This window comes from Acipenser ruthenus, chromosome 8 (assembly GCF_902713425.1).
Source record: "Acipenser ruthenus chromosome 8, fAciRut3.2 maternal haplotype, whole genome shotgun sequence".
Lineage (NCBI taxonomy): Eukaryota > Metazoa > Chordata > Actinopteri > Acipenseriformes > Acipenseridae > Acipenser > Acipenser ruthenus.
Genome location: NC_081196.1, coordinates 16662283 through 16806461, shown reverse-complemented (window position 1 = coordinate 16806461; position 144179 = coordinate 16662283). Strand labels below are relative to the sequence as shown.

General features: G+C 37.2%; 2 protein-coding genes across 2 annotated transcripts in view; one reads left to right on the top strand and one right to left on the bottom strand.

Annotated features, from left to right (window-relative positions):
- LOC131737735 (conserved oligomeric Golgi complex subunit 6-like) overlaps positions 1-52471 on the bottom strand; it is a 63171-nt gene extending 10700 nt beyond the window's left edge. The window contains exons 1-13 of the mRNA XM_059028624.1: positions 52265-52471; positions 50966-51109; positions 46528-46599; positions 43391-43449; positions 21016-21127; positions 20392-20474; positions 19785-19855; positions 16711-16804; positions 13171-13299; positions 12147-12238; positions 10913-10977; positions 9454-9545; positions 7651-7768 (exon numbers count right to left, since the gene is read on the bottom strand). Coding sequence (XP_058884607.1) covers positions 7651-7768; positions 9454-9545; positions 10913-10977; positions 12147-12238; positions 13171-13299; positions 16711-16804; positions 19785-19855; positions 20392-20474; positions 21016-21127; positions 43391-43449; positions 46528-46599; positions 50966-51109; positions 52265-52402 — 1269 coding nt within the window. The 5' untranslated portion in view covers positions 52403-52471. The remainder of the gene's footprint in view (positions 1-7650; positions 7769-9453; positions 9546-10912; positions 10978-12146; positions 12239-13170; positions 13300-16710; positions 16805-19784; positions 19856-20391; positions 20475-21015; positions 21128-43390; positions 43450-46527; positions 46600-50965; positions 51110-52264) is intronic.
- A 4373-nt stretch (positions 52472-56844) lies between these two features.
- LOC117406761 (LHFPL tetraspan subfamily member 6 protein) lies at positions 56845-126889 on the top strand. The gene is made up of 4 exons (XM_034011048.3): positions 56845-57168; positions 57951-58476; positions 122964-123062; positions 124529-126889. Exons 2-4 carry the CDS (start codon positions 58092-58094, stop codon positions 124645-124647), a joined length of 603 nt encoding a protein of 200 aa, XP_033866939.1. The 5' UTR covers positions 56845-57168; positions 57951-58091; the 3' UTR covers positions 124648-126889.
- Positions 126890-144179: the final 17290 nt, after the last annotated feature.

Here is a 144179-nt window from a genome sequence, read left to right as displayed (position 1 = left end):
TCCATGGGACAACTATAACCCGGACGCTCCACAAAGCTGGGCTTTATGGAAGAGTGGCGAGAAGAAAGCCATTGCTGAAAAAAACCCATATCAAATCCCGTTTGGATTTTGCCAAAAGGCATGTGGGAGACACAGCAAACATGTGGAAAAAGAGACCAAAATTGAACTTTTTGGCATTAGCGCAAAACGCTATGTGTGGCGCAAAGTCAACACTGCTCATCACCCTGAGAACACCATCCCCACGGTGAAGCATGGTGGTGGCAGCATCATGTTATGGGGATGCTTTTCATCGGCAGGGACTGGGAAACTGGTCAGTACTGAGGGCAAGATGGATGGAGCCAAATACAGGGAAATTCTAGAGGAAAACCTGTTTCAGTCAGCAAGAGACCTGGAACTGGGGCAGAGGTTCACCTTCCAGCAGGACAATGACCCTAAACACACAGCCAAAGCTACACTGGAGTGGTTTAAAAACAAGAACCTGAATGTCTTAGAATGGCCCAGTCAAAGCCCAGACCTCAATCCGATTGAGAATCTGTGGCAAGACTTGAAAATTGCTGTTCACCAACGGTCCCCATCCAACTTGACAGAGCTTAAGCAATTTTGCCAAGAAGAATGGGCATAAATTGCAGGATCCAGATGTGCAAAGCTGGTAGAGACTTACCCAAAAAGACCCACAGCTGTAATTGCTGCCAAAGGTGCTTCTACCAAGTATTGACTCGGGGGTGAATACTTATGCAACCAACAAATGTCTTTTTTTTTTTTTTTGTTTAATTAACTTTTGTGTCACAATAAAAAAATATTTTGCACCTTCAAAGTGTTAAGTATGTTGTGTAAATCAAATGGTAAAAATCCCAATTAAATCCATTTTAATTCCAGGTTGTAACACTACAAAATGTGGAAAAGTCCAAAGGGGGGGTGAATACTTATGCAAGGCACTGTATTTGTCTTTAAAATGTAAATAAGGCCTGGTACAGAAAGACGGTTTACCAGGTGTTGATATATCAATGTAAAGTGTAATAGGCTACTTGATGCAAGAGACCGAGCTTGTACTTGCATAAAGTTCAGTTAATGGCTGCTTTTACAACAGAAAAAATTAGCCATAGTCTCGTGACAAACCTTTTTTTTTTCACTATAATACAATAGGTAACATTACTATCAAAACCACTTTTGTTAAATAATAATAACAATAATAACAACAATAACAACAACAACAATAATAATAATAATAATAATAATTTGATTACAGTATTTTTTTCAGATATATTAATACAATATAATAACTACGTCAAATATTGAAGGTTATTTAAAATTTGCAACACTACTACTGTGACAATAATAATAATAATAATAATAATAATAATAATAATAATAATAATAATAATAAGCTTGTTATCTGAATGTTGGGTAGCGAGTCGTATCCCACAAACATTGTTTAAATTACTTCAAAACAAATTAAATGTTTGTTTCGTAAAACAAACAAAAAAATGACCATGTACAGTATTTACATTGATAAATCATTTATTGATAAAGAATATTAAACAGCTGTCTAAAAAGTATTTGTTTAGCTTTAATAGCCTACCTAAAGGCTACCTGTTTTTTAAGTTCTACAGTTATTTACTGATTCGGACACAAATTACACAGAATGGCAACAAATGTTTAAACAGTCTTCTAGTGTTACAAGATGATGTATTTAGAAACATTCGCTATCACATACAAAGTTGGCTTCTCCGTGCTAATTCTTTGCTATAAACATGTCCATATTTTTTCCAGTATTCATGTTGTTAGTTCTGTCTTTGTGTTTGCTTATCAAAGCCACTGCGTTTGAAGTTGTCAGTGTTTTTGCTTTGCTGTGGAGAGTGGCTCCTGCACAAATAACTGAATATGTTGTCTTGTTTAATTTTATTTTTTGGTGGCGGTGAAATGAAGATTTTTGCTGCCTCACCCACAATATTATCGCCTTCTAAATCGCCATCATTAATTATCCTTTGTATATTTCCTGTTTTAAAAGTATTTCTCACGTTGAAAAAAAACTAGATCTCACAGCAAAAAGTAAAGGCTGCACAGTGAGGCTGTCTCGTCTGCATTGAACTGGGTGATGTATCCCTCTCCCCAAAATGCAATAGCGCTAAACACAGTTGCTGTTTAGTTGCTGTTCAGGACTGCTCTTTACAACTTTACTGCGCTCACTCAAATAATCAAGAAAACTAAACCGAAAATGTAAATAGCCATAAAATGTACAAATTGAAGATACCATCAACTGTAACTACACTACTGCTTGGGCAACACACACTGAAATGGAATTTTTTCTAGACCTGTTTTAAATAAGAACTTTTATAACAAACAATATTGTGGACATAAAAAATGAAATATTCTACAATGTACTGTTTTTCCGGCAAGCAATTAAATATTTAGGCACATTTGTTGTACAGTGCACTCTGTTTATAAGATTCACATCCGTCCCGGAGGATTTGATTCTTATAAGTGATTGATTCTTAAAAGCGGACTGATATGATTACAATTAGCAAAAGCGTGCCTCCGCGCATCAGCAGTTTAAATACAGTATACAAATGTCAATGGTGCTCAATCACTGAAGACAATACATCAAAACAATCAAAACAAATCCTCGTGTGTAGCAACTTGTTATATGATCATGACTCAAGGCTGCAGAATCCTATTTTACTACAGTATACTTGAGAAGCGATCGTCTTGTGAGGGTGCCTAGTTTAACTGCCCTGAGGTGTTACATGTAATGGCCTTAAAATGACATTACAGTATAGTATTTTACTGTCAGGCTTACCACTGCATTTAAGCATTTGTGGCTTGTTTTTTTTTCAGTTGCGATGCGAATCTGACAGTTTTTCACTAAGCGGAGATTCAAAGCTCCGCAATCCCCCCCCCACCTCGCTACGCAATCCCCCTTCCTCTACATGCATATCACACAATAACACTGCTGTACTCAGTATGTATTCAATGAGTGTGTATTCACTGTATTAAAACTAATTGTCACTAACAGAGAACACAAAAAATACCTGTAGAATGCAGTCGTGCGTCTTTCTTTTTCCTGTCATATCAAAACAAATAAAATGCACGACTTGCTTTTTTTCTACTGGGAGTCACTGTGGACCAGGGATTATACTGCACACGCTGTGTACTTGCCTAATCACATGAGATGTGATCAAATTCAAATTCAAAAACAGCTTTATTGGTTGTACACGTCATTGCACTTGATGCAGTATCGTATTACATGCAGTCAGTTTACCCTGAGATGATTCTTATAAACGGATTGCTTGATTCTTACAAGCAGAGTATTTTAGCATGGTTAGTATAGGAATGATTTTGTACCAGTGGTTTTGATCACTATATGCGGTTGATTCTTATATCAGTAATTCTTATAAACAGAGTGCACTGTATAATACTTTTTTCTGCTTTAATAAACATTATGTTTAAGCATAAAATATCTTGAAATACCTATTTTTAGACCGTCAAATGCTGTAAAATAAGCAATTTGTACAGTGAAAAACAACCATGCAGCCCTAATTATAACACACACAAGTATATTTCAGAAATACAAGCAATGGTTATAGAGGTTGTGGTGGAGCCAAGACCAAGGGAAGCAATATGTTGGGCATGCTGCCCCCCACCCCCCACACACTTTTAAAAGTGTGGGGGGGTGTATGGCCCATCTGTCCCCCCTTGCTCCAGCACGCTTGCTTCTGGTTTTGCAATACTCCACCTGATCGTTTAAAAATAACTTTTACGGTATATCCTGTGATGTCCCTGCAGAATAATAGCAGCAATCTTAAGAAGCCTGTGTTCAGAGTATTATTTTTAGCTCTGCCAGAAAGTGATGCATACTGTTTTAAACTCCTCTAAATTGATTAGCACCACACGTTGGAGACAATTTGTTTTTTTCTGCAGCAGTGAATGAAGTCCTTCTTGGCTAGTTACCGGTATTGATTGTCCACTGAACAAGCTGTACATGGATCTATACTGGGTCGTGTTCAGGAATATTTTGGCACCAATTTGGGCCTGGGAGATTGATGCTGTTTTTCATTCCAAGCCAAGTTTGAACATTTAAAAGGCACATCTTCAAGATGGCTGGCTAATCTAGCTTAATTTTTTTTTCTTCTTTTAAAGGCAGTTTACCATTTTTCACAACAGAGAAGTCCAGTAAAACATGATTTATTTAGAACATAAAAGCCTTGCAGTGAATCTCACTGCTTAGGTTTCCGTTCTCAGTGGCTGGTATTCTGGATTATTATGCAGTAGGCTATGCCAGACTAATTGCATACAGGAGAATTTACATTTGTTTTTGCCTTCAAATATATTGATGCCACCAAGATTATTTACTTTTTCCACACTAGAATCTTCAATGTTAAACTTACATTTAGAAGCGGTTTGTATAAAGTTTCTAAATGGTGGTCTGTCTTAACTTAATGAATTGTCATTGCTGTAAAGAGTTATGCCTGAGATCGATATACTGTTAGGGGTTTACTCTCCATACTAAGACCAAAGCCAGGCTCGGGTGCCAGATGACCTTTCAGACTTGCAAACTTGCAGATCCCAGATGAATCTTGCAGGCAAATGTAACTGGCAGTCTGTTCATAACCTCTAACATTCTGCATTAAGTTAGTGTTATAAATGATACAGGCTATAAATTAACCACAACAGAATGAGTAACATCTTCAGGAAACCAGGAACGGAGAATGTTGAAAAAAAAAAAAAAAGTAATAGATTTCAAGCAAAAATGTGCTTGAAGTGGCTACATGAAGCTAACAAAAATAGGCTACCTGCCACGCACTTCCATTTGCTATGTAGGTTTAACATGTGGAGTTCTGAGACACACATGCTAATGCAAGCAAGTATTGTTATTTTAAATTGTGATTGTTTACACACATTCATTCCTGTCATTAATCAACCAGCTGCTTCCCTTAATGACTGACATGCATAGAAAGTGTAACAGTAACCATCATCAATATATGTAAGTACGGACTCCAAACTAAGAGCTTTCTTTAACCTAGTTTGATGCAAGATATCATTTATTAAAAATAAAAAATGTTTCCCTTTACCATATTTGGTGAACCACTTTTTTTTTATTTTATTTTTTTTATTTAGTCGTCAGCAAATTTTTTACCCCCGTTTTCTCACCAATTTAGTATGCCCGTTTATTATTATCGGCTCACCGCTTGAAACCCCCCAGCCGACTCGGGAAACGGCCACCAGACATATAGTGCTGGAGGACAACACAGATGTGGCAGCTCCAGTGCAGAACCACAGGTGCCTTATCGGCCACAGGGGTCGCTGATGCGCAGTGAGCCGTGGATTCCCCTGCCGACCTAAGCCCTCCCTACCCGGGCAGTGCTCGGCCAATTGTGTGCCGCCCTCTAGGAACTCCCGGTCACGGTCGGCTGTGACATAGCCTGGATTCGAACTTGCAATCTCCAGGCTATAAGGCACATCCTGCACTCCGTGCAGAGCGCCTTTACTGGATGCGCCACTCGGGAGCCCCGGTGAACCACTTTTAACATTTTACTGACAAATGTTGTCTTTGCACTGAGGATAAGGTCTGGCCACCAACATCTACTCTTCAAGACATGTGGCCCCCCATAAGGCAGCCACCTCAAATAGGTAGCATTTTGCATACCCATTGTGTTATAATTAAACTGACTATTCAGAGATACAATAAACACTACAGTATATATTTGGGAATGTTGCATTAAGAATTTTATAGAAAAAAAAATAATGTATCTTTTTTTAGTTTGGATAACAGAGGTTTTTATATATAATGTTTTATTAATCTATTATTCAAGGAAGAGGTGACCCATTGAGGATATGCACTAACTGCAAGTATCATATATATGTATATTGTGGTGAAGCACAAGGTGAAATCGTGGCTGGAAGGTACATACGTGCTAGAATTTCCATGTTAACTGTCGGCATGGGAAAATGTAGTCCAGAATCCTAATCAGGGGGAATCAGGACTACATTACCCAAGAGACACTTGGGTCATCAGTGAGAAACACCTGAGGCTGATTAAGCCATAGATAAAAGTAAGGGAAATCCTGTGATCTGGGTTTTTTTTTTTTTTTTGTTAGGACGTGTTGTAGTTGTTCCACCCCGTAGTTTATTGTTTAATTGCCTACATGTTATTTTTTAGTCAAAACCTTTCCCTATGACTAAATAAAAAAATATATTTATTTGTTTTATTTATTTACAGTAAAAATGATTTGTCTGTATTTCATCAGTATTCATTACATACATACAAACATATACCTTTCAGCTTGTTTGTACGCTGTACTCGTAATAATCAAGCGCATGCCGTAGGACTGGCAGTGCAAGGATGTGTTGCAGTAAGAATACCTCTGTTAAGAAAGGGGAACAAGACTAAAAGGCTAAAATATGCACAAGAACACAGAACTTGGACTATGGAACAATGGTCAAAGGTGCTTTGGACTGCTGATGGATGGCCAACGACACCTGTGCCTTCTGCCAGTTCTGTTGTCAATTCAACGCTTGTCTTCTTTGTATTCCTTATGGATATTATCTTCAAGTATTGCTTATCCTTGACAGCTTTTTGGGTCTTCCAGTCCTGGGTTTGTCAATAACAGATGACGTTTCTCTGTACTTGTTGATTATGCTTCGGATACCACACCTTGAAAATCGAGTGATGCAAGCTATTTCACGCAATGATTTTCCTTCTTTATGCAAGTCAAGGTTGTTATAATAGTAGAAAACTCTAGTGGAGGCTTTGAGTAAATTGTTGATGCTCATAATGCATCAGAGTAGAAAAAAGCAACATGTCTAAGACTTTTGCACAGCAGTGTGTGTATATATATATATATATATATATATATATATATATATATATATATATATATATATATATATATATATATATATATATATAATGTAGCAGGGCAGAGGAGAGGCCTGCACATAATCAGAGGGGGCAGGGCAAAGCCCTGCTTTTAAGTAAATGTATTGTGGGGTGTGTTTACTATGATTTGTTGATTTAAATGTATTTTGTATTTAGTTAAAAACATGATGTATTATGATGAAGTAATCTCTGAATTGATTCATTTATTGTTAATTCGGAGATGGTCACGTATAAAAACCTGCGGCTTGTGCTGATTGGGGTGGGTGTTCAAGGAGGAGGAACGTGTGTGCGGGAGAGACAGGAGAAAAACGAAACCGAGTAAAAAGAATTATAATTACTGCTCGTGCTGGAGGGACCAGCTCGGTACTTGTTTGGTGGAGGTATTTTTATTTGTGTTCAAGACTGTTTTGTTTAAACCTTTATTTTTGCTCTGTGAGCGTTGTTTTTGTTTAAATAAATCTGCGCGCACCAGTGCTTTCAACCCTGCAAGTATTTGCCTCTAGTAATATATACATATATATATATATATATATATAGACTGGTGCAGTCCTTAATGTTTTATTAAATCTGCTTTTAACAATTAAAAAACGGTCCTTATAAATGCCACCTAAGTTATCACCAGTATATACTAAAACGTGTTCGCAACATTATTTTTATATTGCCATTAAATTTACAAGAACAAAGAATTTGTAAAAATAAAAGTGTGAGGATATTCAAAATGCACATTTAGCATTACGGACTGTAGAAGTAGTATTACAGTTCTTTTTACCCACCTTGTCCATTAATTTGCTAGCATGAAGGCCCAGGCTATTGAAGAACATCTTCTTGCTCAGGATGTGCATTTCTTCAATAGTTGTTAGAAGAGTCGCTGCACTGGTGCCTACAATCCCACTGAAATAAATCAATTGAAAAACACTTGGTTCAGCATGTCCTTTTCGAAACATTAGCTACAGTGTGCATTAAAAATGTGAGTGTTAACCATCAAGTTTAATTAAAGTTCATGAAGCCAAGAAAATATATTGGTATGAGTTGCCTGTAATCCATTACTATTCTCTATGTGGGTCATATATTGCGAAAAAATGCCTTGTTTGTTTAATTTCCTTCTGTGAACTACCCTACACGTGTACATTTAGATCTCTTAGAACATTTCAAATTGATTCCTGGCGCAAGTGTCTCAGAAGATATCACAATGGAAGTCTGTGACAGAAAGACAATGATTCTTGGTTGTAAATTTCCCTCCTGACCTGAGATGGCGCTAAGCAGCGAGAACAGAGTTCTTTGGACGGGCTGGTCTGACAGTTCTTTCCCAGGGTCGGGAAGTCGGCCAGTCTGGATGAAGGCGAGACTCCGTTGCACAAACGCATTGACCCGGAAGGTAAACGATGTGGCAGCCGCAGATTGGAGAGGCGGTTGCACTCATTTACCAAGGGGTCATGTGTGACAGCATAAAAAGGGGACAGAGAATCATAATCTGTTCCTTTGTTGTAGTTTAGAAACTGAACCGAAAGAACCGGTATTTCTGTGCTAAGCACGATCCGGAGCTGTCGCCCACGGCCAGCACAAAACCCGGACAACAACGTAGTGACTGTTCACTAAATAACATTGTAAATTCACGACCAGCACTACAGCACTCATTGGGAGAGGTGACCGTGTTTGTGTATTTGCATTGGGATTATTGTTCTTGTGGGATAACTGTTTATTGTAAACGAGACTGCAACCCATCATCATTTACTGTGCAATACACATCGTTGTGTTATTGCCAGCCATCACTGTTTGTCTCTGTTTGGTCATCAGACCCCCGGATTAAAATAAACAAAAACCTTTTCACCCGTACTTTGTTTGTCTGTCGTTTCTTATTGGATTACTGCACTGCACCTGCACGTACCACTTTGCCACAAAGACCCATAGTGTTTTGTTGTAGTGTTTATGCACAAGACTTTATTTTTCTATGTCCCTTAACAAATGTGCACTTCTTTCTTAAACCACAATATACCACCCACCAGAGAATAATAATAATCTATATGGCAAGAGGAAATCTTGTATCGGTTCATACTATTAAATATTATTATTTATTATTATTTATTTCTTAGCAGACGCCCTCATCCAGGGCGACTTACAAATGTTACAAGATATCATATTTTTACATACAATTACCCATTTATACAGTTGGGTTTTTACTGGAGCAATCTAGGTAAAGTACCTTGCTCAAGGGTACAGCAGCAGTGTCCCCCACCGGGAATTGAACCCACGACCCTCCGGTCAAGAGTCCAGAGCCCTAACCAGTACTCCAATACAACATTCACAAATGGAAACATGGTTTGAGTTGGAATCATTTCCATTTGCTGCAAGTTGTTTTTAATATTCTCTCCTAATTCTCAGGCCAAAAAAAAAAAAAAAAAACATTTCGGCTTAGACCTTTATCCATGCTCAACAATTCTGCAGTGGTATTTTATGCATCACCCCTTAATTAAAACAATTTTAATATCATATGTTCACTATTTCTGCAAAATAGTTTTTTCGATCCATCCCTACTTCTCATTATTTACATATTTAATGCAACATTTCTTTTACTTTACCTGATAGTGTGGTGGTAAAACTTGAGCAGATTGGACAATTTGTATAGCAAGACAGCACCTGGTTCAGCCACTATCACCTGCTCAATTCGGACCTGTTAAATCACAATTGCAATAAAATGTGAAAACACAACATTATAAAATCAAAAACAAATTAAACATACACCCAGCACCACAAGAAAGACTGTGATTCTAATGTACAGCACTCAAAATACAGTGGGCTTCTTCCATGTGTTATATGATTACAAACTGCAGGTTTAAAGCAGTAATATGTAATCCAATATTTTATTGATCAGAGATACTGAATCAATTATATTTTTTAGGGATTAAAAACCTATACTGCATGTCATCTCCTTAAACAGGGTGGTCTATTGCAGAGCAGGTTAGTTTTATACAGCTTTCAAGAGTTATCAATGTATTTATTGTTTTATGTGTGTATTTAATATCACTGCAGACTGTCTTGTGATGATTTTTAAAAAGTTGGTTGCTATAAATGTAAATTCCCTTTTTTATTACTATTTCCTTTACAGAAAGGTAGTTATTGATTGAAAAACACATTTTCCTATATTTAAATATGTTACGATAAAAGTCTGAATCTGGTCAATTTTAAATTTTACCAATAAAGGTTAACCTTTAACAAATAAGGTGGTAAATGTCTATAATTATGAAGAAATACATTACTTTTCGGACATTTACCAGTTAATCTTATGATTTACCGAAGCTTATAGGTAAATGCAGGTATATCATCAAAGAATGTATTTATTCCTGCATATAAATTGTCAATTACTAAAATATGTTGAACAAATATAAATATATATTTCTGCATACACATATTCTAGTAACAAAAAACATTAATGTCGAACAATATATTTATTTCTGCATACACATTTTCCATTAGCAAAATGATCATTGATGAGCTTACAGTAATGCACAACAGAGCAATTTAAACTAGTTCAACATGGTACTGAACAATATTGTGATCCACTTATGTAGAACAACCAACATTCTGGCAGATTTGCGTATAAAACAATTCACAATGGTGTTGAAGGATATTGTACTCAAAATACATAGTAGTTTGGTGGAAAATAACATTATGTTAAATGCAAATGAAATCATTTAAGAACTTTGTTTTTTCAACAGAAAATCACACTTTGGTTATGACACAAAACGTCACAAAGTCAGGCAGTGAATAGATATATTTACTTATGTATTGCAGCATGGTAGACTCTTGTGGCTATTTTGTAAAGATATTCATTCGGTCATTAGCCAAAGGCACTTGTTTATTCTTGAGATTTACCAGTGAATGTCCAAAGTAAATCGTTATCATGTTTATTTGGGACATTTACCGCTTTACTTGGGAAATGTCGACATTTACCAGTAAATCTTAAGATTTGCCAATATTTAGACTTTTACCGTAACATAGACGTTGAATTCCCACTTATGTCCAATGCCAACCACTTACCCTGAGAGGCCTGCACACTCCTTCTGTGATGTGCCCAACCACCTCCTGCATATTTTCCTCCACACCTGAGGCAAGAAATACATAGCATTGTTAACACATTCAGTTTTATTTGATTCACTACCAGATAATTACGTACTTAACACTAGTGATTAGGGCTTTTCGAACAAAAAGAAAGCCCGGTGGCACAGTGAAATACTACAACTTTGCTAATATGTGCACAAAGGATTTTCATAGTCTGCGTGGCTTCTGAAGTGTTGAAGCGTGCCATGGTGGATTTACTAACACCAGGATGCCTAATAATTTACATCAAAAGAAAGATTTGTTCAGCTGTTCTTACTGTATCAAACCTGTGCCCTCAGGACTAAATACTCATCCAAATGCTAGCTAACATATACTTAAGTTTTAATAAACTATATGTAAAAATGCAGTGCAACATACACAAATATGCGGACAGGATGCTGTATTTATTATCATAATACCCTCAGATTCTGAGATAACGTGACATAAAATGTCCTTAGAAAGACAGACAACATATACCAACAGACTGATAACCTAATAACCTGTGCTTATTAAGGTAAATCTGAATAGTTTCTAGATATACTGTATGTAAAAATGTATTGCAAGCATGACATACAAACATAACCTCAATATACCCCCAGATTTTGATATTATGACTATTTTGTGCTGAAAGATGTCCTTCGCAAATTGTATTGCTGTTGTGTATGGTGCATAGCCACCTTGATTATATCCCTGTTTCAGGGGCTTGGCATCCCTGGGGAAGGGGAGGTTGAGGGTAATGTAATGTAATGTAATGTAATCAAGCACTAGACGCAACAAAGCAAGGGTTGTGTTATACTGGTTCTTACCATTGCTCCAGCAAGACCCCAGGATTTGGCTTCTTGCTGCTATAGTTTATTGAAGGTGGATTTTAGTTTTAACATCCATTACTATTAATTATAAAATAGTTTTGGACTATTCCATAATTCAATCAGAAAACAGGATTGGTGTTTTAATTACATATAATACCATTGCACAGTAGTAATATCTCCCACTCCAGCTTTTAACACCCTTATTACAAAAACAGGATCTTTTCCAATCCCTTGATTCCACAACCTTGTTTTGAACACGACACCCTAAATGAAACATTAAGAATGCAACCACTAAACCACCCTTTAAGTCATTTTACTACTAAAAACTAACAATTATTATTATCATCATCATCATCATTTTCTACCTTGCATAGTAACCTGCTTCAATAGAGCTTCTAGGTGTTCCTTTTCTGAGGCAGTCGCTTGATGTAACCAAGCCAGCATATCACCAACATACCTGCAAAAAGATTCATGGCTGAATCTACAGTACATCAATTGCAGTACGCTAGTGGTAGGAAATGGGTTTGACTTCCCGCAAAGTTTAATTTAGTGCTCATGTGCTGAGAGATACTTAACAGGCAGCCATATAACACTTTCTAATTTGACTAAGCTCCATATAGTTCCAAGAACAACAACAGCTGCTTTATTTTAATTCCATTAACAGCAGTAAAAGCACATATATCCAGTTAGGTTTGTGCTGGATTCACTAGAATTACATTAAAGCCCTGGATGTTAGGTTGTTTTTGCAGAACAAACATTACCTGTTAGAGCAAGCTTCCTAGTAGACACATTTAAGAATCAACTCATACAGCTGACATGCTATAAATGTACTAAATGTGATCTATTATAAGAAAGATGCTTAATAAACTGACTATCTTTTGAAATGTCTTACTTATTTCTTAACATTATGTCTGCTGTTTATCATTATTTACCATGCAAAATGTCCCTTTACAACCACCGAGTCTGTTCTGAAAAGCCTCTCGGAAAACACTTCAATTTGCACAATCCTTGTGGTCATTTCTAAAACTACCTCACATAATTCGTAAGACCAGTAAATAATGATTTAAGCAGAAACAGTAACTGTACATAACACATATATAAAAGACGTTAACAGGCAAGAAATGAAGTATTTTGAAAATGTAGAGGGTATCCTTTTAATATCTAAAAGGCTGCTATGATTGCCTACTACAGTCATTGAAACACACAGCTTAGTGCAAGATTTTTACTAACAAACTCCCGTTTAAAATACAGACGAACCCATTTTGCATCGAACATTAAGACTAAAGACCAAGTAGGACCAGAGCTCCAAACTTAATAGTGGGACTGTCTTGCCATGGTTACATATTTCTGATCTGCTAAAATTGGTATAATTATGTTCTGTTGCTGTACCTCATTGGGTCATGTGAGTGCATCTCAATGGGACGGGGTGTTCCCCCAGGACCTCCTCTGGTCAGGGCATCAATAAACCCACGGACCACAGCGCACCGCCTGGCAGTGCCAAACTCATCCAAGGTGTACCTGCAAAGACATGAACCAATCTTCAGAATACACTGAATTAAACAGAGCTTACATTCCATGGCGAGACTAAACAAAGACAAGTTTAGTATCAGTGCTTATGCGAGTACTTGAAAGGCTCACATCAGAGCATGTCCTTGACTATTAGTATGAGTCAATACAAATAATTGCCCTGAATTAGCCTTCTGGGAAATGTGTAAAAACAAACTGTGTGGGTTTCAAGGAATAACTAAATGAATTCATTGAATCGATTTATTTTTTCACTAAGAATAGTATTCAGTTCTAAAAGGTGAAATTTAAACCTGTACAAGCTTCACTTTAGTTTACCACTCTCCTTTTGACATTCGTTTTACCACCAGATGGGAAGTCTCATTAACTATGACCTTGTTCTACCTTTGTTCACTTACTGTTGAAAAAAATGGGTTTCGCCCAGCCGTCTTTTTCAAGTTCTGGGCCAATCTAGATTCGCCTGATTGGATGCGGGTGAGTGCCAAAAAAAAGTGGTAACTTCGGGATTCACCCAGAAGCCCTTGGCGAAACTAGATTGGCCCGGGCAAAACTAGACTTGCCAGACCACCGGGTTTCGCCCTTAACATACATATGTATGTATATATATATATATATATATATATATATATATATATATATATATATATATATATACACACACACACACACACACACACACACACATATATAGTAACGTAGCCTCTCCATACTCGGCTCGCTTGCCCTTTAAAACAGAGACCCAGACACAAGAACTGCACAATGAAGCACTTTCGTGCACTTTTATTTTGACAAAACAAAAATAAACAAAACAAAACAAAAACCACAGCTCAAACGTAGAGCCTAACTGCACTTTCAACAGTCCCTAACTATCAGACTGGATGGCTAAGCCGTTTACCAGTCACAAAAAACTTTTACAAATACTTTTCACACACACACACACACGTAACTTTACACAATACCTTTCTTTAACACAGCACTTCTCTTCATAAACCAGCTCCCTGGTGATCTATCTCTAATGGAGCTGGAAGCTCTCTTTTATAGTATGTGGCCGTTCCCAATTGACACCAATTACCTCGTTTGGGAACAGCCACATTCTCACATGTTTTTGGCAGGGACAGGAATTAACCCCGTCCCTGCCAACCACCACAAAAACACAAACATCACCCAGACTTTATTTACACGCAGAACTCTTGCTGTGTCAACACACACACACACACACACACACACACACACACACACACACACACATATATATAATGTGCTTTTCATTTTATGGGAACTCAAGTTCTTAGTGCTTCTTGTTGAAGGTTAGACACTATCCAGACTAACACAAACCTTCAAAGATCGCTAAAGATATTTGAAGTCAGTTTCCCACAGCTGGTTACATTTGCAAAGGTCAGAGATTTTAAAGGACACCAAGCACAGAACTATTCCCTTTAATCTTCCTTGTATCATTTAAAAAAACTACAAAAAAACAATTATGGTATGATATACAGTTCATAATACAGGTCATTTAATCATATATGTATGTATTTATCTTACAAATTCTCCATATGTGGTTTATGAACAGCTTATTTAATCTAACTTTTTTTAGATATAAACAGCTAAAATGAAAACAAATTGTTAAGTACATATTGATGTTGTTCCCAGATGTTGTTTTAAATAACATGATAAGCCATTGATAATGTCCATGTGACTTCTATGTAGTCGTACATAGCATGCGATAAAGATGAAGAGACTGGAAGTTTTCAAACCAATTTCTACCGTGTCAGCATTCTCAGTTCATGCACAGTGTTGTTCAGTAACATCTGCAGTTGTTACCCTTATTTTAAACAGTGGGAATCTCAGTGTTTTCAGAGAGGCCCGTCCCTAAAGAGCTAATGTCTAGTTTCCATCTGAACTTGTAGTCACCAGGTTCAATATTAAGGCTCCGATACATATTTTTTTTTGAATGTTGGGATTTTAATTTGTCTAGCTAGCCCTATGTCACTGTGCATTGTTTGCTTTTGGATATTTCCACCAGCAAAGCAAATGGGCCAGAGCAATTTCTCTCTGTCTGTGTTCCAAGCAGATCCAACCCTACTGATATTGCTCTTTCCAAGTTTAACCACAGCAGAATCTATAACACGGAATACTGTGTGTAGCCTACAAAACAGTACGTTGTGGAAAGACACTGAATAACGGGTGCTGTTGTCACAGCAGACTACACCTTAAATAAAAAAAAAAGAAACGTGGGTTTTGTGCCATCTTGTGGCCACAAGAATGAACAGCACTTGCTCCCTGCTTCCCAACTCTTTAGAAAACATTGGTTACTATGCTGCGTCTGGATGACGGGAATATCTTCGGTCACAGCAAAAAGCCAGCAACGATTTCCCTCTTTGATATCTGTCTTCACCCAAGATGAGAGAACTAGCTTAACAACAAAAGTGCACATAGTAGGGTGATGTCTGCCGAACAGGGCTGGAGTAAGTGTGTTTGTGAGAGCAATAAGAGAAATAAAGGGGCCTACCAGACAGTTTGCCTGCCCTCTTCTTTGAACCTGCAGTATGAAACTTTTCTTCCACTGGGGCCAAAGCCATAATAATATATATTTTTTGTATTTTTTAGCATTCATCTACTGTGAGTTGTTGCTTTCTGCCGGCTTTCCAAAAATGTCTACCAGGATGTGTTCATGTTTTTGAGCATCAAAGCAAATATGTAAAATTCTCCCCAATACCAGTATTACTGAAACCCATGCTTTTTTTGGTGATCCATTTTCATGGACCAATTTCCAGTTCTTGTGTGTTGCTCTGAAATGTTTGACACTCTCGCCCCTCTCTCCACTTAGCCCCTGTGGAAACTTCCTCAGAGGTCATGTCAATGGCTAACAGAACGTGCCCCTGATTCTTCAGGAGAGAGCTCTCACAAAGATGCTTATAACAAATCAGCAGTAGAAACTGGAAAGTCTGCTCTCCTGAATATGGAAACATTATAATGACAGTACAGGATCTTTCTAAAACCATCCCATATGATTTATATAACCCTTCCACTAACCACAGCTAATGCTACAACCAATTATAGATGAATGTGCTTCAAGATGACCATGAGAATAAGGTGCTTCATTTCTGTAACCAGTTATAAAAAAAAGCATTTCTTTTTAGCAAGTTTAACAAATAAATGCTTGAATGAAGAAAAAAAGATGAAAACTAAAAGACTACAGCAGGGCTCCCCTAAGTGAAAGCTATGGAAGAAGCTTTTTTTCATTGCTGATTCCCATGTCGCTTGCTCCCCACCCCCAGATGTGTAGGACTGTTACACAGAACAACAGCTCCCTGTGATCAAAACCACTGAACGAGGGCTGGAACACAGTGTTCAGTCATATAGAATCTTGGCAGCTGCTGTTGCTGCTGCTGCTGTGGTACTCACTTGTACAAGACCGGCCTGTCCTGTAGTGCCTCCAAGGCCTGGGTCAGCACTGGAGCGATATCACATGACTCTTGGGTCAGTGCTCGGCATTCATCTGTGAAGAATAAAGGATCAATTGATTATCTTCAAACCAGCACTTTGAACTTGAGAATATCATAGACAGTATGTGCTATTTATCTAATGACAGGCCATTTTGGAAAACTTAAAATTAACTTCTATGATACTTCATTAGTGGTCAGAAAATGTGCAAAGGCAATGGGGTCATTCAGCTGAAGTGGCCCAATTTCTGGGGAGGAGTTTCCTCGGTTTGTGGTCGATGATATAAAAACAAGCTGCTTAATCCATGTCTTACATGAAAGACGAAACATGTAAGGGAGTAGCATAACAAATACAGTTAGTATAATGTTAAAGCTTTTTTTCAAGGCTTTTCAAAAATAATAAATAAATACAACTATGCAAATCACTGATGAAAGAGGTTGAGCAACTCTCTTTGATCTATTTCAAGTAGAATGGATTAAATGTAGATCGTCTTTGAATGAGAGTTCCATACATTAATTAGCCTATTATTCTGTGGCAGTTCACATTTTCTTTAGAACCGTATACAGTCGACAATTGTCTTAAATGATTCAGTGCTACAGAATTATGATTTTTTTCTTGTTAAATAAACTGAATACTACTATATTTTGTATGATTTTCTGAAACCATTGGAAAAACCTCGAGAACAGAACAATTTCAACAGTCATAATGACTTATGCTGTTGTTAGAAGGCAGAACTGAGGTTTTATGAATAGATATGTGAATACATTTTGAAACATACCACCATTTAGATAACAAGGTATTACATGAAACATGAGCAAGAAGTACTACAAATATAGCATGCAACCAATCAGTGACCAGAACCATGGCCTAGAAGATCAATGACTTGAGACAAATAATGCCCACACCATGACATATGTATTAATATTGTATAAAACTGAAGACAATCCTGTATGAAGAGAAACTAAAACGAATAGTAACTTACTAAGAAAGGAACATACTACTGTACACTGTATTTAGCATGTGTTCATCCACAACTTCAAACAATTATAAATCTTACATCGGTAAAACTATTAAAAAAAAAAAAAACAACTATGTACAATTCTACCCACAGACCATGTTTATTTCGTTTTCATCCATTCATGTAAAAACAAGACTAGTTGGAATTATTCTCAAGGGTAGCCCCAATTGTGTCAAACTATTTGAAGAAAAAAATGTTAATGCAGTAGCCTACTAAATACATTGCAGACCTATGCTTTCAAACAAAATTATCAAACCATCTGATTTATTTATTTATTTAAAATTTAAAAAGTACAAAAAGTAGATCTTCTTCGGATGAGCTTTGGGTAAAGTAATCCGATTGGTATGTACATAATGTTTGTCCTAAAATATTGTCTTGAGAAAGAATATTGGATAAGTCTGAAAATTACAATAAAATACATATCTTAGATCTATCTATTATATTATAAAATAAAATAAATAACAAAATGTCACCGTAACAATATTAGATTCAGAGGTAAAAATGAACTGTATTTGTATACCCTTAAAAAAAAGAAACTTCTTCAATCTCTTAAAAATTGCAATAAAACTTGATGTGAAGTACGCCAAAACAACAAAACACGTAGATATTGCCCAAATTAACACCATTTGCTTAAGACTTGCAATATTCATGTGCATTCACTGCACGTGCAACATGCCAAGATGTGGCTATAAAAATGGAGGGTTCTCAGCTTGACCGCCCAAGATCCGGTAGACCACATGTGACGACGGCAGCCCAGGACAGATTTATATGCCTACGTCACTTACAGGACAGGTTCACCACTGCAACCTCTACAACATCTGCACTACCAGGAATGTACAGAATTTCCGACCAGACTGTCAGAAACCGCCTACGGGAGGCAGGTATCCGAGCAAGAAGGCCAGTTAGAGGAGTGATTCTTATGCTGCAACATCGTCGACTACGACTTCAGTGGTGTCATAATCACAGAGTATGGCCCATACAAAGATAGAGAAACGTGGTGTTCAGTGATGTATCCAGATTTCTGCTTCGAAGTGCAGATGGAAGAGCCCAGGTATACAGGCAACGTCGTTAATGTTTTGCGGCCAACTGTGTGCGTCAGGTTGACAGATTTGGTGGGGGTGGGAGTGTCATGTTCAAGGCAACCGGACAGCTCAGCGCTATTGTCATGAGATCATACGGCCTCATGTGATCCCATTCATGAACCATCGGAATGTCATTTTCCACGACTGCACACAGCCTGGGCCACCACAACTTTCCTCACTCAGAACAATGTTCAAGTGCTTCCCTGGCCATCTCGATCACCAGATCTGAACCCCATTGAGCATTCGTGGGATGAGCTTGATTGACATGTGCGACGACGTCACCCCGAGCCACAGACGTTACAAGGACTTTTTCAGGCACTTGAGCAAGAGTGGGTTGCCATTCCCCAGCATGTTATCCAGGCTCTGATTCGATCCATGGGCAGGAGATGTCAGGCCATCATCGATGCCAATGGTGGGCATACCGGTTACTGATTTCTGATGACCTTGAACTTTTTTTGACCTTTGAAAATGACTTTATTGAATGTCTTAATGATTTCTGTACAGGTTAAGGTTCTTTGGAACAGTCTATTTTACTATGAAAACTGCCATACTAATGCTATAAAAAGTACATTCAAAACACCTATGCGTTTCTTTTTTTGAAAAGTATATATATTCTCCCTGTCTTGTCTACTCTCTCACCTTCCTCTCCCTCTGTGCTTTAAAACTCCACGCCGCAATCACTGCAGCCTCACAGCCTGTCGGTTTATTCCAACCACAGCACTCTCAGTTGAAACCACAAGTGCACTAAGCACTCCTTTGAGACAGACTTTAAATGTATAATTGTAAACAGTTGTCAGGATGTTAACAAAAATAAAAATGACTTTATTTAAATAGTTACTTTATTTAACAGTGCTTTATTTAAATAGCTGTAGTAACACGTGGGGATGTATAATGCTGTATTTTTCAGAACCCCACTTCTTACTCTTTAAACTTACTTTGTGCCCATCGATAAAGCTGTTCATAAGAGGTCTCCTGGAGAAGTGCCATCTGTTCCATAATTTCAAGGCTGTAAAAACACAAATAATAGTAATAAACTAATAATAAATATTCAACAGCATTTGTTTAATTTTTGTTTAGTTTTATCACGCTTCTGGCTGTATTATCCAATTTTTTCACTGTATTTACAAAAAAAAATGTTGAGAAGGGTGCAGTTGTCTGGAATGAATTGAGCAAAAACCTTTCACGAACATTAAAAGGAAAGATTTACAGACACACCACTTCAGATCTGGCTTATCATTCTCTACCAAATTCTCTACAAAGATACGTGTACTACGTGTAACAGGATGGAAGCTGGGAGCGAACTGGCACCCACACACACAGCAAGACAGCATCTTAAAACGACTATACAAATAAGCCAGGCTTCCTCTGCACATCTCGTTCTTGAATCTCATCTCACGACAGGGGTCAGATTCCATAACAGTGCAGCATCACACAACACTGCCCGTTACATACGGGTAGCTGGTCGGTGCTTCCAGATAGCTTTTGTGCAGCATTGCAGCAGAGCCAAGAGGCGCTGATGTAATAGATGTGGGCCGCACTCACCCTGCTGTCTGCTGGTTGGTTCGCAGCAGGATTTTGACATCGCTGTGGATCTGCTTCACTCGTCCCAGCGCTTTGAAAAAGTCCTTAGAGGAAAATAAATTCTGTGTCAATGACTGCCCTTGGGTTAGCCTTCAATTATCCACCTATCTGGCGTTTTACCCAGAAAAATTGTTCAGAAGCTTGATAAAAGCAATGGTTATGATAAAAGCATTAAAGTTCAAATGAATGCAGTAAAGTCTGGCTGTGAACTGGCAGTTTTGAGGTATCATGGCACCTCCAACTATTCAGTTACAATGGTCAAGTGTTTCATCTCTGTAATAATCCTTTATTTGGTATCACACTTCAATAGCCTTACCTATCATCATAACCATTACAGTACATGAAAAACATTCATTTCAATTGTATAAAATAGCAAGAAACTGCGACTGTAACCGTCCCTTCTGTTTTTTTTTTGTTTTTTTTTTTGCTAGTTTTGCAACATAATAATTATTTAACTCAGAAGATTGCCTTTATACTTGCTTCATAATTAGAGCACAGCGTTTTTAATTCTGTGCTTTTCAATTGGGGCACCATTTACATTGGTTCTATCTAAGTATGTAATAGAAACAAATAACACTTGAATACCTCAGTGATTGGTCCATCTCTGGCTCCCCGCAGAGTGTTCATTTCCTCCGGAGTCAACTGGAACTTGGCCAGGAAAGCATTGGCAACTTGTGCTCTGATTTCCAGCTGGTGGCTGTAAAAAGAAATTGTTAGCGTGTGATTCATGCTTTAATTTAAAGATTTACATTACATTGCATTGCAATTGTTACTGGTGATGTTTCACCTGCATCACACTGCTTAGATGTATAGCACCTCACCCACTACCTTCTATAGGATGACAAACACTACTCCCAAAAATACATTTCTCGTTTTCTCTTACTTTGCATGCTGCTTGATGAAATGCAAGTATCTCCGCTCAGTGTGGTGGCCACATAAGTTTTGCTAAATATACTGTTAAAAGAGCTTATTGATATAGAAGGTAGAAGATGAAGGGTTTAGGGGAAGGGAAATTAAGAAGATTCTTTAGACAGATTCTCAGGGACTGTAATGTCCTCTCACCCGTGTTTTGTAATCTTATGTTCACATTATTAATGCTGAATACCAACTTCAGTTTCTCAATATGTCCACTAGGGGGCAGCAGCACTCTCTGAAACTCAGCAGAGGCAGATACCACTTGCTTTGTGTTTGCACACCAACACTTGAAACAGAGAGAACAAAAACCCATAGAAGTGACCTCCCAGTAAAAAGATGGTTAATAAACTAGCCTGGAAAATGTCAAAAGTAACAACCATGTAACTTCAAGTCATGTATAAAATATAAGGGTCTTAGAATAACATGGAAACAGTGGCTCTATTTGCAAACAATGTAGAGAGATGCACTGCACTGTAAACTGTTTAGTCCTCTGTCATTTAAAATGAGAAATACTGCCAGTTTACTCATCAACATAGCTTAAAATAAATCACAACCAACTTCTACGAAAACAAAAAATGTGCAGTGCATTACAATAGTCATTGGTTGAGGATAATTCACTTAATCCTAAGAAAATGAGTGTCTTGACACGTGTCAATGCCAACTGTCTTATTATAGTCCAATCTCAACAGATGTCATAGAGTTAAGCATGGCTGATGTTTAAAAACATCTTTGTTGACTTATTAAATATCTCAACTACTGTATGAATGTCAGATTACAGCCGGTACAGAAGTCGAATACAAACGTATCTGCTGCATCTCTGAACTACCTATCCAGTTTTAGGGTTACGGTGTTGTCTTGGCAACAAGTCATTGATCTGCTCTATGAAAAATCTTATCAAATAATAAAATACTGCACCAGAAGACAAATAACTTGGGGACCAGCGGGACAATAACATAGAAAAGATGAAAGTGGTACAAGTCATTGTTGGCCTCATGTGCAACATGCATGAAGATTAAGGAGGACCTGCAATTATTACTTTTTAGGGATCGACAAAGCAATCCACAAAGATGGCATCTTTACAGCAATTTAACAGAAAAGCCTCTTGTCTTTTATAAAAGGACAATTCTCACAATACCAGCAATGTTACTGTAAGTCTCAAGCTACTGATTCACATTTTCAATATAAAAAACAACTAAACCAGAGAAAATGGCATTCCTATTAGCAACAACAAAAACTATTATAGAACGGATGAGTAGATCTTGTAATAAAAGCAGACCGATTGACACAGGCAGACAAAACCCCCTTTCAGTAGTCAGCTCAGCATGCGCAGGCAAAATGTAAAGAACATGGGAACCAAAAGGCACTAATGCCACCTCCACACTAAGAGAAAAGATCCAGCGTTGGCCAACTTTCTGCTCTCAGGGGGAGCCAGTGGAGGCGTGGCTGCTTGGTAATAATGATCACCATGGCAACAGAATTCCACTATTGAGAGCACTCAGTGTCAAAGTCCCTGGGAACATTAGGCCCCTCTTTTCTTACTTCCATCTTCATATGAAAATGTACTGTTTACTGGGATTATCCCCAGACACCCCCCACCTTCTTCCCTGTCAGGCAGTGAAAGGAGTACTGACCTCTATCACAAAAATGCTTGTTTGCTTCACTTGAACAACACTTAGAAGTCTTCCACCGCGAAAAAAGACCATGACCACAATGAGGTTTTGACATTGACTTTCTTTTCTACTCTGTTCCCTAAGTCTCTCAAAGGTCTGATTAAGGATCAAGGAACTTAGGGGTTATGTAGCCAATCATGAAAGCATTCCTGTTTATATATGTACCAGTAGTGCACGTTGCAATACCACATGTCATTTTTTTACACCCACCAAAATAAGTTTATACTGTAGCAGACCTCAGTGAAACAAGTCTTATTTTCCCCAGTGTCCTGTTGCATGCTTTGCCCACAAAGATGCTAGGTTTTCTGTTCAGTAGACAGTGCCTTGAGGAAGCTTTGGGTGTGAAAGGCCCTTCATAAATGATGGAATCCTTGTTTAGTGGCAAACATCCTACAATATGAGAGAACGATGAGATCAAATGATCTTCTATGATTTTGAAAAAGGGAAAGTTATATAACAAATGTGGTGTGTACTCTTTTTACTCTTGGGTGTAAAGCACTTTCAAACAGTCAACTACTTACCTACTTTTACAAAGGGGGAAACACACTTTTAAAACAAAATAATCATCATATTTTTCAAATGACATATCATCTAGAGGGAGGAGCTGCTGTCTCGAAAAATTCATTATATTGTAAACATGAAACGTATATACCAATGTGTATAAAAACATGTAGTTAAGCAGGTTAATTTTACATTTTTGTAGTTTTACTTTACAGAAAAAAACAATACGTTCAAGCTGCATATTTAGAAAAATAAATGAACAATGAATTCAGCAGTAATAAGTTCAAGCTAATCTGTGGTCTCCAGTTAAACTAGAGGAACTATTATGCACTTGTGGAAGGATACATTAAATACAAATGAATTTAAAACTTAAAATCTTATATTTTTTTGTTTTCTTTTTACAAAATAAATAGAACAATTTTATAAGCCAATAACCCATGATAGGGTGTGCAGTAAGACATATTTTCATACTTCTGGTTGGTAGGGCCTCATATGTCTTACATAGGTTATTGCATACATAACAAACACTAGTATTACTACTGTTTACAAAAGTCAGGGAATTCATTACAAAAAATGACAATGAAATTAACTTAAATGGTGCAGCTTGAAGCCATAAAAAAGTCATATCTCAGTTGCATCCAGGTTAGGCCTTTAGCATTAATACCTAGATACTGAGATGTGATGGGCAGGGTAGCATGCAATGATAATGGGGAGCAGTGAAAATGGCAGAGGTAAGAAAATGAATTTTAAAACCTTAGCAACAACACCTTAAACCAGGGCTTCTCAAACAGTCCTGGGGACCCCCTGTGTCTGCTGGTTTTCATTCCAACCGAGCTCTCCATTACTTAACTAGACCCTTAACTGAACTGTTTAAGAGCTGAAAACAAGTAAAATGTCTAATTAAGCAAATTATCAGTTCAATTAAGGGTCTAGTTAAGTAATTGAGAGCTCGGTTGGAATGAATGGTAAGAAAACCAGCAGACACAGGGGGTCCCCAGGACCGAGTTTGAGAAGCCCTGCCTTAAACAATGATGAGTGAATTAAAAAAAAAAAAAATCTTTAGCAACACAATGAAAAGTTCAACTAATCAAGAATGACCATGTATCTCTATCAAGAATGTAAATAACAAATTACAAGTCTTGGTATAATTAACAAGAAGGCATGTACAGTAGAATATATCATAATAATTGCCTTTGCAAAGTTAAATTAAACTCTGTCAAGCAGTTTCCAAGATATAGCTTTCAATAGCTCAGCCAATCAGGTAGTAGTTTGAAAAAGTATGTCAGCATGAGCAATACACTCACACACTATATTGAATAACTTCTTGTAACAAGCACTTTTGCCAATACCCCTACCAAGTTTCATAAAAACTGAGTGAGCGATTCTCTAAATATACTGTAATTAAAACAAACATACAGGCGCAGGAAGAAGTGTAAATACAAATGTTACTGAAGCTAATGTGATAGCAAAACACAGTTTAAAACCACCTTTAATTAAACATATTAACAATGTTCAACAGAAGATGACCAGGGGAGCAGTGATAATGGAAATGGAAACAGATTTTCACTGCTCCCCTTAACATTGTTTTAGTGGAACTTTTCTGCCCAGCATATCTCAATAGCTATGCTAAAAGCCTAACCCGGAGTTATGGGTGGTACGGCATTTCCTGACACTTGCGGCTTCAAGCTGCACCATTGCAATCAATGTAATTTCCATTCTTTTGTAAGGAATGTCCTGACTTTTTGTGGCTTCAAGCTTAAACCATAACTATTTTTTGTTTATATAATGAATTCTATCCTGGGTTTTAGGTGGTTCAAAGCCTCATATGCTCCAAGCAGGTATCAAGTATCTCACTCATAACAATTTGAGACTTGCAACACAATAATTAAAAATGTTTAGAGTCAATTCATATTTGCATAATTCTTGCATGCTCAGATTCTGTGGGGCTACTGGCTTACTGACTTGAGGCTCTTTTGTGCCCACAGGGTCAGGAAAGACATTTTTGTCAAACAGCTGCCTCTGTACAGTTTTATGGGCTGTCTATAATAACCAGTTCCTCTGCCCGCTCCTCCATAGAAGCTATCTTTTTTACTCTGAGCTCCTGCGCACAATCTCTTCCGATGACAATTGCACTGTTTGGAGGAGCACAGCTGTCATCACTGAGACCGCAGACAGAGAAATTCAGTGCTTGGCAGACAGGGGGCAGCCGTGCACAGAGAGGCAGCATGATCCCTGACCATGAAGTTCAACCTCCCCATCGGCAATGCGGCCAATTGAACTGCTGATGGACAGCCCGTCGGCCCAGCAACCAGCAGCCTCGATTCGAGCCTGCGAGGACATAGCTCCTGGCGCTGAAGGCACTGGCTTTTATGCCATTTTGTTTAATCTTAATAGCTCATATTTTACACAGTTTAACATAAGCTAAACTACAAATATTGTTCCCGCGTGTAACATACAAAATGCAGAGGCGGTGTGTTGCACTTATGGATGAACTGAAAAAATATAAACTTATCTGTCATGAGATAGAAAAAAACACAGTAATACAATGTTGAAAAGTGTTTCACATCGTTTTGGTTTCATTGTGGTAAAAATAAGAAAATTAAAATAAAGGAATAATGGCAATTGAAACATATTCAAGTTTGTTACAGTAAAAAAAAAAAAAAAAAAAAAAAAAAAAATTAAACCTGAAAGAAAACCAAATTTTTATAAAAGCTGCAATGTCACCTGCCTTTCTAGCTCTAGAACTAGCAGACAAAGGAATCACAAGCAACTAACTCATGTATGTATGTGTATTATATGTATTATATATTTTATATATGTATTTATATATAATATATATATATATATATATATATATATAATATATATATATATATATATATATATATATATATACACACACACACACACACACACACACACACACACACAGTGCCTTGCAAAAGTATTCAGACCCCTGACCAATTCTCTCATATTACTGAATTACAAATGGTACATTGAAATTTCCTTCTGTTTGATATTTTATTTTAAAACACTGAAACTCAAAATCAATTATTGTAAGGTGACATTGGTTTTATGTTGGGAAATATTTTTAACAAAAATAAAAAACTGAAATATCTTGCTTGCATAAGTATTCAACCCCCACACATTAATATTTCGCTGCAATAACAGCTTTAAGTCTTTTGGGGTAAGTATGTACCAGCTTTGCACACAGGTCGGAGTGATTTTGGCCCATTCATCTTGGCAGATTTGCTCCAGGTTGTTCAGGTTGGTTGGACGACGCTTGTCGACTTCAATTTTCAAATAGTGCCACAGATTCTCAATGGGACTGAGATCAGGACTTTGACTGGGCCACTGTAGGACATTCACCTTTTTGTTCTTGAGCCACTCCAATGTTGCTTTGGCCTTGTGCTTGGGATCATTGTCCTGTTGAAAGGTGAATTTCCTCCCAAGCTTCAGTTTTTTAGCGGACTGAAGCAGGTTCTCTTGCAGTATTTCCCTGTATTTTGCTCCATCCATTCTTCCTTCAATTTTAACAAGATGCCCAGTCCCTGCTGATGAGAAGCATCCCCACAGCATGATGCTTCACTGTAGGGATGGTGTGTCTTGAGGCATGGGCAGTGTTAGGTTTGCGCAACACATAGTGCTTTCAGATGGTACTTTTTGAGTAACGGCTTCTTTCTTGCCACCCTCCCATACAGGCCACTGTTATGCAGAGCTCTTGATATGGTTGACTGGTGCACCATTACTCCACTCCCAGCCACTGAACTCTGTAGCTCCTTCAAAGTGATTGTTGGCCTCTCTGTGGCTTCTCTCAAAAGTCTCCTTCATGTTTGAGTGCTGAGTATTGAGGGACAGCCTTTTCTTGGCAGTGCCTGGGTGGTGTGATGCAGCTTCCACTTCCTGATTATTGATCCAACTGTGCTCACTGGGATATCCAAACACTTGGATATTATTTTGTACCCTTTCCCTAATCTATGCATTTGTATTACTTTATCTCTAACTTCTGTAGAATGCTCTTTGGTCTTCATTTTCCTTCAGATTCACAGCCTGACCAATGATCCTTCAACAGTGGGGTTTTTATGCAGAAAATGTGACAGCAACTTCAATGGTTCACAGGTGGAGGCCAATGGTAAGGTAATTGTGTCCTCGTTAGGGCAATTTCTTTCATCGGTTTAAACTGGGAGCTTCCACAGCACAGGGGTTGAATACTTATGCAAGCAAGATATTTCAGTTTTTTATTTTTGTTAAAAATATTTCCAAACATAAAACCAACGTCACCTTACAATAATTGATTTTGAGTTTCAGTGTTTTAAAATAAAATATCAAACAGAACAAAATTTCAATGTACCATTTGTAATTCAGTAATATGAGAGAATTGGTCAGGGGTCTGAATACTTTTGCAAGGCACTATATATATATATATATATATATATATATATATATATATATATATATATATATATATATATATACACACATACATACATGCATACATACATATACACACACACTTCACGTAAAAGGTGGATTTATTTCTTAAGCAAGAAACCAAGGTAATACAAAGGGAATAGCGATGATCAGGGATCCTAGTTTTCTACAATAGAAAAATAAATAATTAAAATCTGCGTTATTCCGGAATTGAAATAAAAGGCTAAAATGGCTATTGCCAGACTCATTGACCCGATCTTTTGGGGCGATTTTTATTGTTTTCGGCATCTTTAAACAGCGTGTTCAGTAACAACAACAGTCGTCTGGATACTGAAGTAAACGGCAAGCCACTTCTCAACTTGAATGTGACAGTGCGCCTCGTTCAGCCTTGACCTCTGTACACCAGACACAGTTTTATTCAACAAGAATGTTTACGTAAATGTAAAGCAAAATTGCCTGTGTTGATGGTTATACATGATAAATGTATTGATTTGGTTATCAAACAAACAAAAAAAACCTTGCATATTTTTTTGCCCCGCCTCGAGTAGAAAACGAAAAATTATCTGACAGCATTGAAAATCTGTGTTTTTCCATGTTATTCCGCAGCAAACAGATTCCTAGGATCCCTGGTAATGACATTACTACTGGACAACTACAACCAGGAATCCCCGTAAGGACGGATATGCCTCTTCAGAGATTACCTAAACACCAAGAGTTGTATTACTATTACTATTATTATTTATTTAATTTGTATTGTATCCGAAAAATCTATACAGAGGTTAATTTACAAAAAAAGGATCCAAGGGAAGCCTAGTGAATAGCACTGTATTCAAAGCAAGATTTACTAAATTAATTTATGAGCTTTATGTCCTTCAAAAGATCAATGTAGCCTAGAAGACTATATCCATGCCCATTCAGATATAACAGGCACCATTTTAGGCAGCTCATTTCACCAATACTGTGTTCAGAGTATAGAACTCTAATCTGCCTTCCAGATAAATATAATCAAGGATAATTAAAAACATATTTTGCCTCAGAAAGCTTACATTTGAACACAGCTGGACGACTGCTAAATAATGCAAAGAAACACCCACATGTTTTCCAAGGTAAACTAGCAAATTGGTTGGCATATTAAATTTCTCTTCATGGGTGGACATTATTCACTTTGCCATGGAAACCAATTATAAAAGGGATGACACTAAAGAGACAGTAGAATTAGTCACTGCATAGGCTCACGCAATGCTTTTCGTAGAGTATAAGCCAAAAATATGCCACTTTTAAGTTTAAGAGAGACCCTCAAAATTGTAGGGATCACATGCAGCTGTTCAGTTTCAGTTTCTTGCCAAAACATAAAATAATAATAATCATGTTCAGAATAAACAATGTACCGTACAGTCCAAGTGAAAAACATTACACCTAGATTAGACGCAGAGATGTAAATCGGGAGGTCAGCCCCTTTTAAATTAGTAAGGAAAAAAAAAAAAACGTGCTATTTGTAAAACTTCACTTCAATTCCACAAAAAAAAATCCACTCTGCTATGTATTCTATCTAATTCTAGCAGACATTTTAAAGGATTAACATCCTTTAAATGCAATGGCTTGACCCTTACCTGTTATAACTACAAAAGGGCGACCTGCGCCTCACACCGACAGCAAGTTCAGAAAGCATTATTACTTACTTTACAAAATCATGAACACATTCCTTGCATGTCTCCTTAATCTAGAAGGTGCTTAGTTTCAACTGCTCAGAGTATGGGAATTCCACTATTTTAAAAAACGTAACCCTTGACTAAACCTCAACTCCATCCACACATGGATTTATTTTAAATAATGTTTTAAAAGGTTTGTTTGCTGTAACCTGCTATACATGTTAATCTACAGTACTAATCCCTAGTATATGCCCTTAGAATGTGTGGCATTGTTTTAATAAAATAGCAAATCGCAGATTTGGTTGCACAATAATTGCCTCTAAAAACACCATCTCTCTCTCTGTAAACCGCCAGTCGATTGTCTGTACTGCAATAAAACGCATAGTGGTCATTTAAAAGTATGATCATTAAATGTATGAGTGCCCTGATGATCCAAACTGCCCCATAAAGTCACTGGAGAAATATATAATGAAATGTCCAAAGAATCCACCAGCTTTCTATCTTTACTAGGGATGCACGGTACACAGATCGGCCCGAATACCTACTTTTTGAGCAGGGTTCGGATTCGGTGAACCTAATCCAAATCCTACATCCGCCCAAACACACATCCATTTTAATACATCCCTCCAATGTGTGCAGTTCTTTAAATAAAAGACACAAATCTGGTATTGAATGTAACTGTTGTATTTAATAACAGGTATTCAAGAACAAGAACACGTTTGATGAACTCTGTCGCAGCTCTCAATTCCCTAAATTACTGGTGGCTCACGCGCTAAACACGTCACGCAGCTGCTGAATGCAAACATCCCATCCCCCCCCCCCCCCCCCCCCGTATGCAACACAGCACAGTCACATCACACTTTCAATGGAGTAAAGTGATGCAGTAAACCTGTAATATATAGTAACAGCAAACTGTTGTAGACTTTTGTGCTTTGTTGCTTTGTCTGTGTAACTTTACAACTGTCAGATGTGCAAGACATTGTTGAACAATATGCTTTAGTAAATGACATTTTACATTATTGTAATGTGCCAATACAAGTTGAACCATTTGGGAACTGCTGTGTTTCATTAAAATCATTTTAAAACCACTGAAACGCCGGTCAGGCATCCAGGTTTTATTAAACAATTAACAAGCCGTTGCAGTGGTAGATGGCCGCCACTAGGGTACCAGCAATAGTAGCCCTACTGCGGGAGGACATACACACGTGTACATGAAAATTATACAAAAATGCAAAAACAGAACAAAGTTGGGGAAACAGCTCAAAACAAAAGCTGGTCAAACAATGGCTCAGTGCTGCACATTCATTTCAATTAGGCAGGGAGGGAATTCTAACCTCCTGCCCTGCTATATCTAGCACAAATTTAATTTGAAAAAGCTTTGAAAACATTTAAGGCAGCATTTTTTGTTGTCTCCATCTTCATTCCAGAGGCGCGCCACCGTCTGGTGCTGATCGGGTCTGCTAAACCTGTTTTCTAAAAAGTGGTAGTTCACCCCTTCCTATAACTTTTGAGAATATTATAAATGTTTAATAAGCATACTTTTCTTTTTTCTTTCTTTCGCTTAAAAAACAGTGATTAGACAAACGTGATTGACATTTCATTTTGCAGTTTACATACTGTGTATACAGTAGTCTTATAATATGAATAAAACAATACATTTTTAATTGTGTTTGTTTTTTCCCTCTAAAACGGCATTTTCTAAATAAGGCAAGAACATTGCAAACATTATTTCAAACTCGCTTGAAGTTTAATGTTTGAGATTACTATCCTCCGACAATGCTTAACACGACCCCCTTGCAAATGAGGCCACGGTCTCATACATAAATACATAAATAATGAATCAATGACGTGTCTCTTATAAATATAATTTACTGACTTTATGTTCATTCAATAAAAAACATATTGTATTAAAATGTTTTTATTTCACTTGATGCCCATTTTTAACACCCCGCAATTAATTGCTATTCGTAGATTGAGCATCATCTTTAAATCTGTTCTCAAAGCACATTTTGCAACTTGATTATACCGCTTTACTCAAAGACCAAAGAAGCTGTCTCTTCTTTTGTGTTTCGTTGTTTGCTTGTTTGATATTTTCCACTTCGCAATTTGAGAAAAATCTATTTCTTTGATAAATTTGTCAATGCTCAAAATCTCGAAATGGTTATTTATGTCGTCATTGACTGAATCCTGACTATGAGTGTAACATAGTGTAACAACTTGACATTTCTCTCTCAGATGAACTTGATATTCGTTGTATTCGTTATATTTTTTGCTTTAAGGCGCCTAATATTAAAACTACAGATTAATGCTACACATTTAAAGACTCTCTACACTACTCTGGGTGATACCTTTTACACTGCAACAATCAGCATCTGTCAAACAAATCTATACATTTATTTTGATATGCTGCATCTTTGATTATTGCGCCCTTGTGACAAGGATCTTGGATAGGAAAGATGATGCACAAGCCTGACGTGTGCATGTTTGCAGCCACAATCTCGTTAACTTGATTATACTGTAGCAAAAACATGCGCACACATGTATTTCCAGCTGTGTTTAAATATATTTATAGTACCAGAAGTTTTACTTCAGCATAATATCCATTTATGATGGCTTTCAAAATTATAGTGGCAACAGCCATGCTGCTTTGTTTCACAATGTGCCAAAGCTGTCCATTCGCACAACAAAATAAGATGTTCGGTTCTAAAGGCAAAATGACAGAGATTCAGCAAGGATGCTACTAAAGGTTTCATACAGCTGCTACTGTACTTTCAGCTCAGTGCTCTCAACCTACTTCAATGTTCTCTTGTAATCAACCAAAAATAAAAGTAAATGACACAGTCTGTCTTTCAGAAGTCTGCATCATTTTCAATTATGAAGGTACACAGTTTTGAATGTTCTGGGACTCAGTGTAGAACTTGGATTCAAATTGAACCAACACACTGCTTCAGTTATTTAAATAAAATGCCGAGCAGGCAAACTAGCTGTCCTTTGAATGTCTAAATTCAGTTAACTTAAAAAGATGAACCGACTCTATCCTAGTTTATTGTCATGAAGTGTCTCTTTGGCCCTGGCAAAAACAGTATAAAATATTTTCACATGGTTATTTCCCCCAGAGTTTAGCAATCTGTCACTTGTGTTCTATAAATTCAAGTGTAGAAAAAGGTAGACATACTATAGATCTTGTGTAGAAGGGCTCACATATATTTTCAGATTTATAAACCACCACTGTAGGTGAATTTGGGACAGTTATCAATAATATAGATCTAAAGTAGTAACAGCAGTCACAAAAAGAAATATACTTCAAATAGCTTTAGGGATTATGAAGGTCTTAAAATTGGATAACTGTTTCGGATTCATTTAAAACTAAAATTGACTGCCAATTCACTGAAATTGTACACTTTATGATAAAAAGGGATTTTAAGTTGCCTGGAAGAAGCATGAAGGCATGACAATCACATTCTTGGCCTTGGATGTAAAGCTCAGATGAAACATTTGGCAAAGATGAATGAACTGACCATTCTAAAGCCAAACAAATATATTTATCTTTACTGCAAGGTACATCACATTCTTTTGCTGACCATACAAGATGGGCAAGCAATACTGTAGTTTTAAAGCAAATACAAATCATTGCTCATAACCTACACTGTGCCTACTGTATTTTAAGGACTATATAAAATAACATATGGGACAAAATATTAGCATCACATTTAAGGCCTATTTTGTTAAGACAAAAATGTATGTTAGAGGAGTAGGTATTCATAACTATAAAACACTTAATGGTCATTCAAGAACCATTTGCCAATGAGCTATGTAATGCTTTTAGTATTGTAATCACAAGTCATTACACAGCTAATTCTGACACATACTAGACAGTATATGATTCTATTTATACACACACAGAGTTATAAATAGTTTAAAATCATATACGGTATATAATAAGGAGATCGTTGTTACTCATATAGGCCTATACAGTAGTGCATATACTGTTCAAGTAGAATAGTCTTGTTCGTAGCAATTTGTGATAATCTACTTGTTATTTGCTTGTCTCAACTGGGCCCACATTATTCCACATCACAGAATTAGCAAAACAAGTGACACAGTCAGCCATGCGTATGTACAGTATGACGTCAGCAACAAAAAGAGCATCCACATCATGGTTAAGCAGGGATATTGAAATGCTCCCTCACCTAAGTGCGTGGAGGCTCCACGACACAAGACCTTTGATATCCCTGCATTATGGATAAACACAAAGATTGTCAGTGCTACAAATGCAGCACCTTTATTATAAAATAAAAAAGATATACTTTACAAGTGCATAGCTGTAAGCTCTTGATCCCTCTATGTATTCACAGTGCTGCTATGGGCTGCATGAAAGAAAGAAAAAAAAAAAATAATCACACAAACATGGATATTTTTCTTTGCCATTAAGTCGCCTCACTGCAGCAAGTGTGATTACTAGTACATAATGAGCTCCTATTAGGTCAGCTAAAGCCCCTTTCCATTACTGTCATGATGACTCAGCTGTCTAAAGTCTGTCAAGCGCCAGTTCAGAATATATTAGGACAAAACATCGGATTAGAAAGCTAAAGAGAAAGAGGAAGTTTAGATAGCCTAACCTTGGATTATTCCATCAAAGTGAAAACAGGTCTCATATCCTGTACACTAGTTGAAACCTGATTGTGTACTTAGTGATAAAATGGTGTGTTCAAGATATTTTTAGATTTCTTTGTTATGATGTTATCCAATTATATACAGAGCATCAAAAGAGACTATTACAACACATTTATTTTCGAAAAAAATAAGGTATATAAATGATGGACATTGACTAAATGTTTTTGGTTTCTTTTTAATCACTCAACATTCATCCTTGACCATGACACTCTTGAGTGACTATGACTGAAGCATATGCACTTAATCACCTAATTAGTGAGACAGTTGATTGGATACTGGATATGGAGTGATTTCAGCTGTTGTATTGCAAGCTTGAATAAAAGCAATAAAGAAAATCACAGAAAAAAAACAATATGCCACGTCTGTCAAGAGAGTAGCACCTCGTGCAATCGGCATGTTGGAGACTGGACTAAGGCAGCGTACTGTGGCTTGCCGTCTTGGGTGCTCACAGCCAGCAATTTCAAACCTGGCGAGATGGTATAACCAGACACACTCTGTCAATAACAGGCCACGAACTGGGAGACCAATAAGCTAGTTAAGACACACTTACTGTCATAACTGTGGATGTTCACGTGTGCATTTGTAAGGTTTCAGTGTGTGTGCTTGAGCTTGAGCTTGAATTCTGAAACATTCGGTGCATGCCTATATATACAGAACAAAGGAGTCTGATTGTAAGCCATTTACAATATACTACATTTATTATTAAATTAGAAGATAAGACGTATCTAATGATTTAAAAATTAGTTTCCATTTTTATGATACTGCTGTTGGATCTAGATATATTAAGGCAGTGAGATAATGAAAGTCTGACTATTACATGGGCTCTTATCAGTGAAGCCACTCTGACAACTGTTCTAACTCATTAAGTGGCTGATTATGCCACCGAGAGAAAATAATCTGCTTGGTACAAAACAAATACAATAATAATTGAAATGCTGCAGTTCTCCCCTCTGCTGCTGGATGGCACAGTAGATTTGGAATGAGATTCGAAGCCTTTAACCTCTAGGTTACTGGTTCAATTTCAGCTGCCGACTGCAGGTGATCAAAAGTCATTTCAATCTAATGACTGTCAGGGCCTACGACGATGACTGCGAAATTACTTCTTGTCCTTGGCTCAGATCCTACCAAACAAGTGTTCATACAGTATTACAGAACTCACTATTTGTTGCCATTAGCTATCATATATGCCTTTTTAATGGTAGAATGTAACACAAACATTATATGGGTTTGCTTTTCTAGGCTGATTCAGCATAAACAGAAAATGTTGGGCAGGAAAGCACCTTTTAATCAAAATCTAATATACTCAACGTTTCATCTAAAAATAGCTATGTATTGCTGTCACGGACTAAGAGATAAATGCTAAAAGTAAATATTCAAATTGTGGACCAGCACACTGGAAACTATATGAAACTAATGAGCCCAAACAAACAAGCTTTTTTCAACTGAAAATGGCATTTCACATGCTGCGGATGTGAGAACACCCCATTGGAGTTGACAGAATCAACGGGATGCCTCACATGATTTAATCTTTGCTGTAGGTCTTGGTCAGTGGAAGGTATTTAAATCCCATCACATGGTCGATGACTGGTGACCTGACCTCTGAGCTCCACAAAGCTTTAGGACGCACTGCCTCTAAACATGGTCTAGTGCTCCTATTTAAACAAACTGTGCCCTGACAGAACACCCTGGAGAAGGGAAAGGAAATAAAACCAATAAAATTGACAAAAAGGCCAGTTGTCTCTACAGATCTGTCAGTGAGGGTAAATAGGACTTGAACGCTGGCTTGTCTAGCCAATGAATTCAGTAGCTGAATGCTGGCTAGCCCTGTACGACACGGCACTCTTGCCAGTGTTAAGAGGATGACTTCTGACATATGTTAACCTATTTGTGTGGTTTGGGGGATGGAGCTAGGCACCCCTGCATCCTATCATCTCCTTTCATCAATTAAATCTACTCTATTTAACCATTAGTCACCCCTATCTAGCTGTCTTGTGTTTTTTCGTTTCCACCTCCTCCTCCAGAATCTCAACTGCCTTTGCATCGGTCTCCTCTGGAGGGTTAGTGATTCTAATTCCTCCAACCCTTTGTTGAGCTTCGCTTTATTTACCTCGTAGCGGAGGGTTCTCCATGAGTCAGAGGGGACCCCCGGCCAAACCCCTCCTTTAGCATGCATGATTCCTTGTCGTCTTCTCTTTCAGGTTCTGATGCCTCTATTTATGCGAGGGCCCCCAAGCGGTGGAACCCCTCTTCGTTTGTCGGGTCTCCTCAGCGACGGAACTCCCCTTCTGTATGTTGGGTCTTGTAGAGGCGGAGCCCCTCTCTCTACATGTTTTATATGTTACCAACTCCATGTCTTTAAACTACATCAGATGGCCTTGCTCCACCTCGTGAACTGATATACTGCCACACAGAGTGACGTTTAAATAAAACTTCTTTATCTAGTAGTTATTTTTGCAGATCTTCAGGTACAATGCATTCCACAGCTAGATGCTACTGTCAAAGGGGAAGTCCCATTTTGGCTTTTAAGGATCAATTATAAGTGTACTGTATATCAAGTAAGACTGCATAGGAAAGACAGCGCAGATCATTTTCATTCATTCCTAAAACCTGTGTGGGCACGAACTGTGATCAAACAAATCTGTTTAATCTAATTTAGTTTCCTTCTAATAGATTCAAAGCCCTAGATCAGAGTTTAAAAATGTTTTTCTGCAACTATGTGAGGATCAAATTATATGACCATAGCCAAGGGAGCAAAATCCAGGTTAACAGCAATATAAATGAGACTTCCTCTTTGCAGGTAAACAGAGCTTTAAAGCAGTATCAACAGCAAAATGAAGTACTAAACTTTCTGGCACGTTCAGCCTATAGCATACTGTAATTTTGCTCTTTAATATTTTGTCCAAATAGCTAAATGAAAGCCAATCTAAAGAAAAACATTGTTCTCTAATTTAATTCCCATGCTCTTTAAAGCATACAGTATTCTGCAAGTCATTAAATATAAACTTTGATGCCCTTAAAAAAAATAAAAAAAAATAAAACTAGACTAGTAGTCTGTTTTCATCTCCACTGTGCTCTGGAAACACACAGGACTGTACGTGTCTGCGCTCCCGCGAATGTTGCGCATTCACGGGAAACACGCCCAAATGTGAAAAAGAAATCACTGATAACATGCTTCACTGCATTCCTCACACACCTCTTCCTCAAAAATATGTGAATGGTTGCACGTTCCACAGCAATTGAGTTAATCAGTAATCAATAAAGAATCAGTTTGTTTAATGGTCAGCATTGTCAAAACTGTTAAGCATAAAAAAAACATCAACAAATGGTGTTTAAATGAGCAAATAATTTACACAAAAGGATTCAGGTTGGTGGAAGACATCAATAAAGTGATTTCCAAGTAAATGCACCTCCATATTTAAGTAGCTGACCAAATGTTTACTGTACACGCATGTTGCTTTTGTACTGTAATTCGGAGAGCGATAATCTGCCAGATCCTTTAATTGCTGAGAGAAAAAATAAAAAATAAAGCAAAATTAACATGGGCACCTTTCTATTTTGGGTTCTCAGGAAGCACTAAAAAACAATAACAAAGTCATCCATGCTTATCTCCTAAATGTGTCATAGCTTTTCCGCAACACTGACACTAGACAGACCTCACTGCACAAGCTTGCATTATCGCTTGATAGGGAAAGCACAACTGATGGCAGTGTAATGGAGTTTTGTGATCAGCATTTATAGTACTACCTGCAGATGAAAATGAGGATCCTTTTACTTTTCAGGGCTTCTTTCAGAATACTTGTCCCTATAAGCCATGAGAAAAACAAGCATTGTCCGAAGAACAGTAACACGACCATCTGTAGGGTTTTGTTTTGCCGAACCAATTTTTCAGATCCATAGCTTTTCTTAACATACAGGTAGATATATTAAAATGGAACAATGGTGCTGACTGATTGAGCACCTGTACAAGCAAAGAGGGATTTGGTGACACCTGCATGCAAGTTACACCATGTCTAACTAATCCCCACTGATATTATAATACAGCATCGCCTTAATATATGGCTTTTGTGCTTAAAAATCTAGTACTGGTATCATATAGTTAATTTAAATGCTGATTGATGCTGATCCATTAAGATATTTTTTTTGCACTATCATCACAGATATACAACTATGGTTCTGTCTCTATAGATTTAATCTCTGCAGTCAGTTGTTTTTCCTGTACACTTTGCTTCAACTCAATGTGCATGTGGTCACTAGGTCAAAAACATGGAACTTCCATCTGTCATTTACTAGGAGCGTTTATCAAGGTGACTAATGTCATCACCGCAATTTCACTAAAACCTCACCGAAGACACAGCGATTTGCATTTGTGTGAAAAAAATATTCTACATTATATCACCATTCGTACAAAAATCCTGCTCATCTTAATAGGGTGGGAGGAAAAAAGCCCTGCTCTCTTTTTGCTTCTCTGCAAGACTTGCCTTTCTCATCACCTTATCATCATCATGAGGTTGCAGAGTGGCAGTGGAGCATGGAATCACCAACTGTACATCACAGCTGTCATAATCCATCTGCCAATACCGCCCATCTGAAGCCTCTTCAAGGTCAAAACACGAAAGCCGCTAAAAGCAAACCATCTATAGTGATGTTGACTATCTGTTTCATCAAGCATGGCACTGCAAATTACCAAGCCTTTCTATCATAACATCAATTAGCTCCATAATTTGAATGCTAAAAGCTTAATGTGCTATGCATTCATTACACAGGGTGTCCCTGCTTTATTGCATAAAGCATGAAGACGGCAAAGAGATCTGAAGCGTGAATTCCAATGGCATTCAATTAAGAGTCCAAAATCCACTTATTTTATAGTGGAAAATTACAGCATGTGTCTATACAACTTAATTACAGTTATTCGATTTAGTAATTGTTTATAGAGAATAAATAAGGTGACTGAACGGATCACTTACAGTTTTTTTTGTTAAAGTGAAATGACTACTGTACAGTTAAATGCTATACCTTCCTGTGTTTTTTCAACAATACAACCATTTTTACTACGAAATCAAAAGGAACATAATATCTACCCAGTCAACATAATTCCCATTTAGTTCATTGATTTATATCATCTGTTTTTGTTATTTCTTTATGTATTTATTTAGCAGTAAATGGTCATAAGCTGGAAGGGCTAAACAATACCAAGCTTTTGTTATTTAAAAAAAAAAAAAGGAAATGTATAAAAATGAAAAAGGGCAACCTGCTGATTTACTTAAAATAACAATTTAAAATACACAGAATGTTAATTATATTATATAAAATCTGATCTGCAATCCATGACAAGATTTTAATAAAAATGCTTAATGACCATGTCTTCATGCTTCAATTTCCACTTACTCCTTCATCAAATTAACTCATGGATCCCCATACTTTCTGTAAAGCAATGGATGATCTTATTGAAACGACACTTTCAGACTATTTATACAGAATGGTGTGCTCAAACAAAACAAGTATAGCCGGATATTCTTACTGTACTGTATTGTACTGTACTGCAATAACGCATACTTTAAGAAATAAAATACCCAATTTCTGCTACAGAAATTTCAGTGAAACTCAGCACAGGATCCAAAAAAAGAAATAAGGTGAAATGAAACTTAGAAAGAAAAAAAAAACCTATTAGGAAAAAGATCGTTGTTGTTCAGAGTTTCAAATATGTTTTTTGCTCTCATTGCACTTGTGGCATGATATCCATTTAAAGTATTTTTTATCTGCTACTAACAGATATGTTTTGCGTTCAAGAGCCTGTATTAATATACAAAAGCTGATGCATCCCAATATGAATGGTTTTAGGGTGGAACACAATGATGTTGAACTACAAGAGAGATGTTCAATGTCTGCAAGACATTTTTTTCTTTTTAAATTTCACAAAATGCTTTGATGTTTATTATTCTGGGTTGCTTTGTACATTTTTCTTTGGCGGTATTTTAATTGCTTCTTTGAAGTAACGTATTCTCCATTTAACAATTTATCTTCAAGTGCTGCCTTTGTAATATTACTTTGTACAAGCCCAAGCGAGTCAAATGTTAGGCAGCTCCATAGAAAATAACAACATTATAAATTGCCGATTTTTAAATTTATTTTTTAATATATTTAGGGCTTTTTTTCTTAATCTAAATAAGACCTCTGGGAACAACAGGATTTATTGTAGTGAGGGTTGGAAAATAAATTTTCTAGCAAAAATGTTGTAACAGCTGCCTGTCTTTTAGCTTTGTGTGCTTCATTATTGCATTTCTTGTTGGCTGTTGGTATCTTTGCAGCACATATGACAAATAAAAATATTTACAGAAGCTTCATCGGTTACATACCTTTTCTATTCTAGAAGTTAGATAATTCTAATACAAATTTATTGCGAAAACTCACCCTGTGCTCATCCTAATTACATGCTGACTGCTACAAAAAGCTTGGTCTAGTAAAAAAAAATGAATGGAAACAAGAAAAGAGCCAGTGCATGTGTAAGAGCCAGTGCATGTGTAAGAGCCAGTGCATGTGTAAGAGCCAGTGCATGTTGTCTTTGTGACAAATATAATTTAAAAGTGTTCATAATGAGTATAGTACATACCTCTGTGTCAGTGTCAGGGACACAACAGAGAAATTAATCTTATTCTATCTTGCCTACTGTATGTCGCCTATCTACTTCCCACACCATTTCATGGCATCAAGACTTAGACACACATCTTACACAGAACTTCAGTGGGCCTAAGCTGCCAGAGGCGCCTGTCTGGTCTCCTGCTGCGTCTCAGGAAGGATTTTTTTTTTTTTTATCTCCTTTATGTTTGATGAGATGCTTCAATAAACCCCAGCACACAACCTAATGTCCTCGGGTGCTGTTATAAACATAGCTATGTTACTGCCAATCAAGCATCAGCAATGTTTGTGTCTGTGGCGTGTTTCAGCCTGTGTGCTTTGTGTTGCACATGGATAAAACAGAACTTTGATGTTAAAGACATAACAATGTTACAGGAAGGGCACTGGTCACAAAACATATTTCCCAGGTAATCAAATTCATTTTGTCCCTTAAAATATCCCTTAAAATCAACACACAGCAAAAAGCAGTCTTCAAGCCTAATAGATAAAGGGTTTATTGTGCTCTTAGAGATCAGAGTTTACTCTGGCAGTACACACCACACTTCAAAGCACACCCATTGGTTCTTTAACACTTTGGATGCCAGGCTTTTTTCATTTCATTGCACCCTTTTCCCTAGATTGCATCTCGTCTACAAACACTCGGCTGGATTTTACTATCGTTTGGGAGGCAACTGTTTTCTGGGAGCAAAGTTTTTTAAACTAAACGCAACTATACAGTGCTTACTAAACCCCTGTGCATGTGAAACAGCTCCTATCTATGTGGCTGTCATGAATGTGCGGTCAGTTCTAAAAGGTGCTACAACCTCACCTCATCAATATGGTAATTGTGATCAATAGGGTAATTAATATCTTAAATTGCGGTCATTTAGCCTACTTATTTAGTAATCACTGCTAAGTTTCTTTTGCTTTCAATTTACCGAATGTAATAATACCCTCACAATATTTGTGCTGCAGCAATTTCAGTAAATCCAGCCCTTTCTTCTTAATACAGTACAACATATCTGAGTAATAATAAACTCTAAAAAGCAAACATGATGCTTTCAGGCTTTTTAATGTTGGGTATTAGATTGCAAGAAGTTCCCATTTAAACGTAACAGAAAACGGAACAAAAAAAGTCTAATACCACCCCCCCAAAAAAACGAATAAGCTAATGGCTAAAACATGAGGGGCTAATCACCAGTGTTATAATCGTTAACAAAACCGGAAACTTAAATAGATAAAAAAAACGGTAAATAAATGATTCCGTCAAACAAACAGAATTTAGAAAAAAAAAAGAAAACAAAACCTAAATTAACACAAAAAATGTAAATAATATGAATAATGCTGAATGTGTTTTCCATTGCTAGCAAGCAGGGAATAAATGATCATATTAATATCACCTTTTCTTATTGGGGGATTCATACATCAGTGAACATAATAATGTATGATTTGTCCGTACAACGACAGGCCATATGGCGCAAGTTCACTTGGGAGTAGTTCAGTGCATTTTGTGAATCAGAACTGGTCTAGTCCCACATGTAAAAAAAATAGTTGTCTGTTCTATAATGAGTTTGCTTTCCACACCAACAACAAGCACCAGACTAAAGTCATAGAAAAAAGCAACAGAAACGCAGCTTATTCACAACAGGTGGGCACACTTTAAAGATTGTTACCTTTAAAGAACTACAGTGTCAAGTAGTTGGCTAATGAAAAGTCACCCACGTCAAATGCATAATGTCTCACACGTCACACAGTTCTGATAACATCAGATGAATACAAACAAACATGTAAAATCAAAGACTGAGGTTTGAAATCAAAATATAAATACGAATCTATAGCACTGACATGAAACTGAACGGAAGAACGAATACCAATTTGTTAATTGACAGTTAGCATGGAGGGATCATGGAAAACATGTGAAAAAACAACTGTAGCAAACAATAGTTGATTGTTCTAGAAGAAATAACTACCATCAGAAAGGCTGACTTGCAAAATAGAATTCCTCATGCTACAAAAACTGCCAGATAAAGTGGAAACCAAATCTATTGGGATCCTAAGGATGGGAGCAGTTGAGAAATCCAAAGACACCTGTATAGTACCCAGACTCCAGTGGTTAAAGAATGGAGCTTGTTACCAAGCGGTTCCATGTTCAATCCCAGACTCACTGTGTGTGACGCCGAGCAAGTCACTTAACCTCCTCGTGCTCCGTCCTTTGGAGACGTAAAACTGAGGTTCTGTTGTAAGTGACTCCGCAGCAGATAACTGTTATATTTTATACCCAATACCAAGTTGCGCTTTAAAGGGGTTATATATGGTGGTCCTGCCGTGCAAAACACAAATGCAAATTAAAATACACAAAATCAAAAAATGTTTGCATTTGTGTTTTGCACTTCAGGGCCACCATAGTTATACTTACTATCACTGGAATTTAACTGAGCAGCCTTTCTAGCATCCATGCTATGGAAAAAATATGTAGAGTTAACGTGCCACTGCACTTGCATAACTTACTTTTCACCCTGAAGCTTGGTGGTTTTCACCATGAGATCTTGAGTTTGTTCTTTTGCAGCCTTAAAAAACAAAGAGACTTGAGTCAGTAAACAAACATGTGACTATTGCTGTGAAAGTGAGTGTTTCCTCAACTGCTAAACTACTATGATTTTTCAGTAAATGGTGTCAAAAATGGTGTTGGGCACAATTTTTAAAGACCCAGATAAATATAATTGTTATAGTCTGAAAATTAATCTTATATGTTAATTCTGTCTTGCTGAAATACAAATGATGACATTGTACTTTTACTTCAAAGCAAAGTTAGCAACAAAAAAACCCTACTGCAACCGGGTGGTAGAAACTAGCTGAATGTTCAGCGCTGAAAGCACTTTTTTGTAAGGATGGAATTTTGCTGCTGATAAGGAAAACTCAGCAGAATCCTTAACATACTGTGACAGGAACTGCCAAAAAGCGAAAGGATTAAGTGGGACAGAGGCAATGGAAAATTCTGCATGCAGAATTTACAGATGAAGCTACCTGCAGTGGTCATTTTGAACAAGGCTTTAAAAAGCTTCTAGAGCATTATTTAATTGTCAAATACAATCACATTGCATTTTAAACACCATAAACTATTCACTTTTAAATAAGGCACAATGGAAAGCCTGCAATGACTCACATTAATAAGTTTGGCAGTGCAAAAGTCCTTAATGTATATAGTGTGTGTGCGGGAATGTAAGGTTGGCAGGGATGGGGTTAAATCTGTCCCTGCCAGCAATCACAGCCATTCCCCAATTAGGTAATGGGCGAGTGTTTGTGCTGTGATTTTTGTATTGTTTTGCAACGTGGTAGTGAAGGCTAACGCCCAGCCTACAAGTGTGTTACTCTTTTGTTTAAACCTTTGATTTTGGCCCATGTGCCGTGTTTTATTTGTTGTGGTTTGTTTTTGTGCTTAATAAACATGCGCATACACGCTTAAACTGCAGCTTTCTGTCCCTGGGTCTAATTCCTGCCGGTAGCCAGCCTGGGCTGTGATGCTACCCACATGGGATATTGACCCAGAGCAAGACTGCAGTTTAAAACGGATCATTGGATTTGTTGGAACCCCGACGCATCCCAAACCCAGTGGGATGGCAGACTGGAGGACCTCAGTGGCCTCAAGGAACAAGCTAGATGCTTTCGTGGAGTTCGGGCACGTGGTGGTATTCCAAGAGAAAGATGAGAAGCTGCCTGCCCGAAGGCTGGAGAAGTCCAAACTGCCTGCCCCAAAATGAAAGAAGGGGAGGAGAGGCTGTTCCCGGAGGCGAGGAAAGGAGCCAGTGCCATCTCCAGCACCAGAGTGGGAGGTGCTGCCTGCCCGTGCCAGAAAGGGAGGTGCTGCCTGCCCGAGTGCCAGAGAGGGAGGAGCCACTGCCATCTCCAGAGCCAAAGGTGGAGGAGCCGCTGTCATCCCGAGAGCCAAAAGGGGAGGAGCCACTGCCATCTCCAGAGCCGTTCGTTGGAGGAACCAGAAATCCTTTGTTTGTTGGTTGAATGTTTGTGCTATGATTTTTGTATTGTTTTACAAGTGTGGTGTTCTTTTGTGTAAACCTTTTATTTTGGCACATGTGCCGTGTTTTGTTTGTTCCTGTTCGTTTTTGTGTTTAATAAACATGCGCATACGCAGTTAAACTGCAGCTTTCTGTCTCTGGGTCTAATTCCTGCCGGTAGCCAGCCTGGGCCGTGACGCTACCCAATAAGCAATGGGAGTCTTTGTTACCTTCAATGGGTTATGGATTCAGTCTTACTGGGAATAATGTACCTTGCAAAAAGCAGACACGGCAACTTTAGAAGAGCTTCTGCAGCCTTGATTTGTGTCTATTAAAACTTGGTGCCACAATCAGGTAATGATTCCTTATCCTTGACCTTGTCCTGGACCTGATTTGAAATGACATGAAAAATGTTGCTCTCCTCAATATCTTTATTGCTGATAATGATCTGTGACTTTTATAATGAAAAGTTTTTCAATCTGGCAGATGGATTAGAGTATATTCTCTAAAGGAAGTTGGAACAGGCCTCTTAGATTTCTTCCAAGCTGTGTACTTTACTTCAATCAAATTATTTCACTGGCTCTGGTTGCAGCTGGATTCACTTAGATAATCCAAACGTTTCAGCTGTAAGTCTCTAACCTTTAATCATGTAAGATTCACAACGCTTCAAGTTTAACCCTGTCCGTAAAATGCCAAGCAGTAACAGCCTGAGTCCCTTTCCATAGTAATTTAATTTGTGTGGAAATGTACCCCCAGAATAAACTGATACACAGGACAACAGGCTTACTTTCCAAAGTGTTAGCCATATTTTCTAAAAATGAGCAGCACACTTAGGAATGTGCCGTGGAGCACTGCCCAGACAATTAATGTCTGGGCAGTGTCTTCTGCTAATAACTTGAAATGATAATACTTGCAGTTTACCGTCCCTCTTCTGTATTACATTCCAATACAAGCCTAAACCTAAAAATGGTGCATGCTAGTTCTGCTGGTTTGCAATTACTAACCTTGTTTTGTATTTTGTACAAGCATTTCTTAATTGCTTTCTATATTATACATGTTATTTGGCTTATTAATTTGGCTGTAAGCATAAGCTAAATAATTGCCCATGTAGGGTCACTGCAGTTGTTGTTGTAATAGTGCTTTTAAAGGAAGCACTAGCAGCACTGGCAATAGGCAAACCTGAAGAGAAAAGCTACCAATGCACCTCAACCCTGACCTGAGCAGCTGTTGAGGATTCTGAAGCTTAGGTTGATTCTACATAATACCTTTACGCCGGATTCATATCCAGACCTTCAGTAATAAATCCAGATATGTATTGCTGAAGAAAAAAAAACCCTGAAAAAGGTGTAGACTATCGGCCAAATAAATTGGAGCACAGCATGAATAATAAGAAGCCTCATCACTACAAAATATTACAACATTGAAGAAGGGAAACTGAAAAACCCAATTACTGTTTATCTTAATCTCAGTCTGCAACATAAGCTGTGCCAGAAAAGCAGTCAATGTGAATGCCATGTGGGACTAGAGGGTAGTGTTACTGGGCGCCTAGCCTTATCAGTCTCACTGTGTGTGCAAGCAGGCAGGCAGGCAAGCATGCAGTTCCTCCAGGACTAAGGTCTCCACCATTCTTACCTTTAGACGGTTTGTCATATCCTCACAGCAGTTGCTCATGGCCTGGACATCTTCGTGCACACTCTCAAGCTCCTGAGAAATAAGAGAAAGGCAAAGGCCACATGACACCACAGTTAAGAAAGGGACAGTGTTTGTGCTAAACCAACAGTTAACCTCTGTGGTTTTTAAACCGAAATCTTTTCCTTTGAGAAACACTATCTTGCTTTCCAGCTTGCCAGACTTGCATATCCGAGGTACCGATTTTTAAAGTTAACCTACATTTCTCTCCTTGGTCAAAAAGGTTTTTTTATTTGTGGGATTTATTTTTTTCAGCTCACCTTGCAGCAATAGGATGACGATGATATTTCACCAGTCAATCTTATAATGTCCTTTGGGGCCCTTTATACAAGATTTAAAGTTTAAAGTTTTAATTAAAGAAAAAATAAAAATCCCTTGTGTTCGTCACAAACACTTTTTCAATTTACAAAACTAGAACTAAACAACTTAAGTAATATCATTTAACATCTCTTAAAGAGCAAGTGGCGGGGTCCTGAAAAATACAGCATTACACATCCCCAAGTGGTACGGAAAAGAAAAGCCAGTTCACTTGTTATGTTAATTTTTTTATTATTTTTTTTTTAAATCGCTCTTCCTGCAGTGATCTCAAACCCCATTGCACTGCAATATCAAATTTAACATTAAATAAAATGGAAATGTGAAAAAGGTTAAAAGAATTTGTCACTGAAACAGAAAAGGTGCTCTGTACCCCACCTGTAATGGAACTCTGTTGAGAGAATCAACTGTGGACAAACTATAAGACACTATGTCAAAGCCTGTGGTCTACAGTATATATAGTATGCCACTTACACAAGTTTACCATAGTAAAAAGATAGCAAAGTGTAATAAAGCATAGGTAAAAAAAATATCTGTCTGTGTATAGATATACATATGAACACAGACACACTTTTTTCTTTGTTATATATTAACAGTAGACCGCATGACAACGATTCTAAGCACTGTTTGTTGCCTTCATCTACGTGTGTTTTAATATTTTTCTGCATTCCAATATCAGCAACAGCATCGCCGTGTCTCGATAAACAAGCCATGGATACTTCATGTCCCATTCAAAATTATAATAACAGATTTTTTCATTTGCTTTTTTGTGCATTACTACTGCTTGCAACTGCTTCGGTCACTGTAGTACTCGTACAGTCAGAAGTAAATGGCTGAGATGCAGATGAGCAATCTTCTTCATGAGAATCCCCTGAAGATGCTGACTGCTTAGCAAAAAAACAAAAATAAACATCTGTAAGGGCTTTCCTGTTAAATTAGTGCGGAAAATAACAAAAGCACAACGTTAAATTAGGCGACTGCAAAAATGAAATGTGAGTTAGAAGTAGGATCGGGGGTGAACTATTCACGTAATTTGTCAGCTCTGTTTGAAATAAAATTAAAGGGACCAGAATTAGGCTCAGGCAAGATATGAAGGTAAAAGCAAAGATTGTTTTGCAATTAACAGCTTTTAATTAGTTTAATTATAAAACATCCATCCATCCATCTATTATCTGCAACCGCTTAATTCTATAGAAGGTTGCGGTGAGCCGGAGCCTAACCCGGCAGACACAGGGCGCAAGGCAGGCCTACACCTTGGATGGGACGTATTACCACGAATATGCATGTCTGCGTTCCTTTCCATTCTGTGCGTCCAGTGAACGCAAGACAAAATATTTTTCAGTCCAATGGATTTATTTTGCGTCTAGGACGCAAAATTTTGCGTTAACACAACCTCTGAAAACTGCAACAATACTGTGGTGAACTTTTATAAGGGGTGTAAGCAATGCGGCAGTGAAAGGATTGGGTTCACTGAATTGCTTGACCTAAGTCATCACAGAATACATATGTGTACCAAGTATGAAGCCAGTATCTCGAAGCATTAGATCTTTATCATCCGAAAACCAAAAAGTCATATGAGTCCAATATTGCAGCCACCTTAGGTATGAGGTCAAAGTAAATGGTGCTGTTAGATTGTGCAGACAAAGTTTCCACAGCATTGAAAATACAAAGTTGCCAGTTTAAATGATTTATGAGATAGATATTAGCACTGTAGTAGTAGGTGTGGAGGCAGTGGGTTAGCAAACTCATACAACTTCCTTTACCGAAATAATTCTGATTTAAAATAAAATCAGCATCATGTTAAGTACCAGGCTGTGCATGCAGCTTCAGAACAATATTAACAAGAATAATTTCAAGAAGGTAATGATATTTTCTTAACAGATAAATTTATGTTTTAAATCAGGACATTTTAAATAAAAAGAATTAGAAACTGAATATGGCGGAGACTACATCATAGAATACCATACCGGTATTGCATGAACAAAATGGCGATTTTCAAAAGGCATTTTTTGAATAGAATATTTTTGTATGGAATGCTGGATTTTCTAAGGCTTTAAGTGCACTGAATTTCATATTACAGTAAAAAAATGGAGAATCGCATTTGTTGCCTGTTCTGACTCACTATGGCCCATTTCTTACTAAATATCTCTGTAACCCTGAATATATAATCATTTCTCCTTGAAATTCGGTGAAATCACTATTAAGGCCAGTCAAAGGACCAACACAATGTGGCCTTATTAGTGGGGTCACCCAAATATTGAAGTCAATAGAACTGGGACTGTAAATTTATGACACTAATTGCAGCCTACTGTAGGTAGCCTTTAAGGAAGGTTTCACTGTACATGAAAAATGAGCACTCCAGCACACAATTACAGCCAATGGTGACCTAAACCAATGCAAGTGTTCTTGATGTGTGTTTCAGAAAAAAAAGCTTCTTTGAACAGAGGCTGATATTCTGTGAAGTGAGGAACCATGCGTGTTGAACTAGACTTCACCACACAATCCAGCAACCTAAATTCCCTCTAGCCGCTCGCCACGTCGCCACAAGCAACATGTTTTCACCAAGGTCACCACGGTGGCGAAGACTTTGAAAAATGTATTTGTGTAAGACTATGCCAGCATGATTACTTTGAACGTATGCTGGTAGACGAATCAATACACACTGTTTTGTTTAATTTTGCCCAATGAAAGCCATTTAGCTTGATTATGTAAATACGCACCAACGTTGTTTGGCAGGACAGAGGTTCTAAATTAGAAACAAAAATATGACTGTGATAGTCACAGTCACTGTTTGTGATCTCTTTAAAATATAAAAATATATTGAAATATAGTTTGGAAATAGTAACAGAATGGTTCCAAGAACATTCGGAAGAGGAACAATTAATAATTATAAATGAAAAAGAAGGATTCATCTCACTGTGATTTATTGAGTTTTAATGTTGGAATCGGTGTAACATTACTGTCAGTAGTCCCAGGTGAAAAAACACTGTAAACAAAAAACTGTTTTTTAAACAGTCGTGGCTGTACAATCCAACTTAATATTACAAGCTTGTGTAACTAGAGCTGCATTTGGTCAGGGAGGCATTTATATTACCATACACTTATAGCACTGTCTACTGGCAGTTTCGCTTTATCGTTCTGCAGTGGAAAGAAAACTGCGACACTGTCAAAATAATGTAAAGGTGCAGTACATGAATATCTCTGCAAACCAATTCAGAATTCAGGAAATCTGCAAGTACATTTTTCATGTGTGACTTAAGCTTGGTATTGATTAAATGGGAATCAGAGTTATAGTGCATATTTTTTAATACAGTTTAAATATACTGTTTATGTGTAAGTAAAGGGTAGGGTCTGACATTTAAATATCTACGTGTTTAAAAATAAAATACACCTTTTTTGTCTTGCTGAAACAGTATGTTTATAACCAGTTTATACAAAATGTTTATACTTAACAATAATGTAAACAAATGCCCACAAAAATCATGTAGTAAAACTGTATTATTTTGGCCTTGTGAAGTTGTAAAAGGCAGACAGTACCTATATTATGAATTCTACCAGTGACAGAGTGTTGTTTGTATGTCATTCAGGCTGGCATTGGAAGCTGAAAAGCTCACCTATATTATTTGTGTTCAGGGAAACCTGTGGTGAGTGTGGTGTTTAGGGGAGAGGGTTATTGGACACAGTTATAGTCAATATGTTTATTGTATTGTGTACAGTAAAACAGTTTTACAGTTTTCTTTACTATTCTTTGGTGTTGTTAAAAAATGCTAAGTAACGTTAGCCACAGTGGCTAACTAAATTAAAGTCTTAAAGGGAACACAGTCAACTGTGCGCTACAGTCCACAGTAAAATGCTTTCTAAAATCAACCCTGAGGAGTCTTTGAGGAAAGACAGTCCCCAACACACAACATTCACTCTCAGCCCTCTAACCTGTAAATAACCTAGCTGAACAATAGATTAAAAGATGACCAATTATAATGTTGCTACTATAATAGGTAATGATATGGACTATAACCCCACCATCTTCAAAAGGCCATGGCCATTGTTTAAGGTTGTGTTTAGTTACCTCTTTGACATCTTTAAATATTCGAACAAATTCTTCATTAATGGATAAACTCCGCCTCTCTATGTCTCCTCGTAAGTTTCTTCTTGTTCGTAAACTGTTTTCAGTAAAGAAGACAGAGAGGGCTTTGAGAGCTTCCAACATTTCCTGTAAAAAAAAAAAAATGCATATTTACTTACAGGTTACTTTCTTTACACCACATAGTGGAGCTTCTCATTGACTCTGAAACGTATCTATTATCTATCTATCACAATATTGTATTTTGTAGCGCATTTAAATTAAGCAAGAGATGCCAGACCCTTAATTTATTTGCACCCATTTTATGGCAACCACACTGCATGTCAATAAGAATAAAAATGGGTTGGCTATACTGAATAAATGAGAACAAGTTACCGGATTCAAATATAAAGTATGTGGAACGCTGTAATAAACTGTAGATGGGTGTGTGTGTGTATATATATATATATATATTTGTTCGTAATTTTTGCTAAAACTATACTAAATCTATTTACATGCATATTCAGGGTGTTGGGGTCCGTTATAGAAAATGTCTCGTAGTAAAAGCATAGCAAACTGTAATAAAGCATAGTAAAAGCATGGTAATGCATAGGTAAGCATTGTAAAGAATAGCAAGGTTAAAGCATTTAAAAGAAACATGGAACACCAGGGTAAAAATCAATGCAAAAGCATGGTTAAACTGCAAAGATACCGTGATAAACCTTTATAAAGGTGTTTCGGGGTAAATGTGATTACAATCTTGCACTCCACTATGACAATTCCAGTCTGAATTTATATAATTCTAACTAAAACGTAGTACGAATGTGCCAGGCATTATCAATTACTTGTCATGTTTTACTTTTAGGACGAGAAATATAGAAAGATGAATTACGTAAATCCTGGCATTGGTCAACCCATTTCAGAAAATGTTCGTGCGGTGTACAAATAATAATATTCAGCTTATTTCTGTCACTTAAAAAAACTATCTAAAATAAATCAACCTGAACACAGTTGCCTGAGTAAATACGTGTCACTAGTACAGTACAGTTTGCCATGCAAAATGTAAACAGAGCCATGTCTCTCAAAAGCTTCCTGCAGCGGTGCAGGATAGTGTAGGTGTGACAGCTGCGGAAATATACAGTATATACATCACACAAGTGCATTTTAAATTACATTTTAAATATGCACATTAGATAATAAAATAAACACTAAAGTAATGCAATCAATATAATCTGCTAAAGAGCGTTGTGAGTGGCAGGTGTGTCATCAATTTGAGCTGGACCACATCTCGCAGCAGTCTCCTACCTTATCATTGTCCAGTCGCGTATCCAATATTTTATTGAGTTTCCTGGATAAAGGGTTGTTTTGCTGAGACGTCGCATTGCTGGTGTTATTACTGACATTTGAAGTATCTGAGGGAATCTCTGCTTTAATGTCAGCCATCTTGAAAACAAAACACGTCTACTTAGGAAGGAACCACATTTTGAACTCCGACTGGAAACATGCAACTAAGCAATTGAGTTCCGCATCTCTATCTGCTTTAGAACATAGAACATAAGAACAAGAAAGTTTACAAACGAGAGGAGGCCATTCGGCCCATCTTGCTCGTTTGGTTGTTAGTAGCTTATTGATCCCAGAATCTCATCAAGCAGCTTCTTGAAGGATCCCAGGGTGTCAGCTTCAACAACATTACTGGGGAGTTGGTTCCAGACCCTCACAATTCTTTGTGTAAAAAAGTGCCTCCTATTTTCTGTTTTGAATGCCCCTTTATCCATTTGTGACCCCTGGTCCTTGTTTCTTTTTTCAGGTCAAATAAGTCCCCTGGGTCGACATCTATACCTTTTAGGATTTTGAATGTTTGAATCAGATCGCCGCGTAGTCTTCTTTGTCCAAGACTGAATAGATTCAATTCTTTTAGCCTGTCTGCTTACGACATGCCTTTTAAACTGGGGATAATTCTGGTTGCTCTTCTTTGCACTCTTTCTAGAGCAGCAATATCCTTTTTGTAACGAGGTGACCAGAACTGAACACAATATTCTAGGTGAGGTCTTCCTAATACATTGTAAAGTTTTAACATTACTTCCCTTGATTTAAATTCAACACTTCTCACAATATATCCGAGCATCTTGTTGGCCTTTTTTATAGCTTCCCCACATTGTCTAGATGAAGACATTTCTGAGTCAACATAAACTCCTAGGTCTTTATCATAGTTCCCTTCTTGAATTTCAGTACCTCCCATATGATATTTATAATGCACATTTTTATTGCCTGCATGCAATACTTTACACTTTTCTCTATTAAATTTCATTTGCCATGTGTCTGCCCAGTTCTGAATGCTGTCTAGATCATTTTGAATGACCTTTGCTGCTGCAACAGTGTTTGCCACTCCTCCTATTTTTGTGTCGTCTGCAAATTTAACGAGTTTGCTTACTATACCAGAATCTAAATCATTAATGTAGATTAGAAATAGCAGAGGACCTAATACTGATCCCTGTGGTACACCACTGGTTACCTAGCTCCATTTTGAGGTTTCTCCTCTAATCATTACTTTCTGTGTTCTACATGTTAACCACTCCCTAATCCATGTGCATGCATTTCCTTGAATCCCTACTGCGTTCAGTTTGAGAATTAATCTTTTTAGGTTGTTGTTATGTTCTTGTTCCCTCTCTTCTTATTAAATAAGTAGCACATTGTCCTTCATTATCCTGCTTCTGTTTATTGTTTGTAGTAAATACAACTATATGAAACAGGACCCATTGAGCCAGATTTACCAAGCATTTGGTAGTAAACCTGCTTGTGACTAAATCAATGCGTGTGAGTGAGCAAATAGTATTATTATTATTATTATTATTATTATTATTATTATTATTATTATTATTATTATTATTATAGTTGACTATGCCGCACTCACTATGTTATAACTGTTACTTAAAATGAGCACAGATTCCCTTCAATTAAATTAAAGACAAAAACATGGCTAAAGTTCAACAAAGCAGTTTGTTAAAACCCAAGGCTAAACTTTGATTAAGATAATTAATTAGCAAGGTAACGTACAGGTAAGATAATATTTTTTTTTTAAATAAAAATATCAATAGCATGGGACCTATAACACTTATCAGTTGGATCATAGCAGGGCCCTTTATGTGCTCCCTAGGCATTGTTAACTAAGAATCTGAGGAAACACATGCAGTAGCAACACCGACTCTATGATGTTTCTGTTTGCAGTACTAAACAGTTAAGAATGGATCTTTGATTTGATGTAGCACAGGGAAGATAATAACTATTAATATTCTATTTAAGATGGTTCGTAAGACTAAAAAATTAACTGGTCTGAGCACACAATTTCACAATTTTTTTTTCAGTAACAACTTCAAAATACCAGCACAATGACATTATCCCATGACATGAAGTGAAACCATAATGCTGGTATGTTGGCCTAATTATGAGTTGCACAGAAATTATTGAAATTGAAAAGGTCCCAAATTAGAAACAAAAGATATACTGTATACTTCTGTACTATATTTAGAAAACTATCAGCCAAAAAATATTGTTTTTAAATGTTGCACTTCTAAAACACGAGCAAAAGAAACATAATAATCATCTTAAAACGTCAAGATAGGGATATGCAAATACACAGAGTCACTGTGGATGTGCTTAGTAATCTGTTTACAGCTTAAACACATACCAACCACTAGAAACCCAAATAGTCCTCATATCCAAACTGGAGGAGTTACCCCCAGCATTTTCCACCAGTACCAACAGGAATTTATCAGTTTTCAAAATAGGCAAATATTAGTGTCTATGTTTACATAATAGGGAGGACAAATGCATAAGCTTTTTATATTACACTTGCAACATTATCACTTCATGTAATAGAAATATTTTGGTTCTTTGCTTGCTGTTTATACTTTAATTCTGGATATGCCATAACCTCCAACATTTGACAGACGAATCTAGGCACAGTTTGTTTTAAAATATGTTTTTGATGAGTTGTATCACAACAAGCATAGTCACTGTCAGCCTACTGGGGATATAAGTGCGTTTCAAAGTGTGGTACACACTATCAAGTTGTGAGGATCTTGGAGGGTATGATATCCAGATATATAACAAAGACAAAATGAAAAGTTGGCTGCTGCTTCCTGGTTGGTAATCACGTGCTGTTGTAGTTCAACCTCATCCCAATGGTACAATTGCAATCAGACGTACAGCAGGTACCAGGACACAGCCATTTATCTACAGGGTTTTAATAATAAATATGAAATATTTTAAATATATCCTGATACATTTTTCTGTCAAATAATGTTATGTATAAAATGGCAATACCTGTAAAGGGTTTACATTGAATTTATGTTTTTGGAATGCCTTTTTTTGGGTGTATTGAGTGTGTTTTCTCCCCAGATACAAAGATAATTTAACTGATCCATTTGTTTATATTGTATCTTATAGGGAAAGTGTGTCTTTTTGATTTGCAGTTTTCTGGGGAGCCCTTCGAGAAATCAAGCTTCCAATGGGCTGTGGTTAATGAAAGTGTGCTTCTTATCTCATATTTCATCAGTTACAAGTGCCTTGTGTATCCTAGGCATTATCTTATTCACTGATACAATCTGTTGAATGTAATGTGTTCATTTGTCAAAGCCTTTCTCTGAGATGTTTTTCTGTGTTTGTTTCATTATATTGATTTTGGGTAGTGAGAGGGGAATCTGGCAAACATAATTTCCCAGAAATATAAACATAATGGAAATAAAACAAAATATATATTGTAGTTTTTTGTTAGTTCCAGGATCCAAATGGTTTTTAAGGGGTTAAAAATATTATTTACTACAGTATTTAATATTATTAACTACAGTATTACCATTATAGCTTCATTATCAATTCAGTAGAAAAATAACATTTTCTGCTGGAAACAGTTTTAAGACTAAGGTTTCACAAACTGTTTTGAAAATGACACCCAATAATAGGACTTTACTAATGGTATTACTTGCGCAACCAATAAATCAAACAATGCTGTTTAAATTGCAGGTATTTTGAAAAAAGTGCGGTCTTCTGGTGGTGGGGGTTTATATTTATAACTTCCTATGTTAATATTATTAAGAATGAGAATACAGTAAATATCCAACTTACTGCAGTACACCACAGCTTATCGCAGTGTTACTGTGTATTGGAATGGCACATACTGCCAAAATATTTATAGAGCCACTATACTATTTATTATTATTATTATTATTATTATTATTATTATTATTATTATTATTATTATTATTGTTGTTGTTGTTGTTGTTGTTGTTGTTGTTGTTGTTGTTGTTGTTGTATACCGTTTTTCTTAAATTAATAAAATCGGAAACCAAAAAAAATAAAATACTGAAGTTATTAAAATGAATTAGTGTATAGAGAGACAGAGATACCAACATACATACATCTGGTCGGTCAGGCATATAGGCATGGAATCCTGAGCTGAAGATTCAAAAGGGATTGTATTATTATTATTATTATTATTATTATTATTATTATTATTATTATTATTATTATTATTATTATTATTATCATCAGTAATAGTTATATTTTCCATATCTATAAAGTCTGATATTAGCTAGTCCAGAAAAAACCCGTAGTTTAATGTACAATGTAAAGTTGCTTTATAAATATATTTTTGTTTAATTCCTGGTTATCTGTATTTTTTACTATAGAAAAACAGGATGGCAGTCCAGGTTGAAGAAGAGATAAATGGTACTGGTACAAGGTATTTCCTGGCTGGCTGCACAGTTAAGGGAATCCCTCTTTGATATATTTTGGAGCGTAGTGGGACTCACTCAGGGGAGGCGGTGCCTGGGTGGAGAATTCAGTGATTGATGGGCCCCCTGTGAGTGTGGGACGGATTCTCATTTCAGCTTTCAGACTCTCGAATATCTCATCTCAAGGAATGTGTTACAACATTTTCTCCAGAGGGTCGTTTTGAGAGGAGGGGTTTCTCGCCCACTGTCTGCCTTTGGATAATTACATTTACAGTTTGATTGTCGTCTGAGGTCTACTACACAGCAATATCTCGCTTGGAAGAGCTAAATTCACTCTTTTTTTTATTTGAATGATGCTGTATTGACAATTTTCCAAGAGTGTGGATTTGGAACATTTTGTATTACTGTAGTGGTCTTTTTTTCCCGGAGAATAGACGATTAACGGGTTATTTTCACCTGTGTATCTAGGAGATTAAACATGTAAGTACAGAAAATACATCCAGTTTCGAGTCTGAGTGATGATTGTGTGAAATGTTTAGCCATAGTTTTATTAATGTATTGGTAAAGTCCTAATACTACTCTGCTGTATACCGGTGACTTACTTGACTCCAGCCACGGAACCACTGGTATCGTACTTAGTGTATACACAGTAAATTTGTTTTTCTCTCGTTAGCAATTGGATACATTTTACAGCTCTACGTGAATTTAGATTCTGCAGTTCTTACCAGACAAATCCTGTCTGAAATTGGAACTGCAGTTGAACCAAATGGATAATTAATTATCATTTAAACCTATATCAATATGATGCCTCTTAACAAAGCCGCTTCTCTAAATAACCATTTAGCCTATTCTTTAAACTTTCTTAATCATTAAAAGTTACGGGCAATGTGGGTGTTGTTGCTTAGGGTCACTATGATGCTGATGATAATGAGTCTAGACGAGATAATGAAACCTATTGGGATCAATCAATTGAAAAGATCAGTCACTTAATAATATTTGAAGAATCATTTTTAGAATGGGATTTTGATAATCAAGAATCGTATTGTCATATTCTAACTCAAGTGGGTGCAGACTATTTTCAACAACTAATCATGTACCATGCAGCTGGCTACAGTCTTTACGATGTTTATTGACAGGATACATCAACTACTTTTTAAAAGCATGTACAGTATTAACAAAACATGCACAGCTTGCCTTGGTTCGCTGACACAAACAGGAAAAGGTAATACTCTGCCTGTAGTAATATTCCATTCATTTTACAGGGATTATCACACATCCAAGAGCTTGGTGTGCGTTTCATGGTAGATACCGGGATACACAAGTTAAAGTTCAACGCAAGGATTCAAAAGGATTACATTAACACCTGCCACTAATACTCTTATACATTTAAAGAAAGCAAGAAGATGGCATCCAGCTTGACGTGCGCGGGGATCATATGGGCACTCCTTTCACTTCTATGTGCAGCGGCATCTTGTGTTGGATTTTTTATGCCCTACTGGCTTTTGGGGTCACAAATGGATAAGCCGGTGTCCTTTGGCACTTTCCGGAGGTGCTCGTACCCAGTAAGGGATGAGACCCGGCAACTGACGATAATGGTGGAGCAGTGTGGCAGGTATGCGTCTTTCCAGGGCATACCGAGCCTGGAGTGGAAGATCTGTACCATAGTTACCGGGGTGGGCTGCGGGCTGCTTCTCCTGGTGGCGCTTACTGCCATCATGGGCTGCTGTGTCACAGAACTCATTTCCAGGACAATTGGCAGAGTAGCGGGTGGAATGCAGTTCGTTGGAGGTAAGAAAAAAACTTTTTCTTTCTTTCTTGTTTTAATTTTTCTTTCTTTCTTTCTTTCTTTCTTTCTTTCTTTCTTTCTTGTTTATTTATTTATTTTTCTTTTTTTCTTTCTATGAAGTGACATTTTATCCCGGCTTTTTAACCGTTTAAAAACTGACAGACTATACACATAACAAATGCTGGTGGTTACGGGTGATGTATTTTAATATACGTGTATATTGTCATGGGTTTGCTATACTGTATATAGTCGTATTATATACTGTATTTGGTCTGGGTGACTAATGGCTTTGTATTAAATGTTTCCTAAGAACTAAAGACGGTGCGTAGCGCTAATGGTTTGAACAATTAATAATTTATGACATGCAAGGTCAATAGATCATTTTTACATGGAGTGCTAAAAACGCTTCTGAGTTACAACACTAAGCATACCATTTTTGTTCGCCTGCCCTTTTATCAGGTCCAAGCTCACATTGTGGTTTACCACACTAACATTAGGCAGTCAATGACTGCATTGCCAAAACACTGATTTCTGTTGTCACAGACTGTTTGTGCATGCTTTAGCGACGCATTATTTAACGGATCACCGTCTTAAAGCTGTATAGCTGCTCTTCGCTGTGCTGTGATGACTGTGCACCATGTACAAAATAACTGCTTCCACAGTGCCAGTAGCCAGTTTTGTTTTGGGGAATGTTCACTGTTTTGCTACCATGCATGCTTTAGCCCCAAGAGGGCGCACGTGCTGGCAGTAGCGTAAACAGTTGCTTGCAGTACGGACTGGATTGGGTATTAGGGTGTAATCCCATACATGTACATGTAAATAAATAAATAAACAAAAACAACCCGTTATGTAGTTTGTTACGTGGTTCCAGGCATTTTATAAATTAGGGACCAACATGAATTATACTACGAAAAACAAACCCTTTACAAACATGTATTTTGTTCAGAGAAAACCTAGAATTTGCACATCGGCCAATAGTGATTCCCAAAACCACAGGTTCCCAACAGACTGTGAACTTCTGGAATAGTTTATGGACTGACAAAAAAAAAAAAAATCCAACCATGTTATTTAGGTAAATTCAGCATGGTGGTCTTACCAAAGAGTAAAGAGCTATATGCTGGTGATGTAGTTAGGAGTAATCGGCTGACAGGTCAGTGCTCCTCACTGCCATGTAGTTTTGACTGTCTAAAGCAGTGGTCTCCAATCCTGGTCCTAGAGAGCCCCTATCCTGCAGGTTTTATAGGTGTCTTTACATCATCAGTGGCTAAAGATCTAGAACACCTGTTAATCTTGACTAATTAAGCCAATAATTGGTGTAGTTAAGTAACTGGGAGCTTGGTTGAAATAAAAACCAGCAGAACCAGTAGCTCTCCAGGACCGGAGTTGGAGACCACTGGTCTAAATGCTGGGACACACATGAGAGGTGCGACACCGCAAGCGGGGAGTGGAGAGGGGCTATACTGCAGAATTGGTGGACACACATAAAACAGCGGATGCATGTCCCTACATCTTTTCCCATCATCTCAACGCTACCTTCATTCATGAATAGTGAGCTTATTTAAAGGTTACAAAATTGAAATGTACATGTTGCTTCACGCTGTGTTTGAGATTTCTTAGTTTCATTTTAAATAAACAGCAATGAAAGAGGTGTTCATTTAGTAGGGCAACCCTTCATTATGCTTCATTTTACCCCCTTAACTTTATGTTCTTACAGAATTAAATATCAATATTACCCCTAACAGGCACCAAATAAAACCAGGCCAAAATGTTTTGAATGTAGTTTGAGATTAACATGTCTTGTTACTTATGTGTGCGATGAAGTAGTATAAAGTAATCACACAGATCTTGTTGATGGATATGCTGACGTATCCATCCAGATATGATGTAGCATGTAATCCCAAACCACCCATCTGATTGGTTAGAGTTAGAGTTGCAGCTGCAGGAAAATGTCTCAGCTGCAAAATATTGATATTTTGCCATTCTAAAATTCTGCTGCTGCGAAACCTTTTCGCTACGGTATTTTTTGTCAATGTGAGTTCAGGCTCATTGAAATAAATGGGGAGCGATATGCACAGTAAAATGCTGCTTTTTCCATGTGGTGCCGTGCCGCTCATGTGTGTCCCAGGCTTAATGCCTCGTTTCCACTGACGGCCACGGCCGTAAAAGGGGTGTTCCCACTGCTGGCCACAACAGCCCTGGCCGGCCGCGGACGGTTTTACTGGTCTGCTTTGCTTTATCGTACCCGATGTGGCCAGACTGCTAACAGAGGAACTACGTTATCACGTAGCAGGGAGCCGTGTGCTTGTTTAGGAAGCCGACGGGAACAGAAAAACATTGAACCCTTTACAATGGCTCCCGTCAGAGCGATCAGATTCGCTTTCAATACGTCTTCTTTTTGGTTCAGAAAATTGGGTCTTGAGAACGCTAACTGCAATCGCGTAAAGCACGAAAATAAAAATAGCGACAAAACTGTTTTCAATTACAGCATCCATGGATCGGGCTTTTTTTTCTGAACTTCTACTACTACGGGTTTCTTTAAAACGCAGCACAATACTTTCCCACAATCTCCCAGTGACCTGATGATGCAGGACAAGAACTTCCGAATTTGGCCATGTTGGGCTGGGCCAGTCAGGGCCGGCCAACACCAGTCCCGACCCGCAGTGGAAACAAGGCATAAGTTCCAGTCTCTGTCACTGGAGCATGAGAGCAAACAGCCAGCCTTCAGGAACCCACCACGCTTTGTTTAAATGATCATGTCTTCTTCCATTGTCCTTAGATAGACATGTAGTTATGGCATAAGAGCACTTATTACCACCATGACTTAAAAAAAAAAATGTCCACACACATATTTTTATGAAAGTTTTTTTAACATGACCATTTGTATACAATAACAACAAAATGATTGCATTAAATTCTGTTTTTTCGGTGTCTGCATCTGGGATTACTGTAATTGCAACCAAAGCACCCCCTTTAGCTGTATTCTTTGTAAGGGGGTACGGTATCCCTTGGCTCGCTACAATATAATAATTATTAAACCCTGCTGAAAATTTTTCTGAACCACTCTTAAACATGCAGGATGAGCCTATTGTACTTTATCTGTCAGGCAAATGGCACTCCATGCAAACAGATCTAATGTACAGTAGAGGAGTAGAGCTGAGTATTTTGGAAGTCTGGATACCCAAGTAATACCAGTTTAACTGGGGGCAAATTGACGACTTTCTGTCTGGTTTTATCCACAGTAGAACTATCTACAATAGTTGCTTTTAACTCAATTTCTCCTGGCTGTCAAGAGTCAGTAGAGTACACCCTTATATTTCATAACTTTGCTAGTAGCACTGGCATTACTTAAAACAGTATACATTTAAAGTTGCCCCAAGGTTTAGTTTTTCTGATATGAAAATCGATTAATATAATTGTAATGCTGTTTATATTTTGGTGCGGCTGTCTGTCAGGATTATGAAATAGAGCCATGTGTCATCACAGTTTAACAGAGGATGTATATAGAATCTGGGGTAAAATGTCTCATTTGCAAATAGCAGTCCTCTTCTGCTTCTGCTTCAGTTGTGCTGCTGATTGGGACTGAAGCACGAGGGGGTCAAGCGAGCCAAAGTCACAGTGAGTCAGTTCTGTCTGAAATTCTGATATAATGAATTGCTCAGTATAACACCAGCAATAGAATGTCAGACAGGAAGTGCTGAAGTCTGTGTCAATAGCATGGTAAGTCATGCAGGGAACCAGAAAGTCTGTTATTTTGTTAATGTATTGTAAGTATAATCCTCTCCAAAATGTACTTATGGTTTCCTGTTTGTTCTGTGCTGTGAAAAAAAATGAAGCTGGCACAAATGTGTGAATGCATGACCACCTTTTATTTTGCATGTCCCTGAGCTAAGCCCAGAGGGCAGGGAGGCCAGGGAAACTTTCCCAGGGCATATGCTTCTCAAGGGGGGCCAGGAGACTCCCTTATAAAAGTGCAGTACCATACTTCTTCTCATTGTTTTAGACAGGACAAATATTAGGATATCTAGTCAATAATCAGGCAACCAAATATGTGTTACACTTACAATTTTAGGTAAAAAACAGCCATCCATTTGTGATGAAACTACAGGCATTCATTAGCAGTTCATGTAGGCATCAGAATCTAGGTCATGGTGATCTACTAATGTATGAGTTCTCGTCTTCTGAACATTCACTCTAGAGCACTGGCAGCCCAGGTTTGGGTTCTGTATGAATGGGAAAATGTATTACAAAACTCTAAACGTTGTAAAAATTCACAATACAGAACAGCACTATAACAGAGGGATATCCACCACAATTCATTATTTATTCATTTTACTCCACAAGTACAATATGTACACAAAATGATAAATATTGCATTAATCAATCAATCAATCAATTTATTTTTATATAGCGCCTTTCATGGCAAGCCATCCCAAAGCGCTTTACAAAATAAGCAAAAATTAAACAATAATATCAAACATTAATTACAAGAATTAAAAAATGCTAACAATTAAAATTCAATTCAATTAAAATTAGTAACAAGGGTGCCGCTCTGGCATTTCACAGTAATTCATTATTTCTGAGATACCTGTTATTAATTAAATATCTTTACTTCTTACTTATTATTATTATTATTATTTATTATTAGTTTATTTAGCAGACGCCTTTATCCAAGGCGACTTACAGAGACTAGGGTGTGTGAACTATGCATCATCTGCAGAGTCACTTACAACTACGTCTCACCCAAAAGACGGAGCACAAGGAGGTTAAGTGACTTGCTCAGGATCACACAATGAGTCAGTGGCTGAGGTGGGATTTAACCACTGGACCACACAGCCTCCTTACATTACATAACCCCTACGAATGACAATGCAGCTTCCCCCAAGTCTGCACGAACAGTATATGCTGATAGGATGTCAGATGTCCGATGGAATGTGTTTACACAGCGAGTGAGCTCGCTGCGGGTTTGTCGTTGGCTGGGTCAGAGTGAAGTTGGTTGGTTTCAGCTGCTGTGTTTATTGAGCCAGAACAAAATCCAAATCCAAACCAGAGATTGCAAGAAGCAGGGATTGGAAGGCGGAGGATCATCAGGGATTTTTTTTACTGCCCAAACAGGAAGTCTGGAGGAGGAATAGAACTTATTTTTGTTTTTATACAGTAATTCCGTGCAGAAAAAAATGTTTTGCTCTTTACTTAGTAAAGCAGGCCTGTTGTTGTATCACTCCCTCCCACCCTTGGCTGGTGTTGCCAATGCAGGCCTTCTGTTTAAAATGAAGACTGGCTGCTCAGTCCAGGAAAACTGTTCTGTTTTATTCGGTTTCACAGCAGTTAGTGGCATATTTTGTTTGCATTTGACTGGGCTTGCTTCACTTCCAGACAATGCTAATGTGTGTAAAACAGCTGTCTATTTAAAAAAGAAACTGTTTATGTAAAGGGATAGTAAGAAAACATATTTTCCAGTAGTTTATCTAGAACTGAAGTGCTAGACCAGGTACAAATGTCTCTGTGATAGTTATTTAGGACATAAAATGACATTTGTATCAGTTACTCTGTGTTTGAAATGTGGGGTTGGCCTTTATGCAGGGGGATATAAGGTAGCAGTGAGGTAGCAAGAAATGGGTGAGAATTATAACAATCAGTGAAACGTGCATTATCCATTTTTGCTCTTCTGTAAATATGTGCTTAAAACAAACCTTTATAGTCACCAGACAGAAGACAAACAAGCATTGTGGCAAATGCACATCCCCATTAATCTGTTTTGTCTACCTTAGATTTAAACAGTAATTGGCACATTGTATGTGTTTTGTTATTTTAAATATATTTTAGAATGTTTCTTTAAAGAGGAAATTAAATCCAAACCATCTTTAATTCCTACTTGACTGGGTGGCCTGTTTGACACAAATACTCATTATATATATATATATATATATATATATATATATATATATATATATATATACATACACTCAGGGAACCCTCTTGTTGTGTTTAATATAATAAAAACCCATTCAATAACAACATAACAATGCAATACAAAATGCATTTAAAGTAACACAATTATTTTGAGTTGAAACTAATAACTAGTTATTGCATTTCATTTTATTTCATTATCACTGGAATTAGTTCATCAGCACTGGGCATGCTTGCTCTTGTGTTATTAGGTCTCTCCGGACTATTACATTGCTCTCCAGGGTATTTTGTACATGCTATTTGAGATGCCAAGGCAATGTGATGTAGCCTATAAATCAACAGATTTCATTGCAAGTCAAGATATGAGATGAGGCAGTTTATTGTTTTATAATACAAAACGTATATCTGTCAGCAGTGTAACATTGTACCTCAAATACTTTATTAGTGTTACGTCAAATAAATATATCCATTACATTTTGTTTTATTAGATACTTTGTTTTTCACACTTTCTACAATAATGTATCTGGAGAACACAATGTGAATGACATTCTTTAAATGTGATTAAACTTTGTATGGACATTCTTTAAATGTGATTAAACTAAGTTTTAAGTTATTGAAAGTTTGGGAATCTGGAGGTATATGGAGGTGCCATATGTATGTACTGTAAATCACACTAAAATGTTAAATGTTTATATATCTAGTGAACCACTAATCAAATTGTGACAAAAAGAGTATCAGAAGTTCTTTTTTGGATGAAAAGGTGTTTGAAAACAAAGGTTTAAATGATTAAAAAATAATTTATTTCAGGACGTTTCGGACAAAAGCCCTTTTCAGCTTTGTAGTTTTTGTCCTAAACAATTTTTTATTTTTGTACACTGCAGTTGTACCTGTTTTCAAACCTGTGTGTGTTTAAGCAATGGGTATTATGACTGTCCTTCATAAAGCATAGACTAGCATTGTATTCACAAGTTGATGAATAAACAATGTCTGTCACTGCTTATAATTAAATAATGATTGACTACCTTAGTTTATTCCCAACAGTATAACACCAAATTACTTTTAGCTGTGCAAAACCAAGGGGCATTGAGTTGCACATCTAATGCAGTGCTGCTCCTGTAATCGATGGTGCTTGTTCTGTCTTATGTTGGTAGATTTTCCCAACTGGAGCACAATGAGTAACAAAGTGTTACATTCACACATCAAGAGTATTCAATACCAGCCTGTCACTTTGTTTAAATGTAACTGATAGGCATTACAAGGCATTGCAAACACAGAGGAACAGCAGGAAGGCTATAAAAACAGTAGCAACCAGTAGCTTTGAGATCACAGATTATATGCAATGATTTATGATTCGTTTTTTATGTGTTAAATGCAGTTTACCAATGGTTCACTCAGAAATACTAATATTAGTGATTTATCAGAAATAATCATAAGAAAGATTTCAGTCACAAAAGGCTTGCAACTGGCTCGTCCCTTAATATACAGTGGCTGCATTGACCAACATGCACATCAAGGCAGTATCCCGGGTGTTCCCGGACTGGCAACATTTGCAGAAAAACACCATCGGAAAGCACTAATTCAGCCTGCATATTTGTGCAACCTATTGTGACAAGTAACAAACATGCTACATTTGCTTAAATTTCAATGCATTGTGGGATTCAGCTGCAGGTTGGTCCAATCAGTGTAGATGTTTCATGAAATAAAAAATTGGCAAAATTAAAATATAGATTTGTTAATTCTGTTCAAATGTACATTGCTTCAAATTCTCTCATTGAACAAATCCCTCGTTCCCCTAATCATTTTTCCTAACTTAAATTATTTTTATTGAAAACTTGTTTAACATGGATGGATTTTAAGCAGGCACCAACATAGTATTCTACAGACTTTGATGCCACATGTGGCACACATTTGTTTGTACAGGAATTCGCTTCAGAGCGTGCTATTCCTGACCTTCCCAGGATTAGTTAAGCTTGCTTCAGTTCAAGGAGGTTTGCAATTTCTAAGAAGATGGTTTCCCTGGTTTGCACCTTTCTTCACTATGGTGGCTATTCAAGTAATGGCTTTTAAAGGGCTGCTCTGAAGCTATTAGGCTGTCGTTTTGTAATTACCCTCCTAGAGTACAAACTCCTAGTTACATCTCAAAGTACAATTATTCCTTTAGTGCTGGCCCCCGACAGAAAATAGTTACTGTACAGTGTTTGGAAATAAGCCCATTTCAGTTGACCTGCTCCAAAGGGGCAAATGGTCCCATTCTAAATAAGCCTGGCAGATAGGGGCAGCTCCTGGAAGCAGACTTCATGTCTCCAAAATGAAATGGAACAATTTAATAAAAGTGAACCAGGGCTCTCGGTTTGCATTGAGAGCCTGCCTGCCTGTCTGTCTGGGGAATCATGTAACCATAAGGAATGCAGGCTGGTGCACTGTACTCGCCCATTTCGACACAGGCATTTTAAGATGTAGTGCTCCTTGTCAGGCAACAATATGTTATTTTAACCAAGGGTGTCCCTATACAGCCCATTACACTTTTAGAAGCAGCTGAATTGTTATTACTGTTATTATTTTGTACGACTCTTGTAGATTAGTCACTGGTTCAACAGTCTAATTCACTAGCCTCTAGTGTCTTTCATCCTTGGAAAAGGCATGGGTTTGAATCCCAACTGAAATCACAAGCTAAATGAGTTTGGGGGTCTCAGTTTAGCTCTCTGCAGTGGTCGTTATTCAATGCCACAAAACCACTGCACAGTTTGGCACAATTGCTAGTCTCTGCTTGAGAGAGGCCCAGGACTGAATGGCGTAAAGCAGCCAGGTCACCATGTGTTGTGCTTGGAAAGCACACAAGTAGAGACATATTAGATTTCTAGCTGTGTTACATTGGCTCTTTATTTTTCACTCACACATACTGCATTATTCTGTTAACCTTAAAAAACCCAGAAGGTCCTTGAAAATCAATCTTGCACATTTTTCATTCTAATTCTAATTACAGTAATCCGTTGTGTATCTGTCCGTCACATATCCGCTTTAACCGTTTATCCGCCATGATCAAGCTCTTCAGCACAGTGTGTGTGTGTGTGTGTATGTGTAAGAGTGAGGATGAGTAAGTGAGAGAGAACCAGAACCAGGGTTGAATACCGAAGAGTGAGTAAGCAAGTCGAAACCACCAACAGCCGGGCGAGTAGACCAGAGTTCGTTTATTATTGAACTGAGAAGATTAGTGCAGAGATTGTAGATCAGAGCAATGTTTTTGTACACTGTGTTGTATGTACTCCGTGTGCTACCATTGCTGGTAGTGTCACGTGAGCTGTTCAGTGTGTTGATATTCAAATAAATCTTGTTCGCCTGCGGGGCGTATCAAGTTCAACCTCCGTCTCAATCTCCAGAACCTTCATTAAGTGCATGCACCCACATGGCAGATGGCTACCCTGTCACAAGTCTTAATACGATTTCTAAACAAGGGATTTAGGGGAGCGCCCTAATAAAAGTTGAATCTCAAAACAATAATTGTGTGAATATAGGCCTAGTAATTGTTACAGCTGTGTATAATGGGATTTAAAACAGGATTCATTTATCCGACTTATTACATATCCACACTTAGTCTGGTCCCACCGCAGTCGGATACAAGATGGACTACGGTATTATAAAGGCAAAGAAGGCATAGTATTTAGAAAATAGTTTGCCTAGAAATGTTTACCTATTTTGACATTTTTACTTTTGAAGCTATCATCAACCATTGACATTACAATTCGTGTATTGGCTGAACCTACTTGTTTTTTGATTAAACAAAATATTGTTATAAAATATATTTAAAAATATTCAAAAAAGAGGGTCAATCATAATGTAACATGCTCAGTGAATTTACATATGAGGTTTTGAGACACAGAAGGCCATAGCTTAACCCATTCTCAATGAGTCTCTGCCCCTGCTCTGGCAGCTATTTTGTGTAGCCAATGTCTTGTGCCATTGATCACAGGAGAGTTAGTGCCTTGGCCCTCTTCCTGACACTTGTTTTTCTACTATCCATTGTAAAAAGATGCATGCCAGTGACCGAACCAATGAGAGCTGGACTGGCTGCTGTAAAACGAGAGAACAAAGGCTTGCTGTTTACCGTGGAGAGCAGAACGAGTGGAATTACACTAACTCTCCAGTGTACTTTGGCAAGGCAGTCTCCCATTTTATTCACATTTTTGTTTCAGGATTCCAAATATTTAATCAGCTGTTTGATATACTGTTGTTTTTCTCAAGGGATCGTCACTTCTATTGTTGCAGTCGGCTTCAAATCTTTTTGGTGTGAGTGTCGCTCCCAGGTCATCCTTTCACCACGTATTACATTTGTCTCCTGGACTAAGAAGTTCCTTTAAGTGCACGTGCAGCACTAGAATCCAGTGATACATACATTATCAAATGGACTAGGCCATTGAGGTTGTTTGAATCATTTGGCTGCTCTTCAGAGGTGCCTCTTCAAGGTCTTGGTAAAATACAAAATCAGTCATGTATAACTGTATTTATAACACTGATTGCATCTTTAAATTGTAACTTCAAGATGCCATGTGTACTTGTGGCGGAGTGTCCCGCCCCTATTTATTATTATTTGTATTTTTGTTTGCGGCGCGGGTAAAAGCGCCGCGTCTTTTATTGTTATATTTAAAAACCTCGTGAGGATGCATGGCTGATCAGCTACTGATTATTTAACTAGCTGACAGTCATGCATCCTTACCAAACGCGTGCAGACTCTGGCCGGGGGATAATAAGATAATTACCAACTAGTTAAATCCCTCGGCCAGAGTATATAAACCAGCAGCACTATGCACTCGGGGTGTGGAGTGTTCGAGAGTGGAGAACGGGAGAGAGAGAGGAAGAAAACAATTGCTAAAACGTGCTGGAGTATCCAGCACGAAACTTACTTGTTTGTTTATTCGTTCGGCCCTCGTGCCCTTTTGTTTGGTGTTTTGTTAAATCTTTTGTTTTTGTTTTGTTTATTAAATACGCTGAGTGCACCAGCACTCAGCTTCAACCGCCCATCCACTGTTTTGGTTTGAGTTACTTCCTGGTCCGTGACGTCATCCACATCACCACTGCGAGCCAGACTGCCACAGTACTGTATAAGTTACTCTATATATATGTTTACATTTAGTAGTTTAGGAGAACCCTGAATTGAATTCATAAGTTGCATTACAAGCTTGGTCACCAACCCGCTTGTCTAAGGGGCTGTTGCCTGGCAATTGGATGAAGCAATTGAGAGCCTCTCATTTTGTGTTGGAAAATGTGTTGAACCAAGTGCTAGTAAAACGGGTAGAGATGGGGAAGACTGTAGCTGTTTGTGAATACGCATGAATGCAATGAAATATAAAATAGTTGAGAGGGGTATGTGTTTATAGTGGGCCCACATCACACATAATCATATTATTATCATTGCAGTTGAAGTCTTAGATCATTTCTGTATTTGACAGTTCACATTGAAATAGTTCTATGAAATGTTTGTTACTGACATATTTGTGAAGTACTTAGAAATAACTTTTATGTTTTGACTATGCTTCCTGTGGTTTATTGCTATATAAACGCTTCATTATCTAAAGTTTGCAGTAACTAATATAAAAAAAATACACACTGGTGGCCATTTCACTACTTGACATCAAGGCTGGTGAAAGATCACATTGTGTCACACCTCTGCAGCTGACCTTGCAGTGACCTGTAAATGTTTGACTTCCAGTTTTTTTCATTCATTGTGAATTAGATCGAAGGGGAAGGTCTTTATTATGCCAGGAAAATAAAAGCCTTAGCACATTAAAACCTCTGAACAATGACCTCCTCTTTATTGACATCTTTATTTGCTGTGCGCATTTCTATGTGTTAGGTAGAGATAATTTCACACTGTACACACTTTCATCGTTGATTACTCTGTGATTAATTTAGAAATGTAAACTTTAAAAACAAGTGTGATACAGGGCTGGTAAAATGTATCACCGAGTGCAAGGACAAGCTTTTCCCAAACTTGACTGCCATTAATGTTTCTCAACAGTTCTCCATAGGGACCTATCCTTCACTTCACTTCACTGTGATTCAGGCTCTTTTTCATCAGCCTGGGCCATGATGCCGCAAAGGGATAAGACATGAGATGATCATGGCTGATGAGCAGAACTCTGTTTAATTATCAGGGGAAGGGGCAGCTCTTTTAAGAAGTGATTTAACTCTGTTATTTGTATTACTAAGTCTATATTACTTAGTCTAGTTTTTAAGGAAATTATTCCTTATTTTAATAAAAAAAGTGATCATTATTTTTATCAGCCTCTGCTTCCAAAATCTTACTTCTTATAAACATTAGCAACAATGTCACTGTTCAGATGAAGATGTTCTTGTTTTATTATTATTATTATTATTATTATTATTATTATTATTATTATTATTATTATTATTATTATTAGTTTATTAACTTTATTTGGAATATTTTAAATACAACACTATACACCACTGGTGTTAAGAGCCTCACTTTCATGATCTGGTCCTGAACATGGATGAGAGGCTGACCGACACCACTAGAAGGGATGAGGTAGCATGTACCATTACGCCACAGTATTCCTAATTAAACTAAAAACTAAAAACAAACAAAGAGGGGCCTAATTCAATTACCTGGAAATAAATTGTATTGCATGCGAATCGATGCACTGACTAAATCATTACACTTTTCAATAATAAGTAATGGAAGTTCATATGCTGCAGAATTAGTATTAAAATAATTCCAAAACCATATACCACTTATTCTAAGGGGGTATCTGCAAACAGAGTGACTTCAATAAAAACAATCATATCAGATATATAAAAAAGAGCACAACACTGTCGTTGCTTTGATGTCTGCAGTAAAGGAAGAGTTTTTATAACATAGAACACAGCAATGACTGTAACAGCAGTGCCTCTCTTCATCTCTCATCTCTCTATTGATGGTAATTTGTGAATTACTACTTGCTCGCCCCCCTCCCCCTCCAGGTGGATATTAGGCAAATATCAGAGCTTTGTAAAAAATAACTGACGGAAGAATAATGTCTATTGTCAGTACATGTTAATTTGCAGCTGATGAATACAGCTGGGTTCAAAAAGAGAACAAAGGCCTAACCAATGGCCGGGTCGATTCTTGTACTTAGCAGGGTTTATCTGACCTACCCTGTCAGAAAACAACATGTTCATTCTTTCTAGTGTTCAGTCTTTCTAGTGTTCATAATTTTATTGAATAATTTATGGAACACATATAGTAAACTGCAGTCGTGTAGCTTGGGTTATTTTTACTGGAGTGGGTCCTAAACCCCATAATAATTACAGATTATTTACATTTGACTAAACCTTACAATCAGAACACCCCTGGTATTGTGTACTTGCTATCAGGAAAGACTTCTTCTGGGTGGAGACTGGTTGCTAGCTCAGTCTGCGTTTGTGTTTCTGTTGACCGACTGGACAAAATGTGGGGCATACACTTCAGAATTAACCTAAAGAAATGTTATTACAGCCATTAGCAGACCATGTCAGGAACTGAGGTATTATCAGTGTTTATTGTTTCATTCTATTGTTACCATTTGTATGTCAGAAACTGACAAATGTTCATACCCACATTTTTATATACCAATTACCACTACCAAGTCGATGCAGAATTTAAAGATGAAAAAATAAGTGTGTATTTTATTTTTAAAAAAAAGTTTTGATGGGTCATCATGATGATATGGTGTCACTTAAAAATGTTCCTGTGTTGTGTGTGAGTATTCCAGCTGTTACTGGGACAGCTGAGGGCATTACTCTATACAGAACAAAATGTTTTTTTAATCTGTATGTCCTTGATGGTGTCAGCCAAAGAGACCCACTATTTATAGTAAAATTAATAAAAGGATGATTATATTGAAAGGTGTCTGTGTTTCCTACTGGGGGTCTGTATATAATTGATGCCAACAGGCATGTAGTATTGAGCGCTCATCCCAACTAAGTTACATGGGCTGATAATGTGGCTTTAATCATTCATGAGAAGGCCTTCATCTATTATTCAGAAATTCAAAGTACCTCAGGAACTGGATTCAGATAGAAAACAGATCAGGGTTTCTCTCTGTTTCTCTTCTACAATATCTTATTTTGATTCTCCAGGGTAGATCATTGTTAATCCCACATGTCAGCACTTGATTGGGTCCTTTCGTGACTTATGGTGATGTTTGCGTTTGCTTTTATTTAGCTTTTTTGCTGAATTATTATTTTGGAATGTTTCCAGGTTATTTTTTTCATTGATTATATAGATTATATGATATTACAGTCATAAATGGATAATTGTCTTTTGTGACCTGATAATGTATTTTAAACTATTCTGAAACAGGTACAAGATGGTATATACAGTAACTGAGGTTCACAGCTGAGAGAAGTCTGTGTGGTGGTTGCCCGATATTGGATACCATGCTTTCCAATGCGCACATTGGTCAAGTGACAATATGTAGTTATCTACTGTTAGGTCTGGGCGTCTTAATTTATTGACAACCATTACAGACAGGAAACAGCAACAAAATGAATCCCCTGAGAAAAAAAAAGAACAAGATAGGTTTGGGTTGGAATGTAACAGAAACCAGAATCTCTCAAACATGCTAGTTTATTCCTAATTACACACACCTGTCACCTTACAGCAACTAAATCAGGCAGGTACATAAGCTTAACTGGCTTTGTAAACTTACAACTTGCTAGCATTGTGTTCAAACTAAAAGCCACTGTTACCTCTTGTAAGCAAAACAACAACAACTAATTAATTGCTATTTAGCACAATAGAACACAGGGGGTGTCCATTCCAAAAGAAAAGGTTCCTGTGTTTGTAGGGCAAGTACTAAAGGTAAAAAAAATGTGAGCTAATACAAGTCTGAAACCTAATCCTCTGTTTCACACAGTCTTGGATTCAAGGCCGGGACTCACGAGGCCAAGGCTGAAGTCGTGGCCAGGAGCACAAAGCCAAGCCAAGGCTAAGGCTGGAGCCTTTTTAGGTCGAGGCCAGTCTAGGCCGGGAGCCTTTAAAGTCAAGCCCAGTCAAGGTCAATGACAAGCATTTCAAAAGACAAGTCTACAGTCAAACATGCAGTTTTATTAATTGGGATAAGTTGGGGTAAATGTAGACAGTTTTCATCAAACTCTTACAATTGTAAACTGTAAATTGTAAAAGAGCTGTTTTCCAAAAAGGACAGTCCATTTCTTGTCAAAACTAAGATAAGGCTTGCATCTTGTACAGAATATACTCTATTAGAATGGTACTCAATAGTTAAAACCATTTCAGTTTATGTGTTACTGGCAACAAAAACAGTTTTTCAATTATATCCTGGAAAAGAGTCAGAAAAACACAGTAACTGTAAACACTTTACTCCATCAGTAAAAGTTTAACTATACTGATGCAGATTCCTAGCAGTACTTTTTCAAAGATAGTTTATCTGCAACTTTATAAAGTCCTACAATCTAATGTAAAACTAATAAAACTTATAAGCAATAAGTTAGTATGATGGGTGTCACTGTATGAACAATAGTAACTCAATTACTTAAAACTGGGATACTACACAAGTAGCGATTCACTTTTTTATGCTGCACAGGTCATTTTGCAAAACATATTTTCATGGAAGACATTGATAAAACCTTCCAAAGGTTAATGTGGACACGTGTTTTCTTTTTTTTTCACATTTAGCTGTTGACTACTTATTGAAGCCATATACATTTTATATAAAGGGAGATTAAACAAAATACTTACTTATTTAATCCAGACGTAGTCCCTTTGGTCTCAGCTATCTTCTCCTTGCATTTTACACATGTTGCACTCCATCTGTTTACTTCACCTGAGATTATTTTGAATACGCAAATTTAACAGTTTTGGTTTCAGTGGACATTATCAAAAAATAAATAATAAAAATAACTGTGACACTTTATACCACAGGCGTCCTCGAGTTCAGTGTGGCATCTAGTGGGAATACAAATATTTTTACATGAATGTAGTACTGTATATTTTTTTCTGCCACAAATTAAAGGTTTAAGTTCATTGGTTGTGCTCAGTGTCAATCACCATTTTTTTCTATATACCGTGCGCTGATTAGCTACAGTGAGCAAAGCTTGTGTGTGTTGCAGTAAACTACCAAACACTTTGAAACAAAACTGATAAATTAAATGTAATTAACCTCCTCACACATTAATTTAACTTTTTTCAAGTTAAATTAGCAATCAGTTATCATTATGAGAAATTACACATGACCAGTTTGAAACACCCAAGTCCTCGCAGTCCTCGGACCAAGGACACCCGAGGCCACAGCCCCGAGGCCAAGGTCAAGGACGAGACCTGAAAAAATGTCCTCGAGCTGGCCTTGAGGCCAAGGACAGATCTCGAGCACCCAAGGCTGGTTCCACATCAAAACAGTTTATGTGTTAAATCCCTTAGTTTAGATTCTAGGAAATTCCTGTGGACTAAACTGCAGTTACAGCATGGAAAATGAACCCATGTTCACTTTGTCTATCAATATTTACTGATCTTTTGCTCCACCACACTTTGCAATGTTACTAATGGGAGGGGGCAAAAAACACTCATTATCATATAATAGACGTATCCCCCCAACTCAACACCACACAACCATCATGACAGTAAAAATAGACAAAATGAAGCATTCTTACCTTTGTGTAAGTTAGTGATCAGCAGATGTGTCAGCCACACGAAGAGCACAGCATGTGGTTTTCACTAACTCTTCTGTGCAGAATAAATGATTTGTTTTCTATGGGTAAATATCGGGACTTTCTTCCTATGCATTGGGACGTGGGACATTTACTAAGAAATTGAGACTGTCCCGACCGTATAGGGACTGTTGGCATGTATGCATTTGTGTTTGTCTTTATTTGTGACTTGTTTGGTTACAACCAAAGCCTACAGCAACCCAATGGAATGTGGCACATTCCTTAGTACTTTCAGTGTGATATTATCTGGAGACTGTAATGTCTGACTTTGCTCCATCGCTTGCATACTTTGTATGCGGTGCTTCTAAAGGGACAGGGTGTATAAACAATAAGTTGGCAGGCTCTTGACATCTGTTCAGATTGGATTGACCTATTATGAAACAACATATCATATAAGTTACATGTTTGCTGTTAAGTATAACATTTTATAGAGCATTGTAAAGAAGGTAAGTGAGACACACACACACACATATGGACAGTGAACAGAGACACAAACATATACAGATAGGGCTGGTTTCCAGACAGGTATTTAATATATTAAATGCACAGTCTCGGCTCCCTTATGTATAGGGTGGTAAGTCTGTAAATTCAAAAATTCCACATCGTCACGGGCAACAAACCCTGTGTGAAATTCAACACCAACCTGGTCATGCTGGTTGAAAAAGAAACTGTCAGTAAATTCACTGTTTTCAACAGGTACAGTGCTGGTGTGTTTCCACTGACCTCCCAATATGGGAAGGTCCAATTTTCTTAGCTAAGCAGTGGGTGGTAACAACATATCCTGGAATCGATTGTCACTTCCTGGATTCCCGATATATTAAACAGTTTGTAGAACTGTGTGAGGAAGCTAACTAATGGGTTGTCCACATCTTAAACGTATTGAGCCAGTGACATCTTTTCTATTGTCTTGTCCTGTAAAATATATTATGTGTATGACACATTTAATTAATTTGATTTTAAAAAATATGGGAATGGGAAAGAAACTGTGAACCTGCTCTGCCAATGTGAAGAAACTAATTTAGTGAGTGTCTGGAAAATTGGGCTTTAGACAGAGACAGGGAGATACAAGCTTTAAAAATAACTTCTTCAAGCCAACAATAATAATAACAAGCTGGGTTTGAATCTGAGCCCAAGCTTTCGGACGCTCATGCCCACCACAGTCCAAAGCTCTATAGTCCTTCAGTCAACTAGTTTGATCAGCTTGCTTGGCTCCTGTGGATATCTGCCCAAAACAAACAGGTCCAAGGCACCCCTTCACTCCTCCACATCTGAAAACAATCCATACCTCTGTGCTGGAGCCACCTATTTGGCTGAGGGAATGCCAACTGCAGGAGCAGACGCCTGCGCCGGTATTGTATTTACAGGTATAAAATAGTGTTTTGTATCTGAAAGGAGACAATGTTTAAATATCAGCCTTGCGTACCCAGATTTAATTAACTTTATATCCTTTTTCTTGGCAGCTCACTGCAGCAAGCAAGCCGTGAATTATTTTTTCTGCAGACAACACAGTGATTACCATAGGCCTCAGAGTTACAAAGTTTAAAAACAATTCCCCCATAAACACCGAACAAAAAAATGGCACAAGAAACAGTTGTCCAAAAATATTATTATTATTATTATTATTATTATTATTATTATTATTATTATTATTATTATTATTATTATTATTATTATATACTAATTCAATATTATACTCTAGTACTCATTGGTGTCATGATACCACTATGATATAATTCTACCAATGGTTCATACAATTATAGCTTCATAAGTGTTACCATTTTCCCTTTAGTACAGAACCATTACATTGCCATTGCAATGCCACTATCATTGACTATCATTACCACCACTTGGAAAGCTAGTTGTAGATGATATGTCATTCTAAAAATGAGATACTGAGTCAAATTAATAATTTATACCATGCAAGATGCAATTAATGAATGCTTGGGTGGAATGGGAATGGTGTGTCAAAAAAACTTTGTTGTAAAGGGTTAAAAAGAGTGCAGTCCTAAAAATGATAATAACACAATAACCAGACTTTACCAATCTTGATTAAATAAGAAAGAAAATAAGCAGGATTAAAGTATCAAACAGGATTTAGTTAATTATTTAGTCAGTTTCCTCCACTAGACTTGTCAGCCCTCAGTTGGGAGTCTTAACAAGCCAGCAGCCCTGCAGCAGCTTATGATAACTGTAACACCTGTAAAGGCTTGATGTTAATTATGAGCAAGTATCTTCCCACCTGCTGTGAAATATTATTGCAGTTGGATTAAACTATGTCAAATCTGAGTTTTTCTCAAGTTGAGTTTGTAGTGTAGACCTGGAGGCGTGGAATTTTTAATTATTAATGGGCCAAGATGGTCTAAAAAGATAACAAAGTAAGTAAAGGAGTCCAACAGATTTATAACCATTTCAAAAGATTTATATCGATAAAAGACCAATTGGTAAACATCCACCTTTTCAGTGATGATCTGTTGGCAGTTACACATTCAAACAAATTGTACATCACCTCACCGTGAACAACACAGACACTCTAAATAAGAGTATGGTCAGTTTACCACACTAGCACAGAAAGTGATACGGTAATTGTTCAAGGCTTGTTGTTCAAGGCTTGAATCTCTTGCCCTTGAGCAAGACATACTGTAGGTTAAAATGATCTACAGCCAGGGGTCCCCGAGTGGCTCACCTGGTAGAAACGCAGCCGTGGGGTGCGCAGGGTGAGTCGTACAGCGCAGGTTCACATCCTGGCTGTGCGGAGCAGGGTGAGTCATACAGCGCAGGTTCACATCCTGGCTGTGCGAAGTACGTCAGTCTTTGCTGGGCTGGCCTTGGTAGCTTGGTAACTCTCTGACATCCACTCTTGAGGTCCTGGTAAAAAAGGAAGCTGGCTTGGTCATGGGATCGGAGGATGCCCACTGAATCCTCGGGTCTCCTGAGCCATGTGGGGAATTGCTGCGATGAGGAGAAAAACGATTGGGCATTCCAAATTGTTAGAGAATCGAGGCAAGAATTATAATTGGACACACTAAATATATAAATTAATAATAATAAAAATATCTATAGCCGATTACCTTAAAAAGAGGAGATTCCTTAAACCTACATCTCATTGGTATTTCGTCGGTCGTTTTTCTAATCATGTTTATATGGGTCAGAGTATCACATTGAATTTTATTTTCTATTTAATTTGAATTTGCTAGATTCCATATTCAACACTAGCCAGATTCCAATACATTTTTTATATTTTTGGTAAGTTTTCTGACACAAGTTGCATATTGGATGCATGTTATATAGGTTCAAATTGTCATACTCATTCTGGGGGGGCAGAGAGATTGGGCTCATCCCCAGCTGGGAATTTACAGCATAACCAATTTGGTGGTCCTTCTTCTGTCAAAGCCTTGTTAATCCATTTGATCAACACTTTGCAGTAACAGTAAGCAGTACTGAGTTAAATACACAAAGGGAACACAAACCAATCTAATTTTAATAAATGATAAATGAAGAGTTAGTAGGAAATGACTGGTATTCTGATTAAAGCTTGCCAGTTGCCATTGACAACGACTTTCAGGGGCTCTTGGAAAGACGATCAAGGCCCAAGGAGGATAGTGTTGCCACTGCTGTTGCCATTTCTCCAAATCTGATGGGAGGACAAGATTGAGAAGCCTCTCCCATGCGCATAATGAGGTCTCAGGAAGAGAGTGCGCCGAAGCACCTGCTGACTGCGCTTTTCTGAGCTGATGAACAGGCCGAGGGGCAAGATGCTTGAACCTCCCTCATCAATCTCTGGAGCAATGCTGATAGGGTTGCTCAATTTCCTAGAAGATGAAATGGTACTCCACACCAATCCAACCACACGCAACAGAACCATTTCCTGAGCTTGCCACCAGTAAGCGACAGAAAGACACCACTGATAAATCAAGCTGTTATCTTAGAAATGGAAGCATGACTAATCACTCTTACTGTTTTCCCTCTCACACAAACATGTTCCCCTCGAAGAAACCTTTAGCTTATAGCAGTACTGTAGCAATATTGCCAGTTAGTTTGGCTTGTTGTTTCCTTTCTATCTATAGTATCAGAAGCAATTGTGAAAAAGTATTTGTTTTATTTAATCATACTTTGAACACAGGGACCTGCCCACAATATGAAACCTGAAGACCTCCTAAAAAAGCAGCTAATACAATAAAATATGTGACAACAAGAATTTTATTAACATCCTGCTTTTTTTTAGGTCTTCAGGTTTCATATATAGACTCCAATGTTGACAAAAGACAGCATTTACATCTGAATACATTTATAAGAGCAAGCTTATTCTAGATATATAATTGTATTCTAACCCTGTCTATGAGTCTTGGCATAACAATGTACAGAAAATACAACTCACAGACAGAGAAAAAAAAACAGACTTAACAGGAACTACGCTATTGGATAGTCCATAACGCAGGTGGCGGCCTTACCCTGGCAACTTTCAATGAAAACAGATTTGTAGTAAAGAAAGGAGGTCAACAAATAAGCTGAGCCAACAGGAGTTTGTAAATTATTATGCAATGACAATGCTTTGATGCCCTAATTTATAGCATTTGATTGAGGCTCTGTTTTTTTTTCTCCAACAATGGGTGAATTATTCCAAAAGGATTTACTGTGTTCAGGAAATGTACATTTTTCAAACACGTCTTGATGGCTCCCAAATGAGAAAAAAGTAAAACATATGCCTGGGAGAGCTGGTAACTTTCCCCAGTAAATACACTCAGGAAGTCTTGTCTCAGAGACAACAAAGTGTATTTGCCTGTTTAGCTCTTTTTTTTAGCTCTTTTTTTAGCTCTTCTTTTTTGCACAAAATTGTCAAAAGGTGATTTCTGTTCAGACAAAAAAAAACATTTTAGTCCAATGTAATTAAAGGCTGTTAATTAAGTAAACAGGGCATGGTTTGGGGGAGGGGTTGAGTTGAGTGTGGAGATCTTGCTGACAAGCTGTGGCAGGCTGGCTTGCAGTGGTGACGTCACGGACCAGGAAGTAACTGAGTCAAAACAGTGGATGGGCGGGTGAAGCTGAACGTAACGGCATTCAGCGTGGATTTATTAATAAACAAACAAAACAAAAGATTTAAACAAACAAAACAGAAACCAAAGGGTACAAGGGCCAAACGAATAAACAGACAAACAAGTAAGTGTCGTGCTGGCTAATCCAGCATGTTTTAGCAATTGTTAATTCTGTAGTATTATTCTCCTCGCGCTCTCTCTCTCTCTCTCTCTCTCTCTCTCCACTCTCCCGTACTCTCCTCTCTACACTCAACCCCTGCAGAACGGACAGCTGCCGCTTCTTATACTGTGGCCGAGGAGTTAACTTGTTGTTAATTATCTTATTACCCCTCGGCCAGAGTCTGCACGCGTTTGGTAAGGATGCATGACTGTCAGCTACTTAAATAATTATAGTATATATAATAATAGCTGATCAGTCATGCATCCTCACAGGGTTTTTAAATATAATAATAAAAGACGTGGCGCTTTTATCCGCGCCGCAAACAAAAATACAAATAATAATAAATAGGGGCGGAACACTCCGCCACACAAGTGGACAAGCAAAACAAAGGAAACAGAAAATATGTCCATAGAGGTAGTCCTGTCCGATTGTTATCCGCGTAATAACACTATAAAATATGCCAGTGCTCTGAACTCAGAATAACAATTTTTTATTGAACAGGGCTGCAAAAAAAAAAAAACAGCCTCAACAACATACACGCGCAGCATTATATGAAAAAGGGATCCCAGTAATTTTCACAAAACCATTTGTACGCCTTTTAGTTTTTAGTTTAGAAATTATTATTAGGTAAAATTGTTTTTGTCTTTATGTAGAGCTTCAGTACCGAATAACAAAACTCCCTTAATGCACTTAGCAAAAACACTGTACGGCTAGGCTAATCTTTCTAATACTACAAAGCACTGAAAAGATGTACTGTAGATGGAACCACCACTTCCATGTTATCCCAAGGCCTGAAGGCCTCCTCAAGATGAACAATAACCATATTGTGAAGTTGGCTACAGCATTGTCTGTATGACACATGGCAGTAGTTTCCATCAGCATTTCACTGCATGATTGAGAACGCTACCGACATACTAAACTGCTCATCCGTTTTCTACACAGTAAAAAAGCTGAAGCAAGTCCAAGTTTAAGCAAAGTATTGCAGTTGAGAACCACAGGTCTGCCTTGGAACGTGGATTAAACCCACTGGCTCCTGATCCAAAGAAGCCTGTTGTAAAAATTGTTGCTGGTGAAAATACTAGTTTCTCTTTTTACCATTTGTCTCAGTCCAAGAAGAAGAAGAAGAAGAAGAAGAAGAAGAAGATTTTCTTGGTTAGACAAGTAGATTGTCACACTTTCCTTGGCTCCTGTCTTGACTCGGTTGAAACCTCTAAAAATGTTCCTAGGCACAGTTGGTTGAACAGATGCTTGATGTGGGCTGGTATTGAACCTGAAGTGACAAACACGCATTTGATGCAGCATGAAATATCACACCTTGGCTGTTATGCACACGGTGCACCAAGATTGTAAATGAGGACCAACCAATGTGTAATAAATAATAATTAATAAAAAAGGGTAGCAGTGATCACCTTCACCGATTAATGTATTTTATTGCTACAGCTGTTAATAGTGCAACCAGAAATCCCTCTGTGTTATACCACCACATAACCAGTTTGTCGAAAAGATAAATATAAGCAACTTGTAATTTAGCATACAAAAAGGCAGTATTTTCATAGAAGAATTACAGAATTGTAATGGTACAAAACTAGCAAGAACAACTAATCGTAGGAAGAAGTTGAATTGTTCGCAGTAGTTTCTTCCCTTGATTTATATTTTAAAATGCATGTTTTTTAGGGCATGTTTCTCTAATTTGTTATAAATCTCTTATGCTATTATAAAGGGAAACATTAGATCATTGTTACTCATCCATGGTGTAGACTTGGTTTAGCTACTAAACTTGACTTTTTGGAAGATGTTCATGTCTAAGTTTGGCATACAGTGTTCAGTATGATTATGGTAAGAAGGAGACTTCAAAGTATGGACAGACTTATTATTAGGACTGGAAATTAATTTCTGGCTGTTAACCAAGCCAAACCAAACCAAAATTAAAAGAGCAGTTCTGCTGATCTGGGGGGCTATCGAAGCTTATATCACAGAGGATTGTCACAACAGCATTCAATCAAACTACTTGCAGTCGTTTAGGGATGTGCCTAAGAATCACTGTTGCGTTAAGTAAAGGGGGTGTTGGATAGGATCCTAGCTCTGCAATGTGATACTCTCAGGACCTGCTTTTACTGCAAGGTAGGTAGAATATGAACAAACTGCCACCTATAAATAATCAGTGTGTAAGCACCTGCCATCTGGTCACAGGGAAGAAGCACTGGCATGAGGAAATATCTTGTTGAATCCTGTTGAGAGGTGTAGAGTATTGTTGGACACCTGCAGAACAATAAAGCAAGAGAGAGAGGGCTGAGCTGTGGCACAGTTACAGTAAGAGATGTCCTTTAAGGACAAGAAAAGTTACTTTTTGGCGCATTTACTGTACACTTAGAGTAAGGAGTAAGTGCTCTAATGGTGGCATTAGCCAAAACATTTGCCTACTTGACTTCTTTGTTTTACTTTGTGAAATAATTTTCTAACTAAAGAGAGACAAAGGTCTGCTGTTGCAGCAGACAGAGCTCCAGAAACACTGCTAAAAAAGTCAACTAGGAATAAATTTAAAAAAAAACAGCAAAGCAGATCAAGTTATGGTGCTTATTTCTAAATTATAAGGGAGAGTTTGTAAAAAGTTACCTGTTAGACATTTTAGATATGCTTTGCGCATTGTGTGCTATAAAGTATGGAGAGCGGACTGGAATACAGACTTTTATCAGTGATGAAACTTGCAGGTATATAAACAGTGACAGTTCTCGAATGGTGGGATAATGTGTATTTATCAGGAAACAGAATTGTCAAGGCAAAAAAAGCACTGTTCACGTAGTGCTTGCTACACACGTGTTTTTTTCGTGAAACACACAGACCCGGACACATTCTGCTTGCTCGATGTGAATAGAAACAGATTCGACTGAACAAAAGGAACTCATTCCAGAAAAAAGGGACGTGAAGAGAAATCACATTGTTTGGGTCTTTCTGGTCTCTTCGGTCTCAGGAAATAAAGGCTTAAATATTACCCACTCTCAGTTATCACTGCGTATCTGCTTGTCTTAGCATCCCATCTGCCATCTGTCTCGTTTTCTGACAACAAAATAATTAAAAGCAGCGGTTTGTAAATTTGAGCTTCAGCTTTTTTTCTTCATAAGTCTTACTGCATTTTTTTCTAATTATCACATTACCAAAGTTGCTAAGAGAAACGTGTTGTTCTCTTTGGGCCCATCCTGCGTGAACATCCTCTGCCACGCTGAGGCTTGAGAAATACACAATCGGTCTGGCCTTTGATCCTTAATAATTCAAGCACCTCCTCAGATGAAAGCCAGTTGCTTAACTTGGACCCATATTTTTGTTTACAAAATGTTCAACCCTTAATTTTACCCTGTGCTGGCTTTGAAGCACTCTGCAGAGCTCAGTCAGGGAGGCCTGCCTGTCTGTGCTTTAACATAGTGGGGGGGCAGGGGCGGGGGGAGGGGGGAACCACACTTCGGTCTTCTGTTTTACAATCTGGAACAATTGGGCTACACTCTTTTTCAAATTCATGGTGTAAATGATGAAAGGGTAGTCTGAGTGTCGAAGAATTGAGTTGTTATTGTGAGACAATGAAAAGAGAATTTTTCAAATTATTAAAAAAAGAGATTAAAGGGCATTCTATGTAACAAAGACTGTTTTGTATCAGCGGCAGTATCTTTAACTGGAACTTCCTGTCTTCTTTGGAAGTCTGACCTGGACAATCATTTGATATCTTAAAACAGAGCAGTCTTGAAAGTTATTTGTGAATGAGAACTGTGAGAACAGGGAGACATTCAAAACACATCTGAGGAGACCTTGAACTGAAGAACTTTTTTGTTAAATATTAGGGAGGCGGATTATTTCAATTGACTACAAAATGGTGTGCCATGATGCAGAATTCTCAGTTAAAAGCCTTAAATAAAAAATGATAGACATCATATTGTAATGTGGACCTTATTAATAAAACACTGTGTAACTGCACTGAAATGCCTGATTAATAATTCTAATCTTTGCCTGGCATATGTCTTGAGAAATGTGTTTGCCAGGAGCATTTGTGTTTATAATTGCTGCAATTAACTTTTGGGGAACTTAAGTGGTTGTGATGTTCTTTTGTGGTTTTGACAAGTTTGTCTAATCCGTAAATCCTTATTATGTTTACCCAATCAATCATATCTGATAGGGTAAATCACTATAATTTAAAGTACACCTGTGGACTGCGACATGTTGTGCTACTGCAGTACATTTCTGTCAAGGGCACGCCTTTACCACTTAAAGCATAAGGAATTACAAACGATAAACTCTCTTACAAAGGAATGCCTCTTGTAAACACAGCTGGAGTACTTCTGGAACAGCTTGTACTTCCTCTTTTAGAGATGTCCCCAGAAAAGCTTCACATTAACATGCAGTACAAAGATAAGGAACCAAAGACTCATAACAATGGACATTTTACTAGTTACAGTATGCAGATTTCTCTAATCAAAGGATTCATTCTTAGAAGAGAGGAGTTTTGTCTTTAAGGGATTGTAGTCAGGAGAGGTAAAAAGATGTACAGTGCCGAGAAAAAGTTTGTGAACCCCTTAGGATTTTCACATATTTCAAACCTAAAATTTTATAAGATCTTAATCTATGTCCTAATAATAGATAAAATATAACCTGATTAAACAAATGACACAAAACCATGATACTTTTTCAACATTTATTTTTCCACAAATGATTTAACATTCAATTTCCATGTGTGAAAAAGTATGTGAACCTTTAGATTCAGTAACTGGTGGCACCCCCTTGAGCAGCAATGACTTCAACTAAGCGTTTCCTGTAACTGTTGGTCAGTCTCTCACATCGGTTTTGAGGAATTCTGGCCCATTCCTCCTTACAGAACTGCTTCAACTCGGTGACATTTGAGGGCTTCCTTGCATGGACAGCTCGCTTCAGGTCCTGCCACAACATTTCGATGGGATTTAGGTCCGGACTTTGACTAGGCCATCCTAAAATGCAGAATTTCTTCTTCTGCAGCCATTCTTTTGTAGATCTGCTTGTATGTTTAGGATCATTGTCTTGCTGCATGACCCACTTTCGGTTCAGCTTCAGCTCACAGACGGATGGCCTGACATTCTCCTCTAGAATCTTCTGATACAATGCAGAATTCATGGTTCATGGTGTCAATGATGGCAAGCCATCCAGATCCTGAGGCAGCAAAGCAGGCCCAAACCATCACACTCCCAACACCATGCTTGACGGATGGGATGGGGTTCTTGTGTTCGAAAGCAGTGTTTGGTTTTCGCCAAACATAATGTTTCTCATTGAGGCCAAAAAGTTCTACCTTTGACTCGTCTGTCCAGAGAGCATTGTTCCAGAAGTCTTGTGGATCATCTATGTGCTCTTTGGCGAACTTTTCTGATCTTTATAGGTTGGGGCCTTCCAAACTCACCCCTGAAGATCTACCTAATTATTTAAACACCTGATTCTAATTATTAATGAGCTGATAAAACCAGGGGTTCACTTACTTTTTCACATACCCTGAATCTCAATTACTCATTGTTTGTCTAATTCATACATCATTTTGTTTCAAAAGACATGGAATTGGTTAATATGAACCTTATTGGATATTTAAGAAAAAGACGGCTATCATGGTAAAACTATGGAAATTCCATAATTATCATTGGGGTTAACAAACCTTTTCTTGGCACTGTATAATATTAAAAGTAGACAACTTCTACACTCTGAAGTCTTTCATTTTATGCAAGAAATATTGTATTTGTTTCTTTTTGAGAGGAATCGATGGCTAAATTTAGAACGAAAATAGAGGTAGCACGCTATGCTTGTCACGCTATTATTCCCTTGACCCTGTCCTTTTTTATTTTGACAAGAGTTTACAACAAACTTCTAAGTGCCCCGCCAGTGGGTGTCATTTTATGGTAATTAAGGCGTGAGTAGGCTAATATTTAATATAACATGCCTCATAAGAACTTACCAATAATTAAACACGCATTGCGTTAAAAAGTGTGTTTACAACAACTGTAAGATTTTAGGATGATATAACAGAAACTTTCCAATTTTACTAGGTATGTAAGGTGTACTATGTGGAGCATTCTACTGGTCATCTCTGGGTTTTTTTTAAGCTCCAAGGATGTTTAAATGTAATAACTTGTTAAATGTTTCTATTAAGATTCGCTCAAGGGTTTCCTTAACGTTCTGTGCTGAAGTTGTACCAATATGCTACTGGTCTGGTCCCAGGTCCTTGTAGAGCACGCTCATGCAGAGTCCGCTAGCGACATGATGGTCTTTGTTGACCAGTGGGCTCTAAATGGTGTGCTCTGCACTGTTTATTTTGGTTCTATTTTAAATTAGAACATTTAATTTACAGCATTTTTACTGTTTGTGTGTTAAAATGTGTTATTCACCCATCAATTTTTTTCTCCAGTAGTCCTCCAAACGGATGTTTAAATAGGACTACTAATTCAATTAATTTGTACAAAAAATGAATGCATAAGTTAATACTTGCTTTAAATAAAGTCTATAACTACTATACTTATTTTAAGTTACTTATTTTTTGTTTTGTATAAAAATATTGTCCAAGAGTGTGATTTAATAGTATGATTTTAAAGAGTAGCGGGTTTCTGAAAAATATAGCGTTATACGGCCATTTTGAAAAAAGCTTTGAAACAGACTTTAAAGTTATAAGTGTAAAAAGTTGTCAGGATGTTAACAATGAAAAGAAAAATTACAGGTACGTAATTTAAACAGTTGTAGCAACACGTGGGGACGTGTAACGCTGTATTTTTCGGAACCCAACTACTTTTTAAGGACTGTAAGCAAAGGATTTATTGATTGATCTAAACTGAAAGCTCAGGTCATTGTTGAGATTTCAGTGGTTTATCAGCCACTGTCTGGAGATATTTACTGTATATCAACATATATATTTGATTTTATAATTGATATGTATACACATTTTAAATATAAAGAGTTTCATTGGCCCTCAAGTTATTTGTTTTGATGTAGTGCGAGGTACATTTCGTACTACATCAACAGGAGATAAGGAGATGTATGTCTGTTTCAGTAAGATGACGATTGTTCATTGTGTCCCTTGAATTTGATGCGTTTAGACCCATGGAACGATGCTAATCATGCCAAACGGACACGGGCCTACCCCATCCAGAGAAGCTGTTCTACATGCTGTGAAAGGAAGTCATGGTAACCTATTTTGTGGTCCAGTATCACCCGTCAGAGATACTGTATGCATGTTAAAGACACACTGCTACTAGTAAAATCTGCTTACTCTGTGAGTTACTAAAAGGAAAATCAACAAACAACCTATGCGCTCATACAGGAGGGTCTACGCTAAAAATGGTTTGGATATAAACTTGCCACCTTTTTTTTATTTTTTATATAACAGAAATACCAAAACACTAATTAAAGTTGAAGGAAGTCATATTCGTGTAGGCCGCTCATTTGCCCCACATTGCCACTACAGTGTCACTATAGCATGACCCTTGTAACTACGGCTATGAGTGAATGTAGGCGCAACAAGAAGAAGAAAAAGGAGAAATAAATGGGAAAAGACAGTGAGATTGTTTTGCACATTTGCTAAGATTTGCAATAATACAGTACAGGATTTTTTTTTTAACTCATGTCCCATAGAAATGAATAGACCAAGCTGATATTACAATTCCTGCAGATGCCAGTAAGCGTTTCTGTTTACAATCAATCAATAAATCAATCAATCAATCTTTATTTTATATAGCGCCTTTCATAGTGGACCACCATCACAAAGCGCTTTGCAAGATGCAGTAACAACAAGAAAATCCATAATACTTTAAATACAGAGAAATGCATAATACATGATATATTGAAAAAAAAAAAAAAGCATAATACATTAAATACAGTGGAAAGTGCATAATACATGAAATAGTACATTAAATACACTCCACTGTGTGTGTCAGCAATTTAGAACCCAGAAACTTTTTTTTTTTGCACAAGTGCCCAATGCAATTTTCAGAAAACTAAATTGTATAACCCCAGGAACACTGCCAGACAGGATATTCTGGTCTATTCTTAAAACCCATGCTGCTTTTATTACCAACCCTTACTGCTGTTGGCACAAAAAATGAAGTTTTATCTTTCAGCATTTTTGTAGAATTTCGATTTATTCAGTTATAAAATCAATTCAGTGCACCTTTATTTCAAATTAGTTAATTTTCTGATAGCAAAGGTTATTTTCTATGTATAGGCCATACAATGAAGGTACACACGTTTTCAGCTTGAAAGTTCTGTTTAATATTTTCAGATTCTCTAAAAGCAGCACCTAAAAAAAACACAAAACTACTTAGCAGGGTTAGTATGTATTTCACTTGTCTGTATAGACTATACTTAGTATGCGGCGCATACATTCATACATAATTGCTTCACTTCTGTGAGAACAGTGTATGGCAGTTTGAAAGAGAAGTAATAATAAGAAAGGCAAAGTTCACCGCTGAGAAGGAATCATTGCTGCAGCTGTGTTAACAATGGGAATGCATATGTGAAAATGATCCCAGATTATTCCACATGGGGTACTCTCAAAGAGTTGGATGATTTAGACAGGATTGAAGATCAGGGTTTGATAAAACTAGTTATTTTTTAATCAGGCACATGGAATCAATTATTTAAAATGGACCCCCTAAAGGAGTCTTATATAACTTAATAAGCCTTAAGCTAAGACACATGGGGCAGGATCAAAAGGCCGTAAATGATAACTCCAGTGTTAATCAGGAACTCAGTATGCAGCATTGATTTTGGCATTTTCAATCAGTCGTTATGCCTATTTCGTTATTAAATAATCGTCCTAATGTGATTTCTGAAATTATGTTGATTTACAAAATAATGTTAATATCTTAACGAGCAGTGCTTCTTGAGACTATTTCTTTTGTTTGCGTGGGAATTTAAAAGCAAATCTGTGTTAATTTATCAGAAGTTCATTTGCACTTGGAAAAGGGGGGGTTTAATTAACAGCTGATGATACAGAGAGAGAGAGAGAGAGAGAGAGAGAGAGAGAGAGAGAGAGAGAGAGAGAGTGTACAGGACTAATTTCTTACAGACAACCTAGATAATTCAATATTTGTAGTTATGAAAATATTGTTGCCTTTTCTATACTTGTGGTTATGAAGGAAATGTATTCACTTGTTTTAACCATTTGTAACCTTACGGAACTATGTGGTATTGCTAAAATGATATACCGTTATTTGCACAAAGTATAATGTTACTACCAATAAATTATCAATGCAACTGTAGCCTATTTGAATTCTGCAAACGTACATTATATGACAGCTGACTTCTACTGGTAGATTTTATTTGAATTATATAACTGAAATCTTGGTATAGAAAACAGCATATCAGATATTACAATAAAGTTTACTTAGGTGATTGCAGATTTGCAATGCGTCTTTGACTTTTATCACCTGTGTCTTATCCACACAAGAACGAAGAACAGGCATACAGGGCACACAGATCCCTAGGAATGTGATCGAGATCATTGACATGGATTTTGCCTAAACGTATTTAATGTTGTCAGACTCCCCCCACACTTTATGTACACTTTCACCTTCACACGTTTGTATGCATATCAAATGTTCTTATAATACTGTAAGTGTTTGGTGGCTACTTCTAATCGTGTTGAGTTTATTTATCGTGGAAGCGAGCAAAGAATACCAGAGAAAATGCATGATTCACCGAACAATTAATTATAGACAAATTGTGTATTGGGTAGGGAGTTCTTTCTGAATTTTAAAAGCTTAATAATGAAGTGTTACATACATGGTATACATGTATAATATAGCTAACAACTACAAACACAAATGGCACTTTTGCTGTCCTGAAACTGTGCATGTAAGGCCTTTGGCCCAGTTACATGAGTGCAACATTCTGTTACTGATATTATAGTCATTTTCAGATTGTAACTGCTACGATGAATGTACCCAGCAAATGATACACTGTCAAAGCTTGTCAAGAGCGTGACCTTTGCATGTGTTTTCAAATAAGCAAATTTGGGGATTTTTTATTTTTTTTAGTAACTTGCCTCATCTCTCTGATAACATCTATCTTCTGATGTGGGATGAAGCTCTGCAAACACAAAGAATGACAACAACTCCAGAAGCCTGGCAGCCAGGCACTGAAGAGACATGAAAGAGGCTGGGAGATTTAACTGCAAACGTAACGAGAAACATGAAAATGCTATGAATCCAGAGGATCTTTACTTTTTTGCCATGTGGGAGTACCCTTTGATATCGTACTTGTGCCTTCCTTCTGTGAGTTTTCAGAGCCCCCCCTCACCCATGGGATAAAAGCCATATACTACAAGAAAAAACCCTTATGTATTCTCTCTATATTTTCATGTTTTTCGTTAGTTTGCCGTTAAGTCTCCCAGCCCCTTTCATGTCTCTTCAGTGAATCTGCTGTAATTCTTTGTGTTTGCAGCGACTCACCCCACATCAGAAGATAGATGTTATCAGAAAGAGGAGGCAAGACGGTCATTTTAAATTGGATCCTGATACCTTGGACTTGTTATTAATCTTTTATCCAACTCATAAATGTTTTAAAAATAATAACGTACCAATTAGACTATGGTTGTATCAAATAGATAAGTTGGCGTATATTATAGAAATGGTTTTTACACCAAAATGAAAGTTTAGAAGGGCCATCCAATGAACAGATAGATGTTAAAGATATCAGATATGTTTGTCAGCTAAATAAGTAATGCAAGTTTGGTTATTCTGCATTACAATACTGTTAGTTGACGGTAACCAACATGATTATGGCTATTATCAATCATTTTATGTGCCTCATTTACAAAAAAAAAATAAAAACTATTCATATCATAATAGACTGTAAATACGAGTTGGTTGGAAATTTAAAAAAAAAAGAAAGAAATGGATGATGTGTGAGGCCTATAAATTCTGTATACCTCTAATAATAAATCCAGCCCAGCCCACAAGTGTTGACTACGAACCTCTGGTTCAAAGCAGGCTGCTTTGAGAGCCTCGCATCCAGTCGAGCCAGCTTTTCCTGTTTGCCACATCCTGTCAGATAGAAATGTATTAAGACTAAACTCATCTTTGTGGGTGTCAGAACCATGAGTAATGCATTCTGTTAGGTTTAATGCTCTGAAGCAAAGTCTATAAAAAATATATATCCTATATATTTAGAGAATTGTCATAAACCGAGATAAATACTATCGATCAAGATTTCAAGCATTGCAGACTTGTTACATTCAGGCTATAGTGTCATAGTAACATATCAGGTTCCTGTTTAGAATTGCCTATGATATCCCTATGACATGTAACATTGAAGTTTCGTGATCCCAACAGCAACAGTGATACTAAAACACGATTTGAGCCAAATGTATTATTCACCATTACGATAGTCGTATTTCAGTGTCTTCACAGGTGTAGACATTTAATTTTTTTTTTATGCCCAAATGTTTCCAGATGTTGTTACTGTGCATGAAAGTTAATACTCTGAACACAGTCATTGTCTGGTATCCAATACAATAAAACACAAGCCAATATAACTTCCTGTTTTGCTAACTTTTAACCCCTTGGGAAATACAGTCGAGTCCTTGGGACCTGGCAACATGGGCTTCCAATTTATTGTCATGGTAACGTCAATGTTTCTCATTTTAAAATTTTAACAGGTTCTGCTATAAAGAAAACACATTCCTGTTGAATGTGATGTGAAAAAAACCAGCAAGGATTATGAGGTTCTGATAAGGTATACAAAGTTAGTCATGTATCTAACCTTCAGCTCCACACAGGCAGTGCTTCTCATGATGGTATTGCACTGTCACTCAGCAAAACATGTGTTCCTTGATTTGTAATTAGCTGACTGTATTCAATTGTTCACTAGCATAAGGTATGGAGTGGTATGGAAAGAGCTGTATAAAAGCAGTCACTCTAGCCAGTCAAATACAAGTCGGTGTAGGGCCAGAAAGTGATACATTGTCAGAATGTGGTACGCATACCAAAACATGATCTGTGTAAGGTCAGAAAATGGTATGCTGTCAAAAGGTGGTACGTTTATATTTCAAGTCTTTTAATGCATGTGCAAGTTTATGTACCACTTCTTTTTTTTTGGTTTTTCAATATATACACTGATAGCGAAAGTATTGAATAGGCTACTGATGTATGTTTGCTTTAAATATATACAGAATATTAAAATGTTTGCGCAACTACAGTATACTGTACTGCATCCCTATGAGAAAACAAACAAACAAAACCCCCAAAAAAACACCTGTGGACTCAACTTGGAGAATTGCTGGGAACTACGCTACTACGTGCCGTTTGCCAGAATAAAAACAGCATGCCATGAATAGAGAAAAGCTAATTACCATTATTTAAAATTACAAATAATTTCAAAAATAGTAATAGTAAAATGTGTAAAATGCTGTTATTTTTCAAGTAAATTAAATAAACAATAAAAATAAATACCTTTGTTGATACCATCCAAGACATGCAGGGGCGGTGGGTAGAACAGTCAAGAAAAATGGCATGAAAAGCATTTATTAACTAGCTAACACAGGGCTGTACTGCTCAGAGTTATCGTTGTGACCAAATTAGATCTCCAGCCATGCAAGGCTATAATTAAGGGCAAATTGATTCGGAAGTGCAAAATAACGCCACACCTGTTTGAATGCAGTTTTTTTTTTACTTGAAATTATTCCTAAATCCTTGCTGATTAATATGTTCAGTATATTACCGTAAGAAAAATGATTATTGCTGGAAATATGGTAAGCTTACAAGCATCAGGCTATTGGTCTCAATTGAACTAATTATCAGGCACTAATTATCAGGCACTTAAGGAACATTTAACCTTAAATGCTACCATTTAAGGTTAAAAAGATATTTTTAACAGTATATAAAACTAGCAGTAAACTTCTCAGAGCAATACATTTCTTCTCATTCCTACAGTTATTGCTAATTTCCTCCTCTTTGAAGATGTTACTTTGCCTTTGCACTTGCTTTAAAATAGGGCCTGTGAAAACTCACGTCCACTCTTGCTGTGGCATGCAAGGAATCTGCTTGCATTGACCCTTGACTTTAACCCTTCTTCAAAAGGTTAACTAGTGTCCACTTATGGTCCACAAAGGAGGTAATTGGTGGAATTACTTTTCTTCTTTTAGTGATGATTGGCCTTGCTTAGCTGTCAGGCTTCTTTTTTTGAAAATTGAGTTGATTGAGGCCCTGGGGGATGAACTTGTCCAGCATTTACAGGTTATTATATATTTGCAGGACCGCGTAACACAGCATTGCATCTGACATGGAGGAGAACACATACAGTGGCTGAACCACAATCACTAGTTCGTTGTAACCATTTTGCAACACACCCTCTTAATATGTATTGTGCAGAACTCATTTTACACAGATCCCCTCACTACCTTTCACTGACTTTGAACCATTGCCACCTTGGGTTGGCTGTCAGCTCCTTGGCTAGCCTTTGCTGTTATCAATCAATCAATCAGTCTTTATTTTATATAGCGCCTTTCACAGTGGACCACCATCACAAAGCGCTTTACAAGATGCAGTAACAACAAGAAAATCCATAATACTTTAAATACAGAGAAATGCATAATACATGATTGTGGCGGAGAGTCCCGTCCCTATTATTATTTGTATTATTGTTTGCAGGCGCGGATAACAGCGCTGCATATTTCTTATTATTTATATTTAAAAACCCCATGAGGATGCATGACTGATCAGCTACTGATTATTTAACTAGCTGACAGTCATGCATCCTTACCAAACACGTGCAGACTCTGGCCGAGGGGTAATAAGATAATTAACAACTAGTTAGCCCCTCGGCCAGAGTATGAGAACCTGCAGCTGTCCGTTCTGCAGGGGTGGAGTGTAGAGAGTACGGGAGAGCGGAGAGAGAGCGCGTAGAACACAACAAAACAATTGCTATATTTAAAAAATATACTTGTTTCTATTTGTTTGGCCATCGCGCCTTTTTGTTTTCTGTTTTGTTGTTTTGTTTAAATCTTTTGTTTTGGTTTATTTATTTATTAAAAACGCTGAGTGCCATAGCATTCAGCTTCACCCGCCCATCCATTGTTTGGTTTCAGTTACTTCCTGGTCCGTGACGTCATCAACCTCACCACTGCGAGCCAGACTGTCACAATGTTATACAGTTTTTTAAAAAAAAGCATAATACATTAAATACAGTGGAAAGTGCATAATACATGATAGTAACATAATACATGAAACAGTGGCAGCAACACAGCAGCTAATAGCAGATATCAGGCTTAAAGAGCATGGAAAGCAAGAGAGAACAAGTGGGTCTTGAGAGTTGATTTAAAGCGAATTATAAATGGAGGCTGTTTCCACTGTAATGGATGGCATACATTCTGTTTACATATTCACACAATAATAAAAAGCATGTTGAAATCTACTTGCCCTGAACCACTGGCAATTAAGAGGCAGAAAACAAAATGAGATTTTACTTGAGGCTCGTGAGCATTCTCTCAGTGAGATGCTAAATGGGCTTTCTCTTTGATAAAACTCTTTGAGCTTTGGCCGGTCGCAGCTCTTTTACTTTTGGCTATAAAGCAAAACTGGAAGATTGGGAGGTTTTTCACAGGCAATTTGCAAAGGGATCAATTAGTCCTCGTACTTAAACATGGTGCTTTCAAGACAGGAGCAACCATCAGGAATTTATGTGCTTATGGTAAAATGAATGAGAACAAGATCTGAATAAATGAGTCGTGCCTGTCTCATGTGGTCAGCAAGATTCAAAAGCCATTTCTTAACAATTTGAATGTTTGATACTTATCGTGGCTTGTGACTCCTTCCAAAACAGTAAGCAATGATTGCTTCTGGAGAAAATTAATGATTAAAAGAAATGCAAACCCAAATCAAGTGAGCTGTGCATGGCTAGTAATCACCCTTCATGCACATAGAGGTTACTGCCTGAAATCTCTTCTATCATTTTTACGAGAGGCATAAAACTGGTATAATATTGTCATGAAACTGAACTCTAATGTGACAGAATACTGTTACTGAGGCTTACATACAATACTTAAAGTGAATATATATATATATATATATATATATATATATATATATATATATATATATATATATATATATATATATAGCAGCCAGTCTGTTCAGGGCTGCTGGTGTGTTTAGAAGCCTGCTTGATAGTACGCTCAAGCGTATAAGAAGAAAAGGTAGTGTAAAAACCTTTTTGTTTTGTCTTAAACCTGTTTGTTGTGCTTTGTTTGGCAGGTAAACTGCTTAGCCGTCCTGCGAGCTAGTCAGGGACCTGACTGTATAGTCAGTGCTCCAACACAGAGCTAGGTGTTTATTTTTGTTTGTGTTTTGTTTGTTTATTAAAAATAGCGCAACCACGATTAAACTCCATTTCCTGTGTCCTGGGGCAAACGAACGACCGTGAGTGCCGGCCGGGTTACTATATATATATATATATATATATAATGTAATGTATTGTAATGCTTAGCCTTTTGGTTGCAGTTTGAACATTACAATTATTTTGTTACTACCCACAAGCACAGCGTCTCCAGATCAGTAAACCTGTGATGAATCTTTTTGTGGACATGAGTATAGCGCCCCACTCAAATTCACAATGGAAATGCAAGGACTGTTTTAAATTTTAAACCGAGAAATCCATTTTAAAGGACATTTATGTGGGTTTTTTTATATATTAGAACAAATTTAAATACATTTTTGTTTAATTTGGGTATTAATCTCCTACTATTTTTTTATATATGTGGTTTGTATAAGATAATGTTTTAAGTAATTGAAGGTAACTGAGTAATTTGTCATCGCCATTGAACCCCCTTTTGTATTCTTTTAACTGCTGAAGAGAGATTGGTGTTGCTGTACTTCATCAGCATTTGAGGGGCGATCATATACAGAGCAGTGGTGGTCTAGGGGACATGCAATGAGCACCATCTTGAATTGTCGCTGTAATTGTCTTGTAGAACTTACAACTGTAATTATTATATAGGAAATGTGATGCTGTTACGGATTCTGACCCCTGTCAGTATGACATGGTTAAAAGAACTCCATATGCAGACAAGCCTGGCTCTTTTTCATAATGGTTAAGATGCACGTGGTCACCAGTTCATGCCTAGCCTGTAACAGAAGCACACTGAGTTCTGTGCACATGGACCAATCCCTCGTGTGAATGATGAATTTGTCATGCAGAGAATCTCTGACATGTATTCTATGATATATAAAAGCTTCATCTGCCTTTTATTTCCACATTTTAGTTTCCTTTAACAGTGTCACACAATGCTTCTGTGATTCATTCACATCATATTAAGGATTGCATGTATTCATTTTCAGGCCGCTGCTTTTCAATGGTTTACAATCTTCTAGGAAGTAAACATGTAGCTACAGGTTCATTGAAAGCTTGCCCAACTTCTGAAGAAAACCTTTTTATTATCTTGAGTACCACACACTCACACTCACTTCTTTGTGTCCTGTGTAGGTGTAATACGGAATTAGCTACTGCTGTGCATTCAGATCAGAATGCTTGTGGTACCGTATTTGACAAACATATCAGACAAGCGGTAGTGTTCAGAGGTTTGAGCTAGTAGAGCATTGGTTCCTAACCTTTATTCAATGTAGGGACCACCTTGGTGTTTGGATTTTTCCCACAGACCACTTGCCACACATTTTTTCACAACAGCATTTTGAAACTAATTTGTATGTGTATATGTATAAGTACATGTAGAAAGTAAAGCATTTATATAATGTACCTAACTTAATGAGATTCCTGGGCTTGAATCTTCGCTACCATCAATGAATGTTGTCATTTTATGCATTGAAAGTTGCTGATGGCAAAGTTCCTGTTTTCTTTTGTTTCAAATTTTTATTTTTCTTGACAACTAATGCACTAGGGTTTGGTTCGTCATCGGATCCAGTAAATGTTAATACCAGCGCTGGTCCCCGCAACCGTTACCTTGTGTAGCAAATTAAGTTATCTATTTGTAACGCTACTTATTACACTCGCTGAGTCGCCAGCTTTGCTCGATGTACATATAAAAAAACACACCGAAATACAAAGACGAGGTGGGTGGAAAGCAATTAGATTTTTTCTTAAATGATTGGAGAGTGTACGTTACTTACCACTTCTGGTGGGCTGTGATGTGTAAATTAAATGGGATTGGTGGTGTACAGTCGATAGGATTTATAGCATTTTGGCTAAATATGACAGCATCAGAACAGACCTATCAATAAGATTTTCCTTTTGGCATATAGTCTTGTGATATATTAAATCTGGCTGAATAAACCCATATAATAACATGGAGCTGAAATCGATCATTCACACCACAGTACAGTTCACAAGTCAAGCAACAAATATAGCCTATTTTTGATTCACATTAACTTTTACTATATGCAGCTAACCTCTCCAAAAACATATAATATGGAAATACTGATATTCCTATATCCCTGGTAACACTGTAGCACATATTTTATATTATTGAAAACAAAAAGTACTAAAACTGTGTGGTTTTGAATGGTTTTGTTTGTTTGTTTAATTTAGTAATTCCAATCGTGTTAGGAATATTCAATGCATTGTGCTGCTTTTATACTTCCTGAACAGTGAACACAAGCAGTGAATGAGCAAAGATGTGCAATTACATGAATGCTAGGTGAAGATTTTTTTTTTAAAAAATAATGCTGGCTAAAAATAGGTCTGTAATTTTACTGGCTGCTTTGAAGACAATGCTTGGTATTGCATCAAAGGGAGCTGTAATATATTCATTTATAAACACACCCGTAATAAAAGAAAACAGATAAAGGGGAAACATGCAGACTACATACATATCGTATAATGATATATAATGTGGTTAACCCTTTAAGGACCAAGTGTTTTTTAATGGGATGCTCCCCTAGGACCGGGTTTCTTCCTAGAAAAATTCACAAAAACAAAACAATTTTTTACAACAGCATCTTGGAATTGGTGTCCTTTGTTTTCAGAAGACTATAAAGTACTTCAGAAACCATATAAACTTTTTGCTTTTCTTTTTTCAACATGATATTTTGTGTTCTTTTTTTAATTAAGTATTTTTTTTTAATGTATTCTTAGAGATAAATGTATAAAAATGGGTTATTCTATGACTAGAGCAACATTAAACTTCCTGAAAGTCTTGTTGAAAAATATTGATGTCTGGGCAGATTACAAGACATTGTTTCACCTGAGTGACTGCAATGACATAATACACTTTTATTCTCCCTATACGTGATAATGGTATAAGTCACACAAAAAAACAAACAAGCAGGCAGCGAAATGGAATTCCTTCACTATCCAATGATATGCGTTAACTTCATTTCTTTGACTTGCTCGGCAGAAACAAGTTTTTTATCGTGTTTACCAGATCACAGGCCCAGAATGACGCTTCAGTATCATCGTGTTTACGCGATCACAAGCTGTTTGTTGTGCTGCTCAACTGCATAACCAAATTTTGGGAGTTGTTTGCGGACTATCTAGAGTTTACTCATGGACCACCAGTGGTCCACGGACCACAGGTTGCAAGACGCTGTAGTAGAGGGGCTTATAAAGTAACAATCAGTCTATTAGTGTCAACTGCTGACATATATTTATTCTTTTTGGTTGTACGCTTTAGTGCAATTGCTGTATACTTCACATATGGCAAAATTATCTAATCTTACGTAGTGAAAAAAATAATTTAATTATTGATAAGATGCATACTGTAGTATTTTGATTATAATAGTGTGCCATCTGGCTGAATTGTGTGGTTTGGGACAAAGAAGTGAGAAACCTTTTATAGAACAGAAATAAATAATAAATGAAATGTACTGTACTAACAATTGCTCAATATTCTAGCTGACCTTCCATAGCACAGTTTGCTGTTTTGTGGTTTGCTGTTGCACTTTATATCCCGATAGCATTTTGTATTTGGCGAGTAAACTTCTAAATGGTCAACTTGGCACTTCTTCAATCTGTCTAGGACTGAATTATGTCTGTACATTCAGAGCCTGATTACAATGCAGCTTTGTGTAAAGCTTTTCTACAGAATGGCCTTCTGGCATGTGACCAGTTGTGTGTGACAACTACTCTACTTCAGAATTTTAGTATGTAGGAAAGCTTTATTAAAAAAATATGTATATTAAAAAAATATTAATTACAAACAATTTAGATAGTGTACTTATATAACATTATTATTTATTCATTTGCAGTAGTAGTATTTGTAACAAGGCTCATTTGAAAAAATAAAATTTAACTTCAATTGTATACAGTAAAAGTTTTTTCTCCGGTATTCCTGTGGCTACTTTTATTTTAACTAAAAATAAAGGACTTATACATCATACAATTATGTATATATACAAGGTGAGATAATATTGGTGAAGAAACTTACTCAAGGTGAAATCCTTCACATAACAAATGGGTCAGGAACTGTTATGTTGTGTCAAACACTGTCTAAACGAATAACCATTTTTCTCATCGACTGCAAGATAAGTATATATTTAAGATGAGTCCCCGCAATATGAACACAACACTGTATTGTTTGTTTGCAATACCACTCTGCCTTTTCCGCCTTTGTGGTTTGGGGAGGGGAAAACTCGTCATCCCTTCAGTGGTCGTTATGACGTCGCCAAACACGATTGTAATTTAGACGGCTGTGTAAACGCTACATGAAAAATAAGAATCAGTTGGACCTGAGTCGGCTTCGAGGTGGCAGTGTAAACGCAGCAAATGTACACTGGGCCCTAACCAGAATCTAAAAAAGGACGAGTCGCACTCACACTGCAGTAGTTTCCTGGAAGCCAGTGGCGTCCAAACAAAACCAAAGCTGCAGAATTCCAGAATTATGGATGAATTGTATCATTACCAGACCTGTTAGTGACTTTCTGCTTAACAACCTAGAGCTCTCACCACTGAGCCACACAAGTATCACAGGGGTTTGTGGGTACACATAGACAATGGAATAACAGCACTGGAGCACATAAGCTTTTAATTTCTCTTTTTGAAAAACACGTGTTTCATACGGTAGATGCACAGCTTATACAGACGTGCTCAAATTTGTTGGTACCCCTCCACAAAAAATGAAGAATGCACAATTTTCTCTGAAATAACTTGAAACTGACAAAAGTAATTGGCATCCACCATTGTTTATTCCATATTTAATAGAAATCAGACTTTGCTTTTGATTTTTTATTCAACATAATATTGTAAATAATAAAACAAATGAAAATAGCATGGACAAAAATGATGGGACGGCTAACCTAATATTTTGTTGCACAACCTTTAGAGGCAATCACTGCAATCAAACGTTTTCTGTAGCTCTCAATGAGACTTCTGCACCTGTTAACAGGTAGTTTGGCCCACTCTTCCTGAGCAAACTGCTCCAGCTGTCTCAGGTTTGATGGGTTTGATGGGTGCCTTCTCCAGACTGCAAGTTTCAGCTCTTTCCATAGATGTTCGATAGGATTCAGATCAGGACTCAGAGAAGGCCACTTCAGAATAGTCCAATGTTTTGTTCTTATCCATTCTTGGGTGCTTTTAGCTGTGTGTTTTGGGTCATTATCCTGTTGGAGGACCCATGACCTGCGACTGAGACAGAGCTTTCTGACACTGGGCAGTACGTTTCGCTCCAGAATGCCTTGATAGTCTTGAGATTTCATTGTGCCGTGCACAGATTCAAGGCACCCTGTGCCAGGCGCAGCAAAGCAGCCCCAAAACATAACCGAGCCTCCTCCATGTTTCACTGTAGGTATGGTGTTCTTTTCTTTGAAAGCTTCATTTTTTCGTCTGTGAACATAGAGCTGATGTGACTTGCCAAAAAGCTCCCGTTTTGACTCATCTGTCCAAAGGACATTCTCCCAGAAGGATTGTGGCTTGTCAATATGCATTTTAGCAAATTCCAGTCTGGCTTTTTTATGTTTTTCTTTCAAAAGTGGAGTCCTCCTGGGTCTTCTTCCATGGAGCCCACTTTCGCTCAAAAAGCGACGGATGGTGCGATCAGAAACTGACGTACCTTCACCTTGGAGTTCAGCTTGTATCTCTTTGGCAGTTATCCTTGGTTCTTTTTCTACCATTCGCACTATCCTTCTGTTCAATCTGGGGTTGATTTTCCTCTTGCGCCCAGGGAGGTTGGCTACAGTTCCATGGACCTTAAACTTCTTAATAATATTTGCAACTGTTGTCACAGGAACATCAAGCTGCTTGGAGATGGTCATGTAGCCTTTACCTTTACCATGCTTGTCTATTATTTTCTTTCTGATCTCCTCAGACAACTCTCTCCTTTGCTTTCTCTGGTCCATGTTCAGTGTGGTGCACACAATGATACCAAACAGCACAGTGACTACTTTTCTCCATTTAAATAGGCTGAATGACTGATTACAAGATTGGAGACATGTGTGGTACTAATTAAAGAAACAAATTAGTTTGAACAATCACTATAATCCAATTATTTATTATCTTTTCTAAGGGGTACCAACAAATGTGTCCAGGCCATTTTAGAATATCTTTGTAGAATAAGCAATAATTCATCTCTTTTCACAGCTTCTTTGCTTTATTCTATGACATACCAAAGGCATGCAAGTATACATGATAAAATAGCTTTTAATTTCATCACTTTTCAGGAGGAATGAAGCATTATTTCAATGAGCTGTAAGGGTACCAACAAATTTGAGCACGTCTGTATGTTTTTGGTTAGATTGCTCTCAAAAGGAAATCCAGTTCAGGTGAATACAAGTAAAATGAAAAAAGCCTTTCAGTTTAACAGATGGAATAGTGAGACGTCTCATGGCATGCCCAGGAATACACAGCACCTCATGGACCACCCGTAGCGGAGACACAGTTGCTTGTCACTGCAGAGGTTTCCAGAATTCCCTGTTTAATAATTGTAGAAGTTGGAAACTCTGGGCAACTGTGCGAATCTCAGATTTGATGAAACAGAGTTATTTGCCTAAAGAAAGGTTATAAATAACCACATAGATCAAATAGGGTGGATTAATGCCAAATTTACACTTGCACCATGAAGCCAGTCTCAAATCCTAGTCTCATCTCGTTCCAATATCAAACTGGGACTGCAGTCAGTTCCATCTGTATTCTATAATCCAATCTGCGGTATTATTCACCAACCTGCAACATTTCCCTGACAGTGTAATGTATTCATAGCCCTAATGTTCTGCCTACATATTTTAAAACCCATTTTCTGCATTGGACACTGTGACAGAGAAAATGAACCTTGGTTACAAATCTCCCTCCCGACCGGTGATGACACTGTGGAACAGGAACAGTGTGCCCCAGACTGGATGGTCTGACAATTCATTGCAGGGAAAGGTGGAAGTCGGCCATCTGGAAAGGGGGCGGAGCCATGGTACACCAAGTCATCACCCCAGACGGGAAGCGATGTGGCAATCGCGGATTGGAGAGAATGCGATTGCACTCGCTAACCAAGGGGGCGTGGCTGACAGTACATAAGGGGACTGGCCGAGCGAACTGCTCCTTTGTTATGGTTACAGACGTAACGGTAAAGGACAGTGAGAAGCTAACCGTGAGTGTTCAGTGTTTGTTTGTTTTGTCGTGTCTAATTTATACTCGTTTGTTATTATTAGATGGCTAACACGTACCAGGAGCTGTCGCTAAAGGCCAGCACCAACCTGGACATCAATGCACTACTGTTCACAAAATAAATTGTATTTCACCACATGCACGTTAGCACTCACTCTGTACTTGTGATCGTGTTGTGTTTTGTATGTGTTTATTGTTTCGGAACTAAACCCCCTGGGTTATGCTGCGCAGTACACATTGTTGTATACTGCCAATCATTATTATTTACAGTTAAGTGACTTTGGAATGTAAATAAAACACCATTGCTCCTGAAACATTGTTGTCTGTCTTTCCTTGTGCACCGCCCCACTTCTGTACCTGCGCACTGCAAACCACTTTGCCACAGACACTCATTAGGTAACTTCCACTATAAGTTTGAATTCTGACTGCCTGCAATCCTAACTGGGGCTCACAGAGTCATAATTGAATTTGTTTTCATCTGCTGCTGATGGAAATGAACAAGTCGGATTTAACTTTCAAGCCAGTCCCAAAAGCAGATGAAAATGTGGCATAATTCTGTCAGAAGTGCATAAGTGGATCTCATTATTTTAATAATGTTTTAAAAAGTTCTTCATTGTAATAGTTTCAGCACCCTTAGGGGATTAAACTCACTAGCTGAGATTTTCTTTCCATTACCAATTTCCTGGTGTTCCGTAATAGGGAAGGACATCATCACTCAGTTCAATACAAACAGCATTACAGCCTCTTAGGTAAGGTTTCATTCATTTCTCTGGCAGGACATCTCTGCATGTATAGGTGCCTTTTTGGTGTAGCACACCACACACCTGCAAATCCAATGTTAAAAGAATCAAATATCAATGCCAAAAGTTTTCCACTTCTATAGAAAACAAAACAAAGATGTCATATTTTTTTTAAGCTAAAATAAAATAGGAAGCTAAATAGGAAGCACTAATTTGGTTAAGATGGATTTTCCACTATTAGCCTAAAAATAATGAAAATACACATTTGTCCCCTCATTCATAGGTGGAAATGTAAATGAAAAGACTAAAATCACAGAATTGGTAAGAGATTTTAAAATGATAGCTAGGAATAAAATACTTTTAAATGCCGAGTCAACATTATTGGATTCCCTCTGAAAGCGGTAGATCCAAACACATATAAATGCACCAAGCTTTTGGTAAACTACTTCTACATATTTGTTTCACTACTGGACTACATTCCCTGGAGCACTACTTTTAAAGTTTCAGGCTACAGTAGGAAACAAGAGAACGAAGATTACAGCCTATGTACATGCACAATAGAGAATGAACATGGACCCGGGGTCCCTTGGTAGAAAAGGATTTACTGTGGAAATACAAGGACCTCCTTAGGGAAAGGGTATTTGCAGGCTACCTTACTGAGAAGGTTACTCGGTCCCAGAAAGCAGAGGCCTTCTTATTTTTCGATTTGAGAGGAAGGTCATGGGAAAGGTACAGTCCTTCTCAAGAGACAGGCTTTCTTTGCAAACCGGCACCAAACTCGTCCAATGTTGTTAAATAAAACCTTTCTTAATCTGCATTCAGTTTTCAGACAGTGGAATGCAGCCATGGTTGACCATGGTAGAAAGCAAAAATGGACTATTAGAATATTAGAAGCAGGTCTTGAAGTAACATTTAGCAGGCAGTTCCTGTCTTTCCCTCAACCAAAAGGAATGCATGTCCACGATGAGGCCAAGTTTCTAATTGACACAGTGTACACAGTAAACATCCTTCATAAATGGATTGTCTGGCTGAGAAGACACATTCTTATGGAGATCCACAACAACTGTGTAAGGTATCTTTTGATAGATGCTTTAAAGTAATCCTTTAGAAAGAACCTGAGAATAAAGGATGACATGCATGTGAAGGATTATGACAGCAGTTACATGTGCCTTTAATTATGCAAAGAATCACAGTGGAATTCTAAAGAAACAACGTATCCTAAAGGATAGTTAAATATTATTTACATTGACATATGAATAACAAAGTACAGGCACATGTTTTATTATTTAAATGAATAATGTGAGGCCCTAGCATTCTTTTCTTTTATAGTAATTCCCCTATTGTCAGGTTCTGGTTAAACTGTGAAAGGATGGAGAGGCACGGATCATTTGTAATCACAGAATTTGAAACCGTAACCAATTTCAGGGAAACCTTTCTGGTGTTTTTTATTTTCACATTCTGAGCAGGCTTTCACTGAGCTTAACCCACCCCTATTATGTTAATTCCAGTTCTCCCGTGGAGAACTGCTAGCATTTTAAGCAGCTATTTCTAATTTCTAGAAGGTGTTATGGAGAAACTATTTCCCTGTGATCAGCACACACTCAGAATTACATATCAAAAGACACTTGGGGAAGTTTTAGAAATATAGACAAACCCACTTAATATCACTCCTGTAATATGTCACCCTGCAGCACATTGAAATATCCCAGGCAGAATATAATGGGGGCCAATAGGAACAAGCTCCTGATAACATCACTGTTGTTATTGTCACACTGTCATACAACTGATTTCAGCCCCACTTTCTTTGCTTTTACATGTAGGTAAGTAGCTGTACACTATTGTGTTCTGAAAAAGAAACACAACCTACATAGAGTACAGAACTCTGTAATGTGAATGTTTACAGTTTTCCAATGATTTTAATTATTACAATGTGATGAGCCTACATACCCGCCTAGTACTGTATTTCGAGTTCCACAGGAAGACAGGTCTATTTTTTTAGCAACACATTTTGTCAGAGGATTGGTGAACTGATAACGTCAACTCTGCCTGTGGTCTCCAAAAAAGGGCAGCCAGCAATTGAACAGCATTTTTAGATTGTACAGTGCGTCCAAAATTCTGATTCCAGGAATTGTTTTGTCCTGCCCTGAGCAACACAGTGCTCAACTGAATTACATAACTAGATGACTACTTATAAAGGCTTTTTATATCCATAATCACAGGAAAGCATGGTGTTATTGTGTTGGTGCTGTTGTCTTTGTAATATTGATAAGAAAATGATGTAACTGTGCGACCCCACCCTGACCTTTCCCCTTGGGCTACCATCCACAAAATCAATAGCTTTCTAGAGCACCAAACATGGAGAATGCAAAACTTGTTTAAGGTTGTCACAAGGCAAAACAAATGGTTAGACAAAGAAGAAAACCCCCTTTTACAATGTATCACAGCATTTTTTTACAGTATTTTTGCATGGTTATATTAAGCATTTACTATAGTTTGTAATACTCTTTAATAGAATGCTTCCCTATGCTTTACCATGCTTTAACTAAGCTTTATCACACTTTACATGTGTTTACTGTGGGTAAACATTATAAGACAAAGCTCACAAAAACAGAATATCCACATATACAGGTACATGTCTTAATATCAAGTTGTAATTATGGAAAATGAACACCATAGGCAATAAAACTGAATAACACTTCTAAAAGGACTCTTTTCTGTTGTAGGTTATGTAGAGATATGACAGTATCTTAACAATGCAGTCCATTCCTTAAACCCAACACAAAATGTAGACCATGGAGGCTGTGTGGTCCAGTGGTTAAAGAAAAGGACTTGTAACCTGGAGGTCCCCGGTTCAAATCCCACCTCAGCCACTGACTTGAGCTCCGTCTTTCAGGTGAGACGTAGTTGTAAGTGACTCTGCAGCTGATGCATAGTTCACACACCCTAGTCTCTATAAGTATCCTTGGACAAAGGTGTCTGCTAAATAAACAAATAATAATAATGGTACAGTACAGACTACTGTACATGTGGCCACTATAAAGCAATTTGGATCCATACGCCAAAAGGCAAGTTTGAACATTTTAATGTATGGCTTTCCCATGAAGTTTAACATATTAATAAAAAATATGCAAATAACACCTTCCTCATCCTTCATACATGCAATTGTCGACAGTGTGTACCCCCCCCATTTACAGAACTACAATCACTCCCACACACTCAGTTACACCCCACAGCAAAGCCCACACACACTTAAGTATACTTGTATGCACAGCTCTTATAATCTAGTAGTTTAAGTGATGGAAATAATAGCCGCAGCTCTTCGAATCTTCTGTATATTATAGGGCTCCCTGGGGGCCTGAGTCCATTTAGCCATCAGGACTCTCCAGGGAGGCAGGTGGCAGAGTGTGCTGGGAAGAAGTATGAGGGTGTCTGCCAGCTGCAACACCCCCCCCCCCCCCCCCCCCACCCCCTCTTCTCCTTTCTGATTTGCTTGTTTGCTTGTCGCAAATAGGTCAAAATCTGATAGAGCTACTGGTTAGATGATGTGCTGTGGACCATAACCCACCACCTGCCTGCCTGCCTGCCTGCCAGGCCTGTATCCCGTACAGCAACAGCTATGTTGTAGTTAAAAAGCTCCCTAGTGAGCACAAAGTGAAAAGGGCAAAGGCTGATCTGTTTGAGGAGGCTCCACAGCGGTATCGATTCAACAAGAGCACATTTAAAAGGCTGAGAGGGTGCCAGTCTGGTATTTAGATAACCTTGTTCTACTCCCCTGTGTCTATTATAGTCCATAGGTTCAGGTATATTCTGTTACCATTAATGACCAGTTTAAATATTTGATGAGCAGAACCGGTAATGAGCAAGGTCACCTATTATGGTTTTATTTATGGGTATAGCTTACTTTGCAAAACACACACACACATGCATATGTCTATCCAGCATAACATAGGAAAGAACAATGGATTCTCCTGAGCACTCAACGCCCTGACAATAATGCAGTTTACTACTTGTACTTTGTAATGAACTCTGTCTGGAAGCTGGCCAGGTTCAGTAATATAAAGGTACAGTCAAACCTGTATTAAGAGACCACTTAAGGGACAGTCTAATTGTGGCCTCTTAACACAGGTGGTCTCTTAAGAGGGCCCATAACATATGAATTTTCTATTTGTCTCTGACATGCTTTCCTGTACACTGTAAAAGCCAGAAGATGTAATATGAACAAAAGGAAGTATGTCATTTAATAACATTTACAAAACAAATTATTTTGTGAGAGTAATGAATGCTTGCCTATCTCAGGTCACACAAAATGTTTTAAATCCTCTGCAAATTTCAAGGCCTGTGTCTGCCTTTCAGGTACGTGTTGATTAATTGCATCCTGAAACCAACACCAGTATAAGCATAAGATATTTTTCGATTACTGTTTATTTTCCTTTTAAGGTTTGCCTTTAAGTCTTAGGCCGTTACATCATGAGAACATTCTGTTAAATTAGCGGGAAAGAACAACACAACACAAAAGAGACACATTGGAAGCTACCTAGTTCCCAGGCAAGTGCGAGAACGAAATGCAAGTTAAAGTAGCATCTGGGGGAAGTGATTAATGTCATTGCTTGCTCTTGTGTTCGAATAATTAAGAAGGTGAAACAGAATCAGCAAGTCAATCAGGACATCAAGGTAAAGAGAAGCGACTTTGTTTAGTAATTAACAGTTTCAGATATTGAATCGGCTCAAAACACGGTCACGTGAACAAAAATAAAAACCTAAAACTTCAAGCCCTAGTTCTTTCCGTTTCAAAATGCTTATACTGTGTCTTTCTAGTTCCAATTTTTTCAGCAGTTTTTCTGGCACTTACTGTCTTTACAAGTTCAATAACTTTAAGTCTGTCATCTAGGGAGGACCTTTTGTTTCTCCATGTTTTCTCTCTTCCTTTACAAGAGAGCGATGTTGTTTTATTGATTACGGATAAAAGACCACTAAAATGGTTATTGTATTCCTTTGAATTTATGACGTACCATTTAAAACCATATTTTTGTTATAACAATAGCACTGTCTAAGGGTGCTTAATACCGGTTTGAGTCCGTTGCTGGGTAAGAGAATTGTGGTCGCTGGTCGCGTTATACAGGTGGTCACTTAATACAGTTCAATAAAAGCACAGATATCACTGGGAGGAATTTAAAGTGGTCACTTAGACCAGGTGGTTGCTAAATAAAGGTGGTGGCATGAGCAGGTTTGACTGTATGTCTTTCTTCTCTAAACCTGGGATCAATGCTCCATCACTGCATCTATAAAACAATGTTAAGTACAGTATGCTGATGTTCCCTAAATGATTTTTCTGAATGGTAGTCTTATTTAACCACTTCTATTCAACCAGTTTTTACATCATAATTGTTGGTAGCTATTGATGCTACCAACAATTATGATGTAAAAACTGATGTGTTTATGATTGTTGCCCTGTTTTTGTAAGTATATTGCAGTTGATAGGACAAACATGATGAGTTGGTGATCATTTTCTGTATTAAAATGTTAAAATAAGACTTAAATATACACTTTAATATATATATATATATATATATATATATATATATATATATATATATACACACACACACAAAAATCTTAGACATGTTGCATTTTACTACTCGCATGCATTATGAGCAGCAACCGTGACTTGCATAAAGAAGGAAAAACACTGAGTGAAATAGCACACCTCACTTGATTTTCAAGGTGTGGTATCCGAAGCATAATCAACAAGTACAGAGAAACATCATCTGTAATTTGCAAACCCAGGACTGGAAGACCCAAAAAGCTGTCTGACAAGGATGAGCAATACTTGAAGGTAATATCCTTAAGGAATAGAAAGAAGACAAGCGTTGAATTGACAACAGAACTGTCAGAAGGCACAGGTGTCATTGTCCATCCATCAACAGTCCAAAGCACCTTTTGACCATTGTTCCATAGTCTAATTTCTGTGTTATTATGCATATTTTAGCCTTTTAGTCTTATTCCCCTTTCTTAACAGAGGTATTCTTACTGCAACACATCCTTTAAGTCCTGATTTCAAGAGTGACCTTCCTACTGTTTGATGGACCCTCCTAAAGTCCAACTTCCACTGCCTCAAAGTGGCAGGAGGGTGACGACGGGTTCTCAAGATGAAGTACAGCTGGGTCCTCTGACTCTGGCAGGTTCAACCATACTCAAAACAAAGAAGACCTCAAGAACTACAGACCTATTAGCTTACTTCCTATAGTCTACAATTGTTTTTACCAAGATACTCACCAACATACTTCAAGATAAATTTGACTCGACACAATCAAATGAGCAAGCAGGATTCAGGAGTGGATTATCGGCAATGGATGTACGGCAAGAGATCCAGCAACGAGTATGAACTAAAAATTTGCTTGGGATCCATCGACTATGAAAAAGCCTTTGACTCTGTTTACACAAGATCTGTATTAAGCTTTCTGAAAAAACAAGGAATTGAGAAAACGTACAGAGACTTGATCAGCACCATAAGACTCCATAAAAACAACGACAAAATCAAGATTAAAAAAGGAGTTCGTCAAGGAGATACGATTTCCCCAAAGCTCTTCATGGCCACCCTCGAATACATTTTCAAAGTACTGGATTACCTCATATTTACAACGTGCCAAGAAGAATTACAAACAAGAATACAAGAACTACACAAGGCTAGCATCAAAGTGGGTTTGAAAATGAACCTGAAGAAGACTCAAATGTTCAATAAATATACCACTCCACAGGCAATTGAAGTCAATGGGATCAAGCTTGAAGACATCAATAACTACGTATAGCTAGGACAGTTAGTTTTGGCAATGGAGAACCAAATGTGCGAAATCAACAGAAGAGCAAAAATGGGCTGGAGTCTCTTTGGAAGATTAATCATGGTTCTAAAAGGGAAACTACCTTTATGCCTCAAGAGGAAAGTCTTCAACCAATGCGTGCTGCCAGTGCTAACTTACGGATGCAAAACCTGGGCCCCCAATGCAAAAATGACTCAAAAATTACAAACAACTCAACGGTGTATGGAAAGATGCATGCTGGGAATAACAAGAAGAGACAGGAAAAGGAAGGAATGGATAAGAGCACAAACAAAAGTATGCAATGTTATTATAAGAGTGAAAAAACTGAAATGGCATTGGGCCAGACATGTAGCAAGAAGAACAGACCATCGCTGGACCAAGGAGATACTTGACTGGATCCCAAGAGATATAAAGCGACACCGGAGCAATGTGAATGAGAGACACAGCAGACAGGCTTTTGTGGAAGAATCTTGGGGAGGCCTTCATCCAGCAGTGGATTGAAAAAGGCTGAAGATGATGATCATGATGATGATATGAGGCCTAATAAAATAATCACAACCACCTTATGTTATAGAGTGTTCTTTTTTAATGTATAACCCTATGTACATTTGTTGAACTAATAATAAGAGTCTAGCAGTAGATTAGCTTTACCAGTATCTTAAATGGGGTATTTTTTTCACCTTGTGCCTATGATTCAATACTCCTGTCATTTCTCTTGATTTATTAGAATCAGAATATTATCGGCTTCGTTTAAAGCCAGTTTAAGAAGTGGGATTGAGGTTTATGTCGAAGAGGTTTAAAAGCGGGATTGTACCCCCTCCAGCATCACATCCTCTTGCAGGGCACTCAGATCCCCGCACAGTCCTACAGGATTAGCTTAAATGTTCAGTCAATAAGATCACTATGGAGTAAGCTCTCTGAGGAATTTTGTGTCAACAGTATTAAAACGAAAGAAAAAAATCACAGCTGTTGAATTTTACTGTGATTATAATGTAATATCGGTTGGAGCAGACGTTGTAGTCTTAAGTTTTTGACTGAAATCCCTAATGAGAGCCAGGAAGATAGTTGCTAAGGGGTATGTGCAGCTGGGGAGCAACACAAAGGAAAGACTCATGTGGATCAGCAGGACAGATAAGCATTATTAAAAATGTGAGAGATTGCAGTCAGAGCCTGGGCAAGCCTGACCTGATATGAGCTTCTGCACTGTTTAATTCATAAACTGTCACTTCTCCAAGCATCACTGGCTTTTGCCATGAGTCAGCAGATTTAACTGAGGACCAGAGGCTTTTTTATTTTTTGGTTGAATCTGGGTGAATGTTTCATAGACAGTACGTTGGGAGTGCTGACCTATTCAGATTTGGTCTTCTGTTACAGCGTAGTGTTTGCAAGGGAATGACATTACCTCCGACCTCTTGCAAATCTATACATTTTTTGGAAAGCCCAATTCAAATAACTTAGTTTCATTTTCCTGTTAAATCCAAGTTGACAGTGGATTATGTTTGCCTAGTTATAATTCTTGCAACAGTCATTTTTATTTACTAAACTAATGGATGGGCCATGTTTACTCCAGTTTAATCAACTCTTACCAGTAATATCATTCAATGTGTATTCAGCACAGTTCTCAATTTCACATACTGACATTTAAAAAAATGTATTCATAGATTGGAGTAAATGCATTGAACATGTATCCCTCTAAATTAGTGGTATCTCTCAATGGATAAATGATATCTTCAGGTACTGTTGAGCATATAGTGGACAGTCAATCAGAAGACTCAAAAACTATTGAATATATTAGAAAAACTGGTGCAAACTTTGCACTTGCAAAAAAGTTAAGAAAATCCTACCTCCTCCTTCACTCAAATTCCCAAGTAGAACCTTTTGTCATGCTTTTGTCCAATGAGGCACACTGTGAATGAGACTTCATATTGTTGCTGTTGTGGGGTGTATGCTACCACTTCACAGAGCTAGAATGCAGTCAATAGAGTCTACTCTTCAGTGGTCTATTGCCGATCTTTGACCTTCACTAAGTTTATAAAGACACAGTTCTGTATTCAAGTTCCATTCTACTTTTGAATTATAAACTGGACCACCTGAATGTCATGAAAGGCTATATATATATTTTTTTTAAAGTTTTTGTAAATATTCTATATAAACTTTTTAAGAGTACAATTTTAAACTAACATAGTGAATACATATATAAACATTCTTAAGAGTTTTAAGTTCTAGAAAATATGTTTGCAACCTGCAAGTGCCAACCATATCATGCTTCTATATGTGACCCTATCAAAACCTCAGATTTTAATCCCTTGCTTTATAAATTATATAACTTCACTCGCACACTTGGTCAAATACAAAACCATGAGTTGCCCATTACCAGTCACAGTGTTTCTGTAAACAATTCATATGTTATTATGGTTGTTATGGTAACCAACTAGATGATTTATTGACAGCACTGTTACATTACTAAATACAGTACAATTGCAGAGGAATGGGGCCCATGATAGAAACAGATTTATAAAGTTATTGGGCAATGGTATTTCAAACAAGCAATATTAACAATGATGCCTATGATGCCTGGCTTATGGGGCACCCTGTATATTGTATACTATAGTATTGCAGACTAGCAATACAATATGCAACAGTGCATTGCTTTCTTTTTATAAAACTACTGCCAGATGCAGCCTAACCTAATAAACATAAATTGTTTTCCAACTGCAATTTTGCATAAACACACTTATTAATATATTGATGCTTCAGAAGTATTAATATACTTGAATTTACATAAAATAGGGGTGGACAGTAACATTTCACACAGCTTATAGAGAAACTCAGGCAAAGCAATCCCACGATAAAAATAAGATACAGTTTTTTTAGAATGTTATTATAATGAGAAGAACAGAGTTAAACATATTATCAGCGTGAGAAAGGAACAAAATATCTGGACCTTCCCACTTTCCTACTGCTGCCAGACATTGATGCAATAACCTTAAATGATGATTTTCAAGAAGCTGTGAATCCGCCTATCCATCTATTAGCTATTGGCTGACAGTTCTTTGCTGTAGTGTGAATAAAAAAGATTTTAGAGTGGAAAGAGAAATCTCAAGTGCAAACCAGATGAAATGGTGTCTACTAGTTGTAAGAAAACATGGCCTACAGGGACAACTATTGTTATTAAGGAAACTATTGTTTCTTTAATAATTCTTGAGACACTGAGAGTGAAAGCACCAGTCACCACACACAACTTCAAGTCAGAGTAATCAGGTTTTATTAACACATACAAGTAAATAGTTAAACAGAGAAATGCACATACCACTAGAGTATATGAACTAGCCCTAATGCAGAATAACAGATAACAGGTTAATACTTCCCAATAGCTGCTAGCTCCGGACAGTTGGCGATGATAGCTCTTCTCCTCCGTCTTCCAACTGTGCTGAGTTAACATTATAACACTACATATACACTACCACCCTACTTGCCTCCTACAGGCCCTACATTCCTAGATAAGAAGAGAGGCCCTTAGCAACCCACAGCAACATTATTTCCTAGATAAAAAGAGAGGCCCTTAGCAACCCATAGCAACCATACATCCCTAGCTAATTGCCCTTGTTTACCATATATTTCTTGTACCCTATAAATTCCTTCATACTTTTACAGAAATTCTTAAAATATCTTGCCAGGGAATTTAAAAACACGTTCAATAATAACAAGCCAGGTTGAATCCCTACTTGAAAAGGATTCTAAAGTTTTGGAGCGCTAGTAACTTTTATAATGGATAGACTCAAAAACACTCTGACAGCACAGTGTTGCAAGGAACATCAGTTCAAGCATAGAACTACCACACATTATCTACCTCTGCACTAGGATCAACTTAACATTTCATAAATAGCCACTGCAGGCAATTGAACAATTGTTCAAAAAACAACTCTGAACTATCGTCATTCTCATGGTTGAGATCTATAATTTCAAAGATAGGGCAGGGAATGAACCCTAGTTAAAGTGTATCCTGAGAACAGACTTTGCTGCAGGTTGCACAGCCCTTCCCCACCTCAGAACAATTTAACAACAGACCGCTCATCTTTAATCATCACCCTGTTGACAGCTTTAACATTGCTTCCAATTCCTTATTTGGACCAGCGCTGAGATAAAAGTGTTAACAAATAAAAACCAACAACAACAAACTGATAGTAATTCATAGTGATGTGTTACAGTCTGCTTTAATGTTTTAAATCTCCACACCCTGTTTGTAAGCATTCGGGGAAGTCAGTCAGTGGATGGACAGGAGATGATTCTTGCTTCTTAATGCTGGTGTAAAAACGTTTGCAGGGTAAATAACACTGCATGGATAATTACTCTGATGTGACATACTGTATCCTAGAGGAAGTTTTAATAAAATTAAATTCATCGTGAATCTATAGAAATGCATTTCCTTGTCTGGGTTTCCAGAAAAGGCAAATACAAAATCATATTAATTAGACTAGAGAACTGTTCAGTAAGATATCACTGCACCAGTACACAGGAACATTAACGTGACATTGAATGTCTAATAATATAAGAAACAATATGGGAAGAAGTGGACTTGATGATGGTATGTAACTGACATTAAAACACACATTGAAAACCTCATGGATCCATGATTGGCTAGAAGGTTTTTGTATTGGCTATGATTGGAGCTCCTTTACTGCAGCTTAGCAGCAGTTACAACAATGGTTTTCAGCTGAAACATCAGATAACAATGTTTTAAGAGTGTTTCTAAACACCCTCTTAGTTTAAACCAAGATGAGATTTAAGCAATAGAACCTAAAGAAGAGGGCTCTAGTCTGGTAAGGACTGCCTCATGCTGTTAATTCCTGTTAACAATGTTACTTGCTATTCTAAATTTAAATAGTTAGACTGAATGTATAGGACAGCGAGGAAGTAGACTTAGTCCACATTGACAGACAACAATCAAAGGGCATGTTATATACTAGAATGGAGATTTAATTTCATCAAACAGAAAAAAGGTCAAATACATGAATACTGTATTTACGTATTTTTCGACTGATTGATTTGAAACTGATTAAACATAGTTTGCACGATAACATTCAAGGTCCTTTACCAGAGATTAAAGACCTCGTATTGACCAGTCAGGTTAAAGGAAATCTCAGTTCCATTTTGAATTGAATTTGAACCCTCAGTTATAAAAGGTTTTGTACTGCAATCCGGATTTAATTAAAAAAAATATATATATATTCAAAACAAACTATTCCTTAAAACTGCATTTTCGGTTTTGTGAGTAGGGCCTTATATGAATGAATGAATGATTAGATGTCACATCAATTTAGACTAGGGCTTTTTTTATGCTGATGTAGACCTGTAGCACTAGTGCTTGTTTATATGTATATAAGATGCCAACCACCTCACCTCCCCTTCTCACACATTGACATATGGGCATGTTTTTCTAAATACCCGGTTCCAATGACAGATACCCGGTTCGGGCCCGATTCCAAAAATCTCCTCATGCATTTCATTCGTTTTATCAACTGTGAACATAAAAACAGTATTATTCCCAGGTTTCACAGTTCATTTTGTAAGAAGCACAAACACAAAAAAAGCCTGTCATCCTGCTCTGGATTCAAGGCGGAGCGCTATTTTTGTGTTTACATCAAACACACAGAGGGTGCGTACTTACAAAGCATTTTCAAAACGGATTCGCTGGTAGGAGGGGACCAGCAAATCAGATGCTAGTTAACACGAGCAGGAAAAGAAGAGCGCGTCCACTGCTTAGATTTGGCAGAAACACTGTAAATAGCAAGGCAGGGCACATTCAGTGCAGATTCGTTGAGAAACTTCAATAATGCTATTAACTATGCACGTTACAAAAATGTTATTATTTAATCAATTATCCAGTATTTATATAGATGTATATAACAAGGAACGGAATCGAAAAATCGAGCATGCTCTGCAGTGACATATTGCTCACAGGCAATCAATCATCTGTCAGTTAGACAGGTAACCCAGAGATCTCCTCCAACCAAGGCTAGCTGCAGGTGGGAAAACAATCAAATCCCAGATATGATAACTGGAAACATACAGTGCATATTTTAATTTTAAACTCATTTCTGAAACTACATTTGAGAAGCCCCAGTTTTCTACTCTGTCATTAGAGTTTTGATGAGCCTTATTAATTGTTTAAAGCTTCAGTGACTTACAATCCTGCATAGTATGTGATATTTTATTTTCCTGTGTATTTTTTTCAGAAAGCACATCTTGTGGATCAGGGGCACAAGCCTGACCCTATTACTCTGTGACCCAAATAGGTATTAGCTTAGCAAGCAAAACAGAAATAAACATGCTATTGAGGTGATAAGTTCAACATTGGCTTATAAGGTAACAAACTTCCTACATATGTAACCGCACTATGGAATCCTATGCCTTATTCATGTTTTACCCAATTATATGCTTCTTTATCTTCCACTCTAACTTGGAACATGAAAGAGAATTCCTTATTTCATTTAATATTCAGCATGAATATATTACACTAGCAGCAGTCCCCCAAGGCTTTGCAGATACAAATTGTAATTGCAAGCATGCTGTAAGATTATATAACTCAAACTAAATTGCAACCTTTTTATGGGGCAGAATACATGTAGTGTGTAGTACAGAAACAAACACAAAACTTTTGTCAGGTTTTTGCATTCATTCAAACTTCCTAATGTATTTTGAACCAACCAATACATTACAGGATTGACACTATTTAAAGTAGTTCACTTCAGGTATAATAAGTACAATTCCTATTAAGCATGCCTGGTGCATATCATTTATTATAGGCTGCATATAATATCTGTATTGTATCTATTTGTTAAATACCAGTCCTGGTACTTTTTTTGTCTATTAGGCAGCTGAGCAGACCTCAGTGCTTTCTGTTGGTGACACCCTAGCATCAGATGGCGTGTAAGGAAGAAATTGTAATAAAGGATTTCATAGCAATTCAGGCTTGAGCTGGCTGGAAAGCAACAGAATATTGCCTTTAAGTATCATCGTCAACAGTTTGTAACATTTTAAGATTATTTACACTATTGTAGATTGCAGTGCGTTTTTCACAATGTCAAAAAATAAATAATGCTTTCCTGAAAATATTCAGACCAGCGTCTGGTATCAACTTCTTGTTGTGTAAAATTATGCTGACAGAGTTCAATCAAATAGAATTGTAAATATCACCAGTTCTGGACTTGCTACTTTTGAAAGAGTTACCAGGGAAGTCTAGTAAGGGGGTTTTAAGGTATAACTGTAACCAGTTATTGTAAACAAGGTTTTTTAAGGTATAGTTATAAACCAATAAACAAATTGGAATCAAAATACTTGAAGTGTAAACAAGTCATAGCTATTTGCACATTCTGGTTGCAGTACCAATTTATTTAACCGACTCTTATATTCACTAAGCCATTATACATCCTGTTCTTACAGTACCTTAACACAATAACAAGCCCCTCAGCATTTTTGTACATCATGTCATTTTCCAGGCTTTATTTTAACTTCAATCTCAGGTGAAGGCAAGGTATTCTGCAAGGGTCCAGTCAGACTGTTAGAATTTTTAAATCGCTTTTAAATGCTCATTTCTTTTCACATCCTTAGTTTTGAGATGAACTGGCATGCGTGATTGGAGGTCCCTGTATATTGTAGGCCTGGAAGGGTTACTCTTATTGCTTTATTTTTACATAATCCTTGTTGTTGCTGTTATTGACCTTATTCATGCACCCACATATACTACATCTGTAACATGTTAATGATTACAAACTGTTGAAGTACCCAACAGGAAAGAAACATTGACAGTATGATCCAACACTGAGTACCCAGGCTTTAATTATGCTGACTTCATGTCTAAAGGTGACAGCAGACTGACAGTTAGTCATGGTCAGTCTGCACTTAGACTTGATTTCAGTTTCTCTTCTCATCAAGCAGTGAATAGAACAGCAGGGTTTCTATTTGATGGACAAGGTGCTCTAATGGTGTCGTATTTTATGCATACAGGCTAGGTTGACTTTGCTTTTACTATACCCAGATTAATGTCTAAATGTACAGGAACAAAGGAAAGATTAGTTGCTGGAAAGTTCCCCCACTTATTTTGGTTAAGAGGATGTGCAAAGGCAGGGTTCAGATGATTGCCCCATGTATTTAGCCCCTTTTTCTCTGAAGGGAATGAATATCACCAAGTTTATTTATTTATTGCCTAAGCAAGTTCTTAAGGGTATCAGAATCAACTTTATGTATCTTGAAATGGTCATTTGGTTAGCAAATCTATGGATTCAAATTACAGCATGGGGACCTTCATTATACTAACAGTTATTAACACACAAATGGACATTGTTTTTGGCATTTCTGTCCCATTAGATCATTTTAGTACCAGACATAGATTTGCTTGTTGGCAGCAGTAAGACCATTCAACTTCTAGACCCATTTAAGAATAATTTTCCTTGATTATAGAATAAAATGATTCTGTTTAAAATAAAAATAAAACCTATTTTGAAAGCCAGTGTTACCACTCTACTAAAGTATTGTACCATTGAAGCTGATCTTGAGCTTCAAATGTTACTACGTTATTATTTAAGGCATACAAAAAATGAATTTGAAAAAACACATAAAAAGTTACAATCTGAAGTTTATTAAGACTGATGTTTCTGTGGTAGTTGTGTAAACAGCAGAGATGGGTTTCTTCTTTCATAACAGTATTCATTAAGGAACTTATCAAATATTCCAATCCTTTATAAAGTAAGCTGCTCTGTCATTTAAAAAAAAATGAATTATTCATTCTGAATCTAGATCCATGTGGGTCTTTAATTATTTCCAGCTAATGCTGATAGCAGTTTGTACTTGAGAAAAGCCACAACAGGGAACATCTGTAGTGTAACCAGGCTTCCTGGCCTTTTTTAAACATTGCATAGAGCCCCAGTGTTTATTTGTCCATTCTTCTGGGACAGATGTTCTTAAATATAAGCCAGAAATTAGCAGATGGAAAATATGAGCAGGTCTGCTGTGCTGAGTGAGAGAGAGAAAAACAGTTTTTTCAGGTTATAACGCAAGGGAGCAAATATGTATTACCGTGTATTATTTGAAAAGACATAATTAGGTTCAATTGGGGAGAAATTCATATAAATCAGTGAACGATTAGGATTTTTATATACAGCAAATTCCAATATTCCTTTAAGAAAACCTGAAGAATTATATACTGTACTATATGTTCAGGGTGATTAAGAGATTAGTAGGATAAATCAACAAGATATATTATCAAAAGTATTTATTTAGTGGTAAAAGTTGTTGTTTAGCCCTGTGTTACCATTAAAAGTCAATACCAGTCACAGGTTAGTATAGTCATGTTTGCACCCCCTATAATCACTTGTGGTAACTCCAAGCCTTGTTGCAAACTACATTTTACCATCCCATCATGAGTACTGTTAATACTGCAACTTTAAAAACAGGCTTTGCTGCTTAGCTTTCAACATAGACGTAAAATAATCAACACCAGAACATCCATACTGTAACTTTAAACAAGACTGAAATTCACCAATTGTGTTATACAATGCAGTGACAAAGACAGTTATTTCCTGTTAACACTGGATAACAACCAGTTCAGCAGTGAAAAAGGATATGCTGGCTTGTTAATGAAGTTTAGGAGAGCACATTTCTATTTTTGCCTTAAACACGCTGAGGAAGACCAATGCTGTAACTGAAACAGTAGTGTACCTAGTTTCCTTGCGGTTTCATCAATATCTTTGCACTGTAGGTACAAAATGCATTATTATTTATATCTACTCCCAGCTTTCCATAGAAAGGCCAAGCATCAAAAGCATAGAGATGGACATGTCTGGTAGCTTTGAGATTCCACATATTGACAGAATGGATTAACTCTCTACCTTATCTGTGTAATGTTTAATGTGGTAACCAGTGACAGAAATAATCTACTCCTGCAGCAGTGCTATCAGCTCTCACTTCCATGTAAAATAGCAAGGGAAAGCGAATTGAAAGGGATTAAGCTCGTGTGGCCGTAATGCCACTTACCAGCAGACCTTTTGGACGTGTTCCAGAATGGGTTCTCAGTGTTGAGTGACTTATTAGATCGGATTGCAGAGCTGACACAGGGACTCAAATATTCATAACAGAAATTAAGCCCAATAATGGTTTAACTGTTTTCAAGCCTCAATATATCATTTCTATTAGGGTTTATGATAAGATAATAGAAATACATAAGGCTTATTAGCAGCTGTTTGGTGTTATTTTCTATGTTATCTTGAATTACCAATAAGCTTATTTAATATTTAATATTTAAATATGTGTGAACAGGCTGGCTCGTGTGGTGACGTCAGGCCAGGAAGTAGACAGACAACAGTGCAGGGATTGAAGCGCTGGTGCACGAATTTATTAAATAACCAAAGTAAATATTTAGACAAAACAAACATTCAAAACAAAAGGCATGATGGCCAAAACAGACAAACAAACAAAACACGGCGAACACTAAACAAACAAGTATGGTGCTGAGCTTTGTCAGTACGAGTAGCAATTGCTTTAGTTTATAGATTTTACTCTCCTCTCTCTCCCGTTCTTTCGTCCTGTACACCCAACCCTGTGTGTGTGAAACACTGACTCTGTTATGCAGCTGTGCCGAGACTCAATTGCTGATCAATCATTCAATTGAATCTCAGCACAGTCTGCACATGAACTACTTTGTGACACACCCATGCCCAAATACTAATACACATTTTATCTGCACGTGAAGTGATTGTGCAATCCCCGTGCCTAAATACAAATATACATTTTAAATCACTTGTGCTACATAGCCCAATGTATACCCCATGCACCAATATATGCACACCAACAATACAATATAAAACATAAAATACACACAGGGGCGGGGCACCCTGTCATAATATGATTAAAGTATTATTTTAATAGTGTGTTCCCATTAAAATCCTCTGTTAGTGTTAACATGTGGCAGTCCTATAGACCTATAAAACAATCAAGTCAGCTTACTTAATTACACACAGCAACACTGAAGAGTTTGTGTTGGTCAAATAATAATTCCACCAGTACACCTCTTTATTTATGGTCTTGAACAATCATACAAATGTATTATGAAAATACTATTTCGTTATAATTGTGGTATTTTGACTGCAGTTGCTTTAAAGGTGATATACAGTTAATATATATATATATATATATATATATATATATATATGTATATATATAAAACCTATTTCTGCACTTGAAAGGTATGATTGATGGTGGGTTGAAGTTCAGATGTACGCCTCAAAAATGGTAAATGTAATCCAAATGTTAAGATGAACAGTTTTATTTCATATCCCTATTTGATCTATACAAATTCTCTAGTAGTGCGTGGGATTAATACAGTATGTAATGGAAAACTGTTCCATTCATGACGAAAGGCATCTCATATTCTTTTGCTTCACCCAAAACCATCCGGCAAATTAACAAAATCTTCCATATTCTAATATCCTGTTTAATGTTGTATGGATTTTTACTACAGGCATGTCACCACACTGTTTGGGCAAAGGTGAAAACATTTATAACTGCTACATTCTTGTGATAGATACTGCTTAACTGTATCTTAATGTACAGTTGTACTTAATGTACTAGGAACTGTATTAATGATACTATAGATTTCCTGCCTGAAAACCTTGCAAGCAAAAGTCAATGTGATTTAATTCTTGACCATTGACCATTGCAGACCACAGTCATTCTGCATTGGCAGTAAATTGATAATATTTGGGGTACCACTGCATCTATAGATTTTTAATAAACATATTTTCCAATTATTTATTCAGGGATACTAAGATATTTAGTAAGCAAGGGGCCCCACCCCTAGTGATTTTACATTCCTCAAAAAGATAACATTTTGGTATAACACTGCACTTGCCATTAACATTTTTAGCATATATATATATATATATATATATATATATATATATATATATATATATATATAATATATATATATATATAAATATAAAGAGTAGATGATTAGCTATCCAGGGATACCAATATATTTAGTACTGTAAGTAAGGGGTATGTGGGGGAAAAAAGGGACAATACATGTCTCACCCACAGTCATTGCTGATGACACCTTAATAATGTCACTCTTATTGCTCATCCAAACTTGGCTCATATTGTAGAACTCTCCCCCACTGTACTGGGCTAAAAATAAAAAATGCATTCATTAAAAACAATAGTTGTACAACAACAAGCATGTTTGTTGGCTGGTTACTGCAGAGCTTGGAAAACTTCTGCATTGACTACTCTGCTTTGGTTAATAATTACAGTACAGTACCAAGTTTTTGTTTTATATACTTTTGATATATCAGTCATTCCTGTAACTATGATTAAAGTAGGAACAATTTCAACCAAACGCTGGAATGTGTTTGTGTGTTAGTGTGTGGGTCAGTAAGGTGGCACAGCAGGCCATTGCTAAGCACAGCTGTGTTTAACATGGACATTTATTTTCCAAGTGTTATGCGAGGAATGTGATGGAAAGAAGAAGTCATATGGAATTTGTGCTCAGATGATGGATGATGCGAATCACACAGACAACTGGTATACAGGAATAAAGATGTTGTGTTCTTGGTCTTGCAGGTTTGCTGATTGGCTCTGGTTGTGCTCTCTATCCTCTGGGCTGGGACAGTGAAGAAGTCAGGCAGACCTGCAGTAACCTCTCAGACCAGTTTCAATTGGGTAAGGATTATTATTATTATTATTATTATTATTTATTTCTTAGCAGACGCCCTTATCCAGGGCGACTTGCAATTGTTACAAGATATCACATTATACATTATACAGATATCACATTATTTTTACATACAGTTACCCATTTATACAGTTGGGTTTTTACTGGAGCAATCTAGGTAAAGTACCTTGCTCAAGGGTACAACAGCAGTGTCCCCCACTGGGGATTGAACCCACAACCCTCCAGTCAAGAGTCCAGAGCCCTAACCACTACTCCACACTGCTGCCCGGATTACCTGAATGTACTCTTCTTAAAGATTGATTCAATTCAGCTTTATTTTAAAGGCATTAATACAATATATTATTGTTTATATATATATATATATATATATATATATATATATATATATATATAAAAACAATAATATATATATTTTGTTTCAAATAGCTATTCACTTTTGACCTGTACAAAATATAGCTCTAATATGATCCAATATGAAGACCCAACTTAAATACCACATGCTAAAGTAAAATGCTTGCTCGATATTAAGCTGATTTGTGAGATTTAATTCAGCACTTTAACTGCAGCCGAGTCGAAAAGGGGGCAAAGTGCCTTTTTGAGCACATCTGCTGTGTTTGTTATTCTAGATACCACTTACCTGTAATGTCTCAGGCACTTGTCAAATGCAGTTGCCTGTGTCGTAATGTATCCAACACAGCAACCAGTAGAGGCATTCTTATTCAGAACCAGTAAGACGATGTGAGTTATGTGCATACATTAACAGACCCTGTTGAAGCAAGTAAGTGGAATGTAAACAAAGTAAAAATGTTGGAGAGAGAGCCTAATCTTATTTTAAAAGAAGAATTAGATTATTGGGTGCTGTATCAAGTTACAAAATAATGGAATATTGGTTCTTTAGTTGGATATTCTGTACAAGAACATTTGCACTCTAAACCACTTTAGCCTATGCTCACTGGTAAATCCATCTCAGTTATATATGTGAGCAGGAGGATGATGGGAAATGTAGTTCTGAGAGGTCCATGCCGGTACATGGGAAGGCATCTTGAGGCAGGGAATGCAATTTAAAAGTTTATAAAAGTGGTCAAAATGTAAAAAAATAAATAATAATTAAAACAATACTCACACCTTACGTAAACAGTTGTAGTAATACATGGGAATATGTAACACAATAAAATAAAAAGGTGCTTATGTACCCTTTAATGACTGCCTCAGGCTGTATTCAACTGAGTTTTTTTTTTTATATAGATTTGCATATTTCCTTTTAAATGAAATAAATTGTAGCTCAAAAACCTAGGCAAGTGGCATACCCGTATATAAAACAACAAAAATGAAAATCATTTGTTTGTCACGTCCAGCTTCATCATGGTACTGACAGATGTAATTAGTTATTTATAGTATACCCTTGGCAGGGGAATATGTATTTTACTTACCTACCTTGTTCACTGTCTTTTAGGTACTTGTCAGATTGGCTGGGCTTATTACTGCACTGGCGGTGGAGCAGCTGCTGCAATGTTAATTTGCACATGGCTGGCATGTTTTGCTGGCAAGAAGCAGAAACACTACCCCTACTAAAGTCTGAAGAGTCAGCAAGACCCAACAATGAAGAAGGCCTAGGCTAAGAAAACGGGTTGCCTGGCAACCCCTTTATGGGACTCATCTTGAATTTACAGACATGGGCTGGCTTGCCACAAAAAAGAGGTCCAATGGACTTTGTGTTGAAACAGGACATTAGACACCAAGTTGGAATGCCACATAGCCTGCAGATGTCAATGGTCATTTATAAATAAAGTATGTGCACAGAGTTATAGCTTCTTCTTAAAAGTCGTTTTAAAGGACCAATTTCTTAAGTAGTTCATATCCTTGTATTGTATCCATATTTTAACTAATTTCTTCACTGTCTGTGGTGTCAAGTAGTAGTTTGTGCAACAACATCAACAGAAATAATACCAATGTTTCCTTGTTCTTGTGGAGCAAAGTATTCTTTTTTTCTTGCCTTAACTATAAAGCGCAATAATCTGAGATCTCAAGTGCAGTACCAGTGTATTGGAATGTAGAGGGCCACTATGGACTGTAGAGTCCTAAAGAGAGGGCGGTAAAGTCTATCAGTATGTTTAGTTTACTGTTGGTGTATGATAATGTATATTGTATATTATTAGCATACACATTTTTTTGTGTAAATGTATGTTTTTATTTTACCACATTTGTAAATAAATTCTGTTTTAACACACCTACTAAATATTGGTATTGTGGACTAACACTCCCTCAGAGAACATGTTAAAAATAATTGGGTTACCAGTGTATTACACAAGATAAACCTTAGCAGAACCATTAGCACAACACAGCATTATAGCAACACAATGGATTTGAAACAAAACTGCACAGTGGTCCATGCGGCAGCACACTGGTAATGATTTTATCAACCAATGGTACATACCATTGTAGCATTGTAATGGTTTAGTTCCAAACCATTACATTGCCCTTGCATTGTTACCATTTTTGGTTTCACAAATACAGTTATGTATACCACAAATACAATTTAAATAGCTTGCAGAGTGGAAGCCCTACAACTTTCTGAAAGGGTTGCATAATTATGATAGACAGAATTCCAGCACTACTCATTGTGGTATCCAGGTTAATTCACTCAAGTACATTTGACATGCTCTGACAGGAAATCTCAATTTCACCCATGATATCGTGTCTTTTGAAACACTCTGAAGATGAGCACAGCTACAATAATTTGAATTTATAAAAACTGTACTGGCTACTGCACTTGAGTGTTTTAGTTATACACGACATTGTACAAAGAGCAAGCCTAAAGCTTACATACGAAGAACCTCCATCTTATGGGACGAGGGAGCATTTGGTAATGTCCTACAATCCTTAGCCCAGTGGTGCCCAGTGCCAATTGCGCTGTATCCTGTGGTTCACTGATGAAAAGCTTAAGCAGTGCATAAGGTTTGGATATTCATAGTACCCTTCGAAAAGCATGTAGTGACCTCAGACAGTTCCTGAGGGAAAAAAAAAAACAAACGGAATCAGGCCTCAAGCAAATCTAGTCATGATACGGATGCAAAAAAACCCAAAGTATACAGTTAAAATAACTGTACCTTCATTTGCTTGTTCCCTTCCTGGAGCTTCCAAAGTGTTTTTTCTTCAGGCTGATGTAAGTTGCTTATTAGGGTTGTTATTCAGGGCTGCCAACTACCTCCCTTTCCCTTCAGAACACTGCAGCATACATTTCCAGTTTAATAAGTCTGTGTCTCTGTGATCTCTGTAAGCTCCAAGCAGCATAATACTTAGAGCCCTAACAGAGTCAAATGCTCCCTAATTTGCTTGTTAAATTGACACAATGGGGTCAGTTGAAAATAAGTGGTTTTCCACATGGAAAAAAATACTGTATAGTAAAAAAACTGCTTATTATTTGCAGCATGCTAATACCACTGCTGAAAGTGACGCCATTTGGTTCCATCTACAGATAATTCAAGTAAAGGACAGCAGGCTATGCTCTAATTGCAGATATATCACTGTAGTATTAAAAGCAGGGGCTGAGTTACCTCACTGTGCTACAGCGGCTCCTACTGGCCAGGGACCCGGTGAGCTCGATCACACACCCAGGTCCTCCTAGGGGGTGGAAGCACACCACCTGCTGTAGAGCTCCAGGCTGTAAAGAGGCTGCAATGGTTATCCAACTAGTTCCTTTATTCATGGCAATACCAATCCAGCTTTTTAAGATTTTACAGTTATGTTTGTAACCCAAACAAGAATCCACTAAGAGCTTATTTCTAATAAAATCATTAGAGATGGTTACCAACAAGATGACTCAGTCTTGTGTTTAGTTTTACATTTCAATGTATGATTGTAGAAAATATCTTGTCAAATTATGAAAGCTAGCATGAGATATCTGTATGCATTCTATGTTAGATTGAAATATACTGCATGGATATACGGTACAACTAATTCTGAACAACCAACCATAAGCAGAAACCTTTGTCAGTCAGGTTTCAGTGAGTATTCAAGTGACACCATACCATATGGGAGAGAATTCCACCTCAATATTTCTGCCTTTCAAAAAATGATTTCAAAACTCATTTGACAAGAGATTTGCTTAACCTTTTTAGTACCTTTGATGAGCGGTCTCGTCATTGTACTGTCAATGTGCCATTGTCAAGAGCCCTTGTCATAAAAATATTGTTAAACACAAAAGTTGTAACAGTGTGCAACCTACAAAAAAATAACACCAGGTTTAATGGGGGCAGGCTTAAGATACAGATGTGTTGGGTCTGCAATGGCTTTTTTTTACAGCAAGAAATGATTTAAAACGGTAAGTATAACCCTAAAAAAGAAATGAAACACATTGCAAATCAACTTTCACACAATGTAATTTGTTATGAACGTACAGTATGTGTTAGTGACTATTTGACAGCTCTATTTATGAAACTCACAGCACAGTCAAAAACTCTCTGCTTGCAACAGATTTCCAGTTTCTCATCCAAATCTATATGTTATCACTGCAGCGGATGTGTTTCATATGTTAGATTCCATTAACAATGTGATGTTTTGTGTATGTGTGATCGGGTAGCATCGTCAATGAGACTCAGAGACCAGAAAGCTGCAGTTGAAGAGCTCTTGCACACAAATACAAAAACAACAAACCACACCGCACAGCACCTTCACCATCACCATCACTATTCCACTCCAACACCCGTGATCATCTGTGGCTTCTGCAGGGAGAAATTCTACTCCCTCCCTGCCACCCAATATTCCACACACACACGTTCACTGGCAGGGCTTTCACCCTGCCCCACTGCCACAGTATGTAAAGTACTTTAACAAAGATTTTAATAATCTACATTTTAAATGTTCAATTTGCGTGGCGGTTAAAAGGTTACTTGTATAATCGTGAAACAGAGGGAAAAAAATGTTGCAAGTTTATTAGAAATAAAGCCCTTATTGGAAAAATTAGGTTTATTCATCTTTAAAGAGAAACTGTACATTAATTTTGTATTCCATAGTCTTTTATCCTGAGTTACTGTGTATCATTAGGGGGGTACAGTTTGTGGATTTTAATTAACAAGCACACGCTTTGGCAGGCTCTGCTGAGAAACATTGAATGTGGATCAGTATGGAAGGCGGTGCTGGTCTATCACCACCCTAAGCCTAAACTTCTATTTTCTGGTCCACTATAATGACAGACTTGGTTTCGTGAAACCACATACTATACAGCAAAGCTGTGTTAAGCTTTCAAGTAATTGATTCAAAATGTCATTGTAGTGTTTAAAGAACGTCCACATTTTGTTTTCATATGCTTTCACATGTGTAACCTGATTACAGAAATGAAATCCAGACGTCTCTCCATGAAGAGGCCTCCCATCATTTTTCAAAAGGTCTTTCACTACGTTCACAGTTTCCCCTTGATATATTTTTCCATTGCCACATGCAGGCAATTATGGTCTGTTTCTGGGAAATTAAAATGTATACCATCTGTCAAGAGAGGGAAATTGAAGAACTCTATTTAACTCAGTGCCTCAGTATCTCCATTTCACTTTCACCCATCCTGGCCTCAAAATGAGCAGATGGCTTATTTCAGCAGAGAATTGTGGAATCAGGATTAACGAAAATACAAAATAAACAACAGATTCCAGAATGAAGATATTTAGGGCAAGAGTCTCTAACCAAAGCATCATTTGCCAGTTTTTTTGTTGAGTTACCAAACCAAAACAACAGACATTTAAAGAAGTTCTAGTAAAGAAAATACATCTTACCTGTCAAGCATTTTCATTTGCTACATGTCTCATAAGTAATTTTACACATATTACAGCAAACATCTGGTATGTTAATGAAATCTCAGGGGCAAAATATGTTACTTTTCATTTAAAGAATAAGGCATCTGGGAACATCCGTGAATCCAGGAGCATCTACATATACATTTAATGCCAGTAAAGCTCATATCTTATTGTAACCTTGAAATGTTCTGTCCTGCCAACATTTAAACCCCAGGTCACGCCCTTATTGTCTGTCTTGCTTTTTAGTTTGGTTCTTGCTACACAGCTCTGCAGATTCTAATCAAGTCCTTATTTTCGAAGGTACTTAATTCAATTGAATAAAATGGTTACTCACCCGCCACATTATTCTTTCTCTTCTGAATCTGAATTATTGGATGGTGACTGCATTTCTCCATCTGAACATCCTGCAGCAACTCAAAATCCAAGCACAAAAAATGACAAAGAAATCTATCCCCCGAAACTGCTTCTCCTCCATCTGACTCATCTACCCTTGCCACCACTGGACCTGCCACCTCAGCCGCCGCTGACCCCGCTGTGCCCGCTCCGGCTGGCCCAGTCCCCCAGGGTTCTAATGATACCAACCCCTTTACTGCCAACCATTTTTGCTATAAGTGTGACTCCATAGCCAAGCATTTTATGACAGTTTTTACCAAGCTATCTTTAAAGTGCTATAAAAAGCCTATAAGAAGCAGTAGAGTGAATTTATTTGTATTTTTATTTCCAGTCTCTTGTCAGAAAACATCACTACATTTTAAACTTATAAAACTTTTTTTTTTGTAAGATCATAAAAAATACACAAAATAAAAGTGTTTTTTTTTTTTTTTTTTTTATTATATTCCACCTTTAGGAGTTATTTTTTTCAACAAGAACGTTTTTTTTAAATAAACCAAATGGATTTTTTTCACCATTTAACATTAATAACTGAACCTATAGTTACAACAATAACAATACAAACATCAGTTAATTGATTAATATACATATATTAATCATTGTGACAGATTGGCTCTTTGTCACAGTTTTCACTCCTTCAAATAAACAATTTGAGACCAGGATGCCAGAAAACGGCCTAGTGTACGTTTATTGTTTACAGCAACAAAACAAAATGAACAAAACAAAACCTAACCTGGTGTTGGGTCCTATCTGAACAGAAATGTTATTCTCTAATTACGAGGCAGGCTCAGCCTGTTACCTCATTTCCAAAACCAAATTGTAATCCAATCTCTTTATCCAAATACCTTTTAAAATGTTTTCATTTTCATTTTCCAGTTTGCACATCAATAATAATAATTATTCCACTGGCTTGCTCTCCAACTCACCAACCAGACTCGTACAACCCCTCTCCTTAAACCCCCACATACACATGTCATTTAAAACATAACCAATTACATCACTGAACAATTACATGAAGCCAAACAATGGAGTCAACCCTGACTCCAGTAACTTCTGCAGAGTCCAAAGGCCCCAATGTATTATTCCTGCACAATAATATTTATTTTAAACCAAACTTATTTGTTTTTAATTTCCCTTAACACACAATTATCATTTACAAGTTTATTCATTAACCCTTCTTAGTTTTAATCCCAAGCACTTTTCATTATTATGTATTTTATAGCAGAAGCCCTTATCCAGGGCGTCTTACAATTGTTATAAGATATCACATTATTTTTACATACAATTACCAATTTATACAGTTGGGTTTTTACTGGAGCAATCTAGGTAAAGTACCTTGCTCAAGGGTACAGCAGCAATGTCCCCCACCTGGGAGTGAACCCACAACCCTCTGGTCAAGAGTCCAGAGTCCTAACCACTACTCCACACTGCTGCCCCTGGAATCCATTGGGTGACCTCGGAATTCATATCTTCCACTGCCTTTATTTGTGTACAATAGTTTTCAAGAAACAATATGATAAAACCTTCCCCTAATCGTTCTGATATGGTTCCATAATCCTTATTATGGATTAAGAACATTTTACCATTGTACCACTATAGTGTAAGAGCCTTTTTTTCCCCTTTTCCTAAGGACAAAGCAATTGTATTTTTATTGTAGTCCAATGTACTTGAATGAATTATTAGCAAAATTAATTAACAAATGAATCAAATTAAGCTGTAAAAAAGCTATGTGCAACCCTATTGCCTAAATAAAAGACTAGGAAGTCTGAAAATGGAAAATGTCAAACCCCCACATTTTTCAAACAAGAGCCAAGATTTAGTACAGTACAGTTGGCTTTGTCTTTGATCTAAATATATCAGATTTCTCTACTCGGTTTATAGTTTAGGCCCACACAAGAAGATAAACAAATAGATGCCTTGATGCAAATTCTTGGCCTGGAATAACCATGACCTGTGGACTAAGTTAGCTACTAACTTAAACTGGTACATCTAATCTAACATTATGAGACAACACATTATGGCAGGAGTTTTAGGCATTATTAAAACATTGGTGGCCCAAATCATGTCACACAAATGCAGACTCCACAGAGCCTGCAACAAACTGCATCCATGTTTGTGAAGTTCGAAGCAAAATATTTTAAGGTCAAATTCTACTACAAATTGGAATGGGATTTCAGCTATTTTTAATATATTTAAATTTGTACCAGTGCTTTTAAATCGTAGGGCACGTTGAGTGTACAATTTGACGACTGATATGGATATTCTGCATTTCTTTTTCTACATATGTTTTATTAATTTTTTTTTTTTTTTTTAAATGCAGAAACACAACATATATTTCATTGATCAATAGTCAAAATGGGCATAGTTGAAAAGGTTTGGCATCAAATGTCTGAAACAGCAAATCACCATACAAGGTTCCTAGGATATGTAAGAGTGAACATATATTTGTATTTGAAATGTATTTGCTTACGATTGTAAGTCGCCCTGGATAAGGGCGTCTGCTAAGAAATAAATAATAATAATAATAATAACATGTACAGGCATTGGCATGCTTGGTACCAGTCACTGTTATCCTTTACTTCCGTGCTACAGTTTCTACTTATATAGTCAGTATTTACAGTGTAGGTACCAAATCATTACTTGCAGTAGTAATTGCTATGTAACATGTGCACATTTTCAAATGTAATTCCAAGCCAGCACCTCAATACAAGTGTTTAAAGTCTTGATCTTCTAAGTGACTGTAATTGTCTTGCATTAGCAGTTATTGCTGGAAAGGAAAACCCCCACATGAGAAGAAACCTCTGGCTTTATCCCCTTCACTAAATGTGACATTTCACATTGTGCAACCTTTAAATCATTAGAAATTGTGAAGTGCCACTCAGCAAAGCAAAACTAGTAAATATTGCTGTAGCTTCCTTCCTTCTAAAAAGAAGAATAATGCTAACCTGGCAGTCCATTAAGCTCTATTAGATGAATAGTAAGTATTTACCTTTCCACAGTTATGTTGGGCCTGTATGTAAATGCAGTTATTCAGTATATATTTATTAGTGCTTAACCACTTCAACACCATGACGTACGCACGTACGTCAAATGAAAACCTACTTACAGTACCATGCTGTACCTGCGTACGTCAAGTTTCCCATTCTATTCTATGAGTGGTTTCTCAATCTAGTGTTTCAGGTTTCATTCTCTAAGGCAGTGCTAGTACTGTGGAATGTGCAATGAAAGTTGTGGGAGGGTCAGGTGACATTTGTATCCAATTGCGTGTCGTGTAGAGATTCCAATCTACCTGTGGGCATTTAGAAGACTGAGATATATTGCGGGAAGCCATTCAACTTTTACAAGTATATATATATATATATATATATATATATATATATATATATATATATATATAGTGTTTTAAATTATTATTTTTTGTTTAATTATTAGTTTTACTTGTTTAGTTGTAGTTTAAATAGTTTTCAGCGAAAGCTAAACATGGCAAAGTACATGGAGAGCGACAACGGGAGTTCAAAGTTGGTTTGGAGGATTTCGATAACAGCGACAGTGATGCTGACTTATCACTCAGCGATGATGATGAAGAGGATGTGGAGCCAAGAGCAGCAGAGGACTGGGTGTTTATTACTGATCCCTACCATGATGCCAGTCCTCCATCATTTGATTTTGCACCTGTTTACACACATGTGCACCCTGCCGTGGAACTTGAGAGTTTGCGTTCTCCATTGGAGTGCTTTTTGGCTTTTGTTCCCAAAAAGCTAACCACTTACCTTTGTGACTGTACAAACAAAAAAGGGTTCATGAAAAACACAGTTTAGTTCATTTATTTGTGTTTTATTCATATGTTAACATTTTATAGCAATTACAGGTTTGAAAACATTATTATTTTTGTTTTCAAAATCTTGTACCTGGGAAGGAGTTTCATTTTTACATCTGGAGTTGAAGTGGTTAAGTTATAAAATTACCTACATTTTCAACCCCATAAGACCAACATTAAGGAAAAGGACGACATCATTTGACCCAAAGGGACAAAATGTGTGGTAATGGTTTGAAGGCAAGTACCTGCCTTGAGAGATTGAAAATACTGTCATAGAAAAGTAAAACAAATAAATAAAAGAGAAGAGGAAGTATATTATTAACAATCTTTGAGATACTCCTCAATAGGAATAAAAATAGGAGCACTAGAGGATGGAAAATGTGTTTTTTGCAGCTGAAGGAAAGTTAATAAGAACGTCCAGATTGTTCAATCAAATTCTGAGCACATACTGGTGCAACAACAGTAGTAGAATTCCAAACACCTTATTGTGTATCATGTTTGTAAGCAGGATGTGACAGTTAGGAGGTATGAGAAAAACTAAACAAGCACAACCAGAATCTCTTTTCAGTATTGTTTCTTAACCTCTCACACTTAATCGTTGCCATGGGTTTATGTTTCTTTAATGTACTGTCATTTTTGTATTTTAAAATAATTAAGGTTATGTTTGTTTCTATTGGTCCAGACTCAATGATAACTGCTTTTAATTCCATCAGAGAAGTTGGCAGAGAAATTTGTGTCTATTCCCCAAAATGGTCATTACTTTTCTGAAAAAAATAACTTGTGCAGTCTTGGATACACACTCACAAGCAGCCATCAAGCAGAGTGGGTCAGTTCTGCTGTTTTGAACACTGTGATTGAAACGGACCTGGAATAGGGTGGTGCAGCTTTCATGTCTGGGATTACAGAATTCATGCCTGGGATTCCATTTACATACCAAATACCCACAAGAGTGTTTGTAACATATCCAAACCCTGTATTTAACTCAATTTAAAACATACTGCAAGCAGTGCATACTGACCGGACGACAGCTAAAAGAAAAGTATCCTCAGAAGCAGGTTTCTCAGTCAGATTTAAAAAAATAAATAAATAAACATGAATAATTTGTGTGCAGTAAACCAGTGCCAGTAAAATCACAGGAATGTGCATTGTGAGGTGTCACAGATAAACAGGTTCTTTGAAGTGCAGCCACAGAGAGAAAGCAGTCATCTTTAATATGTGACTGCACAAAATGAATAAGCAAAGTTCCACTGGAAAACACACAGGAAGATGGTTTATATTCATCATCTGTATCACCATCAGCAAATCTAAACGTTGAAGCACTTATAAAAAGAATGCAGGGATACAATGTATGTTTGTGAAGTTTCCAATTCCCTTTCAGTAGTTGAGGTCACAACTACAGAGTTGTATCCCAGACAAAACACCAACTACAACTGTAGGGACATTCATACTGATAAGGCTGTAATGCCAAAAGTCACAATAACAGCAGAGTGATTATTGAGAACAAATACCTGTACTGCAAGACCGCCAGATCTTCCCATCATAACTTTCATGACTTGTATCACCAGGGTGAATTTTTACATAATAACTTAAACTGTACATTCCACTCCAAACATAATGGGCTATATTCTGAGTGCAAGTGTGACCGATGCTTGTCCCCAATAATGTGGTGCATAAATGGAGCGAAGAAGTAAAAAAAAAAAAAAAAAAAAAACACAGCGCTGAAACGCTATTTTGAAGACATGTCTTGTGCCGTTATAGAGGGCCTGCCCCATCGCCATGGGTCAGCATAGATTTTGCGGTGTGGTATCATTAACATCGCGCATTCTCTCTTAAAGGGATTGTTGCCTGGCCCTGATTGGATAGCAGATTCTCCAGCCTACTCTTTGATTGGTCAGTGTGCCACTAAACGCGCTTGCACTGGGTTTTTAATTTCATCAGAATCACACTTTTGGAGAAGCCACTCCCTGTGGGTCAAATGTGATTGACTTTAACCACTGCATTTGCAATTGCACTCAATTAATCAGAAAATAGCCCAATATGTTTAATATATACAATTCTTAAACAACCAGGTACTGTTCTTTTTTATTTTACGGTTAAAAGGACAAGAAATATCCTATCTCAAAACCATTACAGTTGTTGCCTTAAATAACAGTCATTTCTAATAAACTGTGTGGAGCTGCTGGGCTCGTATGCCAGTAGTAAATGTAGTAAGTTACTAAAACTTATCAGATGCTTTGACTAACTAGAAGTCTTTCTCAACTTGAAAACATTTGAAAACACTTGTTAAAGAATAATGTATTAACAGCATACCTGTCTCCTTGATTTAATTTCACACTAGTCACATTGCTCAATGGTTTCAGGGGCTGCAGGCAAGTCAATTCATCATGCCTGGCAATTTGATCTGTACAGCTAACAGAGAGCTCTGCTCTTAAAGGTACCTATAAGTATAGTATGACTAAGACCAGTTATTACAAGTGCACAGTAGGCAATGGAAGAAAAAAGTAAAAAAGGAATTATATTTCAGTGAAGTATTGAACATGAAGTTCTGCAGTTAATTGCTTGACAGTTGACCTTGTCTTTTTACATTGGATTTTTTTTTTTTTCCTGAACGTTTGTTATATTACAAGTGTTCTACTAACACAAAAGACTCTGGTACAGAGAGAATACATAGAAACGGACGGAAAATCAGAAATCTGTAGCAACTTGTGAGTCTATAATGGTGTGTGTTTAAGAAACAGCTATGTCAAATCCTGCACACTTACAAATATGTATATAACAAAAGACATTTTTAGAAAGATAATTTCTGTTATGTGTTTTATATATTTCTAAGAGCTATACCTATAAATAGATTGCTGAAAAATAATCTTCAGATGTGCCATGGCTGTTACTTTGCGCATTTGTATTTTAAATCTCCGTAAAACATGGTTGGCTATGACACCTCTTGAGGTTTCAACTTCCCAAAACGATCAAAAAGGGACCCCACGTGGCCAGTTCGAGGCACTGTGTTTTTAAAGAGACCGCACTTATTTTTATTTTTTTATGTAGGAAGTGTTCCACTGTTGTTTAGCAATTAGGAGAGATAGTAAAATTAAGTGACCTCTCGTCAAAAGCACTGAAAAGGTTATCATGTATGGGTGCATGCCACCAGCCTGGATATCTTTCTGAGAGAAAATGATCTAATGGACATCCAAATGTATTATAATGGCAGTTAATGCTTGTCTTATATACACCTTGAGTAATTTGAATATTATAATATTGTACATGTTTATTGTATTTGTTTATTTAGTTTCAATGGGGTCCATTCATAAAGGGGTAACAATCATAGCCACTTATTTAATGACCATTGCTATTCATAAGGGACAACTGACATGTGTCATTAAGCTCCAAGCATATTTCTTCCTGAAGGAATATTTTAAACAAATTGAGATAAAGGTTAATGAATACCTCATTAGCATAAACTTTTAATTGGTCAACCTGCTAATCATAAATCTGAACAACAGCAAAATGCTGTCGACAACTAGGTGTTATTGGTGCAGTTAAGTCTAAACTAAAGACAGCCTCATTTAAAAATTTAAAGTGGTCACCATTGTCAAAACAAGTAATCTGAACAATTGAAAAAGGTCCTCCCCTCAATGTTTTTCTTTTAAAATAAACCATACTAAATTATTTTACAAATAATTTAGTACGGGCAGCAGTGTGGAGTAGTGGTTAGGGCTCTGGTCTCTTGACCAGAGGGTTGTGGGTTCAATCCCAGGTGGGGGGACACTGCTGCTGTACCCTTGAGCAAAGTACTTTACCTAGATTGCTTCAGTAAAAACCCAACTGTATAAATAAGTAATTGTGTGTAAAAAATAATGTGTAAAAAAATAATGTAATTGAATGTAAAAATAATGTGATATCTTGTAACAATTGTAAGTTGCCCTGGATAAGGATGTCTGCTAAGAAATAAATAATAATAATATTTGACTGTTGTGCACTGTTATAGAATTTGCTGTCCCCGAGATTAACACTGCCTAATATTTTGAAAAATGAATCGTCATACTGCATCTGTGTTATGCCAACTTGGTCCAAGTTGTTGTTGACTAGATAGGTCGGGAGGTGCACTTCATTACAATCCCAACAAGGCTGCATACTGCAAGACTGCAGAAGAAGGAGACCAAGATTGCCTTACCCCACAGAACACAGCAGATGCTAGCAGACAAGGTAGCACATAAATAAATTATTTGCATACTTAAAAAAAATCAACCAAACAAAGTATATGTTGAAATAAATATCTGTTTATTTATTTAAATGTCCTGGATAACATAACAGCGATTTTATAATTTAGGCTACATTTTTTTTCATGACTTAACTTAAAAAGCAAGAATCGTGCACTTCAACAATTCAACAAGTTTCAAACAACCTATTTACTGATGGAAGAGAATGCTGTCAGCAATCAGCCATCAGTGCCTGCTGATGTAATTTCGAGTTATCTTGTAGATTATTCAGATTTATAAATGTGTGTACACTGTTAAGTACAGGGTTGTAACCGCATTAAGGGACAATGTTGGTTTTTAATATAATTTTTTTCACAATTCAGCAAATTTATGTGACTTTAATTGATGAGCACATTGGGTTATCTAAAATTGTAAACATATTCAACTGTGTGGGTGGACTACAGTTTGTCTTGTTCGTAGTGATTTGTGCAGTAGTCAGTGAATCAATGTGCCCTTAATTAGATTCTAATTAGGAGAGCTAATTTTAAAAGGTGTCAATATAACTTTTTAAAATTATTATCATACGAGATGTGTATTTTAAATGCAATAGGCTTTAAAGTTGTGGGGCTATACTAAGATCACAAGCATAACTCTGATAACTCTGAGCTTGTTTGTTTTGGCCGAGCTAGTTAGAAAATGCTTGACTGTTTATTTTTCTATTTTAATAGGAGTCAAGTTCACTGTGTAGTTGTGCAAAAATGTAATTGATAATCAGATCTACCCCTTTGAGAAAGGCAGATGGACCTGTTTTTCAGACCTGTCATAAATTGTGTAACTGATCTGGAGTTTTTTTTTTTTTTTTTCGTCCTACTTTTATGTCATTTCTACTGATGTTGAACATTATTTTCTTATGGGTCTTGGTCTCTGTGAAAGCAGTATTTATTTTAGCTAGTTTCCCAAGAAATATATTTCTCTATTTAAACTTTTGTACAAATCTCTTTTTTTCTTGTTTCCTAAAGCTACAGAATAAGTGATTCAAACAGAACACTTCCAGATTTTTAAAAGCGAATGATTTGATCTTTTGACTTCTAAAATCCTGCACAGATTTTAGGTATCTGCTTTTCATTTAAAATAAATTATCAAAGCTGTTTGGATAAAAAGGCCATTGGTTTCTTCTGAGACTGACTCCCTTTGTTACCATTCCAGAAAAGACACACAAGCCAAAATATCTGAATTATGCTTGTCCCTGAAATAGCTATACTTTGTGTTTCAGTATAGCTCTTAAGCACTACCCTTGCAAAAAAAGTACTTCAGAACTATTCAAAAACACTAAAAATAATACAACTGGGATATCCTATTACCCTGAATTTGGACCAGCACACTCTTAATAATATGGTACCATGGTAAAGCAATGTGAATGTAAACGTTATTTCAATAGTGATTTTAATTTAAAGCCATTGTTTTAAAATGTTACCGTTACCTATTTATTGTATTTTAAAGCCTTTTTATGAATATATTATAGTTGTATTTTAAATGGAATCTTACTTAAAGAGTGTTTTTACTGTCTAATAAAACTAATTCATAAAGTATATGTCTTTGTTTTAAATCAATAAAATGCACATGGTGTACAATGTGCACTGATACTGGTGCTAGCAGACAATGTTTCATTTTTGAGATTTCAGGAATGAAAAAGATCAGCCCAAATGATAATGGATTGATTATATTTAAAAATATATATTATGGCACATACCTCAAATGTATATTACATGTAGCAGTGAAGGGCCAAAATAACTATATCTTAAATAAAATAAATACATTAGTGTGGCAAAGTGAACAGTGTGCAGGTGCAGGAATGCAGCAGTGATCAATGAACAGACAGACAATGGTAATCCAAGTGCAATGTTATTTATTTTTATAATGTGATATGATCCGCCCTGACTTCCTTCTAACCCTGGGAATGAATTGTCTGTCCTTTCAGTCCAGGGCACTCTGTTCTCTTTACACAGCGCCCTCACAGGTCGGGAGGGAGATTTATCACCAAGATTCATTCTGTCTCTGTCACAATTAGCCATAAACCTTACTATATACTGTATCTACACTTTTCAAAAAAATGAAAGGAGCAACATTTCAATTTGAATTTTTCCAAAACACAATTAACAGGCAGAATCAAATTTGAGTATTTTGGGGGCTCCCGAGTGGCACATCCAGTAAAAGCGCGTAGAGTGCAGGATGCGCCCTATAGTCTGGACGTCGCGAGTTCGAGTCCAGGCTATTCCTTTGCCGACCTAGAACGGGAGTTCCCAGGGGGCGGCACTCAATTGGCCGAGCGCCGCCCGGGGGGAGGGAGGGTTAGGTCGGCCAGGGTGTCCTCGGCTCACCGCGCACCAGCGACCCCTGTAGTCTAGCCGGGCGCCTGCGGGCTTGCCTGCAAGCTGCCCGAGAGCTGTGTTGTCCTCCGACGCTGTAGCTCTTGGGTGGCTGCATGGTGAGTCCGCAGTGTGAAAAAAAGCGGTCGGCTGACGGCACACGCTTTGGCGGACAGTGTGTGTTCGTCTTCGCCCTCCCGAGTCAGCGCAGGGGTGGTAGCGGTGAGCTGAGCATAATAAAATAATTGGCCATTTCCAAATTGGGAGAAAATAATAAAAATAATTGGCAACTACTACATTTAAAAGAAAAAAAAAAAGTATTTTAAGGGAGCACTTATTACACCCTGAAATGAACGGATACATTACTTGTATTAAATGTCTCACATTAGTGACACACTCCTGAACATGAGACCCATGGAAATCAAAATGCCTATGGGCTTGGTCTGTGGAGATCAATTTTTCAGACAGTTTAAAAATGGTCCAAATGAATGCCTCAGTATTGAGAATGGGCTCCCATGTTGTTGATGCAATCTATATATCATCAGGGCATGCTTGATGTCATGTGGAGGGTTTTGACCTCAAACCAAACTCATGCAATCTGTTTCTCACGCTAGAGTTGCTTATCATAACTTCAGTTGCTGTGCTGAAGTGGACATTGAACCCATGTGCAGTGGACTGGCAATTCCTCAGTGCCATAGTGTGTAGCTATTAGTCATTCCAAGGTGTGGATGACGTCTCACAGCCTTGTCCAGGATGTCTAGTGTACAAACCTGTAGTTTTAGAACATGCACAGAATCTAGAAACAACAAAAGAGGACACACTGAATTGACCAGCTGCAGGTATTTGTGTATCCACAGCTTCCAGCATTTGAACAGTTCTATCAGTCTGGACTTCAGTAAAAAAAATCTTTGTGTTGCAGTCACTTGACTAATGATCAAAATTGTAGTCTAAATCAGGGTAGCTGGTTTTAAGTGGCACAGCCAATATAAAATGCATCTCAACAGCTGTCAATTTATTGAAGAACAGGTCTACCTGGCAAATGCCCTGACAATGTTTTTGACTATATGTCCATGTATGTTATTTTTGCTATATTTTTATAGTTTGCTATTTTTATGAGTAGTGTATATCTTTATTCCATATATGATTAGTCTAAAATACTGCTTGTATCTCATCTCATAGTCTCTAGTTTCATTAAACACACAGATATGCAATACCAAAACAGAAGCTACGTTAAAACTAAGTAGCTGTGAAAGCTGTCATCTTGGTAAAGCTGTACAGAGGGTTAGGTGTGATGGGAGTAAGACCTGCTTGATTTTGACGAAATGCGGGTATGACTGTGTTGACACAAGCACTACAAGAACTGGCATGCATATCTGGTTTCGGTTGGAGTCTATGAAGTGGAAAGACTGATAGAGCAGGACAGGCTTGGCAACTTAGACCTTACTGCAATTGAACCATTTTGCAAGTAAATCTTAGTTGTTAAAGTTGTTGTGTGAGAAGGTCAGCTTGATACATGATACTAATTCTGAGATTGTGAAACTGGCATCCTTGGGAGTAAATGTTGGTTAAAATTGCCTGCAACCATCCTAACCTGGATTCTGATCTCAAAAGCTTCCATTTGTCAAATACTGTATTCCATTTATCAAATACTGTATTCTTTAAACACAATGCAGTGGCAATGGAAATTCAACGGTTCCTTTCTAAGGGCATGGTTTTCAAAACTTGGTTAATGGATTTTCAGTATATTTACTCAATTTTATCAATTTCATATAAATCTGCTTTTCTTTGGTATCTCAAAATAAAGCTTGGCTGTAGTTCTAGATGCAGAAACAAGCCCTGCCTTAAATTAACTACAGTACACGCATTGACTTCTGAATATGTATGATAAATTCTGTACTATATTCACCTGTGCTTGTCTTTTTGTTTTCATCACACCTCCATGTGGCTATTTCTCCTCCCCCGCGTGGGAAAACAGGAACCTTTCCACCAACCCATCCTCTAGCCAATCAAGATATACCTCAGCAATGAAGAGGATAAACCGTCTCCCAGGGAAGCCAAGAAAGTATTCTGTTTTAATAAGTAATAGATCAATTATGTTGATTTAATTAGTCTAGTATTAAAAACTCTGAACCCATTCCTTGTCTCTGTGCCTCTTTGAACCTACATTTTAAGGTTCAGTTTTGCTCACTGAAGTAATGTAGTCTACAAAAATGTGATCAACTTTTTTTTTTTTTTTTAGCTCCAGAACAGTACAATCAGAGATTTACTATACACAAGTTTGAAAATCAAGTCATGAATGGGCAATGGTAGTGCACAGGGAGCTACAATGTTATGAATCACTGGTAAAACAGTACAGTATCCTGAAACTCAAGGAATCCGAATTTTGTCAGCATTGATTGAATAAGTATTAATACCCACCTGTATTAATACTTATTCAATCAATGCTGACAAAATCTAACAGTTGGGTCGGCTTTCTAATATTTGTTCAAAAGCAATCAAGGATAAAGCCCAGAGAAGTAAGGCAAAGAATATAAAAAAGGCAAACCATAGTAAACTATGGTAAATACATAGTATAACCATGGGAAAACTGCATATCTACCATGACAATTTACTGCGGTTAAATTGTGTAAGGCTTAGTAGCACTAATGTGATTTATTGTGGGTGGGTGCATGTCATCTAATATATGCATTATAAAATTCGGATTCACCACGATGCTGCACACACTCCAAATCCAAATCTAATATATGGAGTGCTTGGTAACGTTTCTGTGACAATTTGCCACCCACAATAACAAGTAATAGTTGCCTAAAACAAGTGAGAGGTTAGAAACTTTTGGGGCCAAAATATCAAAATAACCATTTTTAAAGCAGGTTCATTATGACCAATTACGGACATAAAGTTAACAAAGTTAGTGCTGCCAAATAATTCCTTCAGAGCCAAATTGAATAGACCTGTAGGGGAGTGAAAAAAGGTTAATGTCCTCAACTGTCTGAAAGAATGTTTTAATAAAATGTTTAATGCTTAGATATGTTGTACTTTGCTTTTGTTATACCCAGTAGGTTTCTGTAGCAAAAGACACACTCTGGTAATTTATAGAAAACTATTTTAGTTTTTGTACTTCCCTTATAAAAGTGTCCCATAGTAGAGGTATAGTGAAACCACGGTAAAGCATAAGTAAGCATTGTATATTTAAAAACATGGCAATCCATAGTAAACTATGTTAAATTAATATTACTGTATAACCATGGGAAAACACTCCAAACTTTCTGTGCAAATGTGCTTTTATACAGGTTTGTTATGGTGTTTGCCATCTGTTTCACTCCGAGATCTGTTGATACAATACTGAGTTTTCTTACTTTTTCACTATAAACGGCCTCCAGCTGTTTCCAGTATCTTTGTCTTGATCTTACGTCATGGTCTTCAATGTAGTTGGCTCCACCTGTTTATAGAAAACGAATAAATAATTGCTTACTCTGTATGTGACAGAAGGGATTGCTGAAGATTTGATTTCTATTGTTATAAGTGTTATCTTCTCATTGTTCTCTATTTATGTTTAGCTCAACAAATTAAAATGAATTATTTTCTTAATGGACACAAATACCCTGAAAGACAATGTTTTAGGCAAACTTGTTATACTATGATACTTATATTGTTAATTTTCCAACTGATTTAGTAAAACCACCCACAAAAAAAACTTCTTACAGCAAACTATTTGAATATACATGTATAATTCAAAAGAGATACTTGCCAAATATCCACCCTCTCTGTTCATAGAAACACAACACACCTATCAGTTGCATCAATTGGATTATCATCTATAAAACATGCTATAAAACATGCAAGTTATACAGGGTTCATTTCAAATAGTTGAAACCGTTGTGTAGAAAATGCAAATAGACAGTCAGAGGAAACCTAACTCCTTGTTTTATGTAGTAGTCTCTCTTTGAAAGCTCGAGTGCATTAAATACAGGTAGACAAGAGGAGAGCTCATCTGTAAGGCAATCGCTATGCATAGTTGTCTTTGTTACATTGTCCTGACAGCCAAAAAGAGACAAAGGCTGAATTATACCCCCAGCTCCCGCATCTGCTTCAGTTGATAATCATTCACCTGAAATCTAATTTACGTGACACTTCAGTCTAGTTATCTGAATTACTAAAATAGAATACATGTAGTACACTGTTTAAAGGAAATGCAGAGAAAAGACCATTTACATGCAAATTTGATTTACAGCGGACAATGCGAAGAAAAGCTATTGGCCCATGCAAATTGAAACAGTTACTGCTTGCCTGAATGATATTTAATCTCAAGTACGACTTCATTTACCTGACCAATTTCTTTTTATTTAGTGTGTTCTAGCTCTTATTTTAAAAGTTCCCCATAGTAAAAGCATAGCAAAGTGTAATAAAGCATAGATGAAGCATGGTAAAGCATAGGGGAGCGTTGTAAAGTACAGAGAGGTATGCTAAAGCAAATTAAAAAGCACGATAAACTATGGTATATGCATAGTACAACCATGGGAAAAGGGGAATGGGGAAACTTCAAAATTACTGT

Coding starts and splice junctions, on each gene's coding strand:
- LOC117406761 (XM_034011048.3), top strand. CDS start 58,092: ATGGCATCCAGCTTGACGTGCGCGGGGATCATATGGGCACTCCTTTCA. Junction 58,477..122,963: donor TGGAATGCAGTTCGTTGGAG/GTAAGAAAAAAA, acceptor TTGGTCTTGCAG/GTTTGCTGATTGGCTCTGGT. Junction 123,063..124,528: donor CTCAGACCAGTTTCAATTGG/GTAAGGATTATT, acceptor ACTGTCTTTTAG/GTACTTGTCAGATTGGCTGG.